The sequence below is a fragment of the Chiloscyllium plagiosum genome, unplaced genomic scaffold (genome assembly GCF_037043375.1).
Source record: "Chiloscyllium plagiosum isolate Xiang-an unplaced genomic scaffold, Cpla_swu_hap1 HiC_scaffold_31, whole genome shotgun sequence".
NCBI classification, from domain to species: domain Eukaryota; kingdom Metazoa; phylum Chordata; class Chondrichthyes; order Orectolobiformes; family Hemiscylliidae; genus Chiloscyllium; species Chiloscyllium plagiosum.
The window spans coordinates 6,408,387-6,552,233 of NW_028270169.1; the positions used below are offsets into that span (position 1 = coordinate 6,408,387).

General features: G+C 47.7%; 4 protein-coding genes across 10 annotated transcripts in view; 2 read left to right on the plus strand and 2 right to left on the minus strand.

Moving 5' to 3' along the window:
- Positions 1–10,875: 10,875 nt before the first annotated feature.
- Positions 10,876–31,324, minus strand: shpk (sedoheptulokinase). Of its 2 annotated transcripts, none has more exons than XM_087977191.1 (8): positions 31,189–31,324; positions 25,643–25,801; positions 20,541–20,682; positions 19,064–19,247; positions 17,918–18,070; positions 17,242–17,417; positions 15,676–15,876; positions 10,876–12,511 (listed from the first exon to the last, which is right to left on the minus strand). In XM_087977191.1, exons 2-8 carry the CDS (start codon positions 25,793–25,795, stop codon positions 12,117–12,119), a joined length of 1,404 nt encoding a protein of 467 aa, XP_087833317.1. In that variant the 5' UTR covers positions 25,796–25,801; positions 31,189–31,324; the 3' UTR covers positions 10,876–12,116. The 2 variants fall into 2 exon arrangements, with proteins under 2 accessions (XP_087833317.1, XP_043573943.2); XM_043718008.2 differs by lacking the exon at positions 31,189–31,324 and adding an exon at positions 28,187–28,230.
- emc6 (ER membrane protein complex subunit 6) lies at positions 31,064–35,293 on the plus strand. Of its 2 annotated transcripts, none has more exons than XM_043718076.2 (2): positions 31,064–31,215; positions 34,437–35,293. In XM_043718076.2, exon 2 carries the CDS (start codon positions 34,453–34,455, stop codon positions 34,783–34,785), a length of 333 nt encoding a protein of 110 aa, XP_043574011.1. In that variant the 5' UTR covers positions 31,064–31,215; positions 34,437–34,452; the 3' UTR covers positions 34,786–35,293. The 2 variants fall into 2 exon arrangements, with proteins under 2 accessions (XP_043574011.1, XP_043574012.1); XM_043718077.2 differs by having other exon boundaries at positions 31,085–31,215; positions 34,434–35,293.
- A 1,738-nt stretch (positions 35,294–37,031) lies between these two features.
- Positions 37,032–117,410, minus strand: bltp2 (bridge-like lipid transfer protein family member 2). 5 transcript variants are annotated; one of them, XM_087977186.1, is made up of 39 exons: positions 117,275–117,410; positions 111,275–111,401; positions 110,848–110,897; positions 109,844–109,985; positions 109,504–109,622; positions 109,020–109,080; positions 108,156–108,381; positions 98,626–98,746; positions 97,839–97,951; positions 95,549–95,616; positions 94,993–95,120; positions 89,041–89,159; positions 85,907–86,070; positions 84,911–85,202; positions 84,240–84,445; positions 80,489–81,524; positions 78,388–78,579; positions 78,103–78,305; positions 77,336–77,454; positions 76,463–76,683; positions 74,329–74,519; positions 74,084–74,183; positions 70,486–70,685; positions 67,514–67,784; positions 66,658–66,815; positions 65,380–65,586; positions 63,782–63,881; positions 62,430–62,609; positions 61,592–61,713; positions 54,219–54,374; positions 52,018–52,139; positions 49,774–49,954; positions 48,759–48,845; positions 47,456–47,566; positions 43,750–43,888; positions 43,460–43,593; positions 42,119–42,220; positions 40,133–40,267; positions 37,032–38,550 (listed from the first exon to the last, which is right to left on the minus strand). In XM_087977186.1, the coding sequence occupies exons 1-39, from the start codon at positions 117,346–117,348 to the stop codon at positions 38,359–38,361; spliced, it is 6,669 nt and encodes a 2,222-aa protein (XP_087833312.1). In that variant the 5' UTR covers positions 117,349–117,410; the 3' UTR covers positions 37,032–38,358. The 5 variants fall into 5 exon arrangements, with proteins under 5 accessions (XP_087833312.1, XP_087833311.1, XP_087833313.1 ...); XM_087977185.1 differs by having other exon boundaries at positions 108,156–108,384; XM_087977187.1 differs by lacking the exon at positions 117,275–117,410 and adding an exon at positions 113,096–113,726 and having other exon boundaries at positions 108,156–108,384.
- A 17,946-nt stretch (positions 117,411–135,356) lies between these two features.
- Positions 135,357–143,847, plus strand: part of ppm1da (protein phosphatase, Mg2+/Mn2+ dependent, 1Da) — a 23,567-nt gene continuing 15,076 nt past the window's right edge. The window contains exon 1 of the mRNA XM_043718094.2: positions 135,357–135,840. Coding sequence (XP_043574029.2) covers positions 135,450–135,840 — 391 coding nt within the window. The 5' untranslated portion in view covers positions 135,357–135,449. The remainder of the gene's footprint in view (positions 135,841–143,847) is intronic.

Here is a 143,847-nt window from a genome sequence, read left to right on the forward strand (position 1 = left end):
ACAAGAGTAAGGCTTATACAATTAATGGTAGGGCCTTGGTTAGTGATGTAGAACAGAGGGGCCTAGGGGTTCAGCTGCATAATTCTTAGACGTGTCTGTCCTATGGTAGCATGGTGGTTAAAAAGGCATTTAGCACGCTTGCTTTCATCGCTCAGTCCTTTTGGGTATTGGAGTTGGGAAGTCATGTTGAAGTTGTACAGAACATTGGTGAGGCCTCTTCTGGAGTACTGCATCCAGTTCTGGTCACTCATTTATAGGATGGATATAATTCAGTTGAAGAGGTTTAAGAAGACATTTACCAGGAGGTTGCCAGGTATGGAATGTTTGAGTTATAAAGAAAGGCTGGATAGGCTGGGACTTTTTTCACTGGAGTGTAGGAGGTTGAGAGGCGAACTTATAGAAGTTTATAAAATAATGAGGGGTATAGATAGAGTTAACGGTAGTTATCTTTTCCGTAAGATGGGGAATTTTAAGATGAGGGGATACATTTTTAAGTGAGAGGAGATAGAGAAAATTATAAAAGATAAGGCAAATATTTTACACAGAGGGTGGTCCATGTGTGGAATGAAGGTGGATGTGAGGTATAATTGCAATGTTTAAAAGACATTAAGGTAAGTAGATGAATAGGAAAGGTTTGGAGGAATATGGGCCAGAAGGTGGCAGGTGGGGCCAATCTAGTTTGGGGTTGTGTTTGCCACGCTGAATGACTGTATGAGTGTTGGCGAGGGTAATGCATTTGATGTGGTCTATATGGACTTTAGGAAAGCTTTTGATGTGGCCTCTCATGGCAGGAAAGTAACAGTGCGCAGGTTCCAAGGCAGGGTGGCATGTTGGATCCCAAATTGGCTGAGAGGGAAGAAGCTGAAGGGAATGATAGAGTGGTGTTTCTGTGTCTCAAACTCTTTTTCCTGTGGGATTCTGCAGGGTCAGAGCTGTTTCTGCTGGACATTAATGATTTGTGCTTAAATGTCAGGGGTATGATCAAAAGATTTGTGAATGATACAAAATTTGGTCGTGTGGTAAATAGTGAGGATAGCTGTAAACTGCAGGAGGATATCAACGGACTGGTCAGGTGAGCAGAGCAGTGACAGAGGTAATTCAACCCAGAAAAGTGTCAGGTAATACACTGGGGAAGACTAACAAGGCAAATAATTACCACATGAATGGTAGGAACCTGGCAAGTACTGAAGATCTTGGTCTGCCTGTAGATCCACAGATCCCTGAAGGCATCACGGCAGGTAAAAAAAAGTGGTTAAGCAGTTATCTTAGATACTTGCCTTTATTAGCTGAGGTATAGAATATAAGAGCAAAGAGGTTAGGCTGGAACTGTTACAAAGGTTGGTTCGGCTATAACTAGAGTATTGTGTGCAGTTCTAGTCACCAGGATGTGATTGCACTAGACATGGAAGTTTACCAGGCTACTGTCTGGGCTGGAGGGTATGTAACTATGAGGAAAGATTGGATAGACTGTGTTTATTTTCATTGCAGCAATGAATGTTAAGAGGGGATCTGATAGATGTGTATAACATGAGAGACATAGGGTGACAGGAGAGCACTTTTTCCGTTAGTGCAGGGGTCAATAACCAAGGATAATAGATTAAAGTAAGGGCTAGAAGCCTAACACAGGAGAGATGTTTTCACCTAGAGGGTGGTGGGAGTCTAGACCTTTGCCTCAAAGGGTGGTCACATCAGAAGTTCTTGTAATATTTAAGCAGCATTCAGATATGCACTTGCCTCCAGGGTTATATGTCAAGATCTGGAAAATGTGATTAGTGTAATCAGGTCTTTGTTGACAGGTTCAGGCACACTAGCCGAATGGCTTCTTTCTCTGGTGTTACCATTTACGAATCCATAATTTATAGCCAATCACTTTGATGTGATATGTGAGGTCATGCTGCACTTGACTATCTAACAATAGCCATTAACGTTCAAAGTAATTTGCTGTGTAACATATGTTTTTAAGATGTGATTAGGTGCTCACAATACTTCCTTAATCCTTTTAAAAGTGGACATCTGCCAACTTTGTTGATTGAATTAAGGAAGAGCTGCAGTTCAGTAATGAATATTCAGCTGGAGGAAGAATGTGAGTGGTTACACACTAACTCAATCACAACCTGCCCAGAGCTCATCATTGCAGCAGTTTGCATTGTGGTTAAGTGAATTCAAGGACAGTTACACCAAATCAAAATACAACACAGTTAATGAAAGAAAACTTAACACAATGGAAATTGTCAAAAAAGGTCTTTATTTAAAGGGTAATAACATCTGAATGTTAAAAGCCATTCAATGTCTCCAGCCTATTTAGCTACTCAATTGAACTGGGCAGTAATCTGTATCTCAGCTCTATTTGCCTTGGTTAATTAACCATTCATTCCCTTATCCAGCTAAAAATGATCAAACTCACTCTTGAATTTCCAACTGACCCCTGCCTTAACAACTTAAGGGGGGGGAAATAATTCCAAAGTTCCACTTACCTTTGTATGGTGGTAGGGGTGTTGGAGGAGTGGGGGTCATGGGGGTGTTGGAGGTATGGGAGGTGTTGTAGGGTGTTGGAGGTGCAGGGGTGGAATTGTTGGATGTATGGGGTTGGGGTGGGGTGTAGAGGGCACTGGAGATGTGGGGTTGGGGGTGTTGGAGGTGTGGGGGGGTTGGAGGTGTGGGGGGGTTGGAGGTATGGAGGTGATGGGAGTGTGGGGTTGTTGGAGGTGTGGGGCTGTTGGAGGTGTGGTGTTGGGGGTGTTGGAGGTGTTGGGTTGTTGGAGGTGTTGGAGTGTTGGGGGTGTGGGGTTATTGGAGGTGTGGGGATGTTGGGTGTGTGGGGATGTTGGAGGTGTGGGGATGTTGGAGGTGTGGGGGTGTTGGAGGTGTTGGGGTGTTGGAGTTGTGGGGGTGTTGGAGGTGTGGGGGTGTTGGGAGTGTGGGGGTATTGGGGGAGTGTGGGGGTATTGGGGGAGTAGGGTGTTGGAGGTGTGGGGGTGTTGGAGATGTGGGGGGTGTGGGGGTGTTGGAGGAGTGGGGTGTTGGAGGTGTGGGGGTGTTGGAGGTGTGGGGGTGTTTGGAGTGTGGGGAGTGGGGTGTTGGGGGAGTGGGATGTTGGAGATGTGGGGGTGTTGGGGGAGTGGGGTGTTGGAGGAGTGGGGTTGTGGGCATTGGGTGTTGGAGGTGTGGGTTTGTTGGAGGTGTGGGGGTGTTGGAGGTGTGGGGGTGTTGGAGGTGTGGGGTTGTTGGAGGTGTGGGGTTGAGGGTGTTGGGTGTTGAAGGTGTGGGGTGGGGGTGTTGGAGGTGTGGGGTTGGGGGTGTGGGGTGTTGGAGGTTTGGGGTTGGGGATTTTGGGTGTTGGAGGTGTGGGGTTGGGGGTGTGGGGTGTTGGAGGTGTGGGGTTGGGGTGTGGGTTTAGGGGATGGGGGTGTTGGAGGTGTGGGGTTGGGGGCGTTGAGGTGTTGGAGGTGTGGGGTATTGGATGTGTGGGATTGGGGGTGGAGGGTTGGGGGTGTTGGGTGTTGGAGGTGTGGGATTCGGGGTGTTAGAGGTGTTGGATTGGGGATGTTGGAGGTGTGGGGTTGGGGGTGTTGGGTTGGGGGTGTGGGGTGTTGAGGTGTGGGGTTGAGGGTGTGGAGTTGTTGGAGGTGTGGGGTTGGGGGTATGGGGTACTGGAGATGTGGGGTTAGGGATATGGGGTGTTGGAGGGGTTGGTTTGTTGGGGGTGTGGGGTTATTGGAGGTGTGGGGATGTTGGGTGTGTGGGGATGTTGGAGGTGTGGGGGTGTTGGGGGTGTTGGAGGTGTGGGGGTGTTGGAGGTGTGGGGGTGTTGGAGGTGTGGGGGTGTAGGAGGTGTGGGGGTGTTGGAGGTGTGGGGGTGTTGGAGGTGTTGGGGTGTTGGAGTTGTGGGGTGTTGGAGGTGTGGGGGTGTTGGGAGTGTGGGGGTATTGGGGGAGTAGGGTGTTGGAGGTGTGGGGGTGTTGGAGGAGTGAGGTGTTGGAGGTGTGGGGGTGTTGGAGTTGTGGGGGTGTTTGGAGTGTGGGGAGTGGGGTGTTGGGGGAGTGGGATGTTGGAGATGTGGGGGTGTTGGGGGAGTGGGGTGTTGGAGGAGTGGGGTTGTGGGCATTGGGTGTTGGAGGTGTGGGTTTGTTGGAGATGTGGGGGTGTTGGAGGTGTGGGGGTGTTGGAGGTGTGGGGGTGTTGGAGGTGTGGGGTTGGGGGTGTGGGGTGTTGGAGGTTTGGGGTTGGGGATGTTGGGTGTTGGAGGTGTGGGGTTGGGAGTGTGGGGTGTTGGAGCTGTGGGGTTGGGGGTGTGGGTTTAGGGGATGGGGGTGTTGGAGGTGTGGGGTTGGGGGCGTTGAGGTGTTGGAGGTGTGGGGTATTGGATGTGTGGGATTGGGGGTGTGGGGTTGGGGGTGTTGGGTGTTGGAGGTGTGGGATTCGGGGTGTTAGAGGTGTTGGATTGGGGATGTTGGAGGTGTGGGGTTGGGGTGTTGGGTTGGGGGTGTGGGGTGTTGAGGTGTGGGGTTGAGGGTGTGGAGTTGTTAGAGGTGTGGGGTTGGGGGTGTGGGGTACTGGAGGTGTGGGGTTAGGGATATGGGGTGTTGGAGGGGTTGGGCGTCGGAGGTGTGGGGTTGGGGGTGTTGGGTGTTGAAGATGTGAGGTTGCGGGTGTTGGGTGTTGGAGGTGTGGGGTTGGGGGTATGGGGTGCTGAGGATGTTGATTGTTGGAGATGTGAGGTTGGGGTGTGGGGTATTGGAGGTGTGGGGTTAGGGGTATGGGGTGTTGGAGGTGTGGGGTTGGGGGCATTGGGTGTTGAGGGTGTGGAGTTGTTGGAGGTGTGGGGTTGGGGGTGTTGGTGTTGGACATGTGGGGTTGGGGGTGTGGGGTATTGGAGGTTTGGGGTTGGGGGTGTTGGACATGTGGGGTTGGGGGTGTTGGACATGTGGGGTTGGGGGTGTGGGGTATTGGAGGTGTGGGGTTTGGGGTATGGGGTGTTGGAGGTGTGGGGTTGAGAGTGTTGGTAGTTGGAGGTGTGGGGTTGGGGGTGTTGGATGTTGGAGGTGTGGGGTTGGGGGTGTTGGAGGTGTGGGGTTGGGGGTGTTGGATGTTGAAGGTGTGGGGTTGGGGGTGTGGGGTGTTGGAGGTGTGGGGTTGGGGGTGTTGGATGTTGAAGGTGTGGGGTTGGGGGTGTTGGGTGTTGGAGGTGTGGGGTTGGGGGTGTTGGGTGTTGGAGGTGTGGGGTTGGGGGTGTTGGATGTTGAAGGTGTGGGGTTGGGGGTGTGGGGTGTTCGAGGTGTTGGGTTGGGGTGTTGGGTGTTGAAGGTGTGGGGTTGGGGGTGTTGGGTTTTGGAGGTGTGGGATGTTGAAGGTGTCAAGTTGGGGGTGTTGGGGGTTGGAGGTGTGGAGTTAGGGGAGTGGGGATGGGTTTGATGGCCGGCCTGTTCTTCCTGACATTAACCCTGAATGACCCAGTTCTAATTCTAGAACATAGAACATTGAACATTACAGCGCAGTACAGGCCCTTGGCCCTCGATGTTGCGCCGACCTGTCATACCAATCTGAAGCCCATCTAACCTACACTATTCCATGTACGTCCATATGCTTGTCCAATGACGACTTAAATGTACTTAAAGTTGGCGAATCTACTACCGTTGCAGGCAAAGTATTCCATACCCTTACTACTCTCTGAGTAAAGAAACTACCTCTGACATCTGTCCTATATCTATCAGCCCTCAGTTTAAAGCTATGTCCCCTTGTGCTCGTCGTCACCATACTTGGAAAAAGGCTCTCCCTGTCCACCCTATCTAACCCTCTGATTATCTTATATGTCTCTATTAAGTCACCTCTCAACCTTCTTCTCTCTAATGAAAACAGCCTCAAGTCCCTCAGCCTTCCCTTGTAAGACCTTCCCTCCATACCAGGCAACATCCTAGTAAATCTCCTCTGCACCCTTTTCAAAGCTTCCACATCCTTCTAATAATGCGGTGACCAGAACTGTACACAATACTCCAAGTGCGGCCGCACCAAAGTTTTGTATAGCTGTAGCATAACCTCACGGTTCCAGAACTCGATCCCTCTATTAATAAAAGCTAAAACACTTTATGCCTTCTTAACAACCCTGTCAACTTGGGTGGCAACTTTCAAGGTTCTGTGTACCTGGACACCAAGATCTCTCTGCTCATCTACACTACCAAGAATCTTACCATTAGCCTAGTACTTTGCATTCCAGTTACTCCGACCAAAGTGAATCACCTCACACTTGTCCGCATTCAACTCCGTTTGCCACCTCTCAGCCCAGCTCTGCAGCTTATCTATGTCTCTCTGTAACCTACAACATCCTTCGTCACTATCCACAACTCCACCGACCTTAGTGTCGTCTGCAAATTTACTAACCCACCTTTCTACGCCCTCATCCAGATCGTTTATAAAAATGACGAACAGCAGTGGACCCAACACCGACCCTTGCGGTAACCACTGGTAACTGGACTCCAGGAAGAACATTTGCCATCAACCACCACCCTCTGTCTTCTTTCAGCAAGCCAATTACTGATCCAAACTGCTATATCTCCCACAATCCCCATTCCTCCACATTTTGTACAATAGCCTACTGTGGGGAATCTTATCGAACACCTTGCTGAAATCCATATACACCACATCAACCGGTTTACTCTCATCTACCTGTATGGTCACCTTCTCAAAGAACTCAATAAGGTTTGTAAGGCATGACCTAACCTTCACAAAACTGTGCTGACTATCCCTAAACAAATTATTCTTTTCTAGATTATTATAAATCCTATCTCTTATAACCTTTTCCAACACGTTACCAACAACTGAAGTGAGGCTCACTGGTCTCTACTCCCCTTCTTGAACAGGGGAACCACATTTGCTATCCTCCAGTCTTCTGGTACTATTCCTGTAAACAATGACGATTTAAAGATCAATGTCAAAGGCTCGGGAATCTCCTCCCTGGCTTCCAAGAGGATCCTAGGATAAATCCCATCGCCCCAGGGGACTTATCTATTTTCACACTCTGCAGGATTTCTACTACCTCTTCCTTGTGAACCTCAATCCCACCTAGTCTAGTAGTTTGTATCTCAGTATTCTCCTCAACAACATTGTCGTTTTCTAGAGTGAATACTGTTGAAAAATATTCATTTAGTGCTTCCCCTATCTCCTCTGACTCCACACACAACTTCCCACTACTATCCTTGATTGGCCCTAATCTTACTCTTGTCATTCTTTTATTCCTTAAATACCTATAGAAAGCCTTAGGGTTTATCCTGATCCTATCCACCAACAACTTCTCATGTCTCCTCCTGGCTCTTCTGAGCTCTCTCTTTAGGTCTTTCCTGGCTACCTAGTAATCCACAAGCACCCTACCTGAGCCTTCACATCTCTTCCTAACATAAGCCGCCTTCTTCCTCTTGACTAGAGATTCCACTTCCTTCGTAAACCATGGCTAACGCGTCTACAGCTTCCTCCCTGCCTGACAGGCACATACTTATCTAGGACACACAGTAGTTTTTCCTTGAATAAGCTCCACATTTCTAATGTGCCTATCCCCTGCAGTTTCCTTCTCCATCCTATGCTTCCTAAATCTTGCCTAAATCACATCGTAATTGCCTTTACCCCAGCTGTAACTCTTGCCCAGTGGTATACACCTATCCCTTTCTATCACTAAAGTAAACATAACAGAATTGTGATCGCTATCACCAAAGTGCTTACCTACTTCCAAGTCTAACACCTGGCCGGGCTCATTACCCAGTACCAAATCTAATGTGGCTTCGCCCCTTGTTGGCCTGTCTACATACTGTGTCAGGAAGCCCTCCTGCACACACTGGACAAAAACTGACCCATCTATAGTACTTGTACTATAGTGTTCCCAGTCAATATTCGGAAAGTTGAAGTCCTCCATGACAACTACCCTATCTGTCTCACTCCTATCAAGAATCATCTTTGCTATCCTTTCCTCTACATCTCTGGAACTATTCGGAGGCCTATAGAAAACTCCCAACAGGGTGACCTCTCCTTTCCTGTTTCTAACCTCAGCCCATACTACCTCAGTTGACGAGTCCCCAAACATCCTTTGTGCAACTGCAATACTGTCCTTGACCAACAATGCCACACCTCCCCCTCTTTTACCCCCACCTCTGACCCTACTAAAACATCTAAATCCTGGAACCTGCAACAACCATTCCTGTCCCTGCTCTAACCATGTCTCCTGAATGGCCACAACATCGAAGTCCCAGGTACCAACCCATGCTGCAAGTTCTCTGGGTTTATTTGTCACTTAGACCAGAGTAAATAGTTTCCTTCCATGTATAAAACTGAATCCTTTCATCATTAACATCTCAATTAGATCACTCCTTAATTTTCTAATCATGAGGGAAGACAAACCCAGTATCATACTGCTGAATCCATGCCCACCTTCCAAGGCCAGTGTAACCTCCTGGTAATTAACTCTTCAGCTTCAAAATGAGCATTCCTTTGCAGCCACAACTCCTTGCTGAGTCACTGAATACTGATCAAGAACAGCAAATTAATCTTACATGTGTTTTGATCCATTAAATCATGGGCTCTTTCATGACCTGTCTGTAGAAATGTGTACACCATATCTGAGTAACAGGAGCATTCTTGGACTGCTGAATCCAAGGCATCCTCAATCAGGGAATAATAAAGATCTGGGGTCGCCTGAAACTAAAGGTTAACTATCGTAGTCAACAGGAAAAAAAATCACGAGGTATAAATAAATTGTTGAGATTTAAAAAATTTTCTTTGAAGCCATCTCTTGACAGCCTTCTCTTGTTTTCTCGAGATGCTTTTGCATACTGTGACTGTTCTTGCTCCCTTATGGATCAATGACCTTAGAGGCGTTTAGGAAACAATATGCTCTTCTTTTCCTTTAAACGATCCGAACGTTCCTTTTGAGCATGTGGACCATGGTCTGTCTGAGTGTCCAGCATCACCTTGGTTCCCCTATTGCTATTGGGAGGCTCCAGCTAAGGCACTAGTTAACCTTATATTCTAGTGTCTCAATTAAACATGTTTGCTCTTCTTTCTGGGCTTTATACACATCAGATTTCCGGGATTTGCCTGTAACATGTGACTGTTATGGCAAAAAGAATTTTGACTGCTTATCACAGCACTCCCAATTTTGGCAGGAAAAACCTTCTCAGCTTATACAATCCCTTACTTACACATTCTTTTTTCTTATCTCCTAGTCATTAACCCCACTTCCAGACAGATTTTAGCATAAGCATATAAATGATAATTGACCATACAGTCCAAATCCGCAAGTGATAGCGACATTTTCTACATTAACTCCACCTTCCTGTATTATCTCCACATCCCCATAGTGCAAAACATATATTGAATTTAAATATACTCTATGACTGAACACTCACAACAGTCAGGAGTGGAGTTGTCTACTTATCTCGGTCCTAAAAAGCCAAACCTTTATCCAGAGAGTACACTAGACTCGCCAGATTAGAGAAACAGCCCCTCAGCATCAGTCCTGACAAGACTTCTAAGAGTTTTCAGCATTTCAATGAGTTCACCTCACATTGCTCAAAGGAAAGGTATTTTTTCTACACAATATGTCTCATGTGAGAGATATATCGGCGTGTAAAGCAAGAAATGGCACATCATACAGATTCTGGTGCAGCATTTAGATTACCTAATTTTTTTGTTTAAAAATTAGGTTCAGGGCATTGTGAGTTCAGGAAAATATAGAATTGCACGGAAAGAAACCATTCAGCCTATCATACCTGGGTTAGCATCATTAAGAGTGCCTGTGGAGATATGTAAAGGGAGTGAATGGGTGGAAGGGGTTAGAGAAGTGTGGGCAATACCTTGAAGGAATTAATGTGCACAATGGCGTGAATGGAGTCTGGGGAACAAGAGTGGAGGCAAGGTTGATCTCCACTCATACTGAGCCTTTGCCCACCAGCAAATGTTGAAATTAATAATTGCAGAAAAGAAACAAAGCCTTCTAAATTACAACACTTTCACTGCTCAAGCTGCAAAAAGTCGATGCAGCGATAATGGTACTGCACAGAAAGATCAGAATAGCAAGCGGCAGAAGAGACAGGGAGAGGGAAACAGAGACTGTTCTTTAACTGACTTTATACTTACATGTCTGATGGGGTGCGTTTGAGTCTGGGATCCTCCTTGTGGATGCCCTTTGGCAGGACAAAAAAAAAATCCAAAATTCTGATTTTTGTTTTAAGGACTTGCTCTCCTAAACTAGGCACATTCGGAGAAGAGGTCAGCAGGAGGTATCTTCATTGCAAGTTGTAAATGAATTAAGAGAGTGGGGTGGGAGAGGTTAACTCTTCAGCCTGTGTGTATGCCTTTTAATGTTGGACATGATGTTATTTTCCAAAAATAGCAAAGAGAGATTATACCATACTGGAAAGTGAGTGATATTGCAAGGAGTCCCCTGGGTGTATCAGGAGACTTCAGCATTGCATTGAGTGAGTTAGCACTGAATTCGATAACTGGGGCTTTGTCTTTGGAAGCTATCAGAGAAAGCTCTTTAGTCAGCGTAATGCGGTATTATCGAAAGGACTGGTGGAGACTTTAGTGGGCTCATTTGCTCACAGATATAGGCAATTAGCATCCCACAAGAAGCTTATAGATTTGTTTCTGAATGCTGAGAACTGTCAGTTATCTAAGTGCATTCTCTTGGTGTTAACTGCCATTAAAGCACAATCAAACTCTGATCATTAAGTAAGTGGAGTTAAAACAATAAAATCTTTAGATGATGTGATATGAATATTTGAGATTGTTTAATGTGATGTCCCTATGTCTTGTGTTTTAATGGAGATATTAATCATTATCAGATCTAAATGTATAATCATAAATAAATTCATGCACAATATGATAAATATTCATAAAATCATATATATTCATAAAATTTAAGAAATAACTTGCACAGTGCAATAACAAATCAGTTTGTAGAACATGATAAACATTTGCACACTCTAAAGTGCACAATAGCTGAATATATCATGAATATTTATTATAACTTTTAAACATCTTAATAATGTTTTTCACTGTTTCAAAATTATAGGAATTGTCAAAAGTAAATTTTCCAGCATATTTTATTTGCACAGAGTTGATTAAGTCGCACTTACATGTATACAACTAGCAATGACTACCACCCTGCGATCAATTATAGATTACTTCAGAGGTTCAAAACATTCCATAGTACATTTTTAACACAAACATATTATCCACGATCACACCAAATGGCAGAGCAGGTTTGAAGGGCCGAATGGACTACTTCTGCTCCTAATTTGTACATTTGCATATATGCTCGTTTGTGGTTGAAAATACAAACACAAAGATTGACAGGCAATCTAACGTTCCCCTTGTCAAGAATGACACAAGACTGATATGAAAGTGATGCAGGTGGGTGCAACATGACAGAAAAATGCAGACAAATCTCCAAGCTCCATCCTGCACCACACTGAGTTAGGAGGCAGATCACCCCATACTTCTGTGAGTGAATCGGTGCATGAGAGAAGCTGGAGGCTCAAATGGAGACACATACATCTCTGTGAGGAATGGGATACTTGTTAATGGGGAGGTCAGAAATGGAGAGCAATAGGACTGGACTAGTTTGATGTTTTGTGTGGTGTTGCAGAGGTCATGACTACTGACATGTAAAAGTTCCAACAATCTAATGCTGGCCTTTGCTTTATTTTCTTTAACTTTGCTTTCCCACAGAGAGTCCAAACTTGTTACAGAGGTGCCCGCTTCATCCATATGCTTGCCACCGTGAGTGTGTGAGAGAAAGAGAGAGAGAGAGAGAGAGAGAGAGCAACTGGAATGTGGCCTATCCAGTAGAATGCTGGGCCAACTTTAGCAATGATATTACGTCAACAACTAAAACAAGAAGGACAGATTGTGATGTCACTCAGTCAGCATTAACTATGCATTTGCACCAAGTTCACTCCAGTTGTGTTCAATGGTTGAACTACACAGGATAAGAGATGGATGATTACTTTTTCCAACTCTTTCATAAATTTTCCTTAATTAGTGGGAAAACATTGTGATCAGTTGAGACACTCTGAGTGGACAGCGATTTAGATTCTCCTGATTCCATTTTTTGGGAGTCTCTTGCCTTCCTATTTTCGGTCAAGCATCACCATAGCAACACCGCCTGCTGAATCCACATTCTTCCCGTACACAATGGGAAGGGTGAAAGCTTTCTCCACCTCCTGCTTCAGCACATCATTGCAGGTCAGTGCACTCCCGCTGCCCATAATCCTCTGCACCCCAGATTCAATCAACTGTTGGCACGGTAACATGGAGTTCAGATTTTTCACAATGCCACGACACAGCGCTCTGGTAATGTGACCCAAGGAGAGATTAGACGGGGAGATGTTGGTCACTGAAGCCAGCTGGTCAGGTGAATGCCTCTCTCCAAAAAGGGTTGCCTGCACTGCAAGGTCAGTGTCAGTAATGGTTAGAGCAGCGTGTACTGATCGAGAATAGATGACAGATTCTGGAACCTCCAGTCCTGTGGGAATGAATAAAATCCAGCAGTAGCATTACAGGGAGGCAATGACATTGTTGTTGTTGTGTTGCCAGACCATAGGGATGCTCTCTCTCTCATTAGAGACAGACAACCAGTGCGGAGTTAACCTGAGGGTCATCATACCTTAGGGAAGGGGAGAGGTTTGAAAGGAGAGTCCTTCATTGGAACCTCAGCTGGAGCTGGGAGTCACACTCACACTGTTGGTATCCAACCGCCTGGACAAATGAGCTAAACCAACCCCCAGCAGAGGCGTAGGGGTAATGTCACTGGACTCAAGATCCAGAGGCCCAGGCCAAAGCTCTCGGGAAATGGTTCATTACTCACCATTGCAGTTATACAGTCATTGAGGTCTACAGCACAGCAAAAGGCCTTTTGGCCCATCAAGACAAAAACCAAGCACTTGATTATTTTAATCACATTTTCCAGCTCTTGGCTTGTTTATCTTATTATTATTATAGTTACAGTTCGTAGAATTTAAATTCAATTAATTCATAGATCATGAATTAAAAGCTAGCCTTTGCAATGAAACTAATCTGATTGTTGTAAAAACCATCAAGTTCTCGAATGTCCTTTAGGGAAGGAAATCTGGTCTGGACAGTGGGTCAACCCTTAAATGCTTCTGAAATGGTCTAACAAGCCACTTGGTTGTATCAAACCCCAAAAGGAAAGTCAAAAAGGAATGAAAGTGGATGGCTCACCCAACATTGATCTAGGACCGGCAACAACAATAGCAAACCCAGCCATGTCAAACCTACAAAGTCCTCCTTACTAACATCTAGGATCCTGTGCCAAAATTGGGAGAACAGCCCCACTGACCAGTCAGCCTACTTTGTCTCATCCTTAGAAATCTACCTGTCACATGTGCATTTGTCCATGACGGTGTTGATCCCACCAAAGAGTTGTGGAGATGTACAGCATGGAAACAGACTCTTCAGTCCAATTCATCCATGCTGACCAGATATCCCAACCTAATCTAGTCCTATTTGCCAGCATTTGGCCCATATTCCTCTAAACCCTTCCTATTCATATACCCATCCAGATGCCTTTTAAATGCTGTAATTATACCAGCCTCCATCACTTCCTCTGGCAGCTCATTCCATACACGTACCACCTTCTGCGTGAAAAAGTTGCCTGAGGTCTCTTTTATATCTTTCCCCTCTCACCTTAAACATATGCCCCCTAGTTTTGGACTCCCCCACCCTGGGGAAAAATCTTGCCTATTCACCCTATCCATGCCCCTCATGATTTTATGAACCTCTATAAGGTCACCCCTCAGCCTCCGACACTCCAGGGAAAACAGCCCCAGCCTTTTCAGCCTCTCCCTATAGCTCAAACACTCCAACCCTGGCAACATCCTTGTAAATCTTCTCCGAACCCTTTGAAGTTTCACAACATCCTTCCTCTAGGAGGGAGACCAGAATTGCACGCAATATTCAAAAAGTGGCCTAACCAATATCCTGTATAGCCGCAACATGACCTCCCCCAACTCCCATACTCAATACATTGACCAATAAAGGTAAGCATACCAAATGCTTTCTTCACTACCCTATCCACCTGTGACTCCACGTTCAAGGAACAATGAACCTGCACTCCAAGGTCGCTTTGTTCAGCAACACTCACCAGGACTTTACCATTAGGTGTATAAGTCCTGCCCTCATTTGCTTTTCCAAAATGCAACAGCACATTTATCTAAATTAAACACTATCTGCCACTCCTCGGCCCATTGGCCCACCTAATCAAGATCCCATTGTACAGTATTGGTTGGATCCCCATCTTCATGTTGAGGGCATTGTGTTGTGTGGCACTAGCTAAACGGGATAAATTTAGAACAGATCTAGCAACTCAAAACCAGACATGCATGAGGTGCTGCGGAACATCAGCAGCAACAGAATTGTATTCTACCACTCAAATTAAAGCACAATACTGTGGATGCTGGAGATCTGAAATAAAATCAGAAAGCACTGGAGAAACTCAGCAAATCTGGCAGCATCTGTGGAGAGAGAAACAAAGTTAACATTTCAAGTCCAATGACTTTTCTGCAGAGGTTTACTGTTTCTCTCTCCATACCTGCTGATTTTCTCTAACACTTTCTATTTTAATTCAACCACCATCTATAACATTATGACTTGGCACATGCCCAACTCTACCATTACCATCAAGCCTGGGGACCAACCTTGGTTTAATGAAGTGTGCAGGAAGGAAGTGTGGCAGGATCAGCATCTAAAACAGCCACAGCTGGAGTACTGTGGGCAATTCTGGTCACCACATTATAAGAAAGATGTGATTGCACTGGAGGGGTGCAAAGGAGTTTCACCGAGTTGTTGCCTGGGATGGAGCATTTCAGCGATGAAAAGAAGTTGGATAAGCTTGGGTTGTTATTTTGGAGCAGAGAAAATTGATGGGAGATCTGATGACAAGCATGGATGGGGAAATAGAAAGCATCTATTCCCCTCAGTGGAGGGGGTATAATTTTAAAGGGAAAGGCAGGAGGATTCAAAGGGATTTGAGGAAAAACATCTTCACTCAGACGGTAGTGGGAGTCTGGAGTGCACTGCACAGGAGGGTAGGTGAAGTGGGAAACATCATAACCTTTAAAAAGTACTTGGACAAGCATGTGAAGTATCATAAGATTCAAGGCTATAGGCCTAGTGTGGGAAAGTGGTCCTAGTGTAGTTTTGGCGCTATAGGGATGGGACAAAGGGCCTCTCCTATACTGTGAGATTGTATAATTTCATCAATACACCGAAAAATAAGGTGTCAATTTTGTGAAGCTACAACACAGTACTACTTGTTTGCCAGTTCTCAGAAGCAGCATGTGATATCTAGAGAGATAAGTGCACCTACAACCACTGGATTAGATCAAAATGCTGTAGTCTCTGATTGAGGTAGATGAGTGAAATTGTATTTCATGTTGGAGATGGCGAGACAGACAGTGAGGGGAAGAAGTAAAGAGAAAGACAATGAATGGACAGAGACCGAGGGCAGAATGTAAGGGGTAGAGATGGAAAGATGGACGATGGCCACAGAAATGGAGGGACAGATAGTGAAGGTTCGGGGTGGAGAGATCGAAGTCTGTATTTAAATGGCTTGTTTGTTTTCTGGCACGTGATTTACATCTTGCACCAATGCTAAAGAAAGTTTCTTACCCAACTCCTGCATCCATTGTTTCAGCATCTCAATGAAGGAAGCCAGTACGTTTCCACCATTTAGTGCAGCAGCCACAACCAAGTAAATTCCATCAAAATATGGAAAATATGCAATACTCGCGGCGGGGTCAGGTTGTGCTGGTGGCTGGAAGCCAGGAGTCAAGGCAAAGGTCAACTGGGCAGAAGTACTGATATTCAAAACTAGACAGTAAGAAAGATCTTCATCAGGAACACACAACAGATAATGTGAACAGTTTATACTTTAAAGTTGATATTTAAAATCCTGACACTGACTGAGGGATTGTATCTGCCTTAGTCTTCTATCATAAAATGGACACTCACATTTTCACACATTGTATACCATCTGCCAAACATTTGTCCATTCACTTTATCTATTTATAACTCTTTGTAGACTCTGTCTGTTCCTTACAGCTTGCTTTCCTATCTTTGTGTTAGCAGTTAATTCTGTTATAATATATTTTGTTACCTAATTCAATCCATTAACATAGATTGTAAATAGTTCAGTTCTCAGCACTGATTCCTGTAGCATGTCACTAGTTACATTTTTCCAATCTGAAAATGATCTGCTCATCTAGACTGTTAGTTATCCAATCCCTTATCTATGCTATAATCACCCCAAAAAAAATCAGCAGTTATCTTGTGCAGTCATCTTTTATGTGGCACCTTATCAAATGCTTTTTGGAAATCCCAATACACCAATCCACTGGTTTGCCTTTAGCCACATTGACTACTACATCCTCAAAGAGTTCTAATAAATTTGTCTGAGGTGATTTCCATTTCACAAAATCATATTGCCTCTGCCCGACCGTACTGTAATTTTCTATTATCCTGTTACAATTCCCTTGATATTGGATTCCAGCTCCTTCCCAAGGACAGGCGTTAGGTTAATCAACCTATAGTTTCCTGCTCTGTGTCTCCCATCTTTCTTGAGTAGAGTCATAGAGTGCAGCATGAAAACAGACCCTTCGGTCCAACCTGTCCACACTGACCAGATATCCCAACCTAATCTAGTCCCACCTGCCAGCACCTGGCCCATATCCCTCCAAACCCTTCTTATTCATATACCCATCCAAATGCCTCTTAAATGTTGCAATTGTACCAGCCTCCACCACATCCTCTGGCAGCTCATTCCATACACGTACCACCCTCTGCGTGAAAAAGTTGCCCCTTAGGTCTCTTTTATATCTTTCCCCTCTTACTCTAAACCTATGCCTTCTAGTTCTGGACTCCCTAATCCCAGGGAAAAAGCATTGTCTATTTATCTTATCCATGCCCCTCATAATTTTGTAAACCTCTATAAGGTCACCCCTCAGCCTCCGACGCTCCAGGGAAAACAGCCCCAGCCTGTTCAGCCTCTAAAGATGTTACCATTGCAGTTTTCTATAATCTGCTCTAGGAACATCAATATACCAGGTTTTAAATTTCTGTTTTTGACAAATTATCTTCCGGGTAACATCAGATCTGTAGAACAATGAGTTATATATTTGAAACATGCTGGAACAGAACTGTTTTATAAAGAGCAGACAAGCCTGTTTCCTCCTTTACCTGCATCTGTTGTCTCCATCATGCATGAGTACACAGAACATTGGAAATCACCCAGTGCCACACCAACTTCTGTCCCTTCTGGCACACCATACCATTCGTGAACTGTCTTTCCAGCAATCGCACCAGATTCCACGACCACAGGCAGCAGGTATGTAGGAAATCCAGAATCCCGCAATCTGGAAGTGATGAGGAAATCCCTGTGAGAGATGCCTTGGTCCAGAGAGCGAACAAAGATAACTTGGTGAAACTGGGTTGCTTTAAATTCTCTTTCTGGAGTTAGCTCTTAAGGTAGTTATAGAACAAGTGTGCTACTAATTCAACAATAACTTTTAGAACCTCACACAGAATGACAGAATGTTCTGCCATTCAAGGAGATGAGAAGATGAGTGGGATAGGGAGAGACTGACACACCGCTGTCATCGTGTGTGAATGCCCCCTATACAAGGATTGGGGATACAGTAGACAGAGTTTAACTCTGTTCCTAACCTGTGCCTGACCCACAGGTGCATGAAGTTGTAGTGTAAAGTTCACCATTCCCTGGCAATAATATCAAGACAAGTATCAGTGCAGAACATGTTTCCAACTCCTGGCTAAAGGAAATGCATTTCTTGCTGAAATGGTGGGTAGTTTTTTTTCAGGCCCTGGTTTTCCCATACAGGATTAAATGCAGGCTTACATTTGCAGATTCCAAGTCCCACATCTGGTATTAAAATAGCCCCAACTGGCAGCATTCTGGGCTGACATTAATGGTCTCCTAAGCCCACACAAGACAGCCACAACATAGTCATGGATGGTCCCTGCTGCATTATAGGACTCCAAAAACTGGGGCCTGGAAAAAAAATAACAGGGCTTTTATCAGTAACTATTTAACTTAATATGTCATAAGTCAGCACTTTCAAAATAAGTTTTAAAACATTTCTTGATATAAATTGGTTGTTAATGGACACAAGCTTATATACTATTGCTAGCTAAGCAATATACTATTGGCAATTTGATAGAGCTATACAAAATCATGAGGACCCTGCCCAGAGTTGATGAGGTAGGATCAGCTCCCACTATCTGAAGGGTTGAGAATGAAAGGGCACAGATTTGAGGTAATTACTAAAGAATTCACACATTATAAATGTGGGGTTTGTGAGAATTGGGGGCCATTTTGAGACACTGGCTAATTTTTCCTGGCCCCAATGGCTGTGCAGAGGGAAGGTTCATAAAGCGTACATTTCTAATTACTCCTCAAAGAAACTGAATTAACATTCACCCTGTTCTGCCATTCAATGAGAACTGTGGGTGATAGCATTAACACTGCTTTGCCCCACATCCTTCAATAACTTTAGCTAACGAAATCCTGTCATTGTCAGATTTAAATTTAACAATTGATCAAACATCAATTGATGTTGGCTGAGGAGAGTCCTAAATTTCTAGCGCCCTTGTGTGGACAAGTGTTTCCTGATTTCAGTTTTGAAAGATCTGATCTAATTTTTAGACGACACTACTCTCCAAACATGAGAAGTTTCTATCTACCCTATCAATTCCCCTTAATATCTTGAAAGGTTCGATCTAGTCATCCCTTAAAGATCCAAACTGCAGCAAATTGCCACACTAAAATACATCCCTGAGTGTTTCAACAGGTTATCCTGGTTTCAAATCAGCGATGACATGACAATGACTACCTCACTGTATTCCCCAGTCAAACCGCACAATTGTTTTGTTAGTAATATTTTGATTCAACAACATATGAGAAACATCTTCCTTCAACTTTACAACTGCTGCTGAAACATTGTTGCCTGCGGAGATGCTTGTGAAGAAGTTTGGAGGCATCTACCTGTTTCTCATGTACCAGAAAATGGTGGCACAGCCAAAGCCAGTGGCAAGGCTGAGATGGGAATCAGGCCGGGTGAGTGAATCGAGAAACTCACGGCTACAGCGACCATCTTGCCATGTGATCAGGTGACTAGTCTTCTTGGGCTGGAATGTGAAACCTTTTTCACCTCCCTGCCAAATACAACCTAAAGCAGAGGAGAAAAGGCATTGAATCTGTGTCTCTCAAGGTGAACCAGATGCGCAACGTCCCACTGCTCCTGATCTCATTTCCCATCAATATTTTATAATTAATTGCGGCTGTTCCAGCTTGTCCACAACACACTCATGACCTTACTTAGTAAGGGGGTGAAATTGGTTCCTTCCCTGACTTTGTTCCCTCGGCTTTTAGCTCAATTAGAGTTTTCAAAATGAAAGGCAAAATGGGTTGAGTTTAAATGCAAAACCCTATTTGCCAAACGTTGAGTGTTTTCTCTTGCTGTTAGCCTTGATTCGATGCATTATCAAAATCAAAACGCTGGGATCATCAAAAGCTGCGAGGTATCAGTGATTGAGAAAAATACCAAGAGACAGCAACAGCAGTAATGTCACCCCACTCTTTTGGAACTGATGGTGGAGGATGTGACATTTTCCAGGCTGTAGCTGATTCTCCGTAATTCACAGAACTTTTAGACTGTAACACAAAGCTGCCTGGGTCTTTAGCACAGTACTGAAGGAGAGCTGTACTATCAAAGGCACTGTCTTTTGTTCAAGACATTAAACTGAAACCCTGTCTGCTCCTCAGGTGGCTATAAGGGATCCTTTGACACAATTTAAAAAAGAGTAAGGCACTTTATCCAGTGTCGTGGTCAACATGTATCTCAACTAGCATCCAAAAGACTGAGGTTCCAGTCAATACTGTCTGTGGGAGCTTGATGTGTTTTATTAGCTACTATGGTGTTCCTGTACACTTGCTGCCCTTGCTCAGCGGGTGATAGAGACCTCAAGATTTGAAAGGTGCTGTTGAATGAACCAAACTGATTGTGCCTAATCAGATCATTATTATCCAAGTGTTCATTGAACACACCTTTTTATGATAGATTCTAGCATTTTTCCTACTTCTGATGTCAAGCTCCCTTATTATATAATGGGGTGAGAATCTGCAGGAACCATTCCAGAAGCTATCAAATGTTATGATCACCAGTGATCAGTGCCTTTAGTCTCTGCAGCATCCAGTGTCTTCAGCTATTGCTTGATATCCAGTGGCATGAATCAAACTGGCTGAAAACTAACAACTGTCAAATTGGGAACCTAGGAGGAGATCTCTGGGATCTCACCATGGAGATGGTTCAAACCATATTCCCAAACTTGCATGCAGAATGAACTGCAGTCTGAAATTCCTGCTCTCCCTCACACAGTGCTGGGTCCTGTGTCTGTGCCAGACCTCAGTGAGTAAAAAGGAACAAGCTGATTTCCACCCCTGCTGTCTTTCCCCCACTTACCTTCCTCACTTTTCCACAATACAACACCATGCATCTGTCCGGAGACTCCAATTCTCATCACCTTGCAGAGATGTTCTCTGGGCAGAGCAGAAACACAGCTGTTAACGGCTGACACAATCCGAGCAACATCCTGTTCCCGACACTGAAATAAAAACCAAGGAGACAAACTACTTGGGAGGTGCTGGGCCATTTCATATCAGCAGGCAGATTAGAGTCAACCATATGGCCATGCGTCAGGAGTCACATGTAGGCCAGTACAGGTAAGGATGGCAGATTTTTCCCTAAAGGACATTAGCAAATCAGAATGGCTTTTACAACAACCAATGATAGCTTCATGTTGGCCATTACTGAGACAAGCTTTCAATTCCAGATTGAGTTTTAATTCCACCATTTGAACCTGTGTTCCAGAGGATTACTAGTGCAGCAACATTACCTCTATAGCCCTGTGTCCCCAATCCTCTTAATGTGTTGATTAAATCGCTCAGATCACTACCAGCAGCAATGACAGGCCACTGTACTCCTAGGTACAACTGAGTAGATGCTCGCTGGGCATGGCCTTCAAGTTTGGTGGGAGAAATTCGAGTAGTTTTTGGGAAGGGGGAGATGCCCCGGAAAGACAAGAGGGATTCTCTTCCTTATTTTCTCTAACTGTGATGGAGGATGTGAAGGAAAGCCTCCTGGAATCAGCATATTCTCTGGTTTTCTTTGGCTGTATTGTCAGGCTTTGCGGGAGGTCCTGGCTGGATTTCTTCAAAGTAAACATGGTGCAATGCGAGGACTTTATTTCCATGGTTACACTTTACAAAAGTCCAAATTGCAACACTAACAGGGAAAACAATGTGATAGTAACTGAATACAGGTACATGCAGATTTCTGTTGATTCAAAACCAAGTAACCTTATTTGTACCCATCATCTACATAATAACACAGGAGATCCTTCTTGCTTTTTCTTCTCTAATTTGAATTAGCAATTAATTCCACTTCATAAAATTACAGAGTTTATGGTACAGAACGAGACAATTTTATTCATTGGGCCTTTTCTAGATCATGGAAAAACTGTTCAATTATCTTCTCGGTGTCCATCTTCTTTCCTCACATTCCTGAAAGTATTTTCTTTTCATGTAGATTTTCTTTCTGAGATAGACAATTTTTTATTAAGTAAGGGTATCAAGGGTGACGGGCCCAAGCATGTCATATGGGGTCAGACCACAGATCAGCCATGATATTACTGAATGGTGGAAGAGACTCAAAGGGCTGATTGGGAGAAAGTGAGAACTGCAGGTGCTGGAGATCAGAGTCGAGAGTGTGGTGCTGGAAAAGCGCAGCAGGTCAGGCAGCAACCAGGGAGCAGGAGAAACGACGTTTCAGGCATAAGCCCTTCATCAGGAATGAGGCTTGTGGGCCAGGGGGCTGAGAGATAAATGGGAGGGGGAGTGGGGTTGGGGGTAAGGTAGTTGAGAAAGCGATAGGTAGATGAAGGTGAGGGAGAAGGTGATAGGTCGGTGGAGGGCCTAGATGGGAAAGGTGATGGACAGGTTAGTGCTGAGTTCGAGGCTTGGGACTGGGATAATGTGGGAACTGCAACCACATGGGATAAATGTGGATTACAACAGTTTCCTCATTTCCCTTCCCCCCTCCACATTGTCCCAGCCCCAAGCCTTGAACTTGGCACCACCCTCCTGGTCTGTCCAACAACTTTCCCATCTATCTGCAACACCTTCCTCTCTGACCTATCACCTTCTCCCTCGCCTTCACCTACCTATCGCCTTCGCAGCTCCCTTACCCCCAACCCCACCCCCTTCCCAGTTATCTCTCAGCTCCCCAGCCCATAAGCCTCAATCCTGATGAAGGGCTTATGCCTGAAACTTTGATTCTCCTGCTCCTCAGATGCCATCTGACCTGTTGTGCTTTTCCATCACCACACTCTCAACTCAAGGGGCTTATTGGCCTACACCTGTTCCTATTTATCTAATTCTCTTCAGAAAGTTACTAATGAATTTGCTACTGTCACCTTCCAAACATTCTACATCATAATCGCTGAGTAAAATCTTCCATCACTTCCCCTCTTTCTTTGGCACATTACCTTAAGTTAAATAAATTGACCTGCAGAGCTAGGGTTCTTGCAAAAGATTCAGGCACAAAAATCTAGGTGCAGAGCTGAAGGAGGGCTTCACTGCTGAGATGCCATTATTTGTGGCAAATGTTAAACCAGGCTTCCATTTCCAAGCAAAAGATGCCCTGGAATGACTTCAAAGAACAACAGGGGCATTCTCCTGATGTCCTGGACAATAGTTATCACACTGTCACCACCACAAAAACAGATGAACTAGTCATGATTGCCTTGTGTTGTGAGAGACATTGCTGTGTGCAAGTAGGCAGCTGTGTTTCTTGCAGACAACATCACAACACTTCAAACGTATTTCATTGTCCTTGGCTGAAAGCCACTTTGGGATGTTGTGAAATCATTCTAGGAAGGCAAGAGTTTTCTTTATTAGGACAAATGGCCTTGAACATGCAATTTAATGAGTCAGCCAGTGCAAAGGTAAGAGACAAAAAACCCCGCAGATGCTAGAATCCAAAGTAGACAGGCAGGAGGCTAGAGGAACAAAGCAAGCCAGGCAGCATCGCGTATTGGGTGTAACCTTTCTCCAAGACAGGGGGTGGGTGTAGGGGGAGCTGCAGTTAAAGGGGATGGCAGGGGCAGGATGGTGAAGTGGGGACAGGTGAAGACTGATAGAGGGTACGACCTGGTTGGACAATGGGAGGAATGAATCGGGTTGGTGGCAGGAGGGAGGGGGGAGGGGCTGGGAAGGGAGTCGGTCGGTGGGAAGGGAGGTTCTTTGAAATTGGACATCTCTGGGCTGCAGGCTGCCCAGCTGGAAGGTGAGGTGTTGTTCCTCCAATTTGTGGTTTGGTACATTGTGGTAATGGAAGAGGCCAAGGATGGTCATGTGGGAAAGGGAGTGGAAAGGGGAATTAAAATGGGCGGTGACTGGGAGGTCTGGTCGGCCGCTGTGGGCCCGGCTGAGATGCTCGGAGAACCGTTCCCTAAGTTTATGTTCGGTCTCCCCAGTATAGAGAAGACCACATCGGGAGCACCTGATGCAGTAAAGTAGGGTGGAGGAGAGGCAGGTGAACCTCTGCCTCACCTGGAAGACCTGTGTTGGGCCGTGGATGGAGATGAGGGGGTGGTGTACCGGCAGGTTTTGCATCTTTTCCAGTTGCAGGGGAAGGTACCTGGGGGTTCGGGGGTGGGGGTCAGTGGGGAGAGTAGCACAAACCAAGGACGGTCAAAGCGGACGGTCCTTGCGGGATGCAGAGAGGGGTGGGGAGGGGAAGATGTTCTTGGTGGTGGGGTCTGGTTGGAGTTGACGGAAGTGTTTAAGGATGATGTGCTGGATTCTTAACCATTCTGCCAACTCCAACTAGACCCCACCAATAACATCTTCCCCTCCCCACCCCTCTCTGCCTCCCGCAAGGACTGTTCCTTTCGACAGTCCTTGGTTTGTGCTACTCTCCCCACTGACCCTCACCCCCACCCCCGAACCCCCAGTACCTTCCCCTGCAACTGGAAAAGATGCAAATCCTGCCGGTACACCACCCCCCTCACTTCCATCCAGGACCCCAAACAGTCCTTCCAGGTGAGACAGAGGTTCACCTGCCTCTCCTCCACCCTACTTTACTGCATCAGGTGCTCCCGTTGTGGTCTTCTCTATACTGGGGAGACCGAACATAAACTTAGGGAACGGTTCTCCGAGCATCTCAGCCGGGCCCACAGGGGCCAACCGGATCTCCCAGTCACCGCCCATTTTAATTCCCCTTCCCATTCCCTTTCCAACATGACCTCCTTGGCCTCCTCCATTACCACAACGAACTTTATCACACTGCCAGCATAATCTACAGCCTGAAGGACTTAACATTGAGTTCTCCAATTTCAAATAATCCCCCCTTCCCAGCTCCTGTCCCTCCCTTCCACTCCTCCCCGCCATCAACCAGATTCATACCTCTCACTGACCAACCAGGTCGTACCCTCTACCTGTATTCACCTATCCCCACTTCACTAACCTGGTCCCGCCACCCCCTTTATCTGCAGCTTTCCCTACACCCACCCCCAGTCCTGAAGAAGGGTTACACCCAAAACGTCGACTTCGCCACCTCCTGAAGCTGCTTGGCTTGCTGTGTTCTTCCAGCCTCCTGCCTGTCTACAGTACAAAGGAAAGGACACATTTAGAGTATTGTGTACAATTCTGGTCACCTGGCTCGAGGAAGAATACTATTAAAATGGAAACGGTGCAAGGAAGATTTACAAGGATGTTATGGAGACTGAAAGGTTTGAGTTATAAGGAGAGGCTGGAATTTTGTTTTCCCTGGAGCATAGGAGGTTGAAGGGTGACCTTATAGAGATTGTAAAATCATGAGGATCATAGACAAGGTGAATAGATAAAGTCTTCTCCTCAGGTAGAGGAGTTCAAAACCAGAGGGCATATGTTTAAGGTGATATGGGAAAGATTTAAAGGGGACCTGAGGAGTAACATTTCACACAGAGGTTGGTGCGTACATAGAACAAGCTGCCAGAGGAAGTGGTAGAAGTGGGTACAACTACAACATTTAAAAGACATTCGGACAGGTATATGGATAGAGTCATACAGCATGGAAACAGACCCTTCGGTCCAACTTGTCCATGCCAACCAAGTTTCCAAAAATAAACCAGTCCCACTTTCCTATGTTTGGCCCATATCCCTCTTGACTTTTCCACTCCATCCAGTCTGGATAATATCCTTGTAAATCTTTTCTGAACCCTCTCCAATTTAATAATATCTTTCCTGTAGCTGAGCGACAAGAACTGTACACAGTACTCCAAAAGTGGCCTCACCTCAATATGATGTCCCAACTCCTATACTCAATACTCTGAGCAATGAAGGCAAGCATGCTAAATACCTTCTTAAAAGGTTTAGAGGGGTAAATGCAGGTAAATGGGACTAGATTAGTTTAGGAAGCCTGATCAGCATGGACGGCTTGGGCTGAAGGGCCTGTTTCCATGCTATATGACCGACTCTGAAACCAAAGCCACCTATGATTTTCTGATACTTTATTCCCTTTACCTTCTCTCCATCCAGGCTGCTGATGTCTGCTTTAGTTTTCTTTGTCTGGCTGTCAACCACTGCCCGGCTCTCAGCCTCCAACAACACTGCCTTTACCGAGCTTGTACCAACATCCAGACCCAAAACATACCGGGAAGGAGCTTGCAAACTCATTTTCCTCTGTGAAAACACACAAAAAAAACTTACATTGTTTAATTATATAGTGCCTTTAATGTCATAAAATCTCCCTAGTTGCTTCACAGAAGGATATTCAAACAAATTTTGGCACTAAGCCGCTATGGAGATACTGGTTAAAAAAAAAACGAGCTTGGTCAAAGAGGGAGGTTTTAAATGTGAAAATTAAAGGAGAAAGGAGACAAGGTTGAGCAGGAAATTTCAGAGCCATGGAGCCAGGCAGCATTACCAATGCTGGATTAAGATCAGGAATACAAGAGATGTGAATTACAGTGTCACTCTGATCTCAGAAGGTGGTAGGAATCAAGGAGGCTACAGAGAAATCATGAAGGCATTTAAAAAGGAGAGTGAGATGTCCACATTGAAATTACAGGTGTATTTTCTATAATTGTGAAGTGGTTTAGCATTGTAAAATTTGAAGGCAAAGATGTGTACCTTAACTAGATACATATTTCACGGAAACAACGTTGAAAATCACACACCAGGTTATAGTCCAACAGGTTTGTTTGAAAATACAAGCTTTCAGAGTGCTGCTTCTTTGTCAGGTTCCTGACAAAAAAGAACATTCCAAAAGCTTGTATTTTCAAATAAACCTGTTGGACTATAACCTGGTGTTGTGTGATTTTTAACTTCATAGAAATAAGCATACCAGAATCCCCTAAAATACATGTTTACAAATATACAATCTTTGTTAATTATTTGTTGATCTCCAAACTGGAGTATTGTGCTCAATTTTGGGCAGAATGCTTTAAAGAGAATGCCTTTAAAGTAGTGTAGTGATATACTTAAATGAATGCAATACCAGTTTTTTTGTTTGAGTTGAGAGGATTAATAGGTTTGAGCCATGACGAATTTAAATGGTACAAATGATAGGAAATTCTCACTTTGCATGGGGGTCAGTAACCAGAGGCCACAGGCTTAAAATAAACAAAAACAGAAATTGCTGGGAAATTCAGCAGGTGTGGCAGTACCTGCTGGAGAGAAAAACAGAGTTAATGTTTCCAGTCCAGTGAACGCTTGTTCAGAACTAAACTAACCAAGAAAAGAACAAAGGGGATCTAATGAAAGCTTTTCATGAGTATTTTGATTAAAAAATGATGATGCTCATTCATCAGGTTAGTTTGCAGGAATACCAATTTAAGGCACAGTACATTAGCAGACTGTCAAATGTACTGTTAAGGCGGTAGGATGGCAGGTCAGTAATTAGTACTGCTACAATAGATAATAGGTGCAGGAGTAGGCCATTCTGCCCTTCGAGCCTGCACCACCATTCAATATGATCATGGCTGATCATCCTTAATCAGTATCCTGTTCCTGCCTTATCTCCATAATCCTTGATTCCACTATCCTTGAGAGCTCTATCCAACTCTTTCTTAAATGAATCCAGAGACTGGGCCTCCACTGCCCTCTGGGGCAGAGCATTCCACACAGCCACCACTCTCTGGGTGAAGACGTTTCTCCTCATCTCTGTCCTAAATGGTCTACCCCGTATTTTTAAGCTGTGTCCTCTGGTTCGGCACTCACCCATCAGCGGAAACACGTTTCCTGCCTCCAGAGTGTCCAATCCTTTAATAATCTTATAAGTCTCAATCAGATCCCCTCTCAATCTTCTAAACTCAAGGGTATACAAGCCCAGTTGCTCCAGTCTTTCAGTGTAAGGTAATCCCACCATTCCAGGAATTGACCTCGTGAACCTACGCAGCACTCCCTCAATAGCCAGAATGTCTTTCCTCAAATTTGGAGACCACAACTGCACACAGTACTCCAGCTGTGGTCTCACCAGGGCACCTCACAGTGCCAGGGACCCAAGTTTGATTTCATCATCAGTTGACTGCGTGGCAGCACATTCTCTCTGTGTTGGCATGGGTTTCATCCAGTGTTGCAGTTTCCTCCCACAGCCCAACGATGTGCAGGTTCAGTGGATCGGCCGGGATAGTCAACGGATAGTGGCTGGGTTTGGGTGGAATGGTCTTTGGAGGGTCAGTGCAGATTCAATGGGCTGAGTGGCCTGCTTCTGGACTGTAGGGATTCTAAGATTTCCATGGATGGTGATTAGTAGGAGATTGCCATGGAGAGGGGTCACCATGATGAGGTGTTGTCATGGTGAGGGTTTCCATGGAGAGAGGTCATGATGGCCCTGAGCTTCTGGTTGGACCATTCGGGGGTGGGCGGGTCTTACCGCTGATGGACAGGCCACCCCGCCAACAGCAACACCCGCCGCGGCCGCAGGCCGGAATTCACTTTGAAAAATGTGTGGATGACTGATTGAGAAACAAGCGGCTGGAAGATCAACAGAGGGCGATTGACTCGTGGGAAAGAACCAAAGTGACAGGAATTTGAATGTGGGAAAACGGTCGGGAAAGCCATTACCTGACGCGCTTCTAAACCAACAGACTCTGACAGGAAGGGGGCAGTTATCCGGAGGGGGCGGGGCCTGACTGCAGGGCGGGGCTGAGCGCAGGGCGGGGCGGGACTGAGCACAGGGAAGGTGCGTGGCTACGGCCGGGGCGGGGCTGAGCGCAGGGAAGGGCGGGGCCTGACTGCAGGGCGGGGCGTGTCTGAGCACAGGGAAGGGGCGTGGCGACGGCCGGGACGGGGCTGAGCGCAGGGAAGGGCGGGGCCTGACTGCAGGGAAGGGCGGCGCCTGACTGCAGGGCGGGGCGTGTCTGAGCACAGGGAAGGGGCGTGGCTACGGCCGGGGCGGGGCTGAGCGCAGGGAAGGGCGGGGCCTGACTGCAGGGCGGGGCTGAGCGCAGGGAAGGGCGGGACCTGACTGCAGTCATAGACTCGGAGACTTTAAGGGTTACTGTAGATGCTGGAACTAGGAGTCCATGGATATGAAACTGGAAGAGCACAGCATTCGAGGAGCAGGAAAGTCAACATTGACATTCCCTACTGCTTGGACAGAGGGTGGTGGTGGAGGGTTGTTTTTCAGACTGGAGGCCTGTGACCAGTGGAGTGCCACAACAATCACTGCTGGGTCCATTACTTTTTGTCATTTACATAAATGGTTTGGATGCGAGCATAAGAGGTACCGTTAGTAAGTTTGCAGATGACACCAAAATTGGAGGTGTAGTGAACAGCAAAGAGGGTTACCTCAGATTACAACAGGATCTGGACCAGATGGGCCAATGGCTGAGAAGTGGCAGACGGAGTTTAATTCAGATAAATGCGAGGTGCTGCATTTTGGGAAAGCAAATCTTAGCAGGACTTATACACTTAATGGTAAGGTCCTAGGGAGTGTTGCTGAATAAAGAGACCTTGGAGTGCAGGATCATAGCTCCTTGAAAGTGGAGTCGCAGGTAGATAGGATAGTGAAGAAGGCGTTTGGTATGCTTTCCTTTATTGGTCAGTGTATTGAGTACAGGAGTTGGGAGGTCATGTTGCACCTGTACAGGACATTGGTTAGGCCACTGTTGGAATATTTTGTGCAATTCTGGTCTCCTTCCTATCGGAAAGATGTTGTGAAACTTGAAAGGGTTCAGAAAAGATTTACAAGGATGTTGCCAGGGTTGGAGGATCTGAGCTACAGGGAGAGGCTGAACAGGCTGGGGCTGTTTTCCCTGGAGCGAGGGAGGCTGAGGGGTGACCTTATACAGGTTTACAAAATTATGAGGGGCATGGATAGGATAAATAGGCAAAGTCTTTTCCCTGGGGTTGGGGAATCCAGAACTAGAGGGCATAGGTTTAAGGTGAGAGGGGAAAGATATAAAAGAGACCTAAGGGGCAACTTTTTCACGCAGAGGGTGGTACGTGTATGGAATGAGCTGCTAGAGGATGTGGTGGAGGCTGGTACAATTGCAACATTTAAAAGGCATTTGGATGGGTCTATGAATAGGAAGGGTTTGGAGGGATATGGGTCGGGTGCTGGCAGATGGGAGGCATGGACGGGTTGGACCGAAGAGTCTGTTTCCATGCTGTACATCTCTATGACTCTATGACTGCCGTGCTCTTCCAGATTTATGTCTATTGGTAGAGTCATACATCTCTGTCTCAGCCTTGCTGTAGTGCTCCAGTGAAGCTCGGTTAGAGACAAAAAACTGCAAAATGCTGGAATCCAAAGTAGACAAGCAAAAGGCTGGAAGAGCACAGCAAGCCAGGCAGCATCAGGAGGTGGAGAAGTCAACATCTCCAGTATTGCTTGCTTGTCTACCACAGAAGGTCGACGTCATTTTCCATTAGGGAACTCTCTAGCCTTCTGGATTCAATTTTGAGATGAACAATTTTAGGGCTTGTCTCATGTCCTTACTCCATCCCCAGCACACCAGTCCCTATCACCACATGGGCTACTACTACACACCTGAAGAAGGGCTCATGTCAGAAACGTCACTTCTCCTGTTCCTTGGATGCTGCCTGACCTGCTGCGCTTTTCCAGCAACACATTTTCAGCTCTGATCTCCAGCCTCTGCAGTCCTCACTTTCTCCTACTACTACACACCACCCATTAGCAGCCATTCAATCACCTAGACTAGCCGTTATCCATATCTTTGTCCAGCTGCTCTCTCTGGGCTTTATCTCCACCTCTTGTTTAAAGTGTACACCACACCCCAGCCTCCAAGTAAAAAAACATCATTTTCTGAGCTACCATCAGTTCTGAGGAAGGGTCACCGGACCCGAAACGTTAGCTCTGATTTCTCTCCGCAGATGCTGAGATTTTTCAGCAATCCTTGTTTGTGTCATCCAGCCCTGGGTCAGGGGAACAGCAGCGTGGGAGAGGCGGGGCTACTGTTTGGGGGCGGGGCTCGTGTGGGGATGGTGAAGGTGCGCGCCGGGCGTAGGGGTGGGGCTAATATAGAGGGCGAGGCTGGTGAAAGGGGGGGGCGGGCTGACGTGGGGAGTGGGCGTGGCTGTATAGTGTAGGGCACGGGGGTGGAGCGATGGGGCGGGGTTACGCAGCGGGACGTCCACGTGATGGGTCGGGACGTCCACGTGATGGGTCGGGACGGTGGAAAGCGGAGCTGGATGGAGTGGGATGGGGACGTGAAGGAAGCGGGGTCACAGTGGATTGGCCGGACACGTAAATGGGCGGGGCTATCTACGGGGGGTAGTCATAAACGGAACGTCACTTCGTGAGGGGGTGTGGTTATTAAATGGGCGAGGTCGCGTCTGTTGTGTCGTCATCGACTGGGCGGGGCCTACATTGGGAGGCGGGGCTATGAACCTGGGGACGGGCCCTGGCGGACAACATCTCGCTTGTTTAAATTAAAATTATAGAAGAGCCAAAATAAGTTTGGATTGACCCATGTCAGAATTTACTTTAATCCTGAGAAATGTCGGTTTTATTTCTGGAAGGGCGGGTGAGAGGTGAAAGGTGACGGTCGGGGGGCGGGGCTTCCTGTGTAATGGCGGCAGGTTGACAGGAAGCTGCTTACCGTGTGAGAGAGCTGCGTACCGCGCCGGTGAGTGATTAGCTGCCTGTCGCCGACACGGAGGCTCGGTAACACGCACTAGGCTGAATAGTCGCGGCGCCGGAAGAGAAGGCTGCGCGTTTGAGGCGCGCCGCCACTCCCGGTTTGGCACCGGGTTGGACAGCTGGGTGGCGGAAGGACCCCGGGCAGGTGTGCCGTCCCCGCGGTGACCAGCAGAGGGCAGCCCCCATGGGGGAGCATCGCATTGTCCCACAAGGAGCCCCTCCCCCTCCCCCCACCTACACAGTATAAATGTCACTGAACACAGCTCTGTACTATGTATAAAACAGGTATTGTATCTGCTGGGAGTGATGGAGACAGCGTACAGAGAGAGAGAGAGAACTTTGCTCAGTCTAACTCCATGCTGTACTTGTCCTGGGATCATAGAATCCCTACAATGTGGAAACAGGCCATTCGGCCCAACAAGTTCATACCGACCCTCCAAAGACTAACCCACCCAGACCCATTACCCGGCCCTATAACTCTACATTTACCTCTGACTAATGCACTTAACCTACACATTCCTGAACACTCAGGGCCTAACCTGCACATCTTTGGATGTTTGATGGAGACAGGCTGGAGGAGGCAGTAAGTTTAATAGAGTAGAGGGAACTTTACTTTGTATGTAACTGACGTTAATGTAAGGTTATTCACTTTGTTAGAAAGACAATCGAAATGTTATTTATTTCGGGGTGAAATGGTGGCTTACAACACCAGGGATCCAGGTTCAGTTCCATCCTTGGGTGACTGTGTGCAGTTTATACATTCTCCCTGTGTCTGTGTGGATTTCCACTGGGTGCTCTGGTTTCCTCCAACAGTCCAAGTTAGGTGGATTGACCATGCTAAATTGCCCATAGTGTTGAGGGTTAGGCGCGTTGAGAGTGATGGGTCTGGGTGGGATACTGTTCAGAGGGTTGGTGTGGACTTATAGTCCCAGAGATGTACAACATAGAAACAGACTCTTTGGTCCAACCTGTCCATACCGACCAGATATCCCAACCCAATCTAGTCCCACCTGCCAGCAGCCATTCCATATCCCAGCCTCCTCCACATCCTCTGGCAGCTCATTCCATACACGTACCCACCCTCTGCATGAAAAAGTTGCCCTTTAGGTCTCTTTTATATCTTTCCCCTCTCACCTTAAACCTATGCCCTCTAGTTCTGGACTCCCCAACCCCAGGGAAAAAACTTTGTCTATTTATCCTATCCATGCCCCTCATAATTCTGTAAACCTCTACAAGGTCGCCCCTCCGCCTCCGACACTCCAGGGAAAACAGCCCCAGCCTGTCAGCCTCTCCCTGTAGCTCAGATCCTCCAACCCTGGCAACATCCTTGTAAATCTTTTTCTGAACCCTTGCAAGTTTCACAACATTTTCCCGATAGGAAGGAGATCAGAATCGCACGCAATATTCCAATAGTGGCCTAACCAGTGTCCTGTACAGCCGCAACATGACCTCCCAACTCCTATACTCAATACTCTGACCAATAAAGGAAAGCATACCAAACGCCTTCTTCACTATCCTATCTACCTGCGACTCCACTTTCAATGAGCTATGAACCTGCACTCCAAGGTCTCTTTGTTCAGCAACACTCACCAGGACCTTACCATTCAGTGTATAAGTCCTGCTAAGATTTGCTTTCCCAAAATGCAGCACCTCGCATTGGGCTAAATGGTCTGTTTCCACACATTGGGTTTCTTTTAAACAAAACTGGTATGGCATGGTGGTTCAGTGGTTAGTACTGGTGCCTCATCCGCCAGGGGTCTGGGTTCGATTCCTGCCTCTGTGTGGAGTTTGCACGTTCTCCCAGTGTCTGCATGAGTTTCCTCCGGGTGCTCCGATTTCCTCCCATGGTCCAAAGTTGTGCGGGTGAGGAGAATTGGCCATGCTAAATTGCCCATAGTGTTAGGTACGTTAGTCAGGGGTAAATATGGGTTGTGAAATGGATCTGCATGGGTTCAGAGGAGTCGGTGTGGACTTGTTGGGCCTGAGGGCCTGTTTCCATACTGTAAGGAATCTAATCTAAAAACTGGTAAATGATGATGAATTGATTTCATTGAAGGAGAAAGGTGGAGAATTAACATGCAAGTAGAGCAAGCATTTCGGCAGGAAAACGACATGATTTTTTAATTGCAATGACATTGGAATACAAGAAATTTGGAGGCTGAGGGGTGATCTTCTAGATGTTTATAAAATCATGAAGGTCATGGGTAGCATATATAGCCAACATTGTTTCCCCAGGGTAGGAAGTCCAAAATAGAGGGCATAGGTTTAAGCTGAGAAGGGAAACATTTCAAAAGGGCAACTCTTTCAAGCTGAGGATGGTGTCTGTATGGAATGAGTTGCCAGAGGACGTGGTGAAGGCAGGTACAATAACATTTAAAATACATCTGGATGGGTAAATGAATAGGAAAGGTTTAGAGGGATATGGGCCAAATGCTAGCAAATGGGACTAGATTATTTTAGAATATCTGGTCGGCATTGTCGAGTTGGACTGAAGGGTTTCTTTACGTGCTAGACAGCTCTATAACTCTATAAGTAACACTATCTTGCTGCAATTGTGTGGACCTTTGGTGAGATTGTTCCTGGAGTAATGTACACAGTTTTGCCTCTGTACCTAAGAGAGAATATGTTTACCTGATGCAAACAAGGTTCACTTGATTTCCTCCTGGGAAAAGGGAATTATTCTACACGGAGAGATTTGGTAGAATGGGCCCCACAAGGAGTTTAGAAGAAATCAAGCTGAAACATGAGATTCTGGTTGTGCTTGACTTTGTGGATGTTCAGAAGCAGATACCCCTGGCTGGGGAAATCTAAAACATGGCACAATCTCAGGATAAGTGGCTGACCATTTGGGACTGAGATGAGGAGAAATATCTTCTCTTGTAGGATTGTGAAGCTTTGGAATTTCTAATCTTCCCAGCCTCTGTTTGAAACTGAGCCAAACATATCCTTGCCATCCAATTTGATCGACCTATTTCTAAGATGCTCCTTACAACCCTCCATCTTTCCAACAATGTTTTGGTCTACTGTCCTACCTGACATCTCCTATGGTAGCTGTCAAACTGTTTGTTTGATTAATTCTCCTGGAAAGCACCTTGAGAATGTTTCACTATATTCAGGATGCTATATCTCCACAAGTTGTTCTTGTTTCCTATTATTACACCCCCACCCTTCATTCACTCAACATTAATTTGCTTTTCCTCCCAGTAGAATTACTGAGCTTGTCATGGCTGCTGTGGGTTTTAAACGAGAAGGTCCACAGTTTATCAGCGAATTAGCAGTGCGAGGAAACGCTGCCATCCTGGACTATTGCCGCACGTCTGTGTCTGCACTGTCGGGTGCCACTGCTGGGATCCTGGGGTTGACGGCACTGACAGGTTTCATCTTCTACTTTGTTGCCTCTTTCCTCCTCTCCGTGCTGCTCATTGTAAAAGCTGGACGTCGCTGGAGCAAGTATTTCAAGTCTCGCCGCCCTCTCTTCACTGGAGGCCTTGTCGGTGGCCTCTTCACCTACATCCTGTTCTGGACCTTCCTGTATGGCATGGTGCACGTTTATTGAAGCAGGAAATTGCCTCCTGCTCCCATCAGACAATTGGAGCAGCACAAACACTTCCACCCTCACCTCCATTCACTTGTTGAATCTTACAAATTAAACCTGTCATCATCATAAACTGCACAGATTCTGTTCCCAGTTGTGAGGTCAGATTGTGCTTTAGGCTCTGTTGTCTTTAAGTTTTGTGTGGTTGGGTTGATCACTGAGGCTGTGGGAATGTTTCAGTCCCCCGTTCCAAATGCAGTAAAGCAGCTGAAGAGTTTGTCAGCCAGGATGTTCCTCATAACCTTTTTATGGGTCAGTGAGGGGAGTTGTGGAACTGGTTAGTTCTTGTTGATGGATACTCCTGGGCAGAGGCCACAGATTTTAAATTCTTCTACCATGTTATGAAGAGTATTTGTTGAAAAGGGGGAGAGGATTTTCCCTGGAATTCCAACCTCCCCCTTCATTACCTGCCTCGACTTAACTACTTAGTATGTGTTGTGACAGAGAGCCACCCCCAGCCCCCCCTCACTTCCCTAACTGCATGCAGTGAGTAATCCCCTTGATCATTGGCACTGACCTTCCCTCCCCTGTGGAGGCTCCACTGACAGGGGATCAGGAGCTTTGTGATCATTGCCTCTTGCACCATGCCCCAACATCCGGCTCCAGCCTCCTGTACTCTGTGACAGGACAGTCCGTATTCACCTGGCATGCAGTGCCTTTTGGAATTCTGTCTTCACTGTATTGTTTATTTGTTAGCAGGCCATCCTCCCTCCCTCAGTGCTGGGCCATGGAATTCTCGACAGAAGCTGAAGGAGTCCCACAGGGATGGCTCTTTGTGCAGAGAAGGGATTGGTTGGAGCATGACTGCCAAAGTCTTCGAGGCTTGGCAGTTTCTATATCATTACCAAGTTTATTCTATGGTTCACATCTCTATTTGGGGAAAATGGAAGACTGGGAAGCTGAAGTATCTTTGAGTGCAGACAGGTTTAAAATGAGATCCTGGAACACAGCAGGGAAAGCTGGAATCAGTTTCACTGTGACATAGGCTGTAACAAGTTCAAAATCTGAGAATCAGGGATTTACAATTAAATAATTTTGTCACTACTGATGGTAATTGATATGTTTTTAACAAGAGACATTTGCCCATTTTTGTGGGAACCAGTGAATGTTTCAGAAAAGTAGCAAATAACCTTGTTTTAATTCATGTTTCCAGGCTGCCTGCCTGTATTTTACAACAATAAACTCAACCTGGCTGTTCACATGTCAGTTCCGTCTGAGTTCATAGTTAAGGCTTGTTTGAGCTGTGAAAATTGGGGGGGAGGGGTGGTGTTATATTGTTGAGATGTTCTCAGTGCAGCAGAGTCTTTAAAATAAGGTGTGCTGAAAAATGAAGAGTGGCTCAGTGGTTAGCACTGCTGCCACCCAGGTTAGATTCCTGCCTTGAGCCACCATGTGTAGAGTTTGCACATTCTCCACGTCTGTGTGAGTTTCCTCTGAGTGCTCCAGTTTCCTCCCACAATCCAAAGATGTGCAGGTTAGGTGAATTGGCTATGCTAAATTGCCCATCGTGTTCAGGAATGTGTAGTTTAGATGCATTCATCTGGGGAAATATGGAGTAATAGGGTAGGGGAATGGGGCTGGGTGGGTTACGCTTCAGAGGGTCGGTGTGGACCTGTTGGTGCAAAGGGTCTGTTTCCACACTGTGGGGATTCTGTGAATGTTCCTCAGTGAAGTACCTATCTGTAGACTTCATTGATTATTCAGAGGAAAGTATTTGTGACACCAGCTGCATGCTCCTATTATAGATACTGCCATTGAAAACACGATGATGCAACTAGGAGACAGATGTTCAACTGCCCTGTTTATTTCAGACAGAAACAGCCATGTGTACTCACCAGTTTGCACCTCCCAGCCTTGATCTCTTGCTTAATGTAAGTTTTTAGGGTCATGAGAAGCAATGCCTGCAATTTGTCTTGGTCACAGAATCAAAAGCATCTCGGGATGAAGTGGGAGAAGGTGCCTGACTGGATTGCTCTTTGAAGAGATGGTATGGACTCAATGGCGTCCTGTGCTGTAAGGAACTGCAGAGCTCAGAGCTTTTTGCCTTGTCATAGATCAGTATTGAAAAGCCCCACTTTGTCCTTTCAGCTGGACAGTAACACCAAGTTACTGTTGTGCACGGTAACCTGCCCTAGTTAAAACACTGCAGACACTTTTAAAAGCACTTTGAGGTGTCCTCTAACTGAATGAGAAACATGCACAATCAATTGTTACAAAACAACTTTATTCCTAGCCTTTTGCATTTTTACGTTCATGAACTTGTTACAGTGGAGCTTGTGACCCAGAGCAGCACCTGCTTAAAAACAATCAATAATCCCAATTTTTATAAAAAAGCAATGCATTGATTATAACAACAATGAGGATTCCACTGGCCCATCCTGAGTACATGGCTCGTGCAACTGTGCTCAGAGCTGAAACCTTAACAAAAAAAAAACTGGGGGTGGTGCTTACCATGTAAGTTTGTACTTTAGGGTGTGGGTATGGTTAGGGAACTAAACACTTCCCAAAAGCACCACGATGGTGACTTTAAGTTAAAAGGTGGGATGGGAGAATGGGGTATTGTGTACAGACCCACAAACCCTCCTCCAATAGCCACTCCACTGCAAACATGGGCAAAGAAAAGTGTAAAGAGGCAGGTGAAGCAAATTTCCCATAACCACGAAATATCACCAAAAGAAAGCTGCCTCCCAGTATCAAAGAAGCTCAATTCTCCCTGCAAATTTCCTACAAAATCCTTCAAGGGTTAAATGATAAAATATTGAATTAGCAGAAACTGATTCTGTAGTTTTTCTCGCTGAGTGGCTGCTTTCTTCGTATTGTTCCTGTGGGTATCTACATTCTCAAAACAAAACAATCCTTATAGTGAGGATGTTATCTGGAGCTCAGTTCATTCCCTCTCATAACTGGAGTGGGAATTTGAAGGGGCTGTGTTCCAGGTAACATCACAAGGCTCCCAGCCTATGTCCCTAGTAACAGGGGAGACTGTTCATAAACAGGGACAGATACAAACTTGAATCACCCAGTGATCATGCATCAACAGGCCTCAGCAGAAAGCACCAACACAAATCAGGTACTAGCCCATAAACTGGATCCAATGAAGATAGAGACCAGTCAATTGTGTTAACGGATTCATTGCTTCCTGGGCTACTGTTGGACAGTTCATAGTCATTTGGCTAAAGTTTCCAGAACTTTCATTTTTGGTAAAGTGGAAAGGAAAATAATTTGCTCAATTTTTAAAATATCACGATTACAGCTGAAAGACAAAGAAAACAGTAAATTACAAATTTTACAGTTACTACAAAACAGTGCAGCTTTTTAGTGTGAATATTAATTACATCACAGTTTATTAAAAGCTTTTAATAACTTTTTTTTTTACACAATTTTACAGCAGCTGAAAGTGCCCAGGGTTATATTTGAGTCTGGTGGAGAGGAGCAAGTGGCTGTGTAATGCCCAGCACTATATTCCTCTTGAAGCCCACCGTGTTGTCTCTAAGGAGGCAAAGAGTGAGAGAATTGATCCATCAATCTCTGGCATCACTTGCGTTTCCCAAACAGTGACTTCTTGCCTGAGGCTTTATCGCCAGAGATTAGCTTTGACCCAATCAGCAGACGCGCCTTCTCATCCTTCTCCTGTTGCTGGATATTACCATCTGCTTTAAGCTCCGTGCTCCTTCCCCTTGCCTCCAATCCTGAGGTTGGTTTCAAACGGAGTTTCTCCTTTATTACCTGTGAAAGGTAGAGTAGCATAAAGAGGAGAGAAAACTTGGTGTTTCTATAACAGTTTTTATTCAAGACCAATAAACTCTCTGTTTCAAACTCCTACACTACCTAGACAGGTACAGAGAGTTGTTAATTATTTGAGGCACACAACCTGGCTGCTCACCCTGAATGAGCTGTGATGGCGTAACAAAAGCAAAATACTGCAGCTGTTTGAAATCTGCAATAAAGACAGTGAATGCTCAGCAGTTCTGGCTGTATCTGTTGAAGAAAGTGTCAAGATTCTGGTTTAAATAAGACTTCTCTTCAGAATGATGCCAACATTTATTCTCTTGTGATTTTATCCTCCTGATCCCAGTTCACTTCATGCCATCATTCCTTTTTCCCTCAATTGTTTATCAACCTTCCTTCTTATAGGTATATTATTTGCCTCAAATGTTCCCTGTGGTAGGAAGTTCCATATTCTCTCCTGGTGGGTCTGGGTAGGATGCTGTTTGGACTCGATGGGCCAAATGGCCTGTTTCCACACTGTAGGAAATCTAAGATCTTAGCTCTGGATGAGGTAATTTAGAACGAGGTTTAATTGCTCCGGTAAAGTACCAAGACTGAGCTGGTTAGCACAGTAGGCTGGACGGCTGGTATGCAATGCATGATTATGCCAATAGTGTGGGTTCAATTCCTGCTTTGCTTGACCTTGCCTGTGGTTTGGTGACCCTCAGGTTCAACTTTGAGCAGTCACCTCTCTCTAATGAGAGAGCAGCTCCATGGTCCTCTGGGACAATGGCAACTATTAATACAGAATAATGATGTAAGATGCAACTGGACAGGTTCAAGAGGGACGACAGGTCACAATTAACTTAATGGCAGGACAGGGTTAGACAGAGAACATAATCAGGAGCAGCCCCTTGAGCCTGCTCTGCTAATTGATACCGCAGTCACCAGGAGGCTGCTCTTCCAGAGAATGTGGCCTCGCTGGAACAGGCTGGGGGCAAGTGCAGAAGAAGCCACTCTCTGAATCCCTTTAAGTGGGAACTGACCGAAATTAAAACAATTTTGTACAAAAGGTGGGAACGCTGCAGTGTAACTCAGAGATTTGGGCTAGTTTCAGTTGCTGCAGCAGAATTTTTACCTTCACTGTCCTCATCTCCAAGGAGATTACAAGGTCAGTCTCGGTCATGCTGTATAAGATCTCCCAGCTGTTACGCACAGACTAGATGAACTAATGGGACTTAAACCTATTCCTCATTGTCACAAATTCAGTGCGAACTCAATACTGAATGCAGTCCACATCAGTATAGCTCACACAAGAGCAGCAGGGTGCAGGATCACTGGGATGAGAGCTCATTGTGAGTTGATCTGCCTATTCTGACAGGGTCTCGTGGACAAGTAAACATGAGGGGAGACTGAATAAAACCAGACTTACTATTCAGTGACTTTCCATGACAATGGAATACGGTTGAAGTGGCTAATAGAGAAATGTCTCAGAATAAGAATGGGGCTTCAGGGTTGGATGAATATTTTCTCTCAGCTGAATTCTTTGAACGGGAAAGACACAACCCAGCAGAGACATGGGAGGCTGAGGAAGACAAACCTGAGCAAGCAGAGCCTTACGGCTGTCCCTCTTGACAGCCATAGCGAAGTCCAGCCACGTCCACGTGTTGTTGTGGTATTCCAGGCAGGGCAGGACCAGGTTGAAATCCTTCCAATCCTCAATATTCTTCTCACCCTGAAACAGACAAAGTCAGGACCTTTCCACCATCACATCTAAAGGCCACGTAGAGGCAGAATTACAGAAAGGCCTCTCGCGCTGGATATTTAAGGTACTTTATTCCCATCAACCATTTCCAGGTCAGGTTTAGTAGAGTGTTAGATACACAGTAAAGCTCCCTTTACACTGTCCCCACTAAACACACCCAGGACAGTAGAAGCATAGGATAGATATAGATTAAAGCTCAAATCTTTTAAATTCAAAGTAAATGGAAAGGTATGTTCCATTGAGACTTTTAATCTGAAAGTAAAACTCTTTTTTGCTCTCTTAATCTGAAAGTAAATAGTTCTCTACACTATCCCTGTCAAACACTCTTAGGACAGGTAAAGTGTGGGTCAGATACAGAGTAAAGTTCTCTCTTTTCTTTAAAATCTTCCTCAACACTGGAAAAAGTGAGGATTGCAGATGTTGGAGGTCAGAGTAGAATGTCACATTCCTGATGAAGAGCTTATGCTCGAAACATCGACTCTCCTGCTCCTTGGATGCTGCCTGGCCAGCTGTGCTTTTCCAGCACCACACTCTTCCTCACACTTGTCCCTATCAAACACTCCCAGGACAGAGACACCACAGGGTTAGATATAGAGTAAAGCTTTCTCTACTGTTTTAAATTAGAAGAAAATGGCAAGTGAAGTAACCTTTGCTCTTTTAATCTGAAAGTAAACTGAAAATAAAGCTCTCTCTACTCTTAAAATGAAAGTAGAAGCTCCTTTACACTGTCCCCATCAAACACTACCAGGACAGGGACAGCACGGGGTTAGACACAGAGTAAAGCTCCCTCTACACTGTCCCCATCAAACACTCCCAGGACAGGGACAGCACAGGGTTAAATATAGAGTAAAGCTCCCTCTACACTGTCCCCATCAAACACTCCCAGGACAGGGACAGCACAGGGTTAAATATAGAGTAAAGCTCCCTCTACACTGTTCCCATCAAACACTCCCAGGACAGGGACAGCACAGGGTTAAATATAGAGTAAAGCTCCCTCTACACTGTCCCCATCAAACACTCCCAGGACAGGGACAGCACAGGGTTAAATATAGAGTAAAGCTCCCTCTACACTGTTCCCATCAAACACTCCCAGGACAGGGACAGCACAGGGTTAAATATAGAGTAAAGCTCCCTCTACACTGTCCCCATCAAACACTCCCAGGACAGGGACAGCACAGGGTTAAATATAGAGTAAAGCTCCCTCTACACTGTCCCCATCAAACACTCCCAGGACAGGGACAGCACAGGGTTAAATATAGAGTAAAGCTCCCTCTACACTGTTCCCATCAAACACTCCCAGGACAGGGACAGCACAGGGTTAGATACAGAGTAACGCTCCCTCTACACTGTCCCCATCAAATCCTCTTAGGATAGGGACAGCACAGAATGAACATCTCTCTACTCTTTTAAACTGAAAGTGAACCTCCCTCTATTTTAAACAAAGTAAAACTTTACTCTTCTGAACTGAAATTAATCTGAAAGTAAAACTCTTTTTTGCTCTCTTAATCTGAAAGTAAATAGTTCTCTACACTATCCCTGTCAAACACTCTTAGGACAGGTAAAGTGTGGGTCAGATACAGAGTAAAGTTCTCTCTTCTCTTTAAAATCTTCCTCAACACTGGAAAAAGTGAGGATTGCAGATGTTGGAGGTCCTCATCATTGTCCCCATCAAATACTCTTAGGTCAGGTACAACGTGGGCTGAGACAGAGCAAAACGTTGAAACAGAAAGTAAGTGTCCCTCAACACTGTCCACTTCAAACACCCCAGGGCAGGTACAGCGTGGAGTTCAATACGCATGCACTTATTGACAGTTGTCTGACCTTGTAGCTGACACAGAGAGGGACCTGTGGAATCTTAACGTAAATGAAGGAATTATTCATTGCGGCTCTCTCCTTCATCTTATCAATGTCGTCCACTGGATGCTGTGGGGTAGAAACAAGAGTAAACTCATACTGTGTCTGATCATAAAATCCTGTTCTTGATTATACTTGGAGGCTAAATTAATAAAGGTTCCTATTACAGATCATTATGTAGTGATTGGCTCCCTCTCCAGCCAAGACTAATAGTGGACCCTGACACACAATGCCCTTCAATGTGGAATACCCAGATGTGTGAGAGGAGAGTGCAAATATCTTCAACTCCACACCACCAGATTCACACAAGCCATTTCTGGGTGTAAAACTGAGAATTTTCAAAGAATCAGAGGTGATCTCATTATAACATTCAGGATGCTTAAGGGGCTTGACAGGGTTAATGCTGAGAAAATGTCACTCCTTATGGGAGAGACTAGGACCAGAGGGTTTAGTCTCAGAATAAAGGGGCTCCAATTTCTGACTGAGATGAGGAATTTTTTCTGTCAGAGGGTTGAGTGTCTTTGGAACTCCCTGCCACAGAGGCTGTGAGGGCATAGTCCGTGTGGATATTTAAGGCCGAGAGAGACAGAGAGATTCGTGATCAGTCGGGGAAACAAGGGTACCAGCGAAAATTCAGGCGAGTGGCTGTGAGGAATGTCGGATCACCCATGGTCCTGTTGAATAGCAGAGCAAGCTCGAGGGGCTGAACGGCCTCTTCCTGTTCCTGTTTCTTATGGTCCTTTAGGTGCAGTAAACCCAGCGATGGTGGTAATTCTGACAGGAGTTGGGAATGTTGATGCTCAGCCCCATTTCCTTCAGTTGCAGTCACAGTGTTGGAGGTATGGGATCAAAGGAGGGACTTCCCTCAGCCGAAACCATCTATCAGCAACATGGATCAGGGAGCTGGCTGACTGGGAAAATCCAGGAATCAGGAATATCATTCCAGGATGCCTCACAGGAGCAATTATTAAGTAAAGTTTGAAGTTGAGCCATATATCCAGACATTAGGTCATGACCAAAAGCTTGGAGAGAGAAGTAAAGGAGGGTTAACTTAGTAATCCCAGAGCTTGGTGCCCAGATAACATTGATAATAAAAAGAGTTAAAGAATCTATTAGATCAAAGGAAGTGGATTATAAGAATGTCAGAAAACGTGGTAAGCCCAAGAATTGGGGGCGACTCAGAAAACAGCAAAGGAGTACCAGGAATCTGACAGTGGAGATTGTTGAGGGAGCGAAGGCAGGAGGAGACCACCATGGCGATTGTTAAAGAAACTGAGACAAAGACGATCATTCTGATCAGTGACTCACCTCTGGAAGCTTCCTGAAAGATCTCCTCACTCCAGAAGCCCTGTTTAAACCAGCAGAGACTCCTTTCCCAGTTGCCAGGGTAACAGGTTCCTCAGGCACCATCAGCTGGCGAGACTTCACATTAACTGTGATCCCTGCTCAGAAAATGAGAGTGTTTATTGAAACACACAACCCACACAAAAACTCCTACCCCTGACTAAATACTGCCCCGATAGGATCACCGACTCTGCCTGACCTTACCACCCTCTGCACCATACAAGCGACATTCTGCATTTCCTCTGGGCCCCCACCTGTTGTCACCAGTTTGGATTTATCTTCTTCATCAGCTCCTGTTTCATCCTCTTCAACATTTCGCCCAGGAAAGAAAAAACCCATCATCCTCCTGAAGAACTGGTACGTTAGCTGAATGGTGAGTGGGACTACATTCACCTGTAACAGGGAGTCAAAGATTTCCATCAGTGCAGCCACGATTCCCCAACACCGTGTCTCCTTGATCCTCCGTCCTCCCAAACCCACCCCAACAGCAGACTGCTCCCCACAACTGCACCCCAACACCCAACTGTTGCCCAAATTGTAAGAGTAACAAAAAGACGGGGTACTGGGCTAATGGTCGGATACTTGGTAGTGTGGATGAGCAGAGGGATCTTGGTGTCCATGTACACAGATCTCTGAAAGTTGCCACCCAGGTAAATAGTGCGGTGAAGAAGGCATATGGCGTACTGGCTTTTATTGGTAGAGGAATTGAGTTCCGGAGTCCTGAGGTCATGTTGCAGTTGTATAAGACTCTGGTGCGGCCGCATCTGGAGTATTGTGTGCAGTTTTGGTCGCCATATTATAGGAAGGATGTGGAGGCACTGGAACGGGTGTAGAGGAGGTTTACCAGGATGTTGCCTGGTATGGTAGGAAGATCGTATGAGGAAAGGCTGAGGCACTTGGCGTTGTTTTCATTGGAGAAAAGAAGGTTTAGGGGTGACTTGATAGAGGTGTACAAGATGATTAGGGGTTTAGATAGGGTTGACCGTGAGAACCTTTTTCCACGTATGGAGTCAGCTATTACGAGGGGGCATAGCTTTAAATTAAGGGGTGGTAGGTATAGGACAGATGTTAGGGGTAGGTTCTTTACTCAGCGAGTCGTGAGTTCATGAAATGCCCTGCCAGTAGCAGTGGTGGACTCTCCCTCTTTATGGGCACTTAAGCGGGCATTGGATAGGCATATGGAGGATAGTGGGCTAGTGTAGGTTAGGTGGGCTTGGATCGGTGCAACATCGAGGGCCAAAGGGCCTGTACTGCGCTGTATTCTTCTATGTTCTATGTAAATTCTCCCTGATCCCTGACTGTCCCCCCTGCCCCCGCCCCCTCTGAACAGCCAACCCTCTGGCACCCTCACTGAGATTTCCCTTGTTCAGTATCTCTCCCACAAATGTTTCCGACCCACTGTCCAGACTGACTTTAACACACATCCTCCCACCTTTGCCACTGTCAGGTGTTGAGTGAGAAGCACAGAACATTACCAACACTTCAGGAAGTTAAAAGTTGAATGGTGAAGATGAGCAAAGGGATCATATGGCAAAAATAACATCATTGGTTCGTAAAACAATTTAAAAACCTAACAAAGCATCACAGAACCTTAGTGCGGAAGTAGGCCATTTGGCCCATCTAATCCATACCAATCCTCAGACAGCCTACCCTACCCTACCTTACCCAGACCCTGCATTTCCCATTGGCCAATCCACGCAAACCTGCACATCTTTGGACTGTGGGAGGAAACCGGAGCACCCGGAGGAAACCCACGCAGACACGGGGAGAATGTGCAAACTCCACACAGTCACCTGAGACTGGAATCGAACCCAGGTCCCTGGTGCTGAGAGGCAGCAGTGCTAACCACTGAGCTACCATGCTGCCTGCTGTGATTTAATTATAAAAGATACAAAATTGCAAAGACAAAAGTATTGTTAAACGTAGTGCAGCTAGGCAGATCATACTTGGATAACTACATAGTTTAAGTTCCTTTATTAAAGAAAGGCTATGAAAATGCTGGAGAAGAATTTTGTCAGAGCAAAAAGATTACAGCTACCTGCAGGGGAAGATTAATTGGGTTAAGGTTTTTGTTCTGTTTAAAGAATGTGGTCTAATTAAGGATTTTGAAATCAGACCAGAAGACAATAATTCAATCCAGTTGGGGAAGAATGGAAAACCAGGCCCATAAATACAAGGAAGTTATAAAACATTAAAATAATGGAGCTGAAAATGTGTTGCTGGTAAAGCACAGCAGGTCAGGCAGCATCCAAGGAACAGGAGAATCGACGTTTCAGGCATAAGCCCTTCATCAGGAATGCCCGAAACGTCGATTCTCCTGTTCCTTGGATGCTGCCCGACCTGCTGCGCTTTACCAGCAACACATTTTCAGCTCTGATCTCCAGCATCTACAGACCTCACTTTCTCCATTAAAATAATGGAATAAGGAGAACTTTCTGTGTTTGGAAATTGGTGAGAATATGGTAGTCCTTGGCATGGAATGTGATTGAAACAAAGTTTCATCCGGAAGCTGGTCAAATAAATGAGAGAAAAGGCAATAAAAAGGTTTGTGAAAGACTGCGATGAAGGAGATGAAAGAGGAGGAGGTAAGTGTGGACTGTGAACACTAGCAAAGAGTGCTTGGGCCGAATGGCCTGTTTATGCTCTAAATCCAATGCAGTTGTCTCCTCAGTGTGTAAAATGGAGGCACAGTGAGCAGTGTCCCTGTCTCTGGGGCAGAAACTCTGGGTTCACTCTCGCATTTAATGACCAAGGAAGGCGTGTTTAAAACATGACCAAACTAAAGTGTTTACAGAATCACGATTGTTACACTGGCTCCCTCAGCAGCCTGGTTATCAATTTGTCAATCTTTAGAACAAATGCCAGTGACAGGCAGTAAGAGCGGGAGATATTCCTGGTCAGCCACGTGAAGGAATCCATCACTAACCACAACTCCAGGTTACAATCTGTGTGTAAAAGGCACAGCAACACAGATGTGGGGGTGGGGGGTGTTTCTGTGAGTTCAATCAGTTGGACAGCTGGTTGGGGCCAACAGCACAGGGTTCAATTCCCATTCAGGCCTGAGGATGTATTCAGGACCTGCCTCTTTGCCCAACCCGTGGTGGAGATGTCAGGTTGTGGGTCAGGGCTGCCTTTGTGCAGAGAGTTTCAGCAGTGTGTGAAAAGCCCTCATTGCCCAGTCTGGTACATTTTTACCCAGAATTTCAAAACTGTGGCTCTCCCCCTCAAACACAATGGTAAGAAATTCAGAGCTGCACTGGGAGACAGGGCACATACAGGGTGATGGGTCCATGGAATACAATGCAAGCAGACAGGGATGTGCCTGAAGGTGAGAATCTGGCTGGAAGAGCTTCCAACAGTTCAGAACAAACACTACAGCCAGGACACTGCTGGAATCCAGAGGTGATGAAGCATAACATCAGGACTGAACTAATAGTCAAAAATCTCCACCTCTGGAATACTCTCTGCTCTTGCATTCCCAGTAAAGGCAAGGAATCATTCGGAAACATGACAAATCCCATCAGCCTATCCATCTGCATCAGGTTGCTGGATGTTAATTATATCTTAACACTCATCAAAATTCTGACTTATCCCAGTCTGGCAATGCCCTAAATGTAAAATACTAATGTTTGTAATCAAATCTCTCCATGGGCTTAGTTCCTGTATCTCCATTAGCTCCTCCATAATCCTCTGTTAACTCTTGAGTTCCGGTCTCTTGAACACCCCCAATTTTAATGACTAAGGCAGTTACCTGGGCCTGTAAACCCAGAAATTCCCCCCCTAAACACCTACACCCCCCTCTCCCTTTTTCGACTCTCTGTTAAGACTATTTTGGCCATTTGCCCTAATATCTTCTTGGACACAGTGGAGGGCGGGCTGTACTGATTATGATGGCTCAGTGTGTATGGTGCAGAATGCACTGGGCTAGCACGTGACCCCAGTGACTAGCTAACACATTACCTCAAAGTGTTCTTTCACAGAGATGCCTCCGACTGGAGGCCGCACCTTACTGAAGATTCGGAGGGCAAGCTGTCGAGCTGACTGCGGGGGGCTCTGTGGACGCAGCACCACCTGGATGAAACCCAAAGATTCAATTTGAGAAAAAGGCAAAGTTTAGCAGTATATTCAGTCTCATCCTCAGCATCCTATCAAACAGATAAAGGGAGTTCAACCAACTGGTAACCCAAATGGCACAGAAAGACGTGTTTTAATGTGTGTAATGTTGATGAAACATAAACCACAGGGACACACAGATACAGTCAGAAACACAGGATTGCTAGTTCGAGTATTAGGAATTGATGGATTCCCTGCTGCCCAAGCCCAGGATGACTGAAGCAATATCCCAGGTACCTCAGCACAGGGTTTTACTGGGCCTCCCTATCTTGTGTGGCTCAGTATTACAGAGGAGAGAACCATCCCCTCAGTCTCTTGGGGAACATGCAATCAAAGCCCCAATGGTCTTCACAATCATTTATGTATAAAGTGTAGAGTGACCTGCCTGAGAACAGTTCCTTTGCTCATGCCCCCACCCCTCCAGGACTTGTACTTCCTCGTCCAGTTGCTCAGAACCTCCATTTTCAATGTCAAATTGATTAAGATCATCATTCTCTTATTCCATCTCGAAGCACACCTCTTTAATCTTCCATCAGTCACCTCCCTCAGCAGGTTCTCATGCTTTAGATCATATGGCCAATCCAAACTTGCTTACCTTTTATTGATAATATCCATTAATAATCTTTCCTTTTCTAAAATACTTAAAAGAATGGACTGGGTAAATGCAAAGTCAAACAAGTGTGGTACTAGAAAAGCACAGCAAGTCAGGCAGCTTCTGAGGAGCAGGAGAGACACTGTTTCGAACATAAGCTCTTCATCAGGAATGTGACATGATCTCCAGCATCTGCAGTCCTCACTTTCTCCTGGGTAAATGCAGGGTGAGGTGTTGGGGAGTCTAGAGTCGGGGCATACGGTTTCAAAATAAGGGGGAACCATTTAAGACTGAGATGAGCAGAAATGGTTTTACTCAGAGGGTTGTGAATCTTGGAATTCTCTATCCCAGAGAGTAGTGGGAGCTTATATTGCATCGAATTGCACTCCAGATCATAAAGGACACAAGTTCTGTTGCAAGAATCTATTGTATCATTCCTCACGATTTCACATTGACCTCAAGAAGAGGAGACTGTTTTTTGAACTGATTGTAGCTGAACATTGTGTCATTATGTTGCTGATGAAGAGGTGCTGTATTGCCGCAGGCCGCTCTGCTTACCTTGTACAGGGAATTTGGCAGCAGGTTGTTCATGGTGAAAGCCCCCAGTTCCAGCAGATGCTCAGCTGTGTCATCTGATTTATTCACCTGGAGAAAGAGGCACAAAGTCAATCTCTGGCTGATGGATCCTGACCAGACTGATCACCAGGATGACTGGACTGTCCCCAGGGTAATCCAACTGACCCCCCCAGGGCGATCCGACTGACCCCCAGGGCGATCAGACTGACCCCCCCAGGGCGATCAGACTGACCCCCCCAGGGCGATCCGACTGACCCCCAGGACTGACCTCTAGGGTGATCCGACTAACCCCCAGGGTGACCAGACTGACCCCTAGGGCGATCCGACTGACCCCCAGGACTGACCTCTAGGGTGATCCGACTGACCCCCAGGACTGCCCCCTCGGGTAACCAGACTGACCCCTCAGGGCGATCAGACTGACCCCCCCAGGGTGATCCGACTGACCCCCAGGACTGACCTCTAGGGTGATCCGACTGACCCCCAGGACTGCCCCCTAGGGTAACCAGACTGACCCCCCAGGGCGATCAGACTGACTCCCCAGGGTGATCAGACTGACCCCTAGGGCGATCCGACTGACCCTCAGGACTGACCCCTATGGTGACCAGACTGACCCCCCAGCGCAACCAACTGACCCCCCAGCGCAACCAACTGACCCCCCCCCCAGGGTGATCAGACTGACTCCCAGGACTGACCCCTAGGGTGACCAGACTGACCCCCAGGGTGATCAGACTTGACCCCCCCAGGGTGACCAGACTGACCCTCAGTAATCAGGCTGACCTTGGCAGACATACTATTCCCTCAGTAAGCAAGGTCAATGAGAGAGCTCACACTCTCTATGCTGTGTGATAATGCTCCCTTCCCCATGGATAAATGATGTGGATAGCCTGAGGAGGTGGGCTGCAACTATCCAAGAAGGGACTGATTAATATCTTGTCTGAAAGATTCCCCACGGTATTCCTACTGGATACCCCTCACAATCCCGGCTGGTCCTCATTACCTTGCTGTAGAGGAACCGCTGCAGTTCCAGCTCAGCGATACCCAGCTGCCCATCCTCCTCAGTCAGCCTCCAGCGTGCCTGGGCAAAGTAAATCTCAGTCCGCCGCACCACACTGACATCCTCCTGTTGCTTACGCAGCTCCAGTTTGTTAGCCCGCTGCAGCTGGAAGTCCTTAAAACACCTGAAAGGCACAGATTCCCAGGATTAGGCAGGACCATGGAACAGGCGCTCAGATTCCCAGGATCAGGCAGGACCGTGGGACAGGGACACAGATTCCCAGGATCAGACTGGAGCGTGGGACAGGGACACAGATTCCCAAGATCAGACTGGAGCGTGGGACAGGGGCACAGATTTCCAGGATCAGGCAGGAGCGTGGGACAGGGGCACAGATTCCCAGGATCAGGCAGAACCGTGGAACAGGCGCACAGATTCCCAGGATCAGACTGGAGCGTGGGACAGGGGCACAGATTTCCAGGATCAGGCAGGACCGTGGGACAGGGACACAGATTCCCAGGATCAGACTGGAGCGTGGGACAGGGACACAGATTCCCAAGATCAGACTGGAGCGTGGGACAGGGGCACAGATTTCCAGGATCAGGCAGGAGCGTGGGACAGGGGCACAGATTCCCAGGATCAGGCAGAACCGTGGAACAGGCGCACAGATTCCCAGGATCAGACTGGAGCGTGGGACAGGGGCACAGATTTCCAGGATCAGGCAGGAGCATGGGACAGGGGCACAGATTCCCAGGATCAGGCAGGACCGTGGAACAGGCGCACAGATTCCCAGGATCAGACTGGAGCGTGGGACAGGGGCACAGATTTCCAGGATGAGGCAGGAATGTGGGACAGGGACACAGATTCCCAGGATCAGGCAGGACCGTGGATCAGGGACACAGATTTCCAGGATCAGGCAGGACTGTGGGACAGGGACACAGATTCCCAGGATCAGACTGGAGCGTGGGACAGGGACACAGATTCCCAGGATCAGGCAGGACCGTGGGACAGGGACACAGATTCCCAGGATCAGACTGGAGCGTGGGACAGGGGCACAGATTTCCAGGATCAGGCAGGACCGGGGGACAGGGGCACAGATTCCCAGGATCAGACTGGAGCGTGGGACAGGGGTACAGATTTCCAGGATCAGGCAGGACAGGGGCACAGATTTCCAGGATCAGACTGGAGTTTGAGACTGGGACAGGGGCACCAGAACATGGAAGGGTCAGGGGACAGAGAGAGCACAGTAGCAAACAAGGCTCCAGTGGCTTGGTGTGAGATGCAGAAGCTGGTAGAATTCGGTTAATGGGATCTTGCCATGTATAAATTGATCAGTGAAGCACATTTATGCTTCCATCAGCAATGCTACTTTGAAAAGCACTTCAAATGTTTTGGGATTCCCTGAGGCAATTTAGAATTGTTTCAACATGGGCAAAGAAATTTATTCTTTTAGTGGTGTTTCTGTAAATGAGACCATCTTGATTTTGTCAATTTGAACGTTGTGACAGGCTCATACAATAAACACAGGAGACAGGGCTAATCAGCTCAATGCAGGGGACTGTGGCATGACCCACGGGCAAAGGGGAGACTGGTACAGGTTCAGTGTGGCTTTGGGAGTACAGACTGGTACAGGTTTAGTCTGGCTTTGGGAGTAAAGACTGGTACAGGTTTAGTCTGGCTTTGGCAGTACAGACTGGTACAGGTTTAGTCTGGCTTTGGCAGTACAGACCGGTACAGGTTTAGTCTGGCTTTGGCAGTACAGACTGGTACAGGTTTAGTCTGGCTTTGGCAGTACAGACTGGTACAGGTTCAGTGTGGCTTTGGGAGTACAGACTGGTACAGGTTTAGTCTGGCTTTGGCAGTACAGACTGGTACAGGTTCAGTCTGGCTTTGGGAGTACAGACTGGTACAGGTTTAGTCTGGCTTTGGCAGTACAGACTGGTACAGGTTTAGTCTGGCTTTGGGAGTACAGACTGGTACAGGTTCAGTGTGGCTTTGGCAGTACAGACTGGTACAGGTTCAGTGTGGCTTTGGGAGTACAGACTGGTACAGGTTTAGTCTGGCTTTGGCAGTACAGACTGGTACAGGTTCAGTGTGGCTTTGGGAGTACAGACTGGTACAGGTTTAGTCTGGCTTTGGCAGTACAGACTGGTACAGGTTTAGTCTGGCTTTGGGAGTACAGACTGGTACAGGTTTAGTACGTGCACGCACCAAGTTAAATTAGGCAATGAGAGAACTCTCAATACTTGCCTGATGAGGATGTTGAGCTCCTCACTCTTGGCCCCAAGATCTGCCTTCTCCTGGTTCAGCCGCACCTGCAGATCGTGACTCTGTTTCAAAAGTGCAGTGCTCCTGATGTCATCCTGTAAGGTCTAAAACAGAACAAATTATAGTCCTCATGGAATATAATGTCTCTTTACAGAGCTGAGTAAAATAGTGAAGTACAGCTTAGTAAGCTACACCAGGTCACAAGATCATAGATTTATCTCCCATTACAGAGATTTGAGCACAAAATCCAGAATGATACCCAAAGCAGCGCTGAGGGGGCGCCGCACTGTCGGAGGGTCAGTGCAGAGGGAGCGCCGCACTGTCGGAGGGTCAGTGCAGAGGGAGCGCCGCACTGTCGGAGGGTCAGTGCAGAGGGGGCGCCGCACTGTCGGAGGGTCAGTGCAGAGGGGGCGCCGCACTGTCGGAGGGTCAGTGCAGAGGGAGCGCCGCACTGTCGGAGGGTCAGTGCAGAGGGAGCGCCGCACTGTCGGAGGGTCAGTGCAGAGGGAGCGCCGCACTGTCGGAGGGTCAGTGCAGAGGGAGCGCCGCACTGTCGGAGGGTCAGTGCTGAGGGAGCGCCGCACTGTCGGAGGGTCAGTGCTGAGGGAGCGCCGCACTGTCGGAGGGTCAGTGCTGAGGGAGCGCCGCACTGTCGGAGGGTCAGTGCTGAGGGAGCGCCGCACTGTCGGAGGGTCAGTGCTGAGGGAGCGCCGCACTGTCGGAGGGTCAGTGCTGAGGGAGCGCCGCACTGTCGGAGGGTCAGTGCTGAGGGAGCGCCGCACTGTCGGAGGGTCAGTGCTGAGGGAGCGCCGCACTGTCGGAGGGTCAGTGCTGAGGGAGCGCCGCACTGTCGGAGGGTCAGTGCTGAGGGAGCGCCGCACTGTCGGAGGGTCAGTGCTGAGGGAGCGCCGCACTGTCGGAGGGTCAGTGCTGAGGGAGCGCCGCACTGTCGGAGGGTCAGTGCTGAGGGAGCGCCGCACTGTCGGAGGGTCAGTGCTGAGGGAGCGCCGCACTGTCGGAGGGTCAGTGCTGAGGGAGCGCCGCACTGTCGGAGGGTCAGTGCTGAGGGAGCGCCGCACTGTCGGAGGGTCAGTGCTGAGGGAGCGCCGCACTGTCGGAGGGTCAGTGCTGAGGGAGCGCCGCACTGTCGGAGGGTCAGTGCTGAGGGAGCGCCGCACTGTCGGAGGGTCAGTGCTGAGGGAGCGCCGCACTGTCGGAGGGTCAGTGCTGAGGGAGCGCCGCACTGTCGGAGGGTCAGTGCTGAGGGAGCGCCGCACTGTCGGAGGGTCAGTGCTGAGGGAGCGCCGCACTGTCGGAGGGTCAGTGCTGAGGGAGCGCCGCACTGTCGGAGGGTCAGTGCTGAGGGAGCGCCGCACTGTCGGAGGGTCAGTGCTGAGGGAGCGCCGCACTGTCGGAGGGTCAGTGCTGAGGGAGCGCCGCACTGTCGGAGGGTCAGTGCTGAGGGAGCGCCGCACTGTCGGAGGGTCAGTGCTGAGGGAGCGCCGCACTGTCAGAGGGTCAGCGCTGAGGTTCTGTTAAGATCCCATCTTTTTATTTACTTTATTCTTGATTGTGAATTAAAGTTAGAAAAGGCCTTTTCTAAGGAGCTTGGAAGGATCTGCGGCACTGTTAAAAAAAAAGTTGCAGAAACCCATTGTGAGTTATGTTGACTCTGTTGCTTTCCAGCAGTCAGGCTGTCATTATGCTTTCAATTTTGGATGTTTTTATTGAATTTAAATTCGACCATCTACTGCAGTATGTTACCTGCCTCCAGGTTCCAACACAATGACCTGGCTGTCTGGATTACATCTTCAGACATTAGGCCATCACCTTCCATCTTCAGGCAGTGTATTTCACATCAGGAAGTGCCTTTAAGAAAAACTGGTTGTCTCCATTGGTTCATTAGCCCTTATTTTCTTTCTTTATGAATCCTCTCCACCCATCTCTCCTCTTTTAGAACACTCCCTAACGTTTACATCTTTGACCAAATGTTTGGTCATCCGTCTCAATCACAGAATGTCTCATTGTGTGGCATAGTGTTAAATTTCACCTGATAATGCCATGTAAAAGACCTTGTGGATTTTCACCGTGTCAAAGTTGCTGTAGACTTGGAGATGGTGAGTTGGAAGTGGCACAGCTGTGCATTGCTGAAGACTACACTCGGCAAACAAACAGCTCGTTACCTTCATGATCAGGTAGATTTGTTTCTCAAGTTGACGTATCCGTGTCACGTGCTCCCTCACTGCATCCTGAAGGTGCAGGATGCTATTCCTCTGCTCCTCGGGATTGCTGGAGATTTCCAGCTGGAACCGGACTCGCTGTTTCCGCTCACTGTGCTCCTGAAAACCCAAAAAGGATATAACAAACCCGGTGATCACAGGAATATATCTCCACCCACTTCACACTGACTGTCGGTAAGTTACAGGGTCCCACACACACACTGACTCTCACTGGGGTACACTCCCACACACACACTGACCCTCACTGGGGTACACTCCCACACACACACTGACCCTCATTGGGGTACACTCCCACGCATACACTGACCCTCACTGGGGTACAGTCCCACACACACTGACCCTCACTGGGGTACAGTCCCACACACACACTGACCCTCACTGGGGTACAGTCCCACACACACACTGACCCTCACTGGGGTACACTCCCACGCATACACTGACCCTCACTGGGGTACAGTCCCACACACACACTGACCCTCACTGGGGTACACTCCCACACACTGTCCCTCACTGGTGTACAGTCCCACACACACACACACTGCTCCTCACTGGGGTACACTCCCACACACACACTGCCCCTCACTGGGTAACAGTCCCACACACACACTGACACTCACTGGGGTAGAGTCCCACACACACACTGACCCTCACTGGGGTACAGTCCCACACACACACTGACCCTCACTGGGGTACACTCCCACACACACACTGACCCTCACTGGGGTACAGTCCCACACACACACTGACCCTCACTGGGGTACACTCCCACACACACACACACACACACACACTGACCCTCACTGGAGTACAATCCCACACACAAGCTGCCCCTCACTGGGGTACAATCCCACACACACACTGCCCCTCACAGGATACAGTCCCACACACACACTGACCCTCACTGGGGTATAGTCCCACACTCACACTGACCCTCACTGGGGTACAGTCTCACACTCACTGACCCTCACTGGAGTACAATGCCACACACAAGCTGCCCCTCACTGGGGTACAGTCCCACACACACTGCCCCTCACTGGGGTAGTCCCACACACACACTGCCCCTCACTGGGGTACAGTCCCACACACACACTACTCCTCACTGGGATACAATCCCACACACACACACACACACACACACACACACACTGCCCCTCACTGGGGTACAGTCCCACACACTGTCCCTCACTGGTGTACAGTCCCACACACTGTCCCTCACTGGTGTACAGTCCCACACACTGCCCATCACTGGGGTACAGTCCCACACACACACTGCCCCTCACGGGATACAGTCCCACACACACACACTGATCCTCACTGGGGTACAGTTCCACACACACACTGATCCTCACTGGGGTACAGTTCCACACACACACTGATCCTCACTGGGGTAGAGTCCCACACACACACTGACTCTCACTGAGGTGAAGTCCCACACACATACTGACCCTCACTAGGGTACAGTCCCACACACACACTGACCCTCACTCGGGTACACTCCCACACACTCAGTGCCCCTCATTGGGGTACAATCCCACACACTCAGTGCCCCTCACTGGGGTACAGTCCCACACACACTGTCCCTCATTGGGGTACACTCCCACACACACTGCCCCTCATTGGGTACACTCCCACACACACACTGCCCCTCACTGGGGTACACTCCCACACACACACTGACCCTCACTGGGGTACACTCCCACACACACACTGACCCTCACTGGGGTACACTCCCACACACACACTGACCCTCACTGGGGTACAGTCCCACACACACACACTGTCCCTCACTGGGGTACACTCCCACACACACACTGACCCTCACTGGGGTACACTCCCACACACACACTGACCCTCACTGGGGTACACTCCCACACACACACTGACCCTCACTGGGGTACACTCCCACACACACACTGACCCTCACTGGGGTACACTCCCACACACACACTGACCCTCACTGGGGTACACTCCCACACACACTGACCCTCACTGGGGTCCAGTCCCACACACACACTGACCCTCACTGGGGTATAGTCCCACACTCACACTGACCCTCACTGGGGTACAGTCTCACACTCACTGACCCTCACTGGAGTACAATGCCACACACAAGCTGCCCCTCACTGGGGTACAGTCCCACACACACTGCCCCTCACTGGGGTAGTCCCACACACACACTGCCCCTCACTGGGGTACAGTCCCACACACACACTACTCCTCACTGGGATACAATCCCCCCCACACACACACACACACACACACACACACACTGCCCCTCACTGGGGTACAGTCCCACACACTGTCCCTCACTGGTGTACAGTCCCACACACTGTCCCTCACTGGTGTACAGTCCCACACACACACACTGCCCCTCACTGGGGTACAGTCCCCCACACACACTGCCCCTCACGGGATACAGTCCCACACACACACACTGATCCTCACTGGGGTACAGTCCCACACACACACTGACCCTCACTGGGGTACACTCCCACACACACACACACTGTCCCTCACTGGGGTACACTCCCACACACACACACACACACACACACTGAACCTCACTGGGGTACACTCCCACACACACACTGACCCTCACTGGGGTACACTCCCACACACACACTGACCCTCACTGGGGTACACTCCCACACACACTGACCCTCACTGGGGTCCAGTCCCACACACACACTGACCCTCACTGGGGTATAGTCCCACACTCACACTGATCCTCACTGGGGTACAGTCTCACACTCACTGACCCTCACTGGAGTACAATGCCACACACAAGCTGCCCCTCACTGGGGTACAGTCCCACACACACTGCCCCTCACTGGGGTAGTCCCACACACACACTGCCCCTCACTGGGGTACAGTCCCACACACACACTACTCCTCACTGGGATACAATCCCACACACACACACACACACACACTGCCCCTCACTGGGGTACAGTCCCACACACTGTCACTCACTGGTGTACAGTCCCACACACTGTCCCTCACTGGTGTGCAGTCCCACACACACACACTGCCCCTCACTGGGGTACAGTCCCACACACTGTCCCTCACTGGTGTACAGTCCCACACACACACACTGCTCCTCACTGGGGTACAGTCCCACACACACACTGATCCTCACTAGGGTAGAGTCCCACACACACACTGACCCTCACTGGGGTACAGTCCCACACACACACTGACCCTCACTGGGGTACAGTCTCACACTCACTGACCCTCACTGGGGTACAGTCCCACTCACACTGCCCCTCACTGGGGTAGTCCCACACACACTGCCCCTCACTGGGGTAGTCCCACACACACACTGCCCCTCACTGGGGTACAGTCCTACACACTGTCCCTCACTGGGGTACAGTCCCACACACACACACACACTGACCCTCACTGGGGTACAGTCCCACACACACACTGTCCCTCACTGGGGTACAGTCCCACACACACACACACACACACACACTGACCCTCACTGGGGTACAGTCCCACACACTGTCCCTCACTGGTGTACAGTCCCACACACACACACTGCTCCTCACTGGGGTACAGTCCCACACACTGTCCCTCACTGGTGTACAGTCCCACACACACACACTGCTCCTCACTGGGGTACAGTCCCACACACACACTGACCCTCACTAGGGTACAGTCCCACACACACACACTGCTCCTCACTGGGGTACAGTCCCACACACACACACTGACCCTCACTAGGGTACAGTCCCACACACACACTGACCCTCACTAGGGTACAGTCCCACACACACACTGACCCTCACTAGGGTACAGTCCCACACACACACTGACCCTCACTAGGGTACAGTCCCACACACACACTGACCCTCACTAGGGTACAGTCCCACACACACACTGACCCTCACTAGGGTACAGTCCTACACACACACTGATCCTCACTAGGGTACAGTCCTACACACACACTGACCCTCACTAGGGTACAGTCCCACACACACACTGCTCCTCACTGGGGTACAGTCCCACACACACACTGACCCTCACTAGGGTACAGTCCTACACACACACTGACCCTCACTAGGGTACAGTCCCACACACACACACTGCTCCTCACTGGGGTACAGTCCCACACACACACTGACCCTCACTAGGGTACAGTCCCACACACACACTGACCCTCACTAGGGTACAGTCCCACGCACACACTGAAAAGGGTGGCTTTTATAGGGGAGATAGGGAGTACGGAGTAAACGATAGGTGGAGATAGAGAGATTTCTCTTTGGGATCTATCTCTACCTACCATTTATTCCTTACCCCCAACCTTTTCCTCGCTACCATCAGTTCTAAAGAAAGGTCACTGGACTGCAAAGGTTAACTCTCATTTCTCTCCACAGATGCTGTCAGACATGCTGAGCTTTTCCAGCAAATTCTGTTTTCTGTATCTGATTTACAGCATCCCTAATAATCAGCAGGAAATTGAGAAACAAATTTGGAAGGAGATCTCAGTTATCTCTAAGAATAATAGGGTAGTTATGGTAGGGGATTTTAACTTTCCAAACACAGACTGGGACTGCCATAGTTTTAAGGGTTTAGATGGAGAGGAATTTGTTAAGAGTTTACAAGACAATTTTCTGATTCAGTATGTGGATGTACCTACTAGAGAAGGTGCAAAACTTGACCTACTGTTGGCAAATAAGGCAAGGCAGGTGACTGAGGTGTCAGTGGGGAGTACTTTGGGGCCAGCGACCATAATTATATTCGTTTTAAAATAGTGATGGAAAATGATAGACCAGATCTAAAAGTTGAAGTTCTAAATTGGAGGAAAGCCAATTTTGATGGTATTAGGCAAGAACTTTCGAAAGCTGATTGGGGCAGATGTTCGCAGGTAAAGGGACAGCTGGAAAATGGGAAGCCTTCAGAAATGAGATAACAAGAATCCAGAGAAAGTATATTCCTGGTAGGGTAAAAGGAAATGCTGGTAGGTATAGGGAATGCTGGATGAGTAGAGAAATTGAGGGTTTGGTTAAGAAAAAAAAGGAAGCGTATGTCAGGTACAGACAGGATAGATCGAGTGAAACCTTAAGAGAGAAATCAGGAGGGCAAAAATGGGTCATGAGATAGCTTTGGCAAATAGGGTTAAGGAGAATCCAAAGGGTTTTTACAAATACATTAAGGACAAAAGGGTAACTCGGCAGAGAATAGGGCCCCTCAAAGATCAGCAAGGCGGCCTTTGTGTGGGGCCGCAGGAGATTGGGGAGATACTGAACGAGTATTTCGCATCAGTGTTTACTGTGGAAAAGGACATGGGAGATGTAGAATGTAGGGAAATAGGTGGTGACATCTTGAAAAATGTCCATATTACAGAGGAGGAAGTGTTGGATGTCTTGAAACACATAAAAGTGGATAAATCTCTGGGACCTGATCAGGTGTACCCTAGAACTGTGTGGGAAACTAGGGAAGTGATTGCTGAGCCTCTTACTCAGTTATTTGCATCACCGATAGTCACAGGTGAGGTGCCGGAAGACAGGAGGTTAGCTAACGTGGTGCCACTGTTTAAGAAAGGTGTTAAGGACAAGCCAGGGAACTATAGACCAGTGAGCCTGACCTCGGTGATGGGCAAGTTGTTGGAGAGAATCCTGAGGGACAGGATGTACATGTATTTGGAAAGGCAAGGACTGATTAGGGATAGTCAGCATGGCTTTATGTGTGGGAAATCATGTCTCACAAACTTGATTGAGTTTTTTTGAAGAAGTAACAAAGAGGATTGATGAGGGCAGAGCAGATGATGTGATTTATATGGACTTCAGTAAGGCGTTCGACAAGGTTCCCTATGGGAGACTGGTTAGCAAGGTTAGATCTCATGGAATACAGGGAGAACTAGCCATTTGGATACAGAACTGGCTCAGAGGTAGAAGACAGAGCGTGGTGGTGGAGGGATGTTTTTCAGATTGGAGCCCTGTGACCAGTGGAGTGCCACAAGGATCGGTGCTGGGTCTATTACTTTTCATCATTTATATAAATGATTTGGACGTGAGCATAAGAGATATAATTAGTAAGTTCGCAGGTGACACCAAAATTGGAGGTGTAGTGGACAGCGAAGAAGGTTACCTCAGATTGCAACGGGATCTTGATCAGATGGGCCAATGGGCTGAGAAGTGGCAGATGGAGTTTAATTTAGATAAATGTGAGGTGCTGCATTTTGGGAACGCAAATCTTAGCAGGACTTACCCATTTAATGGTAAGGTCCTAGGGAGTGTTACTGAACAAAGAGATCTTGGAGTGCAGGTTCATAGCTCCTTGGAAGTAGAGTTGCAGGTAGATAGGATAGTGAAGAAGGTGTTTGGTATGCCTACCTTTATTGGTCAGAGTATTGACTACAGGAGTTGGGAAATCATGTTGTGGCTATACAGGACATTGGTTAGGCCACTGTTGGAATATTGCATGCAATTCTGGTCTCCTTCCTATCGGAAAGATGTTGTGATACTTGAAAGGGTTCAGAAAAGATTTACAAGGATGTTGCCAGGGTTGGAGGATTTGAGCTACTGGGAGAGGCTGAACAGGCTGGGGCTGTTTTCCCTGGAGCGTCCGAAACTAGAGGTTTATAAAATCATGAGGGGCATGGATAGGGTAAATAGACAAGGTCTTTTCCTTGGGGTGGGGGAGTCCAGAACTAGAAGGTATTGGTTTAGGGTGAGAGGGGAAAGATATAAAAGAGACTTAAGGGGCAACCTTTTCATGCCGAGTGTGGTACGTGTACGGAATGAGCTGCCAGAGGAAGTGGTGGAGGCTGGTACAATTACAACATTTAAGAGGCATTTGGATGGGTATATGAATAGGAAGGGTTTGGAGGGATATGGGTCGGGTGCTGGCAGGTGGGACTAGATTGGGGTGGGATATCTGGTTGACATGGACGAGCTGGACTGAAGGGTCTGTTTCCCTGCTGTACATCTCTATGATTCTCTGACTGGCAGTTCTTTAAGTTTCTATGAAGTCTGTAACATCTAACTTTACATTCACTTTCACAATTATCAGCCAACAGTGCTCTCTGGGATTTACACTGCACACTTTTGTGTCTTCCCAAACCTGACAGACACACCACGTTTTATTCTGGGTACTCACACATACCCCAAGAGTTAAAATCATGAACAAACACACACACTACAGGAACAAACGAACAAATGAGCAAATATGCGCACATGCGTATACACACACACAAACATACCCACACTCTCCAGGACAATGCTGGAGAGTAATCAATCTCTGCAGTCAGTGTCTCTCACTCTCTCTCCAGGACAATCCTGGAGAGTGGTCAATCTCTGCAGTCAATGTACCTTCCGTTTTGGTTCAACGAGCAGCAGTAAATTGTTGACAATGTCTAAGATCATGGCGTACTGGACTGGATTGGTGGATATCTCAAGGTCATGATGGATCAGGGTGAAGGTGTCCACAGCACCTAAATTGCATTCAATATATAAAGAGGCACACATAAAACAGTATCACATTGGAAGGACTGGCTTTTTAAAAATTCAGTCAAGGGATGTAGATATTTCTGCGTCAGCAATAATTGTCGAAAGGGTGGTTAAGAGCAACCACACTGTTGTGGGTCCGGGGTGATATGTGGGCAAGATGGTACTTTCCTTCCCTAAAGGAGATTACTGAACCTAAAGGAGATTTTACAACAATCAACATTTAACTCGAGATTTTTACTTAATTCAAATTCGACCATCTGCTGTGGTGGAATTCAACCCACATTCCCAGAACATTCGAGTGGAGTTTTGGATTACTGGCCCACTGTGCCACCCCTCCTGTGTCTCTGACTGAAGGTTCCTATTTGCAGAGCAGGAAGGGACAGTTCTATAAAGTGATCATGCATGCCCCACTCTCAAGGAGATCACCAGGAGACCCATTTTACGAACATCCAACTTTCAAACATTAATACTTATTAAGCCAATCCCATAATTTTAAAGATCATTTCCTGTATTTACAAACGGCTACTTTATATTGTCTTGCACTGAGTTCCGATTGAGTACAAATCAACTGGGAATGGGCAGGAGAGAAATATTTTCTTTACTTATTCCTGAACTTGCCTCACACTGACCATGCTGTCTAGTCACAGTCCTCTGTCCAGCTTTATCAGCACTGTCCCACGCCTCCAACTCTCACACCCACCATTTTGCTTCTTCAGCAGATCCTCTTTCTGGTCCTCCTGAATTTCAGGTGGTTTGATCTGGGTTGCCAACTCCGGCTCGATATCGTGACTGTAACTGACATAATACATTCGGCAACTGCAGCGAGAGATGATCCGCTGAACCTGCTGCGTCTGATGGCATTGGGCTGGCAGATTCCAGTCTACACACAGGCAAGAGGAACATAAATCAGAGCATGCACTAACCATTCCCTCTGACATCTCATTCAGCATCTTCTCCACGGCTTTTAGTACCTGCCAGGGCAACGTAACTCAGTGTCAACACTCCCAGGACAGGCACAGCACGGGGCTAGATACAGAGTAAAGCTCCCTCTACACTGTCCCCCATTAAACACTCCTGGGACATGGACAGGGACAGGGACAGCATGGGGCTAGATACAGAGTAAAGCTCCCTCTACACTGTCCCCATCAAACAAACTCAGGACAGGGACAGCACCGGGTTAAATACAGAGTAAAGCCCCCTTTACACTGTCCCCGTCAAACACTCTCAGGACAGGGACAGCACCGGGTTAGGTACACAGTAAATCTCCCTCTACATTGTTCTCATCAAACACTGCTAGGACAGGGACAGCACAGGGTTCGATACAGAGTAAAGCTCCCTCTACACTGTCCCCCATCAAACACTCCCAGGTACAGGGACAGCACGGGGTTAGGTACCGTGAAGTTCTCTCCACTCTTTGAATCTGACCCTCTGACAGTGCGGCACTCCCTCAGCACTGACCCTCCGACAGTGCGGCGCTCCCTCAGCACTGACCCTCCGACTGTGCGGCGCTCCCTCTGCACTGACCCTCCGACAGTGCGGCGCTCCCTCAGCACTGACCCTCCGACTGTGCGGCGCTCCCTCTGCACTGACCCTCCGACAGTGCGGCGCTCCCTCTGCACTGACCCTCCGACAGTGCGGCGCTCCCTCAGCACTGACCCTCCGACAGTGCGGCGCCCCCTCAGCACTGACCCTCCGACAGTGCGGCGCTCCCTCAGCACTGACCCTCCGACAGTGCGGCGCTCCCTCTGCACTGACCCTCCGACAGTGCGGCGCTCCCTCAGCACTGACCCTCCGACAGTGCGGCGCTCCCTCAGCACTGACCCTCCGACAGTGCGGCGCTCCCTCAGCACTGACCTTCCGACAGTGCGGCGCTCCCTCAGCACTGACCCTCCGACAGTGCGGCGCTCCCTCAGCACTGACCCTCCGACAGTGCGGCGCTCCCTCAGCACTGACCCTCCGACAGTGCGGCGCTCCCTCAGCACTGACCCTCCGACAGTGCGGCGCTCCCTCAGCGCTCACCTATGCACTCCTCTCTCGATTGGCTCCTCTTACCTGTGGTGGTGCTGACCATTCCCCCGACAGCCTGCCCACTCTCCATCAGCTCTGCCACCGAGTCTAGGTTCCGTGACCGATGTTCTTCAATGTTCTTGACCTGATGGGGCATAAGACAGTGTCAGAACCTGAACCACATTGAACACGTTCAGGGGTAATTAGGAATTGGCATGAAAAATGAACTAGTCCCATGATACCCATGTCCCAAGAATTAATTAAAGGAGAGATGATTGACTGTCCCTTTGTCCCAAGAGCATCCTGCCCCTGGGGTATTTTTTGTGATGCCTTTGTGATTCAGCTGCTGTTCAACATTCCCGGAGAGTATACAGGTTTGAACCTTCAGCACTCGGACAATGCACAACAAGAACTTACTTTTTAAATAGTAAATTCCCAACGCACTCCATGTGAGTGTCATCAGATTAAATCTGACACCGAGTACATAATAAGATCTTAGAATGCGACCTGAAACTTAGTCAAAGAGATCGGCTTTTACGGATCGTCTTACAGGAAGATATATTTCTGTGGGAGTTTCGGAGCTTAGGTGAAGGTGAAGGACCTGTGCCCCTGTGCTTGGGAAAGGGGTAGATTAGATTAGATTACTTACAGTGTGGAAACAGGCCCTTCGGCCCAACAAGTCCACACTGCCCCGCCGAAGCACAACCCACCTATACCCCTACATTTACCCCTTACCTAACACTACGGGTAATTTAGCATGGTCAATTCACCTAACCTGCACATCTTTGGACTGTGGGAGGAAACCGGAGCACCCGGAGGAAACCCACGCAGACACGTGGAGAACGTGCAAACTCCACACAGTCAGTCGCCTGAGGCGGGAATTGAACCTGGGTCTCTGGCGCTGTGAGACAGCAGTGCTAACCACTGTGCCACCGTGCTGCCCACGGGTAAGGAGCTAAAAAAGACTGATCCTGGAGACATCTAACCTCACCACTCTTGCGTGCTTTCTTTCTTTGTTTTTTTCTTTCTTTTTACTCCTGCTGTTTTTCTTTTCTTTCGTTCTCCTTTGGAGCTTTCTGCAGCGGGTTAGTCAGCATGGCGGCTTGAGCAGGCTATGCACAGAATGGTGGCTCCTCCTGGTGGCCGGAGGCAGCAGCAGACCTCAGCAATGGGACATGGTGGCCACAGTGGACCCCTTATCAAGATGGCGGCGCCAGCACTGGTCTGGCAGTGGAGCCAGGGACTCCTGATTGCTCTAAGTCCGGAGCAGAGACTTCTGCTGTTGGCTAGGCAGTGGCATGGTATGCCCGGAGCCAGGAACTTTTGGTCGCGGGATGAGTGCGAGTTCAGCACAGAATCTGGCACTGGCAAGGTGGGCCCAGTGGCAAAGAGATGGCACCTAAAGAGCAGTGACTCCTATATTGGTGGGTGTGGTGCAGGAGGTAGCGAGGTAGTGAAGGAGGGGTGGTGATGCAGGTGTCTTTGGTGAGCCAGCTCATGGCTGTCTTTCAATTATATCTTTCATCCTTTTTATTCTTAAGCTATTCAAAATGGCGCAGGACCATGGCAACTGTTGAAGCTTTTCGCTGTACTTTATTATTCATTGTACAATGCCATTGACAATAAATAATTCATTCATTCACCTCTAACCACAGCTGACACTCCTCCTTCTCTGCAGGGTTGGTCTCCATGGTGGCAAAATACTGCATACCATCCAGCAAACATGTCCAGGTGGTCTTCTGCTTGAGGGTGTCACTGTACCAGGCAGGGTGGTGTAGGCACTGCAGCAGCTGAGCCTTGGTGGCACTGACAAAAACACAGCCCACTGTCTCCGCACCACGTAACATCACCTGGTGGCAGAGGCAGAGAGAGAGCGAGGAGTCAGAGGGCAGGCAGAGTGAGCGAGAGGAGTGAGAAAGACAGAGCGATGTGGGTTAAGGAGAGAGTTGGAGGAATGAAAGTAAGAGGTGAGAGAGAGGGAAGGGTGGGGGGAAAAGGTGGGGCAGGGAGACAGACAGAAGGCTGAGAAAGCAATAGCATGGAGTCGGGGGCAGGCAGAACAAGCTGTGAGAGAGGGGAAGGAGAGGTGGGGAGGGAGAGATTTACAGAGAGATACTTGGACAAGAGGGAGGAGTGGGAGTGAGGGAGATGAAGGAGAGGAAAGGAAGGTGGGACAAGTGTTTATTTTTACATGAGAGGGATAGAAGGGAGAGTGTCAGAAAGAGAGAAGACTCAGAGGACAGGTAGCACAAGAGAATGAGAACAATGAAAGGGAGGAGACAGGGCAGGAAAGGAGCGAGTGGGAAGGTATGAGGAGACAGGGAGGGAAGGACTAAGTAGTAAGACAGAGGGATGAGGGAGAGAGACAGTTAGGGCAGTGGTCGAAAAGTGTGATGCTGGAAAAGCACAACAGGTGAGGCAGCATCAGAGGAGCAGGAGAGCGACGTTTTGGACATACGCCCTTCATCAGTTAGAGCAGTGGAGTAAGGAGAGAGGGAGAATGGGAGATATCAGAGAGCAACTTCCTGAGCTCAGTAACAGCAAATTACTGAAAGTGCTGGAATCTGTGCTGAAAACAACAAATACTGGTGATCACAGTGGGTCAGAGAGCATCCGTGGAGAGAGAGCAAGCTAATGTTTTGAGTCTGGATGACTGTTCATCAGAGATTTAAGCTCTGACAAAGTCATCTCAACTCGAAACATTAGCTTGCTCTCTCTCCATGGATGCTGTCTGACCCGCTGTGATCCACCAGCATTTGTTGTTTTCTGAGCTGAGTGTTAAGGGTACATTTTTTCATTTGATCAATGCTGGGGAGCTGCTGTTTTAACCGGCAGCAGCAGGGAGTTATTTTGTCTCTAACATTGGGGAGTGTGCTTCAGGGAGCCACTCTCATTTGCTCATCTGCTGATTGCTGTTTTACCTGAGAGTTCACCAGCTCAATCAGCCAGTTCCGGTTGATCACATCGTCTGTCTGACACGCTGCGCTCCCGTACAACTGGTCACACATTCCGGAATCTTCCTCTGTGAAAACAACAAACCTGTCTGTCTCCTCAATCAGTTTCTGCAACATCGAGGCACCTGAGGGAGAGACGGACAAGAAATCATGAGGGATGCTTCAGAACATGAAAAGGAAGCTCCTCATAATCTCAGATGTTTGAAAGCTCTTACAACGTAGAGTTGGATTTCCAGTGTCATGGCCTTCTGACTAGAAGGTGAGATTGCTTTCAGAGATGATGGCTTTATGTTCTAGGAGTCGTTGGTGGGGGCGGGGGGCGCGGGAAGGAAATCAGCTTTGGGTCCTTGCTTATGACTTTGTTGTTACCTTTACTCAAATGTAATACTATTACATCTGATTTCAGCATCTTCCTCTCAAACTGCAGGGTGAAATCTATCACATTATGGTCACTGCCCCCTAGGGGTTCCTTCACTTTCAGCTCCCTAATCAAGCCTGCCTCATTACATATCATTAAATCCAGCATTGCCTGTTCCCTCGTGGGCTCCAAAAACAGCCACCTTGTAGACATTCCACAAATTCCTTTTGAGATTAGCTACCACCTGATTTTCCCAGTACACCTGCATATTGAAGTCCCCCCATGATTACTGTAATAGAGCCTTTTTCTTACCTGCCTTTTCTATCTCCTGAAGTAGCTTCTGCCCCTCATCCTAACTACTGCCACGGGATACGTACACAACTCCCATTTGGGTCTTTTTTCCTCTTGCAGTTCCTCAACTCTACCCCACAGATACTGCATCCCCTGACCATTTAGTTCTCTTACCTTCCAGTGATTTCCTCTCTGGCTTTTCGTCCTCAGGTTTCAGGACGGGCATGACCAGCGGCGAACGCTTCGGTTTTTTGGTCTGCAGGTCAGTATCGACCTTTAACCCTTTCAGTGCCTCAGTCGACAGGTTACGCTTCAGTACAGCAGCTTTCTTGTAGCCATCATAGAGGCCAAATGCGACATTGCGGTTGGTTGGTGTCCATGATGCTCTCAGATCAATGAGGCACAGCTTGTGGGTGTAACTCCTTTCCTCCTTCACTAATCCTTCCTGTCCAAATAAAACACTGTCACACCAGCATACAGACACTAACACACCCACCCAGCACTCTGAGACAACCTCAAAACAATTCAAGTACAGTCACTCTGAGTGTATTCTGTTCCAATGCAGTCAGGATAAGTGCATGCAGTGCCAGGGAATAAAGCATCAGGGACCAAAAGGAGCACATTGCAAACATACAAATCAGGAGCAGGAGTAGGCCATTTGACCTCTCGAACCTGCTCCAACATCCTGTATGATCAAGGCTGATAGAGCTCAATCGCTCCTCCCATATCCCTTCATCCCTACAGTCACAAGAACCTTACCTACCTTCTTTTTTGAAAATACACAATGGTTTAGCCGCAAAAACTTTCTGACGTAGTGAATTCCACAGGCTCCCCATTCTCTGGATAAAGACATTTCTCTCCATCCCAGTCCTAAAAGGTTTACTCTGTATCCTTGAACTATGCCCAGGTTCTGGACTTCCAAACCATCAGGAACATCTTTCCTGCACCTAACCTGTTTAGTCTTGTTAGAATTTTATAGGCTTCTACGATATCCTCCCTCTTTCTTCTGAACTCTAGTGAATACAATCTTAACCAACTCAATCACGCTTGGTAAACCTTTGCTGCACTCCTTCCATAACAAGAGCATCCTTCCTCAGATAAGGAGACCAAAATTGCACACAACATTCCAGGTGTGGTCTCACAAAGGTCCTGCATAATTGCTGCAAGACATCTTTTTCCTGTACGTGAATCCTCTTAGCCAACATACAGTTTGCAGTTTTTTTAACTGCCTGCTGCATCTGCGCACTTACTTTCAGTGAATGGTGCACAAGGACGACGTGTTGTTTCCTGTCTGCGAACAAAATTTTCTATCCATCACAATGCAGCAACTGAATCCCATGCACTTACATTTTACACATGAATCTCTTACGTGGAACTTTTGTTGGAAGCCTTCTCAAAGTCCAAACAAACTGGCTTCCACTGATCAACTCTGCTAGTTACATCCTTGAAGAATTCCAGTAGATTTGTCAAGTATTGATTGCCTTTGTAAATCTATGCTGACTATGTCTGATTCTATCACTTTTTAAAAAATGTCCTGCCATAATATCCTTGACAATGAATTGCCCACTACTAATGTCAGGATTACTGGTCTATAATTCCATGATTTCTCACTTTTTAACAGTGGGGTTACATTAGCGACCCTCCGATCCATAAGAACTGTTCCTTTCAGCACCCACCTGTCACGTTCCCTTCAGGATCTTATGTACTTCAACACGATTTCTCTCATTCTTCTAAATTCCAATGGATACAGATACAACCTGACAAATGTTTCCTCACAGGATAACCCCCTCATCATAGCAATTAATCTAGTGCATCTTTTCTTAGAAAAAATTATAACCATTTTTAATTAAGGAGATCAAAAATATACAAAGTACTCCAGATAAGGTTCCCCCAATGTTCCATGTAGTGGAACGTGCCTCTTTTATATCATATTCCTTTTGTAATAAACAACAACATTCCACTTGCCTTCCTAATCTCATGAAGTCTCATTTACACTTGTGGTTCCATTCCTGAAATTCACAACTGAGTGAAATAACTTTAAATGAAGCATAATTGCCATCGGAAAACTTTCACCCTAACCTCTTGTTTCATGTGCCTGTACTCCCAGGTCCCACTGTGCCTCAGGGTTCTGCAGTCTTTGTCATTGTCAATAGTACACTGTTCTTCTTTCTTCCTACGAAGTGGAAAATTCACATATCCTACATTATATGCCATCTGCTAAATGTTTGCCAGGTCACTGACCTTACCTGCATCCATTTGGAGAGTCCTTATGACCACTTTGTAACTTACTTTCTTACCTTCTTTGTATCATTACCAAACCTAGCAAACCTACTTTCAGCCTCTTCATCCAAGTCACTGATACAAATCGTAAATAGCTGACACCCCAGCACCAATCCCTGGGTCTCACCACTTGTCAAAGTGGCACGGTGGCACAGTGGTTAGCACTGCTGCCTCACAGCACCAGAGACCTGGGTTCAATTCCCACCTCAGGCAACTGTCTGTGTGGAGTTTGCACGTTCTCCTCATGTCTGCGTGGGTTTCCTCCGGGTGCTCCGGTTTCCTCCCAAATTTGTGCTGGCTAGGTGGATTAGCCATGCTAACTTTCCCCATCGGGTTCAGGGATGTGCTGGCTAGGTGGATTAGCCATGAGAAATGTTGGGTTAGAGGCTAGGTCTGGATGGGATGCTTTTTGGAGGGTAGGTGCAGACTGAATGGGCCGGATGGCCTCTTTCCACACTGCAGGGATTCTACGATTTCCCTTTCACAAAACCATGTTCACTCTGCCCAGTTTCACTGAGATTTATAAATGCCCTGTTATAACCTCTTTAATAATGGATTCCAGCATTTTATCTGTGACTGATAGTAACCAACTTGTTTGGTGTTTCCTCCTTTCTGACTCCACAATGAATCAATTCTGCCTCAATGTGTAGCCTCAAGGGGGTTTAAACATCGGCCTGAAATGAGAAGATTTAATCCTCTGATGCAGGATCACCTCCTGACCCACCCCATGTCAGGGTTGGCTAACTACCCAAAAGATTACCTCTCTCTCCCATCCCATGTCTGCATGGATTACCCTTTCTCCCCCAACTCCTCAGGATTATCCATCCCCCCCCCCGACAGGGTAATCCGGGTTCCCATGCAGTTACCTCCTCCATTTTGTTGCTCTGTCGCTGGTAGCTGAGTGATGACAGGCTGAGGAGGTGGGTCTTGGTCACCTGAGAGTTCAGCCTGTGCTCTGGACTTTCCTCGAAGGCTGAAGTCATTAGGTAGACTGTCACCAAGTTCAGGTCGCTGCGCATTTCGGTGATATTCCACTCGGAAACTGGACGTCGCAGCACTGTGTCCCCTGTGAAAACAAACCCCACTCTCAGTAAAACCACAATATTAAATAGAACCAGTGAAACTGTAAAATATATTCCCGAGGGTAACATCATCAGATCAAGAGTGAGCAGGTTAGCTTTATATCCTCTGGAGTTCAGATGAATGCAAGATGATCTCACTGACAAATACAAGATCTTGAGAAGATTGTATCAGATGGATATCTGTAGGAGGTTTTCTCTTGCGGAGAGGGTCTATTTTAAGAATAAAGAGATCTTTCTTTTAGATGAGAATTTTTTTCAATCTATTGTATTCCCTTCTGCAGCAAGGAGTTAAGGCTAGGTGGGGCCACTGAGTGTAACATAGGCTGAGTTGCATAGATTTTTGATAGACAAAGGGAGTCTAGGTTTATGCTGGCAGATAGAAAGGTGAACTTGAGACTTTCCATGATCTTACTGATCAGTACAGTAGCTCCAAGGACTAAACAGCCTGCTCCTGCTCCTATGTTGCTATCTAACAGATTGAAAAGAGAAGGCTTACGCATGATCTGGTACAGGTCTGTAAAATTATGAAGGATTTTACAGAGCAGGTATGGAGAAAATGCAGGGAACTATCAGTCTAAGACAATCACTAATAAATCTAATCAGAGATTCAAGAGAAACGTCTTTCCTCAGAGTGGCAAGAACGTGGAACCCTCCCCTACAGGGAATGGTCGAGATGAATAGTATAAATACATTTAAAGAGAATATGGATAAACACGAGGGAGACAGAAACAGATGGACCTGGTGACATGGTGAGATGGAGAAAGGTAGAAGGAGGATGCTTGTATGGAGTAGAAATACCAACATAGAGCAGATGGGCCAAATGGCCTGATTCTCTGCTGCAGACTCAGCTTGAAATGATCAAACAAGGTACTGGTTATAAAGTGAACTGGGGATGAGGATTAATTGTGCAAATCTCACTGTCACCGACAATCCAATAAAACAAAGAAATGCACATCATACCATATCTTCACTTAAATGCATTTAAACATTTAGGAAATTTAAAAACATGTTTCAGATATCAACACTTATCATACAGATGTACAGCATAGAAACAGACCTTTCCGTCAACTCATCTGTGCCAACCAGATATCCGAAACTGATCTAGTCCCATTAGTCAGCATTTGGCCGATATCCCTCCAAACCCTTCCTATTCATATACCCATCCAAATGCTTTTCAAATGTTGCAATTGTACCAGCCTCCACCACTTCCTCTGGCAGCTCATTCCATACACACACCACCCTCCGCATGAAAACGTTGCCCCTTAGGTCTCTTTCATACCTTTCCCCTCTCACCCTAAAACTATGCCCTCTCGTTCTGGACTCCCCGACCCTAGGGGAAAGACCTTGGCTAATCACCCTATCCATACCCCTCATGATCTAACAAACATCTCTAAGGTCACCCCTCAGCCTCACACTCCAGGGAAAACTGCCTCGGTCTATTCAGCCTCTCCCTATAGCTCAAAACCTCCAACCTTGGCAACATCCTTGTCAATCTTTTCTGAACCCTTTCAGGTTTCACAACATCTTTCCAAAGCAAAGTATTCGGAACACAGTATTCTAGAAGTGGCCTCAGCAATGTCCTGGACAGCCACAACGTGACATTCCAACTCCTATACTCAATGCACATGCTAGTCTACAGGTTCCAAAGAAGATGCTTGTTGTCCAATGATTAGGCAAAATGGTTCAAGACCAAACATTGGGTGCAGCAGGGGCATTTGTCAGGAGGATGAGAACGCTAAGCTCAGGGGGGGCGGAGATAGTCCCACACTGCAGGAGGTGGGGGGGAAACGGAGATAGGCCCACACTGCCGTGGGGAGGGGTGAGGTGGAGATAGGCCCAGACTGACGTGGGGGAGGGGTGAGGCGGAGATAGGCCCAGACTGACGTGGGGGAGGGGTGAGGCAGAGATAGGCCCAGACTGCTGCGGGGGAGGGGGAGGTGGAGATAGGCCCAGACTGACGTGGGGGAGGGGTGAGGCGGAGATAGGCCCAGACTGACGTGGGGGAGGGGTGAGACGAAGGTAGGACCAGACTGCTGCGGGGGAGGGGGAGGGGGAGGTGGAGATAGGCCCAGACTGCCGTGGGTGGGGGGGCGCGGAGATAGGCCCAGACTGACATGGGGGAGGGGTGAGGCGGAGATAGGCCCAGACTGCCGTGGGGGAGGGGGAGGGGGAGGTGGAGATAGGCCCATACTGCCGTGGGTGGGTGGGTGCGGAGATAGGCCCAGACTGCCGTGGGGGAGAGGGAGGTGGAGATAGTCCAACATTGCCATGGAGGGGGGGGGGGGGGGGCACGGAGATAGGCCCAGACTGCCGTGGGGGAGAGGGAGGTGGAGATAGTCCCACATTGCCATGGAGGGGGGGGGGGGGGGGGCACGGAGATAGGCCCAGACCGCCGTGGGGGAGGGGGGGGTGCGGAGATAGGCCCAGACTGTTGTAGGGGAGACGGAGATAGGCCCAGACTGCGGTGGGGGAGGGGGGGGGGGGGGGTGCGCAGAGATAGGCCCAGACTGCCTTTGGTTGGGAGGGGAGAACCGGAGATAGACCCACACCACAGCGGGGGGGGGGGAAGGGGCAGAGATAGGCCCACACTTGTGGGGGAGGGGTTTCCAGAATTTTGACCCAGTAACACTGAAGGAACGCCAATATTTTTCCAAGTCAGAAGGGTGAGTGGCTTGGAGATGAACTTGCAGGTGGTGGTGTTCCCATGTATCTGCTGCCCTGGTTCTTGTACATGGTTGTTGCCTGGGTTTTGAAGGTGCTGTCTAAATAGACACTGCTGACCCTGCAGTGACTGTGAAGGGAGTAAACTGGCATTCTCTGATGTGGTGCAAATCAAACAGGATGCTTTGTTTTGGATGGGGTCAATCATTATGATGCTTAGAGATACATTCACCCAGGGCAAGTGGGGAGTATTCCATCACACTCCTAACTTGTGTCTTGTAGATGACGGACAGGCTTTGGGGAGACAGGAGGTTAGCTTTTCACTGCAGCCAACTTAGCAATGACCAGGAATGAAACCCAAGGTATTCTCTCAGTTTAGTTCACATTAGGAAAGCAGCAGGTTGAGGCCTACTGAGAGGTGAATGGAGGTTAATTGCTGCTGTGTAGTTAGAGGGAATAGCTGCTTCACGCTGAAGGGACTGAATATGACTTTAAAGAGAGGATATCATGAACTGGTTGGATGCTGTTAAAGATCCACAAACACTGCTGAAAACAACTCTGGGTTCTCCTGGCCAATCTTCATACTGCAGCCCACATTATTAAAGACTGGATGATCCAGTATAGTTTGTGGGATCTCTTGGTATATACATTGGCAGCAACAGTTCCTTCAGAAGTTGTGTGATGTTGTGAAAGTTTCTTTAGAAATGCAAATTGTTCTCACCCTGTGAAATGAATCTCTGGGTTCCTCGGGTGAACACATGCCCTTGGGTGCACTGCACCTCAATCCCACGTTGTTGTGCAAATGATGCCCAGTAATGCACCTGGCAGGAGGAAACACATGGATCAGAGAATACCCAGAAACAGCAGCCTATGTCGAGAGCTGCAGAAGAATGTGTCAAGTCGCAGTAAGGCCAGAGTGTGTTGCATCTTCTAGGGAAGGGAGGGAGGGAGCAGCAGCTCCATTACCTGGATTTGAGGGAATGCTGGGTTGAAGGACACCTGCTTGTAATGTTGGCTCAGCTTCTTCTTACTCGGTTTCAGGTTCTGAAAGAGTTTCCCACGGCAAATTGGTCTGGAGACGGTCGTCCACGTTGCCCAGAAGTTCTGCATCCAGCGTAGAGTGCTGCTGTACAACAGGATTCGGGGCTCTGTGGTCTCTGAGAGAGAATCTGCACAATTACTGAGTGTGTATGAGATATCATCCAAAGCCCTAATCAATTTAACTGCAACTGGGGAAGAGATCCACAGTTCCAAATGTTCACTTGCAGGGAAAACTACGTCCCCTCAAACAGTGTAATTTACATATGGCGTTCCAAAATCAGATCAAGGTTTATGAGATAATTTTAGAGAGATATATGTGACTGTGACGTGTGCCAGGGATACACAAACACACATGCACACAGGACATACCAGTACAGCGTAAACACACACCGTACCAGCACAGCGTAAATGCACACAGTATGAGCACAGCATAGACACGCACCATACCAACACATCGTAAACACACACGGTCTGAGCACAGCATAGACACACTCCGTACCGGCACACCGTACCAGCACAGCGTAGACACGCATCATACCAGCATAGCATAGATGCACACCTTACCAGCACAGCGTAAACACACAGCTTACCAACACAGCGTAAGTGCATGCTGTTCTAGCACAGCGTAAAACACACACTGTACCAGTACATGGTAAACGTACACCGTTCCAGCACAGGGTAAACGCACACCGTTCCAGCACAGCGTAAACGCACACCGTTCCAGCACAGCGTAAACGCACCGTACTGGGACAGCTTAAACACACACTGTTCCAGTACAGCATAAACGCACATTGGACCAGCACAGAGTAAGCGCATGCCACTCCAGCACAGGGTAAGCACACACTGTACCAGCACAACATAAACACACACCAAACCAGCACAGCGTAAACGCACACCGTACCAGTGTAAACATGCATTGTACCAGCATAGCGTAGATGCACACCTTACCAAAACCGCGTAAACGCACGTTGTTTCAGCACCGCTTAAACGCACATCTTTCCAGCACCGCGTAAACGCACACCATTCCAGCACAGTGTAAACGCACACCATTCCAGCACAGTGTAAACGCACACCATTCCAGCACAGTGTAAACGCACACCATTCCAGCACAGCGTAAGCACACGCCACTCCAGTGCAGCGTAAGCGCACCATACCAGCACAGAGTAAACGCATACCGTTCCAGCACAGAGTAAACACACATTGTACCAGCACAGTGTAAACGCACGCCACTCCAGCACAGCGTAGATGCTCACCTTAGCACAGCATAAACACATGTGGTTCCAGCACTGCTTAAACACACACCATACCAGCACAGCGTAAACGCATGTGGTTCCAGCACACCATAAATGCACACCGTACCGGCACAGCACAGATACACACCACATCGGCACAGTGTAAACATACACCTTACCAGCACAACATAAACGCACACCTTACCAGTACAGCGTAAACGCACACCTTACCAGCACAGCGTAAACGCACACCTTACCAGCACAGCGTAAACGCACACCTTACCAGCACAGCGTAAACACACACCTTACCGGCACAACGTAAACGCATACGTACCAGCACAGTGTAGACACACACACGGTAGCAGCCCAATTTCATGCTGTCTACTCTAGGACTTATAGTGTAAACACACACAGTACCCGCACAACAAACACAGTGCAGTGTGATATGCACATAGTCCAACACAATGGATATGTGCACAGAACCAGCACAGTGTAAACAGACAAAGCCCTAATTGGTGTAAATACATGAAGTGTAAGCACACACATCTCAGCACAGCATAATACATGGCAGTTGTTCAGGGAGAGGTGGGCGCGGCAGGGAGTGGAGTGCATTATTTCCCCCTCCAACTCTAAGTTTGATTTGATCCCTGCCCTCCCCTTCATTGTTTGATCACACAGCATTGCCCTTTGATGTGAAGGGCACTGCTTTTCACTGGCCACTCGGGTGTTTCCTTTCTTCCTGGTGGTGGAAACTGAATAAAGATTCGTGAAAAAAAAATACATGGCAGTGTAAAACTATTAAGTCCCAATATAAAGAACACACTCACCTCTGCCAGACTTATTCAGATCCATGGTTATTGACAAATTGAGATTCTCGGATCGAAAGAGTTCGTAGGAATCGTGCTTCTGTGTATCTGGTCGGGTTTCCAGCATGTCTGGGGAACACACGGAGACGTTATGGTGGTCATTGGGGTTCCCTCGGCTGATCCACTGGAGGCCGATGGTGATGCATAGATCAGGCAGGTGCAGAAAGCAGCAATCGTCATATCTGGACAGCAAAGAGGAGGCCACAAGAGTCTCAATCACTTGGCACTTTAACTCCCAGCCTCCCACTGATCCTCATTAAGCTTCTTCATCTGCCCATTATTCATCATTGTTTTTCTCACTGCTTTTGCAAGGACCAAACATCAGTCTTTCTGTGAAAGATGTTCGGATTCACTCATAGCGAAATTCTTCTTGCACAGTACCTGTTGTATGCCCACCCAGAAAGGGTAGATGGGTTCTCAACTTGAAATCTCATCTGAAAGATGACCATCCTAACACTGCAGTACTCCCTCTGAACCGATCCTCCAACAGTGCGGCACTTCCTCTCTACTAACCCTCTGACAGTGCAGCACTCCCTCAGCACTGACCCTCTGACAGCGCGGTGCACCCTCAGCACTGACCCTCCAACACTGCAGCACTCCCTCAGCGTTGACCCTCCGACAATGCTGCATTCCCTCAGTTCTGACCCTCCAACAGTGTGGTGCTCCCTGAGCTCTGCATGGTGTCAGGTTTGATTCAGGGATGAACTCTGTTGTAAGAAGTTTGAACGCATGACTTTCTGATACAGAGTTCTTGGTGGTGCCCAATCAGCCATGGCTGACAACTATTTCCCTAGTTTTTGGAGGTGAAGTGGAGAACATTAGCCAGCCACTTACTTGGACGCAGTTCGGACATTGACATCAAGGTCACCTTTAAAAATAAATTGACAATTCCTCCAGTTGAATTGTAACTTATTCCATTCCCAATGCATGTTTTCCGTTGTGTTGTATGGATCCTGTTTGATAACACAGAAGAAAAGTCTCAGTATAACTCACACCCTGCTCAATTAAGACTCTTGTGCATTCACTTCTCATCCCAAGCCAGGTCACCTCAGCTGCCCTGGAAATTCTCTCTACTACCTCACCAGTTCTCAGCCTCTTACCCCCATCCCTACTTTGACTTTTCTCGGTCTCTCTCCCTCCCCATTCCTTGTTTTGTATTTACATATTACCATCTGCCTGATATCCTTCCTCTCACCACTCCCTTTTATCTGCCCACTCCCTCCTCTCTCTCTCCCTCCTCCCCACTCTTCTCCTGTCAACCCCCTCCATCTCCTACCCCCACTTCCACCTCTCTCCCCCCCCTCCCATTTTCCCACACGCCACCCTCTCCCCCATCCCCCACTCTCTCTGCTTCCTCCTCCCCAGTTTTCTCTCCTGCTCTCTTCTCCAATCCCTTTCTCTCTCCCCCATCCTCCTCACAGCCTCCTGTCTCCCTTCTTCTCCTGCTCCCTCCTCCCTCCCATGTTGCCCTTCTCTTTTCTCCCTGTTCCCTGGTCTCTCTCCTCCACTTCCCCCTCCCCCCAATCCCTCTCCGCTTTCCCTTTCTATCCCCCATTCCCTTGTCTCTTCTCTCCGCTTTCCCCCACCACCTCCTGTCATACCTCCGTAGCAAGCTGGTGTAAGTTGGCCTGTTCAATGTCCATGCTCCAGGATCCATGAAACAAGAGGCGGCTTTTATCCCACCAGTTGAGGGGTGGGCTTGGGTCAGTCGAAGGTTTGGTGAGGAGGTCAACAGCTTGTCCAATCAGAGTCCAGGCAGGGTCCCAGCAGGGGCCCCACACGATGGTGAAGAGAGAGATTTGGGCTGGGGAAACAAAGAGGGATGGGTTGAGGAGGGTGAGCTACTTTCAGCAAAGTTCTTGTGAACTGAGACACCTGGTACTTACATTCAAAGTCGTGGTACCATTTCAAAGGTGGCATGTTCCTTTCAACAATGGCATCTCCCCAGGGCTCTCCAAGTGCAATTTTCACCTTCCTCTGTGCATTCGGTCGGCCATCTTCCTCTGCTCCAATCAGCTTCCCGGAAAGGTTCCAGTCCCGGATCTCAAACATGTAGCGCGGGTAATCCCGGATTCGAACTGAAGCCACAAGCAAAACTGGTATGAGCTATTCTGGCAGTCTCTCTATATCTCCCAACTACCACCTCTTTTCCTTTCTGTAGGATCACAGAAGGTGCTCTTTGGTGTCTCAGCTAGGACACCATTCTTGCTGGTCTCCTATTGAGGGGTGAGGTGTCACCGGATGTTATCTGGCCAACACCACAGAATGCATTTTCCAGCAAGGTCACGAGAACCATCTGAGATCTCGGCACTCTTCCAACATGGGTGCTTGACTTTCATCTCTCAGTGCCACCAGGTCTGGAATTCCCTCTTTGAACCACTCCAGCTTGAACTCACCTCCTTTAAAATGGGACTAAAAACCAATCTCCTTCACCAAGCTTTTGGTCACCTGTCAGATTGGCTCAGTGTCTTTCAAAACTCCTAGGAAGCACTTTGTGGGAAATTTGAGCACATTAAATCATCACCATCACACACTGGTCAGAAGCATGATTTGGAGATGCCGGTATTGGACTGGTGTGGACAAAGTTAAAAATCAAACAACACCAGGTTATAGTCCAACAGATTTAATTGGAGGCACACTAGCTTTCGGAGTGTCGCTCCTTCATCAGGTGGTAGTCACCTGATGAAGGAGCGACGCTCCAAAAGCTAGTGTGCTTCCAATTAAACCTGTTGGAGTATAACCTGGTGTTGTGTGATTTTTAACTTTGATCAGAAGCAGACAGCTTTGGCCAATGTATTAAACCTGTGCTCTTCGCAGGCTCTGTCACTGAATATATGTTGGGATTTGTAGCTCATATTTCAGGATGAATAGAGCAACTTACAACAGGAGAGGAATATATTGTGGGGTCACTGAGAAACAGCTCAGGTTGAGCTAAGATTCCCCTTGTCTAACACAGAAAGCTGTAGTTCAAACCTCACTTTACAGTCTTGAGACTAAACAACAAATTGGTAACAATTGCAGAACCAAGGGAGCGCCGCACGGTCGGAGGGTCAGTGCCGAGGGAGCGCCGCACGGTCGGAGGGTCAGTGCCGAGGGAGCGCCGCACGGTCGGAGGGTCAGTGCCGAGGGAGCGCCGCACGGTCGGAGGGTCAGTGCCGAGGGAGCGCCGCACGGTCGGAGGGTCAGTGCCGAGGGAGCGCCGCACGGTCGGAGGGTCAGTGCCGAGGGAGCGCCGCACGGTCGGAGGGTCAGTGCTGAGGGAGCGCCGCACGGTCGGAGGGTCAGTGCCGAGGGAGCGCCGCACGGTCGGAGGGTCAGTGCCGAGGGAGCGCCGCACTGTCGGAGGGTCAGTGCTGAGGGAGTGCCGCAATGTCGGAGGGTCAGTGCTGAGGGATTGCCGCACGGTCGGAGGGTCAGTGCCGAGGGAGCGCCGCACGGTCGGAGGGTCAGTGCCGAGGGAGCGCCGCACTGTCGGAGGGTCAGTGCCGAGGGAGCGCCGCACTGTCGGAGGGTCATTATTAAGTGGGTGCTGCTGAGCTGAAAAGTCAATAATGAGGCAGCATTGCACTGTTGGACAGTTAGTACTCATGGAATGTTGTACAGTTGAAAGTTTTGAACAGAGGGAGTGCTGCATTGTCAGATGGTGACTGAGTTAGAGGAAGCACTTCACTGTTGAAGCAACAGTACTGAGAAAGTTCTGCACTTCAATACTGACCTTTTTACAGGTTAGAGCTCCCTCTGTACTGACCCTCTGACTATTCATTGTTTCCTCAGTCTAGATCCTAGCAGGGAGATGGTCCTTCGGTGTTGATTGTCCAACAACATGATGTACAGTCACATTATTCTGGATTGCATGGTCCAGTATATGGGGTCAAGCGTAAACCCATTGACTCTGGTTTGGAGGTGAGGGTGTGTTGCCCACAGCAGGTCAATTGCACTGGAAGAGGATCACAGCTGTTGCAATCCCTTTCCTCTGACTGGACTCACCGAGAAATGCTTTCGTTGTAAACTGCACCCTCCGAAACCACAGGATGGTCATCTTGAGGTCTTCCTCAGGAAAATGGCTGAACGGGTCAATCATCTCCATCTCCTTCATCACTGTCTCAGCATTGTGCACAGCAGGGTCAACTGAGGCAGTGATCTCCAGGTTTGTCATCACCCAGGTCATCAGAGCCTTGCGCATGGGTGTGTTGGCGTAGAGTCTTTGGGAGCGCTGGACGTACATGTTGATGTTGGTCTGCTCCAAGGCGGCATACAGCTCTTCAATCTTGCGGGCGGGTAGCAGCTCTCCATGTTGCTTTCTGAGTGCTGTCACCCGGGCATCGAGCAGCTGTAGCCGCTTCGCACTCTCTTTGCTCTCATCCTTCATCAGCTCATAGTCGTCACGCAGCTTCACCTCAAAAACATTGTCCAAGAAGACAAAAGAGAAATGCCTGACCTGGAGGACCAGGTCAGGGGGCTGTGACCCCTCTGCCCTTTGACCCTCTTCTGTCCCCGCCAGCCCATGGAGTGCCTTCAGCCATTTCTGCACATTAATGCACTTGTCGAAGGTTTGGGAGAAGTCGTAGCGGAATGGGAACTCCACAGTGATGCTTTGGAACTTGAATATCCATTGATCGTTCTTGGGAGTGCGTGCAGACTCCCATTGGGCACGGAAGGACATTGGCTCGTCCAGCCGCCCGTCCAGTCCCTTGAACAAGAAGATGTCATGCCCATCAAAACTCAGGAGGAGCTGCGATGACTGGATCAATCTCTCAACAGAGTTGGCTGAACAGACCAGGTTCTCTAACTGCAGCTGAACAAACTTTTTCCCTGTCACATGCACTCTCATTATGAGACTCTTCAGCTCCAGGTCCAGGTGCAGGGATCTCCTCCCCTCTCCTCCCAGTGTCTGCTCACCCACGGTAAACAGCATGACCTTGCGAAGGCTCTCCAGTAGACGCTGCACCTCTTGGCTGTGGTGGTACAGGTACATGTGGCTGACTGGATCCCACTGCACTTTGATGTCCTCAAAGGAGCTCAGCTGAAACAAACCGAGCTGTTAGACACACAGGTTACCATTCTTCACACACACACACACACCATCCCCCAACTATTCCAATGTCAACAGCGCATCAGTGGGTAACACTCTCTCCTTCACAATGCTGAGTTAATAGATCATCACTTCAAGTTGCATGCTAAAGACATTATGACAAAATATAGTCCTGCAGTTGGTGAATCGGTGCTGAGGGAGCGCCGCACTGTCGGAGGGTCAGTGCCGAGGGAGCGCCGCACTGTCGGGGGGGGGTCAGTGCTGAGGGAGCGCCGCACTGTCGGGGGGGGTCAGTGCCGAGGGAGCGCAGCACTGTCGGAGGGTCAGTGCTGAGGGAGCGCCGCACTGTCGGAGGGTCAGTGCCGAGGGAGCGCCGCACCGTCGGAGGGTCAGTGCCGAGGGAGCGCCGCACCGTCGGAGGGTCAGTGCCGAGGGAGTGCTGCTGCACCATCGGAGGGTCAGTGCTGAGGGAGCGCCGCACTGTCGGAGGGTCAGTGCCGAGGGAGCGCCGCACCGTCGGAGGGTCAGTGCCGAGGGAGCGCCGCACCGTCGGAGGGTCAGTGCCGAGGGAGTGCTGCTGCACCATCGGAGGGTCAGTGCTGAGGGAGTGCTGCACTGTCGGAGGGTCATAGATATGATCAAAAGCTTGGTTAAAGATATAGTGTGTAATAAACATTTCAAAGGAAGGAAAGGATGAGCAGATATTTACAGCGAGTAGCCCAAGTGGCTGATGACAAGACTGCCAGTGGCTGAGAAATTCAACTCAGGAATGTGCAAGAGGCTAGAAAGTAAGCAACAGAGAGATCTTAAAAGGTCATAGGGCAAGGCGGAAATTACAGAGGCCTTCAGATTTAAAACTAAGGTCCCTTTCTCTACAAAATATATTACTTTTTTATGTTTTAAAGTATGGAATGAAAATGAGAAAATTCGACACATTTAAAAAGGAGAGCAAGTTGTTTGTAGCTATTGGACAACAGTGACACAAACTGGTGCAAATGTTACTTTATGGAAACAGTGAGTCCAGATGAAGTGGCACCCATTCATAGAATTACAGAATACCTACAGTGTGGAAATAGGCCCTTCGGCCCAACAAGTCCATACCAACCCTCCGAAGAGTAACCCACCCAGACCCATTCCCCCTCCCCTATATTTACCCCTGACTAATGCACCTACCCTACACTTGTTAGGATTCACGAGAGCTGAGCAAAATGACAATCCTTGAATTGGCCAAGTTGCAATTCAACACAGGCACTGAGGGGGACAGAGAGAAGCAAGGTGATAGCTCCTGAAGTTTGCTGCAGCAATCTTTCCTCTCTCCCCTTTCCTAAACCCAAATAACATTGAGGCCTCATCAGAGTGTTAGGGATTATGAAACCAACCCATCCAGTTTTGTGAGAACTGCATTCCTCTATTTTTTCCTTCCACCAATATTTATGTTTTTTTCAAATGAGAATGTGTTTGTGTGTTTCATGGGGGTAAGGTTTAAATTAGATTAAATTAGATTCCCCACAATGTGGAAACAGGCCCTTCAGCCCAACAAGTCCATACCGACCCTCTGAAGAGTAACCCACCCAGACCCATTTCCCTCTGACTAATGCACCTAAACACGAAGGGGCAATTTAGCATGGCCAATTCACTCAACCTGCACATCTTTGGACTGTGAAAGAAAACCGAAGCACCAGGAGGAAACCCGGGCAGACACGGGGAGAACGTGCAAACTCCACACAGACAGTCACCCAAGGCTAGAATCGAACCTGGGACCCTGGTGCTGTGAGGCAGCAGTGCTAACCACTGAGACACCGTGCCGCCCAGTAACTTACTTCTCCCCACTCGCATTGCAAACAACTCTTTCCTGACTTCACTCTTTAGCTGTTCGGCTCTAATTGTGAGGCTACACCTCCTCGTTAGAATCTATTCCCACCAAATCACTCACTGTCTTTAGGGAAGAGAAACTTGAGGAGAGTCCTGACTGAGATGTGCAGAGTTCTGAAGGGAATAGAAAGAAAGAAAGAAAGAAAAAAACCAATCACCTTAGTAGAGGGATCAAGAACCAGTTGTAGGGTAAGGAGCAGGAGGTTCAGAGGAGACTGAAGATGAAACGATTTTTACCTACAGGGTGGGGACTATCTGGAACTCATTGCCTACAAGGGTGGTAGAGCTGTAGTGAGGAAGATATATAAAAGAAATATTTAGACCATCACTTGAAACACCACAGCATGCAAGTCAATTCACCAAATGCTGAAAATGGACTTAGAATAGATAGATGCTTGATGACCAGTTGGACATGATGGAATAAAAGGGACTTTTATTTGTGTTTAAGTTACACAAACTAGAAATCCTGTTCTTCTAATGAAGTTCAGTGTGTTAAAATAAATAGTTATTTTCTATGGTTACTGAAGGAACATGATGTGGTTTGATTATATTCTGGGTAGCAGTTGGTCAGTCAGATGGAAATTGGGATTTCATTAGTTTCACTGAATATTTAAATTCACAGTAACTCCAAGAAATAACGTGGCTTGAGCTCCAGAGCACCATCCCAGTCAGTCACGACAAGAGGCAGACAGATAGATGAAAGAAAGGGTAAAAACTGATGAATTTGCTGATTTGATTTTGTGAATTCAGGGGTTTACTATATTTCTCATATACACAGACTTTGATGGATTGGCAGCTATTAAGCAGCCTCATGCTCAATCCTGGATTTCTTACCTCAAACGACCAACCATGCATGAAGAAAGCCATGGAGAAATGGGACATGAAGAGGAAGGGATCAGAGCTTGCGTAGTTGCTGGGCCGGAGCTCCATGCTCTCCTTTACAGTCTTCACCACCATGAGTGACAGCCTCTCCACCTCACAGATTAAGTTCTCTGTGCCTTTATCAATGGAGAAGGTTTTGACTCGCAAAATGCTGGCACCTGCGGGACAGAGCACATTAAACAACTCATGCATCGTGTAGGATTTCGATACCCACCCCTGCAGAAACCTCCTGGCCCCCTAATGGTACTGAGAGTCAACAGACAGCACACGGACTGCAATAGTACAGAGCGACAGCTCACCACCACCTTCTCAAGGATAAAGACGGACGGACAGCCACCCACATCCCTTGTATCAATAATAAAAAAAGAAATTGGAATTCCTTATCCCTGGATGTATTCTGATGTAACTTTGCCAAACCCACTCCAATGCCTTCACATCCTTCCAATCGTGCAAATCGGACACGGGATTGAAGTTACAGCCAAACAAATGATGTATAATCTGAAATGATCTGACTGAGAGACAGGGCAAGCTCCAGCTATGAAACAGCCAACTCCTTCTCCTTAAAAAAAAAATCAAGAATCAAACCAACGATCATAAAGGAAAAAGGATCAACTCAAACCCACCTGCAGAGCTGGAGAGAAAGAAGAGACCGATGGCTTCCAACTTAACGTTGATCTTACAGAGATACATGTCCGATCCACCATGAGAATCTGAATCCTGATTTACAGGTATGCTGTCAATCTCTAACATCTCTCTCTGATGTTTCTTCCTTTCTTCAAGAATCAGTGACAATACTTTGGATAAGCATTCCACTGCCGTGTCTGAGATCTCCACCTGCAGCTGACTCAATGTGCCATCTAGGTTTACAGCATTGGCGAAATCCCCAATAAAAGATTGTGCCTGACTGAAGCTCCCCTAGAACCAGAAATGTAGAATCAGATGTTGGCCCAGCATTTGAAAACATGATACCCTAGCTTCATTCGGTCAGTTCACCCAATGCCCACACCCCTCTTTACTGCCACACACTACAGCCAGATAATTACCACCAAATGGCAGTGTCATATATCTCAGTCACTATTCTGTTCATCAATGTGATATGCCACAAACATGGTCTAATCAAAAAATACAACATACTCTACTCACTATCCAATCAGACAACTCAGCCCTGGTCACTACTATCCGATCAATGATGTAATTGGGATCAGAAAGACCTGGCTCCAGGATGACCAAGGACGGGAACTCAACAGCCAGGATTATTCAAATTTCAAGAAAGATAGATGGAAAGGAAAAGAGGGGTGGGGTAGTGTTGCTGGTTAAGGAGGAAATTAACACAATAGTAAGGGAGGACATTAGTCTGGACGATGCAGAATCAGTATGGGTGGAGCTGCGGAACACCGAAGGGATAAAGACGTTAGTTGGAGTTGTGTACAGACCATCAAACAGTAGTTGTGATGTCGGGGATTGTACCAAACAGGAGGTTAGAGATGCATGCAGTAAGGGTACAGCGGTTATTATGGGTGACTTTAATCTACGTATTGATTGGACTAACCAAACTACTTCCACCCAGAAACCCCCTAGCACTGAACTCAGTCCACTGCACACTATGCTCACTTGCTTACCTGCAATGTTAATGACTCCAAAACAAGTACATCGCCCCACACATGTGTATTGGCTGGAGAGGGAGCTCTTGAAATCTGTGACCCCTCACCCGCCCTCCACCAAAGATTCTTCACTGCCAGGTTCCCACGCCAGTGAGAACTGTGGGTCTTCAGGTGTTGGGTGTCTGTGTGACAACAGAAGGACCCATTGTTATCACCATACGATACACCGAATCCAGACAGGAAAAATGGAGCGATTATCCGTCATGTCAACAGAGATCCAGCAAGAAATGTAATGAAAATGGTGAAACATAGGAATCAAAACTGTACACAAAACTGCACACAATGTACAGCATATGTCTCCCAAGCTGTGAAAAATTAGGCTCTCAGGGACTGTGTTTCTAATTAATCTCAACTGCATTCAGAATCTTATTGGGCAGAATGAGGCCATTCAGCCCATCACACCCAAACTGGCTCTTTTGAAAGAGCTATCTACTTAACCCGATACCTCTCCTGGGTCCACCCCCAGAGCCCTGCCAATGTTTTGGCTGGTCAAGTATTTATTCAATTCCCTTGAAAAAGATGAATCTGTTCCATTGCCCTTTCAGGTCACACATTCCAGATCACAGCATGTCACTATGGGGAAAGTATTCTCCTTTATGTCTCTGAATCTTCTGCCAGTTACTTTAAAGCTCTGGTCACCCACCCTCCTTCCTGTCAGTAAAAACATTTTCTTCTGACAAACTCTACTTACATACCTTCTAAAATTCAGCAGCTCTTCAATTATATCCTAATAATTAGATATCCAATTTAATTACTTTATTTTGTTTAGTCTTTCTTAGAACAAATGGAGGACAAAACACTTTATCATCACAGGATCATGTGTCATCCTTGCTTAGTGATTCACCCTCTCACCTCTGTGTTAGGAGGTTGTAGGTTTGAGTCCTTGTCAGATTCTTGAGCACAAAATCCAGGTTGACAGTCTCCATGCAGTACTGTTGGAGGTTCAGTACGGAGGGAATACAGCACCATTAGAGGGTCAGCAGAGGGAGTGCTGAATTGTCAAAGGGTCATTATTGAAGGGAGCGCCGCACTGTCAGAGGGTCAGCGCTGAGTGGGTGCTGTACTACTGAACAGCCAGCAAGGGAATTGCTGAATTATCAGTCCTGAGGGTACACTGCACTATATTGAGGGTATGGACAGAGGCAGCACTGCACTGTCCCAGTCAATACTGACAGAATACTTTATTGTCATAGGATCTGTTTTGAGGGAGTGCACTACTCAAGACAAGTACATACTGAAAGTGTGATTCATGTTGGAGGGTCCGCACTGAGGGAGCATCACACTGTTCTGACTTTAATATTACATTTTGGGGTTTGATTTAAGCAGTGAAGATTTCAAAATAATTTGTCCCTTTGTTAATTTTCTTTCCAGTTCCCATGCCTTATTGTATGCACGAGGCTGATGTCTAAGTTCTACATGTCCTGGCATCCACAGTGCTTTATGACAGCAACTTGTCATTACAGCTTTGCCCTTCTCTCTTTGAGGGGAATATTTGTCCTCTAGAACCTTAACCACCACTGGCAGCATCAAAACAACATAACACTCAAAGGATTTGAAAAAAGGAAGAAGTGGGAATAAAGAGACAGGGAAACAGCAGAAAAAAAAAACAAGACCAAGTGAAACAGGAAAAACAAAAAGAGAAAATAAAGCAAATAAAAAAGAAAAATAGAGCAGAAAAGTGGAAGAGAATGAAAGACAGATTGAGCAATAAACAACCAGAGGAGAGGAAAACACACATAAGGAGGAATAACGAGTAAAAATGGAGAGAGAATCAGTAGGGAAGAAAGAGGGGGAAAGGAAAGATATAGCAGAAACAGAGGGAAAGGAATCACAAATGGATGCACAAAGAGAAAGAGACAGAAAGGCAGTAGATGGGCAGAGAGGAAATAAAACATCAATCAGGAACTGAGCAAGAAATGGGGCGCAAAAATGGAGACAAACAGAAGAAAGTATCAGAGACAAGGCAGTAAAGAAACATAGAGAGACAACCTGCAATGTCTGAGATAACATATCAAGAAACTTTCATAAGTTTAGAAATGTGTTGCTGGAAAAGCGCAGCAGGTCAGGCAGCATCAAAGGAGAAGGAGAATCGATATTTCGGGCATAAGCCCTCCTTCAGCTTATGCCCGAAACGTCGATTCTCCTTCTCCTTTGATGCTGCCTGACCTGCTGCACTTATCCAGCAACACATTTTTAAGCTCTGATCCCCAGCATCTGCAGTCCTCACTTTCTCCTAGTAAACTTTCATAAGTGTAAGTTTTATGGAAAATTTTCTGTTATGAATCCTGTCATGTTACAGCTGGTGAAAGTGTGTAATTACAGTGTGACAGTTTACATAAGCAGCAGCCATTATATATAAGGACATGAGAGTTCATTGCAAAACAGGGATCAATGTATGACTTAAAAGATGGACTAATTATTCATTTACTTAGCATGGTTCAACTACTTCCCATTCCCAAATACAGCTTCACCGAAATGGTACGATAGTAACATGCTTGTTTCTAGGTTGGTAATCCAATAGCCTGGACTAATGCCCTGGAAATACAAGTTCAAGTCCCACTAATGACAGTGGGAGAAATTTCATTTGTTTATAAATTCATCTGGAATTTAAAAACAGAACTCATCTGAGTAATGATCACCACAAAACTACTAGATTTTTGGGTTCACTGTTGTCTTTTAACACAGCAAGTAGTTGACTCTTAACTGCTGTCTGAAATGCCCCAGCAAGCCGCTCGGTTGTTCCAAACTGCTACACTTGCAGTGATTCAAGGAGGCAGCTCAAAACCACCTTCTCAAGGGCAGTGAAGGTGAGCAATAAATATTAGCCTTGGCAGCAACACCCACCGCCGTGAAGGAATTTAAAAAGTCCTGTCAACGAGACTCTAACCTGGAAGCAATACCCCTTCTTGAGCTCTAAGCAACACAGGAGATCCAGTCATCATACAAGGCTCAGGGATATTCATGAATAAACATTTCTCCATCTGACTGATGTGATGCAAAGAAGCAGGATTAGAAAGGGGGTAAGGGAGTATAAGGAAAATGGGTAATATAGCAGAGGTTAAGCGAGAGCAGGCTTCAAGAAGTATTCTTACCTGCAATGACAGAGTCGAAGCCCAGTGCAAAGGCAGGTGCATCAGGAAACTGGAGAAAGCTGCTGACATTCGACAATGAATAAGTGATGCTGATGGGCATTCTCAGTAAAGGAAATTGCCTGATTAAACACAGAGTAAAACTGCAGTAAAGCTAGAGTCATAGGGGAGCATCATTCACAAAGCAATGATCAGCGACATCTATTCAACTGGGTCTGGGGGAATGGTTATCCATTATCCAGTCAGAAAAACAAAGGTATCGAGGAAGAAGGGCTACTGAATGGCCATGAGAGGATATTGACTTACTGTCAGTAGAGATAGAAATGTGTTGCTGGAAAAGCGCAGCAGGTCAGGCAGCATCTAGGGAACAGGAGAATCGACGTTTCGGGCATTAGCCCTTCTTCAGGAATCTGGAGTAGAGATAGTCAGTGGCATGGGATGTTGCACTCAGAGGAGTGACTGAGCTTCTTCAATTTGTGCACAGGATGTGAACATCACTGACTGGATGACTACTAATTGTCCATTAGAATAGGTGCAGGCTTCTGCATTGTGACAATTCTATGATTATATTCCCAGCTTCCTCGAAGGTGGTGATGGTGCAGTCCAAGGGATATTTAGAGATATCTACAATTCTGTAAAGGAGGGAGTTTCAGGACTTAGATCAACAACACTGTATGAGTGGTGACATATTTCTGAGAAAGCTTAGTGTGGTTCTTGGAAGGAAACTTCTAAGTGGTGGGTTCCCATACTCCTGCTGCCCTATCCTTCTAAGTGGTATAGGTTGCAGCTTTGGAAGGTGCTGTCAGACTAGCCCAAGTCGGTTGCTGCAGTGTGTCTTGTAGATGGTACACACTGTGTCACAGTGCATTGATGATGAAGAGTGAATGTTGCAGTGATGGATGGGATACCAATCAAGCAGGCTGATTTATCCTGGATGATGTCATCTTTCTGACAGTTGACAGAGCTGCACTTATCCAGGTTAGTGTTCCATCACAGTTATGCAGCGTAGTTGGTGGACTAGTATTAGGCAGTCAGGAGGCTGGTTACCACACACAGTTCCCAGCTCTTGTAGACACAGTATTTATATGGCTGGTCCAGTTCAACTTCTGGTCAGTGTTAATCCCCAAGAATGTGATAGTTTGGGATTCAGCTATAATAAGGCCAGTGAAACTTAAGGGGTGATAGTTTGATTTTCTCTTGTTGGAGATGATCATTGTGTGGCACAAATTTTATTTGCAACTTATCAGGCCAAATCTAGACTTGTCCAGGTCTTGCGACGTAAGGACATGATATGTCTCAGTATGAGTTGTGCTGAATGTTGTGCAACCTTCAGCCAACATGCCCACTTCTAACCTTATGATGGTGGAAATGTCTTTGATGAATCAACTGAAGGTGTTGTGCCCTACAATACTACTCCAAGGAACCTGTGTCATTATGGCCTTTGGACTGAGAAGTTTGACCCCCAACTGCAACCATCTTACTCCGTGCTAGCTATGACTCCACTTGCAGAGAGTTTCCACTTAATTTTCATGGACTCCACTTCTGCTGGGATCCATATTTATTCACAAGTTGCCTTGACGCCAAGTGCACTCACCCTCATTTCCCACCTGGAGCTCCGCTCTTCTGTGCATTTTTGGATAAAGCCTGTATTGGCATTAAAAGCTGAGAGGAACTGGAACGGAACAGCTGTGAGCAGGTTATTGCAAATGGTTGCTAGCATTTTTGACAACACTTTCCACCACTGTGCTGATAAATGACAGTCAACTGATCAGACAGTAACTGACCATAGGTTGGGATGAGGTCTGTATAGACCATACCTCAGCAATAGAACATAGAAAAGTACAGCACAGAACAGGCCCTTCGGCCCCCAATGTTATGCTAAGGATTAATCCTAATGTAAAATAAAAAAACCTAACCTACTCACCCCTCAACCCACTGCTATCCATGTGCATGTCCAGCAGTTGCTTAAATGTCCCCGATGACTTTGCCTCCACCACCACAGCTGGCAACACATTCCATGCATTCACAACTCTCTGTGTAAAGAACCTACCTCTGACATCTCCTCTATACCTTTCTCATAACAGCTTAAAACTATGACCCCTTGTACCAGTCAATCCTGCCCTGGGGAAAAGTCTCTGGCTATTGACTCCATCTATTCCACTCATTATCTCGATCAGGTCTCCTCTCTTCCTCCTTCTCTCCAGAGAGAAAAGTCTGAGCTTATTCAACCTTTCTTCATAAGGCAAGCCCTCCAGTCCAGGCAGCATCCTGGTAAACCTTCTTTACACTCTCTCCAAAGCCTCTGTATCTTTCCTATAGTAGGACGACCAGAACTGGACACAATATTCCAAGTGTGGTCTCACCAGGGACTTGTAGAGCTGCAGCAAAACCACATGGCTCTTAAACTCAATCCCTCTATTAATGAAAGCCAAAACACCATATGCTTTCTTAACAACCCTATCCACTTGGGTGGCAACTTTGAGGGATCTATGTACTTGCACACTATGTACTTGGGCGGCACGGTGGCACAGTGGTTAGCACTGCTGCCTCACAGTACCAGCGACCCGGGTTCAATTCCCGCCTCAGGCGGCTGACTGTGTGGAGTTTGCACATTCTCCCCGTGTCTGCGTGGGTTTCCTCCGGGTGCTCCGGTTTCCTCCCACAGTCCAAAAATGTGCAGGTCAGGTGAATTGGCCATGCTAAATTGCCCGTAGTGTTAGGTAAGGGGTTTAATGTATGGGTGGGTTGCGCTTCGGCGGGTCGGTGTGGACTTGTTGGGCCGAAGGGCCTGTTTCCACACTAAGTAATCTAATCTAATCCCTCTGTTCCTCCACATTGTCAAGAATCCTGTCTTTAATCCTATATTCAGCATTCAAATTCGACCTTCCAAAATGCATCACTTCGCATTTATCCAGATTGAACTCCTTCTGCCATTTCTCAGCCCAGCTCTGCATCCTGTCTATGTCACGCTGCAGCCTGCAATAGCCCTCGATTCTATCAATGGGACCTCCAACCTGTGCGTCATCTGCAAACTTACTAACCCACCCCTCGACATCCTCATCCAAGTCATTTATAAAAACTACAAACAGCAGAGGCCCAAGAACATAGTCCCTGCAGGACACTACTCAACACTGACCTCCAGGCAGAGTACTTTCCATCTACAACCACACTCTACCTTCTGTCAGCCAACCAATTCTGAAACCAGACAGCCAAATCTCCCTGTATCCCATACCTCCTAACTTTATGAATGAGCCTACCATGGGGAACATTATCAAATGTCTTGCTGAAGTCCACATATACACCACATCCACTGCTCGACCTTCATCGACCTGTCTTGTCACCTCCTCAACAAGCTCAATAAGATTCGTGAAGCATGACCTGCCCCTCACAAAGCCATGCTGACTGCCTTTACTCAGGCTATGCTTTTCCAATTTTTCATAAATCCTATCCCTCAGAATTCTTTCCAAAACCTTGTTGACCACAGATGTAAGACTGACTGGTCTGTTAATTGCCAGGGACTTCCCTATTACCTTTCTTGAAAGGAAGAACATTTGCCTCCTTCCAATTCTCCGGTACGACTCCCGTAGAGAGTGAGGAGGCAAAGACCTTCGCCAGTGGCTTTGCAACCTCCTTTCTCGCTTCCCGGAGCAGTCTAGGATAAATCTGGTCTGGCCCTGGAGACTTATCAATCTTTACGTTTGCCAAAATTTCCAACACATCAACTTCGTCAATCTTGGTCTGTTCAAGCCTGTATCCCAACTCCTCAAAGTTCTCATTCACAACAAGGTCCCTTTCCTTAGTGAAAAATGAAGCAAAAAACGCTCTTAGGGCTTCCCCTATCTGCTCAGACTCCACACACAAGTTCCCTCTGCTATCCCTGATCGACCCTACCTTCTCCCTGATCATTCTCTTATTCCTCACGTATGAGTAAAATGCCTCGGGGTTCTCCATAATCCTTCTTGCCAAGCCTTTTTCGTGCCCCCTCCTGGCTCTCCTTAGTGCATTTCTGAGTTCCTTTCCAGCAAGCCTGTAATCCTCAATAGCTGTTCTAGATCCTTGCTTCCTCCACCTTACATAAGCTGCCTTCTTCCTTTTGACAAGAAGCTCCTCTGTTCTCGTCATCCAAGTTTCCTTAATCTTACCCCTTCTTACCTGTCTCAGAGGAACAAATTTGTGCATCACTCGCAAAAACTGCTCCTTAAATAGTCTCCAAATATCTGCTGTGACCTTTCTGTGGAACAATTGCTCCCAGTCTGTATATCCCATCTCCTGTCTGATAGCGTCATAATTTCCTTTTCCCCAATTAAATATCTTCCCTTGGTAACTGCTCCTTTCCCTCTCCAAGGCTATGGTAAATGTGAGGCAGTTGTGGTCACTGTCACCAAAGTATTCTCCCACCGTGGGATCTGTCACCTGTCCTGGCTCATTGCCGAGCACCAATATTTCACATTGTTGAGTAAATGCCACTGTTACAGCTGTAGGCACACAGCAGCTTGGAGAGGGGTGCAGTTGGTTCTGGAGCACAAATCTTCAGTATATCTGGAATGCTGTCAGTGCCTATAGCCTTTACAATATCCAGTGCCTTTGGCCGTTTCTTGACATCATGTGGAATGGACTGAGCTGGTTAAAAACTAGTATCTGTAAAGCTGGGGGGACTCCTGAGGAGACTAAGATAGATTTTTGAAATATTTGTTCATGGAATGTGGGCGTCACTGGCTGAGCCAATATTTATTGCCTACACTTATTGCTCTTGAACTGAGTGACTTGTATGGGCCATTTCAGAAGGCAGTTAAGAGTCAACTAGATTGCTGAGAGTCTGGAGTCATGTTTTGGCCAGACCAGGCAAGAACAACAAGTTTTCACCCTATAGGACAATTTTTTCAATAAATAGCATTATCCACTTTTCGTTGAAAATTGTTGCAAATGCTTCAATCATACCTTTGGCACTGAAGTGCTGGGCTTGCCTAGCATTGAGAATGGGATATTTGCGGTGCCATCTGCAAGTGAATTGTTTAACGAGCGAGTCAGTTGGCTAAGTTGGCTGGATAATTAGCTTGTAATGTAGAGTGTTGCCAACAGCATGAGGTTAATGCCTGCACCGGCTGAGGTCACCAGCAAGGTCCCATCTTCTTGACTGCACCAGTCATCTCTCGCTGACAAGAGAACAGTCCTTTGATCTTCTAGGACGATGGCGACTTTAACTTTTCGATGTTTAAATGTCTACCATCATTCATAACTGCACATGGTCAAACCGTAGAGCTTGGATCCATTCCATTGTTTGTGGAACTGCTTAGCTCTATCACTTGCTGCTTATGCTATTTCTTATGCAATAATCCTGTTGTGTAACTTCACTAGATCGACACCTCATTTTCAGTTATACCTGGTGCTGCTCCTGGCATACCCTCCTGCACTCTCCAGTGAATGAGGGCTGATCCCCATCTTGATGGTAATAGTGGAGTAGGGGGTACACCAGGCCATGAGGTTACAGATCAGGTGAGCGGTGGGATGTGGGCAGAGGGGGTTGGGTGACTTGTAGGCGATAATCAGTAGGATGCTTCCTGGACAAAGTTGATCCGATGATGTAAAGACTTCAGAGTCCAGAGTCAAATGTTGACGACTCCCAGTGCAACTCCCTCCCGACACGGTTTTATGGTCACCCATCAGATTGACTTTTAATTCCAGATTTTTAAACCGAATTCAGATTGCACCATCTGCCATTGTGAAATTCAAACCATGTCCCCATAGAATTAATCTGGGCCTTTGAATTACTTGTCCAGTAACAATAGCACTATGTCACTGTCTCCCCCGATAGTTATGAAGGAGCTGGATTAACATCAGTGGAGGCACAGTCAGTAACAAAATCCATGGGGGAAAGGGAGGCGGACAGAATTCCTGAGTGATAGTGTTATTAAGGATAAAAATTCAGAAGCATCTAGTGCGAGAGTGGACACAAACCTTTTAGTTGTAATTTGAGCATCTGTAGATTTTTCTGACAGGGCCAACCAGTGCGAAAGCTCAGAATGTCGGTAGTGCAGGGTGCAGGTATGGATAGTGATGGAAGCAGAAATATCAATGCCTGTGATCTGAAAAACACAGGAAACAACTTCAGGTTTATGGCTCATTAAACAACTTACACCCACCTACTCAGTGAGCTGCTGAGATTTGAGAAGCACAGTCTGAAAGGGCATGGAAACAGATCCAACAGTAACTTAGAAAAGGGAATTGGCATCATACCAAATGAAACAAACACCACTGCTCACTAGGGAACAGAATACCAAAGACTAACAACCCTCAGAGAAGACATGGATCTGCATATCTCCTTAAATGGCTCAGTGGCAAATTTGGTTTGAGAGGGCCTCCTTCAAGAAAAGGGTGCTATATAAATGCAAGTTTTTGAAGCTGGTATCAATTTCAGGCAGAATCAGCACATGTTGAGAGTGGAAATGCAGGAGCCTGTCATTTCTGCCCGTGGCACAAGGCTGCCCGATGTCACCATCGAAATCCCACTCACCTGCAAGGAGCTGCTGAGCTGGCTCAGGCTTAGTATCCGCTGGCGACTCTGGGACAACAGCAGTCCATCTAAGGGCATGGAGAGAGAGAGAGAGAGAGCAAGAGAGAGGGAGAGAGAGAGAGAGAGAGAGAGAGAGAGAGAAAAAGAGAGAAAAAAAGAGAGAGAGAGAGAGAGTGTGTGAGAGAGAGAAAAAAAAAAGAGAGAGAAAGGGAGAGAGAGAGAGAGAGAGAGAGAGAGAGAGAGAGAGAGAGAACAAGTCAATAAATAGCTGACAATGTGCCAAAAAAAGGTCTGCGTTTTTAAATCAGAGGTTCTCCATTTTTATTAGATCATTTCCAAATAGGTTAGTAAACACTGACTCCACCCCATCTGTAAGCAATCCATTAGGAAGGCTAATGACATGTTCATCTTTATGGCAAGATGATTCAAGAATCTGAAATTTACAACAGGAGTAGGGAAGCCTTGCTTCAATTATATCAGAGACTGGAGTATTGTGTACAGTTTTGTTTTTTCAAACCTCGAGAAATTTATATTATTGTCACTAAGACTGCAATGAAGGGCCATCAGACTTGTTCTCCAGTTGGACAGGCTGTCCTTTGATAAGACATTGGGCAGACAGGGCCTGTACTCATTGGAATGAGAGGTGATCCCATTGAGACCTACAAAACATCTAAAGGAATACTCAGGGTACATGCTGGTAAGATGTTGTCTGGTTGGGAATGCAGACCCACGGGGCAAAATTTAAAAATAAGGGGGATGTAAATTTTAGTGTAGAGATGAAGAGAAATATTTTTACTCAGAGGGTGGTGAATCTTTGGAGATCTCTATCCCAGAGGACTGTGGAAACTCTATCTTTGAGTATACTGAAGGTGGAGTTTGATAGGCAAAAGTGAGGACTGCAGATGCTGGAAACCAGAGTTTAGATCAGAGTGGTGCTGGAAAAGCACAGCAGCTCAGGTAGCATCCGAGGAGCAGGGAAATCGACGTTTCGGGCCAAAGCCCTTCATCAGGAATAGAGGCAGGAAGCCTCCAGGGTGGAGAGATAAATGGGGGAGGTGGGGCTGGGGAGAAGGTAGCATAGAGTACAATAAGTGAATGGGGGTGGGGATGGAGATGATAGGTCAGAGAGGACGGTGGGGGAAGGTAGCAAAGAGTACAATAGGTGAATGGGGGTGGGAATGGAGGAGATAGGTCAGAGGGGAGGGTGGAGCAGATGACCTGTCCTACCTGCCAATCTTCCTTCCCACCTATCTGCTCCACATTATTAAAAGGGACAGCAAGCTCAACAGGCTGAATGGCCTACTCCTGTTCCAAATTAAATGTGACAAGAAATTTATAATATTCTATAATAACCATCATAAGCTGGTGCTGATGATAAGAAAGTTTCAATATTTAAAGAACACATGTCAACGTATTCCCAAACAATTTCCTGGAGTCACTCACATTTTTATGCCCTGATTTCATATGACCTCAGGGTAAAAATTGTGAGGTGGGGGAGAAGATAACGAGGGTCATTGAGCATGGTTGGAATGCGAGGAGTTGGAGCAGGGATACTTGATGCAAAGTCTGGGCTTCACCAATTAAACACAAGCAACTTCCTGTACACAGGTTTATTTCGCAGCTGCAACTGGAAGGGACTCTTGTGTCATAGTGTTGGTGTTCCTACCTCTGGTCCAGAAGGCCCGTGTCCAAGTCCCACCTGCCCCAGAGGTGTTGTAACATCTCTGAACTGGTTGATTAAAAATATCTGCAGCATCAACTGGAGCCTGAGACAGCAACTGTTAGGCCACACACACACCAACAAAATAACCCACAATCATTTAAAGGGACTTCACAACTGTTAGCTTTCCATTTCAAATCCCTCCCTGAACATCTCACCATGTGGAGGTTTCGCCCCACGGCATGGGAGGCTCCAAAACAGGTGTTTATTTGCAGATGTCAATACGTCAAGTACATATTCCCCCTCCCCTCTCGCTGAGACAACCAATATACTGAGCACTGTATACCAACTCCCACCAGGGCTACCTCTCATTCACCTCCATTGGGACAAGACATCTCTCTGATGAGTACTGTACCAGGCATGCCAATTGGTGCCATGTAATCTGACAAAATACAGCTTCTCTGGTGGTCCTCAACTTCTAAACTTTTCATAAATATTAAGTAAATCACATTGCCTTTGGTGAGGCAGTGAAACAATAACAAAATTCAAACAGTCAATAGAAACTTGGAGAACTGCAATAGAAACTTAACAAAATTAAACTGAACTGTCATCTCCAGAGGTCACCCTCACCTTCTAGGCTTAGCTGGATTCTTATGGGTGGCAGGATGAGATGTGGCATTATCCGATAAAAGTCTTCAGGCTCATAGTGAAAATGAAACATCTTCAAGTTCCAATGCAGGTGCCTGAAAAAAAAAAACAAGATAGCAGCAAATTAGATCCTGCAGCATTGAGAAGGGTGAGCACACAGCCAATAAACATGGCAGAGACAAGGAGGTCCTCTAGCTCTGGGATTATCCATGTCAATAATAACAAGTGTGAGCTCACATCAGCTGTGCCTCTATGGCAAGCACTGTCCCCTCTGAAACTATAGTTTCAAGACCCCACTCTACTGACAGAGGATTTAATCTAAGCTAGTATTCCTAATGCAGTACCTAAGGGTGTGCTGCATGATTGAAGGTGCATCTTTCAAATGACATAGTTATACAGCACAGAAACAGACCCTTCGGTCCATCTTGTCCATGCCAACCAGGTTTTCCAAATGTTAAACCAAGACCTCAAATGCCCCACGAGGGGGCGTAAATTATCCCATGACAGCACTGGAAAAAGATAGGGAAATCTCCCTGGTGTCCTGGTCAATATTTATCCCTGAATCAACATCCAAATGATCTAAAACTGTTCACATCACTGTTTGTGCGATCTTGGTATGTACAATTTGGCTGCTACATTTCTTGCATTATAAAAGTGACTACACTGTGAATCAGCAGTGAAATGCTTTGTGATGTCCCAATATTGTGAAAGACCCTATGGAATAACAAGGTCTTTCCATTCTTCTACCCTGATCAGTAAGTGTCTGTACCTTTGTTGACTATTCAAAGACAGCGTGATGCTCGAGTCCTCCATGTCCAGGGATATGTCTTGTGGTAAGTAGTCCATGAATGTGGGTCTTGCAGTTTTGACACCAGTTGTTTCACCATCATCTGTTACAGTCGTTGATAGAGGGACAAGAGGTGGATGGAATTAGGTTCTTCATGAATATGTCACAGTGCATTTCAATGTAAACTTCAAAGGAAAAGTTAGGCAAAATCCTAATACTGGATCATTCACATGCAAATCTCTCACTCATTTTATACAGTATTGTTTAGACAACGATTACAAGGGTCATTTGGCCCCTTGAGTCTGCTGTGGTGTTCAGTAAAATAGCTCAACTCCACTTTCTTCATAACCCTTGATTAACTTGTAGATCATAAATTTATCTAACTTGGCCTTGAATTATATTCTATTAGTCTTCAATGCTGTCTGGGGAAGAAAATTCCACAAACTAATTAGCCTCTACGAATTAAAACTCTTCTTCATCTCTGCTGTAAATGGTGGTCCTTTGTCTTAAACTGGCTCCCCTCATTCCTGGCTCTATCTATAGTCACAGAGTATTACAGCACAGAAAGAGGTCCTTCAGCCACTGTTCTGTCCACCTGACCAGGGTGAATATATTGTCCTGTAGTCCAAGGCTTTCCTCCTCATTATTTACCACACCACTAATTACTGTGTCATCTGTAAACTTACTGACCAAACTTCGCACATTCATCTCCAGATCACAAATGTACACAACAAACAGCCAGGGACCCAGCACTGAACCCTGCAATGTGCCACTGGGTACGTTTCCAGTCACAAAACAACCTTCAACCAGTTCCCTCTACCTTCTGCTATTAAGTTGATTTTGGTTCCAATTTGCCAAATTGCCCTGGGTCCCATAAGCTCTTAGCTTCTGACCCGACACCTTGATAAAAATCTTACTTAAATCCATATAGACTATACCCACTACATACACTTCTTCAAAAAAATTAATCAAGTTTTTAGACATAATTTCCTCCAACAAAACTATGCTGATTCACCTTGATTAATCCTTGTCTTGCCAAATGAAAACTAATTCTGTCCCTCCGAATGATTTCCAAAGTTTCCCAACCCCTGATGTTAGACTCACTGGCCTCTTGCTTTCTGGTTTATCCTGAATGCACTTCTTGAATATTGGTACCCCATTAGCTGTCTTCCAATCTTTTGGCTCCGCTCTTATGGAAAAAGAGGATTATTATAAAATCCCTACAGTGTGGAAACAGGCTCTTCAGCCCAACAAGTCCACACCGACCCTCCAAAAAGTAACCCATCCAGACCCATTCCCCTATCATATATTTACCCCTGAATAATGCACCTAACCTACACATTCCTGAACACTATGGGCAATGTTTTAGCATGGCCAATTCACCTGACCTGTACATCCTTGGATGTGAGAATCAATGGCCGAGTCCCTGCAATCTTGCCTCTCACAGCATACCAGGATACATCTCACCTGATCCTGCGGATTTATGCAATTTTAAGCCCACGTTAACTTCCAGTCCCCTCTCTCTCTGTGTTAATTTGTTCAACAGTTGCCATCCCTGATTTCTGTCCCTGCATGGTCTTTCTCAACAGTGAAGACAGATACCAAATACTCATTTGAAACCACACCCATTCATCTGATTATCTCCACATTCAGATTGCCACTTTGGTTCCTAATGGGCCCTATTTATCCCTCTGGTTGTCTTCAATCCTCTACATACTTATAAAAATGCAATTGGATTTTCCTCTATTTTACCCGCTAGTGTTTCTCATGTCCCCTTTTCACTCTCTCAATTTCATTTTCAAGTAACCCACTGCATCTTCTAAACTCCTCTCGGGCTTATGTTGCCTTTAGTCCTCAGGATATGCCATAGGCTTCCCTTTTATCTTTATCTGACCTTGTACATTCTTCTACATCCAATGTTCCCTGGACTTGCTGGAGTCCATTTTATGTTTGTCTTGCACTCTGGACAATCAAATAAATCCATTTTTGTATCTGCTCCAGTGCCTTTATTCCTTTGTTATTAATGGATACCTGCTCTGTGCGCTGCATCTATATAAGGACCAACTAGAGTTCTGAATAAGTTTATCAGTACTTCTCTGCCTTCGGATTCTATTCCTCTCAGAATGAATCCCAGTACTTTGTTGCGGTTTTTAAATCTTAGTCTTCATGCCATCACTACTTTTAATGATTTATGCATCTTGATCAACATCATTGCTTCTGTCTCAATCACTATGTTGAGGAGTAAATTCCTCAGCCTCAAGACCTTGTGCGTGAAGATGCCAAACGGGCCCAGGGAACTCCTTCCAGGCAGTTAAAGCTCTATGACTTTTATAATTATCTGACCCTTTGTTCCAAATTACTTCTCGTTTTATCTTGAAATCCATAGTCGGTTGAATCTCAGATGGTGATGAAGCAGACTACAGAGAGCAGGTGGAAGACCTGGAAAAATGGTGCACTGAGAACAACCTAGCTCTCAATGCCGGCAAAACCAAGGAACTCAGTATTGACTTTCGGCAGGATGTTATTCATGTCCCCCTACACATTAGCAGCACAGAGGTGGAATGAGTGGACAGTGTCAAGCTCCTGGGAGTGGTCATCCACAACAAGCTTTCTTGGACTCAACATGTGGACGCACTGGTTACAAAGGCCCAACAATGTCCCTTCTTCCTCAGGCAGCTGAGGGAATTTGACATAACAGTGAATACCCTTGACAACTTTTATAGATGCGCCATCGAGAGCATTCTGTCTGGATGTATCACGGCCTGGTATGGCTACTGTACCATTCAAGATCGGAAACGGTTACAGAGAGTGGGGAACTCAGCTCGGACAATCACAAAGGCCAACCTCCCACCTATAGAATCCATCTACCAGGCCCGCTGTCAAGGAAAGGCCGCCAGCATTCTCAAAGATCCATCCCACCCTGGCAATGCTTTTCTACAACCTCTTCCATCGGGGAGAAGGTACAGAAGCCTGAACACGCACCAGCCGGTTTCGAAACAGTTTCTATCCTACTGTTGTTAGAATACTGAATGGACTCACAAACTCTTAACATTCACCTGTACTTTTGATTTTGTTTTTGTCCCTATTTACCTATTACTTACTTATCTATGTTATTTAACTGTGTGATCTGCCTGTGTTGCTTGCAAGACAAAGCTTTTCACTGTGCCTCGGTACACGTGACAATAAAGTCAATTTAATTCAATTCAAATCGTGGCTCCTCTATTCAGTTTCATATTATCCATGCTCTGACAGAATGTTACAACACAGAGAGGCTCATTCAACCTATCATGCCTGTGACCGCTCTTTAACAAAAGCATCCAACTGTTCCCTCAGTCCTCCTAATGTTTTTCTCTTAAGAAGATGTGGTGTATTCCCAAATAGTTTAATGAGGCAGTCATGTTTACATTTCAGCTTAATAAGACATCCTAACTACTGATTCCACTCACAGAATCACAGACTGGTTCAATAGGCTGTTCTGTCCACAGAGACTGTTAGCTCTTTTCAAGAACAATCCATTTCATCTCATTCCTGGCTCTTTCCGAGTATCCCTGTCATCTCCTTTTCCTCTTTCAAGTAATTATGCAATTTGCTTTTGTAGGCCATTCCCAATCTGGTTCTACTTTTCTGTCGGGCAGTCCATTCCAATCCCTCACCACTTGTTGTGTTAAAAAGAGTGATCCTCATTTCACCTCTGGACCTTCTGTCAATCACCCTCAAACTCTCATTACCAACTCCACTGCTACATAGTTTCTCCTTATCTCCTCCACTTAAACCTTCATTAGTTTCACTGAACCGCTGAAATACTAAGTCATATAGTCAGAGTTGTAGAACACAGAAACAGATCCTTTTGTCCAACGTGTCCATGCTCACCAGATATCCTAAATTAATCTAATCCCATTTGCCAGCACGTGGCACATATCCCTCTAAACCCTTCCTATTCATATACCCATCCAGATGCCTTTTAAATGTTGTAATTGTACCAGCCTCCACCACTTCCTCTGGCAGCTCATTCCATACACGCATCACCCTCTGCATGAAAACGTTGCCCGTCAGGTCCCTTTTAAATCTTTCCTCTCACCCTAAACCTATGCCCGTGAGTTTTGGACTCCCCTATGCTGGGAAAAGACCTTGGCTATTCACCCCATCCATGCCCCTCATGATTTTACAAACCTCTATAAAGCCACCTCTCAGCCTCCGACAGTCCAGGGAAAACAGCCTTGGTCTATTCAGCCTTTCCCTGTAGCTCAAACCCTCCAAATCCAGCAATATCCTTTTAAATCTTTTCTGAATCCTTTTCTCAATATCTTTTCTACAGCAGGGAGACCAGAATTGAACACATTATTCCAAAGTGGCCTAACCAATGTCTTGTACAGCCCCAACACGACCTGCCAATTCATATACTCAATGCACTGACCAATAAAGGCAAACATACCAAACGCCTTAACTACCTGCGACTCTACCTTCAACCCAAGCCCTCTTTGTCCAACAACACTCTCCAGGATTCTACCATCAAGTGTCTAAGTCCTGCCCTAATTTGCTTTACCAAAATGTAACACCTCATATTTATCTAAATAAAACTGCATCTGCCACTCCTCGGCTTATTGGTCCATCTGATCAAAGTCCTGCTGTACTTTAAGATAATCTTTTTCTGTCCACTGCACCACCAATTTTGGTATCATCTGCAAACTTATTAACCGTTCATCATATAGTGAAATCCAAATCATTTACATAAATAACAAAAAGCAGTGGATCCTTGTGGCACATTGTGAGTCACAGGCCTCCAGTCTGAAAAAAAAAACAACTCTCCACCCTCTATCTTCTACCTTCAATCCAATTTTGTATCCAAATGGCTAGCTCCCCCTGTATTCCATGTGATCTTACCTTACTAACCAGTCTACCTTGTGGAACCTTATCCAACAGCACACTGAACTCCATACAGACAATGTCCATTGCTCTGCCTTCAACAATCTTCTTTGTCACTTCTTCATAAAACTCAAGTTAGTGGGACACAATTTCCCACGCACAAAGCCATGGTGAGGATCCTTAATCAGTCCTTGTCTTTGCAAATACATGTAAATCCTGTCCCTCAGAATCCCTTCCAACAACTCACCAACCACTGATGTCAGGCTCACTGGTCAATAGTTCCCTGGCTTTTCCTTACCATCTTTCTTAAATAATGGCATATTAGCCACCCTCCAATCTTCTGGCACCATTCCCGTGGCTATCGATGATACAAATATCTCAGCAAGGGGCCCAGCAATCACGTCCTTAGCTTCCCACAAAGTTCTGGGATACACCTGATCATTCCCAGTGATTTATTCACCTTTATGCATTTTAAGACGTCCAGCACCACTTCCTTTGTAATAGACACTTTTCAAGATATCAGTATTTCTCCAAGTTCTCTAGCTTTCAGATCCTTCTCCACAGTAAATACTGATGCATAATACCCGTTTTATTAGATTAGATTCCAGAGTGTGGAAACAGGCCCTTCAGCCCAACCAGTCCACACCGGTGGTAGGCAAAGTAATGGAAGGGGTACTGAGGGATAGGATTTATGAGTATCTGGAAAGACACTGCTTGATTAGGGACAGCCAGCACGGATTTGTGAAGGGTAGGTCTTGCCTTACAAATCTTATTGAATTCTTTGAGGAGGTGACCAAGCATGTGGATGAGGGTAGAGCAGTGGATGTAGTATACATGGATTTTAGTAAGGCATTTGATAAGGTTCCCCATGGTAGGCTTATGCAGAAATTAGATTAGATTAGATTAGATTAGATTAGATTACTTACAGTGTGGAAACAGGCCCTTCGGCCCAACAAGTCCACACCGACCCGCCGAAGCGCACCCACCCAGACCCATTCCCCTACATTTACCCCTGCACCTAACACTACAGGCAATTTAGCGTGGCCAATTCACCTGACCTGCACATTTTTGGAGTGTGGGAGGAAACCGGAGCACCCGGAGGAAACCCACGCAGACACGAGGAGAATGTGCAAACTCCACACAGTCGGTCGCCTGAGGCGGGAATTGAACCCGGATCTCTGGCGCTGTGAGGCAGCAGTGCTAACCACTGTGCCACCGTGCCGCCCACGAAAGTCAGGAGGCATGGGATAGAGGGAAATTTGGCCAATTGGATAGAAAACTGGCTAACCGGTCGAAGTCAGAGAGTGGTGGTAGATGGCAAATATTCAGCCTGGAGCCCAGTTACAAGTGGAGTTCCGCAGGGATCAATTCTGGGTCCTCTGCGGTTTGTAATTTTTATTAATGACTTGGATGAGGGAGTCGAAGGGTGGGTCAGTAAATTTGCAGATGATACGAAGATTGGTGGAGTTGTGGATAGTGAGGAGGGCTGTTGTCGGCTGCAAAGAGACTTAGATATGATGCAGAGCTGGGCTGAGAAGTGGCAAATGGAGTTCAACCCTGCCAAGTGTGAGGTTGTCCATTTTGGAAAGACAAATAAGAATGCGGAATACAGGGTTAACAGTAGGGTTCTTAGTGAGGTGGAGGAACAGAGGGATCTTGGGGTCTATGTTCATAGATCTTTGAAAGTTGCCACTCAGGTGGATAGAGCTTGTAAGAAGGCCTATGGTGTATTAGCGTTCATTAGCAGAGGGATTGAATTCAAGAGTCGTGAAGTGATGTTGCAACTGTACAGGACTTTGGTTAGACCACATTTGGAGTACTGTGTGCAATTCTGGTCGCCTCACTTTAGGAAAGATGTGGAAGCTTTGGAGAGGGTGCAGAGAAGATTTACCAGGATGTTGCCTGGAATGGAGAATATGTTGTACGAGGATAGGTCGAGTGTGCTAGGCCTTTTCTCGTTGGAACGGCGAAGGATGAGGTTTATAAGATGATCAGAGGAATAGATAGACAGTCAGAAACTTTTTCCCCGGGTGCAACAGAGTGTTACAAGGGAACATAAATTTAAGGTGAAGGGTGGAAGCTTTGGGGGGGATGTCAGGGGTGGGTTCTTTACCCAGAGAGTGGTGTGGGGAAAGGGAGTGATAGAGTCAGAATCTTTGATGACCTTTAAGCGGCAATTGGATAGGTACATGGATGGGTGCTTAAGCTAGGACAAATGTTCGGCACAACATCGTGGGCCGAAGGGCCTATTCTGTGCTGTATTGTACTAATGCACTTAATACTATGGGCAATTTACCATGGGAAATTCACCTGACCTGCACATCTTTGTGACTGTGGGAGGAAACCAGAGCACCCGGAGGAAACCCACACAGACAGGGGAAGAATGTGCAAACTCCACACAGACAGTCGCCCGAGGCTGGAATCGAACCAGGGACCCTGGAGCTGTGAGGCAACAGTGCTAACCACTAAGCCACCGTGCTGCCCATTTAGTATCTCATTTAGTGTAATTCCACACACAAACGGCCTTGTTGACCTTTAAGGGGCCCTATTCTCTCCCGGGTTACTCCTTTTCCCTTATGTACTTGTAGAATCTCTTTGGATTCTCCTTAACCCCATTTGCTAAAACCATCTCGTGTCCCCTTTTTGCCCTCCTGATATCCCTCAACTTTATTCCTAATGCCCCATACCCCTCAGGGGATTCACTAGATCCCAACTGTCCACACCTGCCAGATGCTCCCTCCTTTTTCTTGACCAGAGCCTCAATTTCTCTAGTCATCCAGCATTCCCTACACCTACCAGCCTGGCCCTTCACCCTAACAGGAGCATAATCCCTCTGAAGTCTTGTTATCTCATTTTTGAAGGTCTCCCACTTTCCAACCATTCCTTTGCCTGCAAACAACCTTTCCCAATCAACTCTTGAAAGTTCTTGCCTAATACTGTCAAAATTGACCTTTTTCCATTTTAGAACTTTAACTTTTAGACCTGACCTATCCTTTTGCATAACTATTTTAAAACTAACAGAACTATGACCAGTGGTCCCAAAGTGCTCCCCCACTGACACCTCAGTCACTAGCCCTGCCTTATTTTCCAAATGAAGCTCAGGTTTTGCTCCTTCTCTAGTAGGTACATCCACATACTAAATCAGAACATTTTCTTGTACATGCTTAACAAATTCCATTCCATCCAAGCCTTTAACACTGACAGTCCCAGTCTACATTTGGAAAGTTAAAATCCCCTACCATTACAACCCTGTAATTCTTATAGATAACTGAGATCTCCTTACATATCTGCTTCTCAATTTCCTGCTGACTATTGAGGGGGCCTACAGTACAATCCCAATAGGGTGATCATCCATTTTATATTTCTCAGTTCTACCCAAATAACTTCACTGGATGTTCTCCCAGGATTATCCTCCCTAAGTACAGTCATGATGTTATCCCTAACCAAAAGCATCACTCCCCTTGCGCTCTTGTCCTCCCTTTCTACCTTTCCCATAACACATTTACCATGGAACATTAGATGCTAATTCTGCTCTTCCCTGAGCCATGTTTCTATAATAGCTATGATATCCCAATCCCATTCCCAACCACACACTGAGTTCATCTGCCTTATATGTCAGGCCTCTTGCATTGAAATAAATGAAGTTGAATACATCAGTTTTACCTTGTTCCCTGCTTTGCTCCTGCCTGCCTTGACTATTTGACTTGCTCCTCTTCTCACCGGCATCAGTTTCAGACCTATCTCTTTTCTCACTCTCTCTGTAGTCTGCTCTGCCATGCACCCCTCTCCCTCTTACTAGATTAAAGCCTCCTCCGCAGCTCTAGCAAATCTCCCTGCCAAGATATTGGGCCCCTTCCAATTCAAGTACAACCATCTTATGCATGTCTCTTCTATCCCAGAAGAGATTCCAATGATCCAAAAATATGAATCCCTGCCCCCTGCACCAGCTCCTCAGCCATGCATTCATCTGCTCTATCCTCCTATTCCTACTCTCACTAGTTGCATTGGGATAATCCAGATACTACCAACCTAGGGGACCTACTCTTCTACCTCCTGCCTCATTTCCAATATTCTCGGTTCAGAAGCTCGTCCTTTCTCTGCATATGTTGTTGGTACCAATGTGTACATCAACTCCCTGCCGGTCCTGCTCCCCTTTGAGAATATTCTGCACCGTCTCCAAAGCATCCTTGACCCTGGCACCAGGGAGACAACACACCATTCTGATGTCCCACTGTCAGCCGGAGAAACACTTGTGCCCCTGGCTAGACAGTCCTATATCACAATCGATTGGTTGAACCTGACATATTCTTCGTTACATTAGAGCCAGTCTTGGTACCAGAAACCTGGCTGTCAGTGCTACATTTCCCTGAGAGTCCATCACCCCTTACCGTACTGAGGGAGTGCTGCAATGTTGAAAGTGCCATCTTTGAGAGGAGATGGTCTCTTAGAGCAATGTAAAAATCCCATGGCACTATTACAATAACATAAAGAATCACATTGGTGCGATGAGATTAATTGTAACGGGAACTGAGGTGGTTTCATTGGGGTATCACTGATAACCAATATCAATCAGTATTCAAGGTGTATGCAGATTGAGGCCAGTACTTTACAGGAGATGTAACAGGGTGGGGAAAGTGATGGTCTCTTACCTGCCTTGGTTGTTTCAGGGTTTTCCTGGTTCTGTTCAGTGCTGCTTTGCAGTGGAGTGGGCTGTGACAGTGCTAGCTGCAGTGTGTTTGACGTAAAGATGCCCTCGTGCAGCTCACTCTGCAGACTATGCACTCGCAGCTCCGTGCTGAGGGCCTTCTGGTCTGGCAAGCTGATGTCCAAGGTGGCAGCGAGACCCAGGGATAAGTTGACCAGACAGAAATCCCCCTGCTAGGCACAATCATAGGATTAAAATCAATGGGAAACGCAGCATGCAGTGCAGGGCCTCTCTCGTTTCTCAAAGCTGCTCAGCATCAGCCATCACCACAGATCGGTGGGCACCTAACTGGGATATTCGGTTCAGTCCTGATTATCACACTTTAGGAAAGATATCACGGTTTTGATGCAGAGGAGGTTTTTTTCAACAACTGTCACAGGATGAGAGGCTTCAGTAAATGTGTAGAAACCAGATCTGCTTACCTTGGAGGAGAGGCACACTAATTGTCTAGTCACTCAGTAACTGAAACTTACTGCAACTGAACTATCTGCTGTCTTGTTCACAAACTCTGTTCACCTGCTCAGGAGCCAATCAGAGAGCTGTCAGACTGATGGCTCCTGACTTCCACAGTCTATCTCTGGATGAAGTTTGCTCTACATACACCCACTGTGCTATCGTATCTTCGACATCTTCCCTCACTGCTTGAATACAGCAGCAGCGTAAACACAGCTCACATTGAGTTCCAGTAAGCTGCTTTAAAAAGTGCAACAACTCCTCCCACAGTCCTTGGTTTCAAACAGTATCCTCTTCCCATTGTGGTCCATAATCCAAAGTAAAGAGATATAAAAGATGTGATCCTTGCACTCACCATCCCGTTACTCTTCATTAGCTTGCTGTCCAGCTTGCTCACATTGCCCTTGCACTCGATGCTGGAAAACATACAGCCCTTGGTTAGATTCCTGTTCCATTCATAGCTTTTTTTTCTTTTACTAACAAACAATTCCAATTTGACCTTCCCTGATGGCCCTCTTTGTTCCCAGATACAGTACAGGCAATCACAGAGATCAGGGAAATTCCCAGAGATGAAACACACACACATACACACACAGTCTATCATTGTCAGATAAATAACAAACAGAGATTGAGCAGGAATGCTTGATTTAATATCCATTGCAGGAACTCAGAGGCTGCTTGTAAAATTCTGTTTCATGTTTGGTAACACTGCACAGCTAAGGGACCAATGCTGTGTGATAAACCCTACAGTGTATGCGCTGGCAAGCTTGTTGCTGTTACCTCCCCACATGTAGAAACTGTTCCACACCATAATCCCCTCCTGCATCTGAAGGACTCACTTGTTTCCATTGTAGTTAAGCAGCAACATGCAGTTTGTTAGAGACATGTGCCAGAGGGACTCTGCGATCCAGGCATTTAACACCATCACATTCACTGAATGGATGTGGACCGAGAGCAGCTGTGAAGGCAGAAAGAGACAAGGGGCTCAGGTTTACATAGGTTCACACACAAACCCCTCGCCCTAGTAGGTATATACCCCCTCACCAGTATACTAACACAGGAGGGCATGGGTGTTTAAGTTTAATCAGTTATCATTTCTGGGATTGTTCAGTTGCCTCCAAACTTCAGGCAGAAAACCAAACCCAGCAACAAATCCAAATCTCTCAGTGGAGAGCTCACCTGTGACAACATGCGCAGCACTGAGGGCTGGATGCTCAGTCTCCTTTTCATCGCCTTTTCACCGGGATTGGCCCATTCCTGGGAGGCTGCTTTCAAATCGGCTCGAAATCGGACCTCTCCAAAACACAGAGCAAAGTAGTGACTGGAATGGAGAGATCACGGTTGGACTGTAACCACAGGCCATCGAAAACAGACCACACCCCTCACCTTTGTCCCACTTGTTTGGCTTCCACATTGCACCCTGCCCACATGCCCCCATCTCCCCTGTTTAAACTGGTACCTCCCACTTCACTTCACTCACGACCATAACAACATTCAAGGCTATGGCCCTAATGTGGGGAAGTGGGAGGAGTGGAGGTAACAGTATAACTTGGCCCATCAAGTCTGTACTGCCAAAGGCCTTTTCTGTACTGTATAATTCGGATTCCGTAACCCTGACGAAGAGGAGGGAGTGGTTGTAGAGACAGCTTGGGGATATAGGAAGGGACTGAGGGGAGCAGTTACAATGATTGAGAGGGGCATTAGCGAAATTACAGAGCTCCTTTGAAATAATTATTTAGCTGCAGCATTCTCCTTTATCCTCCAATTTCCTGATTTCCTTGGAATTTTCCAAACATTCTCCTCCTCTGTTTGCTTCTCTTCCAAACATCTTCTGCAAATTCATTTAACCTTTAAAATTTCACTTGATACTGACTTCACTGGAGCTTGACTGCTCTATTTTTAGTAGTAAACACAGCGACAGGTGTGTACCAGAGAGTTTAACCCGGTAAATAATTGAATAAGAGTGGATTAAACAACTAGGTGAACAAACACAGGGCTGTGTGTTTGTATGATGTAAAAGATAACAGAAAGAGTCAGTCAGACAGTTTCATGAATCTGTAAGAGAACATGGAACAAAAAGATGTGCAGCTGCAGCTGCATGTGCATGCTGCAGGGGAATTGGCTGCAGGAGGGTCAGTGCATAAGTGTATTTGAGTGGGAGACAGCATGCATACAACACTTACGGTAACTCATTGTTCAGCAGCTTACAGGACAGCCAGACTCTGTCTACCTCCTGAAATAGAATTGCAGCTGGTCACCCGACAATAAGCCATCAACTGTTTAAAATAACAATTTGCATTTACATAGCAGCTCCTGAAAGGCAATCTACAAGAGGCTTATCAAATAGATTTAAATACATCATGTAATATTAGAAGAGGTGCTGAGAGAGGAGAGAGAGAGAGAGAGAGTGTGCTGAGAGAGAGAGAGAGACAGAGAGAGAGAGAGACAGAGAGAGAGAGAGAAATACTAGATTTAGTGCCTGTTGAGCCAAAGGTGGACTCCCCGCATTGCAGTGATGAAATCACAGATGTGACAGAGGTCAGAGTTTAGAAGATCTCCACATCCCACATCCACCATACAAACACTGCAAAAGACGGTCCAAACACTCACCACCGTCTTCTGTGAAGAGATCTTGATACTGACATTGTAAATTGTGAGAAACCCAATGGAGCCGATTCTTAAATCCACGTTTAGCTGATTGTGGATGAAATAGGTGACAATCTGAGACAGAAACCAGCTGAATAAGAGAAAGAGAATGAAAGGTTAGAACATCAAATGCCAACAATATCAACTGATGTGCAACTCAGGAACAAGTGAAATACTCAGCCAGTGTGTGTGGGAACTGTGACAGATCAGGCATCAAAAACAGTTTGCATCAAAACAACAGGAGATTGTAAAATACAATACTACAGTACTGGTGGGGATAGGTCGGTTACTGTATAACACTGGGGGACAGTACTGGTGGGGATAGGTCTGTTACTGTATAACACTGGGGGACAGTACTGGTGGGGATAGGTCTGTTACTGTATAACACTGAGGGACAGTACTGATGGGGATAGGTCTGTTACTGTATAACACTGGGGACAGTACTGGTGGGGACAGGTCTGTCACTATATAACACTGGGGGACAGTACTGGTATGGACAGGTCTGTCACTGTATAACACTGGGGGACAGTACTGGTATGGACAGGTCTGTCACTGTATAACACTGGGGAACAGTACTGTTGGGGACATGTCTGTCATTGAATAACACTGGGGGGCAATACTGGTGGGGACAGGTCTGTTACTGTATAACACTGGGGGACAGTACTGGTGGGGACAGGTCTGTTACTGTATAACACTGGGGGACAGTACTGGTGGGGATAGGTCTGTTACTGTATAACACTGGGGGACAGTACTGGTGGGGATAGGTCTGTTACTGTATAACACTGGGGGACAGTACTGGTGGGGATAGGTCTGTTACTGTATAACACTGGGGGTCAGTATTGGTGGGGATAGGTCTGTTACTGTATAACACTGGGGGTCAGTACTGGTGGGGACAGGTCTGTCACTATATAACACTGGGGTACAGTACTGGTGGGGACGGGTCTGTCACTGTATAACACTGGGGGACAGTACTGGTGGGGACAGGTCTGTCACTGTATAACACTGGGGGACAGTACTGTTGGGGATATGTCTGCCATTGTATAACACTGGGGGACAGTACTGGTGGGGACAGGTCTGTCACTGTATAACACTGGGGAACAATACTGTTGGGGACATGTCTGTCATTGAATAACACTGGGGGGCAATACTGGTGGGGACAGGTCTGTTACTGTATAACACTGGGGGACAGTACTGGTGGGGACAGGTCTGTTACTGTATAACACTGGGGGACAGTACTGGTGGGGATAGGTCTGTTACTGTATAACACTGGGGGTCAGTACTGGTGGGGACAGGTCTGTCACTGTATAACACTGGGGAACAATACTGTTGGGGACATGTCTGTCATTGAATAACACTGGGGGGCAATACTGGTGGGGACAGGTCTGTTACTGTGTAACACTGGGGGTCAGTACTGGTGGGGACAGGTCTGTCACTATATAACACTGGGGTATAGTACTGGTGGGGACGGGTCTGTCACTGTATAACACTGGGGGACAGTACTGGTGGGGACAGGTCTGTCACTGTATAACACTGGGGGACAGTACTGGTGGGGACAGGTCTGTCACTGTATAACACTGGGGGACAGTACTGGTGGGGACAAGTCTGTCACTGTATAACACTTGGGTACAGATTTAGCGTGTATGGATCTATCAGTTGCGGTGAATTTATCAAGGGGAAAGATCAATTGTACCAAAGTGGAATACCCAATGCAGTAATCGTTACCACATAATCCAGAGTGTTTCTGAGCTGGATGCCTGCAGTTCAGTTTAGAATGCTGTCACTTACCTCAGATTACAAAGTGATGAGGTTTCGTCCTCATCCAGAGAGCCGAGCAGTACCATCGAAGCTAAGACAAGGGAATGTCAACAGAGTGCTGCCAATTCAGAGTTGCTATCTTTGTGGTGACGTTAAGTGGAGGCTCTATTTGAGCTATCAGATGGATGTTAAGGATTTTACTTCTTACTTGGAAGAAGAGCATACTCCAGAGGTCCAGACTAATGTGCTCTGGACTCAGGTTCAATCCTGCCCTAATGACTGCTGGATATTGATTTGATTTAGAAAATCTTATGTACTGCTAAAAGAAAAGACAGATTTCGTGTTGCACTCAGTTGGACAATTTGTACAAATACTAATTGAAAGCAGTATATTGCAGACACTGGAAATCTGAAGCAAAGGGAGTGCTGGAGAAACTCAGCAGGTTTGGCAGCATCTATTGAAGAGTTAACATTTCCAGTTCAGTGCAACGTTTTCAGAGCATGTTTATACTGTATGAGCACAGCATGTTGACTGGTTGATAAGTGGACTCTGTTAAGACCAGATGAAACTAGTCTCAGAAATGACGACTAAAAGCCATTGGGTTCACTCTCCCTCTCGGGGGGAAATTTTTCCGTCTTTTCCCAGTCCGGCCGACAGGTGACTCTCGAGCCACTGTGAAACAGCTGACACTTGACCAACTTCTGAAAGCTTCTCAAAGGCAGCAAATGCTAGCCTTGCCAGTGGGACTCACATCTATGACAGAATGGAAAAGATTGGGGGAATTCTCATTGAGATCCAGGGCTTTAGCCAGGATATATTTAGTGCAGTAAGACCAGAGTCTTTACTTAATTGATCAACAGTTCATTCACACAATGATGTTTCTGGGATCTTTCTGTTCACACCTTGATCACCCTGTTTCTCCCATTTCTCCAGTGACCACACATTATCAGCTGTAAAACACTTTGGGACTGTGAGGTTGGTATAGGCACTGTGGAAATTAAATTGTGTCTTTCTTTCTCCACCAGTTCAATCCCAGGTTTTTATGCAGTCAATCAGCCCTGCTGATGCAACAAGCAGTCGGAGGGTCAGTGGTTTGTGATCTTCCTATGGTCGAATAGGGTGCTAACACTAAGGATATCTGTACTTCAAGGGGTGAGAGAGTCAGTCCAAAGGGGTCTAGATCACAGCTGATTTCTCGGCTTTGCTGATCCAGAGCCACTCCAAATGGTGTTTCGAGGGACAGCTCAATGCTGAGCCCACAACTAAACTCATCACAAAGTATAACAGCAGAGGGTGACATGGAACAGCAGAAAATAAAGCTAAAGTAGACTATTTCAGCCCTTCCATCTCAACATAAACATGGCTGATCCGCTGTCGCAGTGCCACTTTCTTGCTCTCCGTCCATACTCCTTGATACCTTCATTTCTAGAAATCTACTTCTTCCTCAAATACATTCAGTGACTCGGCTTCAGTGGTAGAGAATTCCACAGGTTCACCTGCTCAAGAATGAATTAAATTTCTCCTTGTCTCAGTCAAAACTGGCCGACTGCATGTTGTGAGGCCGTGACCTCTTGTTCTGGGCTCCCATGGCCAGGGAAAGAACATTCCTATAAACTATGACCAGGAAGCAAGGATATTCCAATGGGACATTTAGGCTGAATTCGGATATGAAGAGTTTGCTGCAAGTTATTTTGTTAAGGAGTTGGTCAGAGCTTGAGAGGATTGTGAGGCTATGATAGTGTCAATTAGAAAGCAGTTGTTAATCATCTTTTCTGAAAGCAGTGAACCCAGTCAGTAACAGTGTCTGCCCATTGGGCTAATTGTCAGCAAACTACAAACACCCGATCTGATAAACTCACCCACCTCCTTGCACAAAAGGCAAGGTCTCTCACACATTCTCTCTCACCAATATGTACTTATTTACCCCCTTAAACATAATAAAACATTCCACCATGCTACACAGGAGTTTAGTCAACACAATCAACCGAAGACAAAGGCTTTAAAGAGCGCCTTAAAGGAAATCAGAGAATTGGCAGTTTAGGGAGGGAATTCAAGAGCTTGGCGGCCAGGAAGCTAAAGGAAGCGATTAAAATCAAGGGATGTATAAGGCCAGAGTTGGCAATGCACAGGAATACTGGGAAAGGTGCAGGACTGGAAAATATGGACAATGGGGGCAAGAGTAAGGGGTTTTAAAGGGACGAAGGTATGGGAACAGTTGGTTAGTGAAGGTAATGACAGGAGTAGTGAGACGTGGAATCTTAAAGATTGAGGGGGGATTTTCGAGACAGAGGGGAGAACGTTAAGGGGACAAGTGGGAGGACGTTGGGGGGGGTTGAGTGGGAGAACGTCGGGGGGAGAGGGAGAGAACGTCGGGGGGGGCGAGGAGGAGAATGTCGGGTGGGGGCGAGGGGAGAACGTCAGGGGGAGGGAGAGGGAGAGAGAGAGAACATCGGGGGGGGAGAGGGATAGAAGGGCTAGGAGGAGAACATTGGGGAAGGCAAGGAGGAGAACGTCAGGGGGGAGAGGGAGAGAGCTTCAGGGTGGGGCGAGGGGTAGAAAGTCAGGGGGAGAGGGAGACAACGTCAGGGTGGGGGACGCGAGGGGGAGAACGTCAGGGTGGGGGACGCGAGGGGGAGAACGTCGGGTGGGGGGGGCGAGGGGGAGAACGTCGGGTGGGGGGGGGGGCGAGGGGGAGAACGTCGGGTGGGGGGGGGGGCGAGGGGGAGAACGTCGGGTGGGGGGGGGGCGAGGGGGAGAACGTCGGGTGGGGGGGGGCGAGGGGGAGAACGTCGGTGGGGGGGGGCGAGGGGGAGAACGTTGGGTGGGGGGGGGCGAGGGGGAGAACGTCGGGTGGGGGGGGCGAGGGGGAGAACGTCGGGTGGGGGGGGCGAGGGGGAGAACGTCGGGTGGGGGGGGCGAGGGGGAGAACGTCGGGTGGGGGGGGGCGAGGGGGAGAACGTCGGGTGGGGGGGGGCGAGGGGGAGAACGTCGGGTGGGGGGGGGGGCGAGGGGGAGAACGTCGGGTGGGGGGGGCGCGAGGGGGAGAACGTCGGGTGGGGGGGGGCGAGGGGGAGAACGTCGGGTGGGGGGGGGGCGAGGGGGAGAACGTCGGGTGGGGGGGGGCGAGGGGGAGAACGTCGGGTGGGGGGGGGCGAGGGGGAGAACGTCGGGTGGGGGGGGGCGAGGGGGAGAACGTCGGGTGGGGGGGGGGCGAGGGGGAGAACGTCGGGTGGGGGGGCGCGAGGGGGAGAACGTCGGGTGGGGGGGGCGAGGGGGAGAACGTCAGGTGGGGGGGCGCGAGGGGGAGAACGTCAGGGTGGGGGGGGGGGCGAGGGGGAGAACGTCAGGGTGGGGGGGGGGCGAGGGGGAGAACGTCGGTGGGGGGGGCGAGGGGGAGAACGTCAGGTGGGGGGGGCGAGGGGGAGAACGTCGGGTGGGGGGGGGGGCGAGGGGGAGAACGTCGGGTGGGGGGGGGGCGAGGGGGAGAACGTCGGGTGGGGGGGCGCGAGGGGGAGAACGTCGGGTGGGGGGGGCGAGGGGGAGAACGTCGGGTGGGGGGGCGCGAGGGGGAGAACGTCAGGGTGGGGGGGGGGGGCGAGGGGGAGAACGTCGGGTGGGGGGGGGCGAGGGGGAGAACGTCGGGTGGGGGGGGGCGAGGGGGAGAACGTCAGGTGGGGGGGGCGAGGGGGAGAACGTCAGGTGGGGGGGGGGCGAGGGGGAGAACGTCGGTGGGGGGGGGCGAGGGGGAGAACGTCGGGTGGGGGGGCGCGAGGGGGAGAACGTCGGGTGGGGGGGGGCGAGGGGGAGAACGTCGGGTGGGGGGGGCGAGGGGGAGAACGTCGGGTGGGGGGGGGGGCGAGGGGGAGAACGTCGGGTGGGGGGGGGGCGAGGGGGAGAACGTCGGGTGGGTGTGAGTTGCTGGGGGGGGGTGGTCAGCCTGTGTCATGGGTGGGGCAAGTGGAATCACGTGCTCAGGAGGAGGAGGAGGGAGGTGCTGCGCCAGGAGTAAACACCTTCTGTTCGTCCTCGGCCTGACGCATGCTGCATTTATATAGCAACTGTCACATCCCAAAATCGAGGAAGCTGCCCACCAATAGGAGGGCATCAGGACAGGCCCCGCCCACCTCGATAATAATTTATGCTAATTTCCCGGGTTGTGGTGGCGTTGTGGCCCCATGCCCCAGGGATTAGGGAGACCGGGTCACTCACCGGCCCAGCAGCACCAAGAGCAGCGTCCCCGCCACCGCCGCCGCCGCCAGGAGCGCCGAAAACATCAGCGCCATCTTGGAGCCGGCGGGAGGGGGACGGGCAGGAGCGAGGGGTGAAGGGTCATAGCACACCGGATATGAGTCACGGCCCGCCGGAATCGGTCATACCAGGCGTGGCGGCCCTGCGTCAGCTGGCCAACCGAAACCCGACCCGGGGTTTGGCAACCGGTTCTGGGTCCCCAAACATGCTGGAGCTGGCCGACCGAAGGCAACCGCGGCGTTGAAGCAGGGAATGAAGGTTTGGGTTTGAGAAAAGCAGAACTGGCTTTTTTTTCTCTAAAATAGAGAAAATTCTAGAAAAAAAAGTCAGCTGAGAAAGTAAACTAACATTTCAAGTTGAATGAATAGTCACCAATCTAAAATGTTAACTTTCACATTAAAATATTTCCAGCCATTTCTATTTATTAACATCTTAATGCCCTGGTTATGTAAAGGGTAAATCAAAGAGGGCAAGGAGCAGAGGGACCTGAGTGTTTACATTAATTGGTTATTGAAGGTGGCTGGACAGATTCAGGAATCAAATAATAAACCTTTACCAACGGGAGCAGGGGACATGCTCGGTACATCCAGATAAAAGGTTCGTTATGATGGTTTAGCCCAGGCCATTAAACATCGGAGCAGAAGGTGGCCACTTCACCTGTCAGGTTTGCTCAGTCATGCTGAGTCTGTAAGCAGCAATGTGTACTATCCACAAGAAGCACTGCACACGTTCACCAAACCTCATCCAACAGCACCTTCCAAACCCATGACCGCTTCCATCTGGAAGGACAAGGGCAGCAGATAGAGTCATACAGCATGAAACAGACCCTTTAGTCCAACCAGTCTACACCCATCATATTGATCCATGTTCCTGCAGACATTTCTTATCCATTTAAGTGTCTTTTAAACATTGTAAGTATACCCACCTCCACCACTTCCACTGAAAATACATTCTACACACAAACCACTGTGTGTAAAACAATTCCCACTCATGTCATTTTTAAATCTTTCTCCTCTCATTATGAAAATATGCCCCCTAGTTTTGAAATCCCCCACCCTAGAAAAAGACACTTGCCACCTTATCTATACCCCTCATGATTTTATAAACATCTATAAAGTCAACCCCCAAATCTACTACACTCCAGTGAAAAAAAGTCCCAGCCTCTCCACAGAACTCATTTCTAGCAACATCCTGGTCAATATCTTCTGAACTCTCTCCAACTTAATAATATCCTTCCTATGACAGAGCAACCAGGACTGAACACGGTACTCCAGAAAAGGCCTTACCAATATTCTGTATAACCTCAACATAACGTCCTAACTCAGAATTATGTACCTGAACTGTCTAGGACTCTGTGTTCTACAACACTACCTAAGGCCCTACTTTTAATTGTATAAGTCCTGCCCTTGTTTGTTTTACTAAAATGCAATACCTCGCATTTATCCAAATTAGAATAGATACACGGGAATACTGCTAACTGCAAGTTCCCCTCCAAGTCAGTCACCATCCTGACTTGGAAATATATCACTGTTTCTTCACATCACTGGGTCAAAATCTTGGAATTCCCTCCCTAATGGCATTGTGGGTCAACCTACAACACATGAACTGCAGTGGTCCAGGAAGGTAGGTCACCACCAACTTTTCAAGGGGCAACTAGGGACAGACAATATATCTTGGTCCCAAAATCCCATGAATAAGTAAAACAAAATTAAAACAATGTCAACTCCACATTTCTGCCTTTTCCCTACAACCATGAATTAATTCCGCTCCTGATGAGAAATGTACAAGTCACTACAGATTGGCCTCAGCTGGAGAATTGGCACTGGTTTGGGGCAGAATGGAGCCATTTGTTTGGAAAGATTGAAGGGAGTGCAGAAAAGAAATATGAAATTGGTTTCAGGCTGAAAAATAGTTTCAGGCTCGGAGAAGAGAAGGTTGAGGCGAAATAGAGGGGTTTAAAATAATGAGGAATGGACACATAATAGATTGAAAGAAATGGTTACTTCGAAGGATTGAGAATGCTGCAGAGGGCATGGACTTAATACAAGAGAAGCATTGCAGAAAAGAGAAATGCTTTCCCACAGCAAGTAATAGAATCACAGAATCATTATGCTGCAGAATGAAGCCATTTGACCCATTGTTCTGCACCAGTATGATGAACTAGTGTCAATCTCCTGCTTTTGGATTAGTGGTGCTGGAAGAGCACAGCAGTTCAGGCAGCATCCAAGGAGCAGCAAAATTGACGTTTCGGGCAAAAGCCCTTCATCAGGAATAAAGGCAGAGAGCCTGAAGCGTGGAGAGATAAGCTAGAGGAGGGTGGGGGTGGGGAGAAATAGCATAGAGTACAATAGGTGAGTGGGGGGGGGGGATGAAGGTGATAGGTCAGGGAGGAGGGTGGAGTGGATAGGTGGAAAAGAAGATAGGTAGGTAGGACAAGTCATGGGGACAGTGCTGAGCTGGAAGTTTGGAACTAGGGTGAGGTGGGGGAAGGGGAAATGAGGAAACTATTGAAGTCCACATTGATGCCCTGGGTTGAAGTGTTCTGAGGCGGAAGATGAGGCGTTCTTCCTCCAGGCGCCTGGTGGTGAGGGAGCGGCGGTGAAGGAGGCCCAGGACCTCCATGTCCTCGGCAGAGTGGGAGGGGGAGTTGAAATGTTGAGCCACAGAGCGATGTGGTTGATTGGTGCAGGTGTCCCGGAGATGTTCCCTAAAGCGCTCTGCTAGGAGGCACCCAGTCTCCCCAATGTAGAGGAGACCGCATCGGGAGCAACGGATGCAATAAATGATATTAGTGGATGTGCAGGTAAAACTTTGATGGATGTGGAAGGCTCCTTTAGGGCCTTGGATGGAGGTGAGGGAGGAGGTGTGGGCGCAGGTTTTGCAGTTCCTGTAGTGGCAGGGGAAGGTGCCAGATGGGAGGGTGGGTTGTAGGGGGCCACATGTCCCTGTGCACCATTCCTATCCAATTAAAACATCCAATGTCCTTTTGAGTACCTCAGTTGAACCTACCTGAACCACCTTTCCAGTCACTGAATTCCAGATTGTCACTATAGATTTTGGTGAAAAACTATTTTCTATATTACGCTTGCTTAGTTTGCACATCACTTTAACTCTTGTTCATGTTCCTTTTACAAGAGGGAATAGCTTTCTCCAGTCTGCTCATGATTTTGAAAACCTATCAAAGCTCCTCTCAGTCTTCTTTTCTTCAAGAAGAACAATCCCAATTTCTTTAATCTATCCTCAAAATTTAAGTTTCTCATTTCTGGAACCATTCTTGCAAATTTCTTCTACACTTACATTGTTCCTATAACGTGGTGCGTATGCAATATTCCAGCTGCGATCTAACTTGGTTACCAAAACATGCATTGAAAATACTGGAAAAACTCAGCGGGTCTGGCAGCATCTGTGGAGAGAGAAAAAAACAGTAACTGTTTCGAGTCTGATATGACTGTTCTTCAGAACTAAAAGAACCAAATTCATTGAGTCTGGATTATACTCTCGAAGAGTGGAATGTGGCAGATTCAGACAAGGCATTCCTGAGGAAATTGGAGTGTTTTCTGAAAAAACAGAAGAGGGAGAATGAACCCTTTGCAGAGCCACTGCAGACACGATGGGCCAAATGGTCTCTTGAATGCTGTTCCATTCAGCACAATGGATAAGAAGCCATTTCACTCAATGTTCTTTAGACACAGAAATCTGCCATCCTTATGCAGTCTGGCTTACGTGAGATTCCAGTGTGTCATTCAATGATTTCAGAATGCAGTTAAGAATCACTCACATTGGATTTATAAGGAGCAGGAGTGGGCCATCCGGATTTCATTGTGGTTTTATCTCCAATTTCACTTCAGCTTGCAGAACCCTTGGCTCCCTCATCAATCGAAACTCTATGTAACACAGCCTTCAATAAATTTACAGTTACAGCCTCTACTGCCTTCTGGGAAAGAGAATTTGATCTTGAATGATGTTGATTATCAATGCTTCAGCCATTGGACATTCTTCTATTAACTCTATTAAACGCCTTGTGATTTTAAATTTCATCTGCTTTCCCCGTTCAAAGGAGAATAAACTCAGGTTCTCTGGTCCCCATTGAACAGCAGAGCAGACCCTCGATGGACTGAATGGCCCATTGGTTCAATATTCTTCTACCTCAGCTCCACCTACCCACCCTACCCTCATATTCCCTTTCTCCAATGATTGAACCATCTCAGTCTGGAATGGACTCTCAGCTCGAGCATGCCTTACTCCATGGGATAGAGAATCATCAATAACTTCCAGCACAGAAACAGACCATCTGCTCCACACAGGCCTGGTCCCAGCCTCTCTTCCTCTCACCCAACCGTTCTGTTCCTTTCTCCCTCCCTCCCTCCCCTTTATCCATCTTCCCCTTCAATGTATCAGCAGCATTTAGCATGCTTGCCTTCATTGCTTACACTATTGAATTAGTACTTGGGACATCATGTTAAGGTTGTTCAAGACACTGGTGAGGACATTTCTGGAGAAAGTGAGGACTGCAGATGCTGGAGAGTCAGAATCAAAAAGTGTGGCGCTGGAAAAGCACAGCAGGTCAACAGCATCTGAGGAGCAGGAGAGTCAACGTTTCAAGCATAAACACTTCATTAGGAAAGGTGGATGAGAGATAAATGGGAGGGGTGTGGGGCTGGGGGAAGGTAGCTGGGAATGTGATCAGTAGATGAAGGTGGGTAACATGGTGATAGGTTGGAGCGGAGGGTGGAGTGGATAGATGGGAATGAAGATGGACAGGAAGGACAGTTCAAGAGGGTGGTGCCGAGTTGGAAGGTTAGATCTGGGATAAGGTGGAGGGAGGGGAGATGAGGAAACTGGTGAAACTGACATTGATTCCATGTGATTGGAGATCCCAAGGTGGAAGATGGGGTGATCTTCCTCCAGGCATTGGGTGGCTAGGATATGGCGGTGGAGGAGGCCCAGGACTTGCATATCCTTGGTGGAATGGGAGAGGGGGAGATAAAGTGATCCGCCACACGGTGGTGGGGTTGCTTAGTCCGTGTGTCCCAGAGATGTTCCCTGAAATGTTCTGCAAGTTGGCATCCTGTCTCCTCAATGTACAGGAGACCACAACAAAAGCAACGGACACAGTAGATGAGGTGTTTGGAGGTGCAAGAAAATCTCTGCCGGATGTGGAAGGATCCTTTGGGTGAGGGGGAGAGGAGTGCGTGCAGACTCTGTCTCTTGGAGTGGCAGGAGAAGGTGCCAGCAGTGGAGGGTAGGTTGTTTGGGGAGGGGGGAGTGTGGATCTAATGAAGGAATGGTCTCTGCGGAATGCTGAAAAGGGTGGGCTCTGACTGCAGGTGGCAGAAATTGTGGAGGATGATGTGCTGTGTGAGGAAGAACACCTTATCTTTCACCTTGAGACCCTCCAACCACATGGAATCAATGTCGATTTCACCAGTTTCCTGACCTCCCCTGCCCCAACTGTTCTATCTGTCCATCTTCCTTCCCACCGATCCACTCCACCCTCCACCTTCATTTACCTATCGCATTCCCAGCTTCCTTGCCACCACACCCACTCACTTCCTATTTATCTAGCAGCCCTCTTGCCGCATCCCACCCCCCCCCAAACATTCCTGATGAAGGGATTATGCTTGAAACATTGACTTTCCTGGTCCTTGGATGCTGCCTGACCGGCTGTGCTGTTCCAGCACCACACTTTTTGACACAGGACACTTTTGGAATACTGAGTCCAGTTCTGTCGCCTGATTATAGGAAGGATACTATTAAATTAGAGATGATTTGGAAAAGATTTACCAGGATGTTGCCTGGGGTGGAGGAGTTGAATTAAAAGGATAAGTTGAGAATTTTTTCTGTGGAACATCGGAGGTTGAGGGGTGACCTTATAGAGGTTCATAAAAGCATGAGGTGCATTGATAAGGTGAATAGCAAAATTCTTCTTTCTCGGGTGGCTGAGTTCAAAGTTAGGGGGCATTTTTTAAAGTGAGAGGAGAAAGATTTTAAAGACACCTGAGGAGGGGCAACTTTTTCACACAGAGGGCGGTTCGTATGTGGAATGAACTCCCAGAGGAAGTGGTAGTTACAACGTTTAACATTTGGACAGGTACACGAACAGGAAATGTTCAGAGGGATATGGGCCAATTGCAGGCAAGTGGGACTAGTTTAGTTTGAGAAACTTGGTCAGCATGAATGAGTGGGACCGAAGGGTCTGTTTCTGTACTGTATAGCTTTATAACTCTAACCTCTCCCTGCACATCTGAGTTTCACAATGTCAACTACTCTTTGCTGAAAGAATTTTTCCTGAATTGCTGATTGCCTCTGTTTGTATTTAGCTGATATATAGATTAGATTAGATTACTTACAGTGTGGAAACGGACCCTTCAGCCCAACAAGTCCACACCGACCCGCCGAAGTGCAACCCACCCAGACCCATTCCCCTACATTTACCCCTTCACCTAATACTACAGGCAATTTAGCATGGCCAATTCACCGAACCTGCATATTTTTTGTTGGATTGTGGGAGGAAACCAGAGCACCCGAAGGAAACCCACGCAGACACGGGGAGAATGTGCAAACTCCACACAGAGAGTCACCTGAGGTGGGAAATGAACCCGGATCTCTGGCGCTGTGAGGCAGCAGTGCTAACCACTGTGCCACCCACAAAATTTGTGACCCAGTATCTCCTCAGCAACAGTGTCAAACCCTGTTATCATTTTAAAGACCTTGATCTTCCCTGTCCCAGGAAAACGATCCTGGTCTCTTTAACTTCTCCTGAGAGAGAGAACCCCTCCGTTCCAGTGTCACCCGAGTGAATCATTTCTGTCCTTCTCCAGTTCTTCCCTCAGGATTCCTGCAAGAATCCCGTCAGAGACCCATGGGATGAGCCTTTGCTCCTGAAGAATATTTCTCTGAGGGTGAGATTGGTGTTTCTCCCTCCCCTTTATATTTACACTCAGTGGGTTACACTCCAGTTCTGAGTCGGAAGTTGTGATTCAGGACTCCATTGGTGATTTGAGCTCATGGCCCAGGCAACCCCAGCAAGTGCAGTACCGAGGGAGTGTTGCCCTGTTGGAACAGGGAGTTTAAAGGAGACCTGTGTTCCCCACTCTCGGAGATGGGAAAGATTCCAAGGCATTATTCTGAAGAGGATCGAGTGATCCTCGCCAATATTTATTCCACAAGATCATAACATAATCGACGTCCCCAGTTTTAAATTGTTGGTCCCTGGAGTTTGCTATGATTATGGTTAGAGCTGAAAATGTGTTGCTGGAAAAGTGCAGCAGGTCAGGCAGCATCCAGGGAACAGGAGAATCGACGTTTCGGGCATGAGCCCTCCTTCAGGAATGAGGAAAGTGTGTCCAGCAGGCTAAGGTAAAAGGTAGGGAGGAGGGACTTGGGAGAGGGGTGTTGGAAATGCGATAGGTGGAAGGAGGTCAAGGTGAGGGTGATAGGCCGGAGTGGGGTGGGGGTGGAGAGGTCAGGAAGAAGATTGCAGGTTAGGAAGGCGGTGCTGAGTTCGAGGGATTTGACTGAGACAAGGTGGGGCGGAGGGGAAATGAGGAAACTGGAGAAATCTGAGTTCATCCCTTGTGGTTGGAGGGTTCCTAGGCGGAAGATGGGGCGCTCTTCCTCCAACCGTCGTGTTGCTATGGTCTGCATTTTTGATCTGCTGGCTCCCTTATGTGGCCTTTGCCCTAGTTGTTGCTGTGGATAAGAATTAGTCAGAGGGAAATTGAGAAACAAACTTGTGAGGAAATCTCAGCTAGCTGGAAGAATAATAGGGTAATTATGGTAGGGGAATTTAACTTTCCAAACATCGACTCGGACTGCCATAGTGTTAAAGGTTAAGATGGAGAGGAATTTCTCAAGTGTGTACAAGACAATTTTCTGATTCAATATGTGGATGTACCTGCTAGAGAAGGTGCAAAACTTGACCTACTCTTGGGAAATAAGGCAGGGCAGGTGACTGAGGTGTCAGTGGGGGAGCACTTTGGGGCCAGCGACCATAATTCTATTCATTTTAAAATAGTGATGGAAAAGGATAGACCAGATCTAAAAGTTGAAGTTCTAAATTGGAGAAAGGCCAATTTTGACAGTATTAGGCAAGAACTTTTGAAAGCTGATTGGAGGCAGATGTTCACAGGTAAAGGGACGGCTGGAAAATGGGAAGCCTTCAGAAATGAGATAACAAGAATTCAGAGAAAGTATATTCCTGTCAGGGTGAAAGGAAAGGCTGGTAGGTATAGGGAATGCTGGATGACTAAAGAAATTGAGGGTTTGGTTAAGAAAAAGAAGGAAGCGTATGTCAGGTATAGACAGGATAGATCGAGCGAATCCTTAGAAGAGTATAAAGGAAGTAGGAGTATACTTAAGAGGGAAGTCAGGAGGGCAAAACGAGGACATGAGATAGCTTTGGCAAATAGAATTAAGGAGAATCCAAAGGGTTTTTACAAATATATTAAGGACAAAAGGGTAGCTAGGGAGAGAATAGGGCCCCTCGAAGATCAGCAAGGCGGCCTTTGTGTGGAGCCACAAAACATGGGGGAGATACTAAATGAATATTTTGCATCAGTATTTACTGTGGAAAAGGATATGGAAGATATAGACTGTAGGGAAATAGATGGTGACATCTTGCAAAAGGTCCAGATTACAGAGGAGGAAGTGCTGGATGTCTTGCAACGGTTAAAGGTGGATAAATCCCCAGGACCTGATCAGGTGTACCTGAGAACTCTGTGGGAAGCTAGGGAAGTGACAGCTAGGCCTCTTGCTGAGATATTTGTATCATCGATAGTCACAGGTGAGGTGCCGGAAGACTGGAGGTTGGCAAATGTGATGCCAGTGTTTAAGAAGGGCGGTAAAGACAAGCCAGGGAACTATAGACCGGTGAGCCTGACCTCGGTGGTGGGCAAGTTTTTGGAGGGAATCCTGAGGGACAGGATATACACGTATTTGGAAAGGCAAGGACTGATTCGGGATAGTCAACATGGCTTTGTGCGTAGGAAATCATGTCTCACAAACGTGATTGAGTTTTTTGAAGAAGTAACAAAGAAGGTTGATGAGGGCAGAGCAGTAAATGTGATCTATATGGACTTCAGTAAGGCGTTCGACAAGGTTCCCCATGGGAGACTGATTAGCAAGTTTAGATCTCATGGAATACAGGGAGAACTAGCCATTTGGATACAGAACTGGCTCAAAGGTAGAAGACAGAGGGTTGTGGTGGAGGATTGTTTTTCATACTGGCGGCCTGTGACCAGTGGAGTGCCACAAGGATCGGTGCTGGGCCCTCTACTTTTTGTCATTTACATAAATGATTTGGATGCGAGCATAAGAGGTAGAGTTAGTAAGTTTGCAGATGACACCAAAACTGGAGGTGTAGTGAACAGCGAAGAAGGTTACCTCAGATTACAACAGGATCTGGACCAGATGGGCCAATGGGCTGAGAAGTGGCAGATGGAGTTTAATTCAGATAAATTCGAGGTGCTGCATTTTGGGAAAGCAAATCTTAGCAGGACTTATACACTTAATGGTAAGGTCCTAGGGTGTGTTGCTGAACAAAGAGACCTTGGAGTGCAGGTTCATAGCTCCTTGAAAGTGGAGTCACAGGTAGATAGGATAGTGAAGAAGGCGTTTGGTATGGTTTCCTTTATTGGTCAGAATATTGAGTACATGAGTTGGGAGGTCATGTTGCGGCTATACAGGACATTGGTTAGGCCACTGTTGGAATATTGCGTGTAATTCTGGTCTCCTTCCTATTGGAAAGATGTTGTGAAACTTGAAAGAGTTCAGAAAAGATTTACAAGGATGTTGCCAGGGTTGGGGGATCTGAGCTACAGGGAGAGGCTGAACAGGCTGGGGCTGTTTTCCCTGGAGTGTCGGAGGCTGAGGGGTGACCTTATAGAGGGGCATGGATAGGATAAATAGGCAAAGTCTTTTCCCTGAGGTTGGGGAATCTAGAACTAGAGGGCATAGGTTTAGGGTGAGAGGGGAAAGATATAAAAGAGACCTAAGGAGCAACTTTTTCACGCAGAGGGTGGTACGTGTATGGAATGAGCTGCCAGAGGATGTGGTGGAGGCTCGTACAATTGCAACATTTAAGAGGCATTTGGATGGGTATATGAATAGGAAGGGTTTGGAGGGATATGGGCCGGGTGCTGGCAGATGGGACTAGATTGGGTTGGGATATCTGGTCGGCATGGACGGGTTGGACTGAAGGTCTGTTTCCATGCTGTACATCTCTATGACTCTATAAGGACATTGTGATTCACCCCACCTTGGCCTCCATGCCATCCTATTTCTCAGAAACCACCACCATCTACAACCCCATCACTTATGTCTTCGTGAACAAACAGGTAGGACCAACTCTCCTGCATGTTCTTTTTACTCGTATCTGAACCACTGTAATGGGTTCCTGGAGGTTTTATTTTATTTTATTTATTTTTTTAAAATTTAACCCCCAAACTACCACCTAAATGCGGTAGTGCTTATTTTATCCCCAGCACCCATGGTGTGTGTGTGCAGGTGGGAGACACAGTGAGAGACACAAAGTGCACGAATCTTTATTCAATTTCCACCACCAGGAAGATAGGAAAACACCCGAGTGGCCAGTGACAAACACTGCCCTTCACATCAAGGGACAGTGCTGTGTGATCAAAACAGTGAAGGGGACGGTAGGGACTAAGTCAAAATAGAGTTGGAGGGAGAAATGATGCACTCCACTCCCTGCGGCGCCCACCTCTCCCTGAACAACTCCAGGGTGTTGGTCGACACCGCGTGCTCCTTCTCCAAGGACACCCGGGCTCTAACATAACCGCGGAAGAGGGGCAGGCAGTCGGCCCTAACGACCCCCTCCACGGCCCGCTGCCCCTGGAGGTTTTATTACATGACTCTTTTTTTTTTTGTTTTTTTTTCTCTTTTTTTTTTCTCTACTTTTTATTTTTATTTTTTTTTTCCCTTTAACCCCCACACTACCACCTAAGTGCGGTAGTGCTTATTTTATCCCCAGCACCCATGGTGTGTGTGTGCAGGTGTGAGACACAGTGAAAGACACAAAGTGCACCCATCTTTATTCAATTTCCACCACCAGGAAGATAGGAAAACACCCGGGTGGCCAGTGACAAACACTGCCCTTCATATCAAAGGGCAGTGCTGTGTGATCAAAACAGTGAAGGGGAGGGTAGGGACTAAGTCAAAATAGAGTTGGAGGGAGAAATGATGCACTCCACTCCCTGCGGCGCCCACCTCTCCCTGAACAACTCCAGGGTGTTGGTCGACACCGCGTGCTCCTTCTCCAAGGACACCCGGGCTCTAACATAACCGCGGAAGAGGGGCAGGCAGTCGGCCCTAACGACCCCCTCCACGGCCCGCTGCCCCTGGAGGTTTTATTACATGACTCTCGCTTCCATCACTCTCCTGTCATTGGTCATTCCATCATTACCAAGTCCCACCTCTCCATTATGTGATTGGACAATTCCTGTCTGTCAATCAAACAGACCCCAATCTACTTTTTAAATTGTGGATAATCAGGTTCAAAGAGAAAGGAAAACATTCTGCCTTTTTTCTCCATGTCTTTGTTTGCTGCAGAGTTTGGGAGATTTATCCACAAATCTTTGGAGTGTGTGGGACAATATGGAGAATTAGCAACCAGGAATTTGATAATGTAATTCTGGAGAACTTTCCTTAAAGTTGTGAGTGTGACAGGAACAGGGGAATGTGGTCGGTGTCTCTGACTCATACTTTCCTCTCCTCTGGACTTGACTATTTCAATATACTCCTGCTGGTCTCCCATCTTCTGTCTCACCATTAAATGAAGCCATCCAACATCCCAACCTTGCACAAAGTCCTATTGACCATCCGCCCTGGGCACAATGACCAACACTAAGCCCCCAGTTAGGAACACCTCGATTTGATAATTCTTTGTTTTCAAATCCATTCATGGCTTCATGGCCCCTCCCCCATGACCCTGTCTCCGTAACCAGCGGCATAGACAGAAATCCTGGGCCCAGGCTCCTGCTCCCATCCTGACTCAAGGACAGTGAACCTCACTCCAATTCAGGGTAATGTGATAAGCCCCCGCCCCACAACACAAACACAGAGGGCCCAATTATTCATCCCTGTGTCAGACCCTGCTGTGGCCACGTCTTCACAGCCCTCTCTGCAGATCCTGTAACTCAGGTGTTCTGTTAGAGTGACATTTTTGTCCCTCCATCATTTATGGCTGTGCCTTCAGCAAAGACCTTGAATTCTGAAATTTCTCTCCTCTTCACTTCCTTCTTTAAGACAATCCTTAAACCTCTACTTTTCACCAAGTGCTATCCACATAATATACTGCAACGACTCTCACAGATCCCTGAGTTAGCACTATCCACCCCCATGATCTCTGGATGGACAAGGGCGGAAGGTCCATGGGAACACCACCCTCTGCAAGTTCTCCTCGAAGCCACTCATCATCCTGACTTGGAAATATATCGCTCTTCCTTCAGTGTCACTGGGTCAAGATCTTGAAATTCCTTTCCTAAGGACATTGTGGGTCTACCTATAACACATGGACTGTGGCAGTTCAAGAAGGCAGCTCATCCCCAGCTTCACCAGGGGTATTTAGGCAAGGGTGAAAAAAACAACTGGCCCAGTCAGATGCTCACATACCATGATTGATTAAAAACATTTCAAAAGTTGCCCAGATATCATCTTTCTGGCTCAGCAACATTATTTTAGAAGTGTGTAGTTTGCTCACTGACATTATATTGGAATTGTATATAAATATCAATTGTTGTTTCCTGTTGAGAATCCGAGACAGCATCAGGGATGTTTGATTACAGTTTTTTTTTCTTTTCCTGTTCTCAGTCTCATCCTTCCATTATCAGCAGGAGTCGATTTATTGCTGCCAGCTGGTTACCTGGATGAGGACTGGCTGCTCTCACCGCCAGTTGGGGACTGACTGGGGAAACAGGTCAGGTGCTAGATCAAAATAGAAATTATCTGTCCATCACATTTATGCTGGTTCTCTGGACAGCAATCCAGTCAGTAACTGATTCTCCACTCTGTTCCTGCAATCCTAATTTATTTTCCTCAGTTGTTTGCTCAATCTCTTTGCACATCATTATTATGCCCACATTATGCCCTCTTGTCAGCGGTAAGTCCTTGGACGTTACCACTTGCTGAGTGGGATTCCTCCCTGTACCTGCTGCCCATTCCCTGCTGTGTGATTTTGCACATTCTTCCCCTGTCTGCGTGGGTTTCCTGCAGGTGCTCTGGTTTCCTCCCACAGTCCAAAGATGTGCAGGTTCGGTGAATTGGCTGTGCTAAATTGCCCATAGTGTTCAGGGATGTCTAGGTTAGGTGCATTTCCAGGCGTAAATAGAGGTTAGGGGGAATGGGTTTGGGTGGGTTACTCTTTGATGGGTCGGTGTGGACTTGTTGGGCTGAAGGGTCTGTTTCCACACTGTAGAGGTTCTATGATTCTATGACACCTTCAAATACAAGACTTTGTACCATTGGATAGTCTTTGACAACGGAGTCTATACCTGTCACGATTTGTCCACGTCTAATAAAAGTCCACTCAATCTCCCTTGTTCCAAGTGCGGTAACATCACCCTAGGCTCTTTTATGAATTTGCCTAATTTCCAACAGGAAGTGATCTGATTAGAGTAGCTGTTAACCTTCAGGATGGATTTGATACGCCTTATTTCAGTATCAGGTTTGGATGGTGAATAAATGGCTTGGGCTTTGTTTATGAAGATTCAGATTGGTGGCGGTGCAATGAAGAGAAAGCTGTTGAGAGCATTCTAATAGCATGTGGAACTGGAGGAATCCCAACACCGAATACTGACCCGTGACAAAAGGTTTGTGGTAGATAATAGTAGAGAAACCCCTGATTGATTTCTCAACTAGGACATTGAGCAAAGGGATACTTTCATTTCAAATATGAATGGGTGCAGACTACAGGCCACTAAGATATCCAAACAAATCCTTAGACATAACTGGAAATTCAAGGATGTCAGGTTTCGTTTCAAGGACACATTTCTCATTGAATCCAATGAAGATGTTTGCAACTGCTGGATGTAGGGGCGGAACACGTGAATAGGAGAGGAAGTGTGAGAGAATGGGTGTGGGTATAGAGGAGTGTGAAAGAGAGTGGATGGGGAGAGGAAGTGTGTTTAGGGGGAGACAGTGGGTGGGGAAAGGGAGAGGAAGGGGGTTGGGGGAGAGAGAGAGAGAGTGTGGGTAAAGGGAGAGGAAGGGGGTTGGGGGAGAGAGAGAGAGAGAGAGTGTGGGTAAAGGGAGAGGAAGGGGGTTGGGGGAGAGAGAGAGAGTGGGTAAAGGGAGAGGAAGGGGGTTGGGGGAGAGAGAGAGAGTGTGGGTAAAGGGAGAGGAAGGGGGTTGGGGGAGAGAGAGTGTGTGGGTAAAGGGAGAGGAAGGGGGTTGGGGGAGAGAGAGAGAGAGAGTGTGTGGGTAAAGGGAGAGGAAGGGGGTTGGGGGAGAGAGAGAGAGAGTGTGGGTAAAGGGAGAGGAAGGGGGTTGGGGGGGGAGAGAGAGAGTGTGGGTAAAGGGAGAGGAAGGGGGTTGGGGGAGAGAGAGAGAGAGTGTGTGTGTGGGTAAAGGGAGAGGAAGGGGGTTGGGGGAGAGAGAGAGAGAGAGAGAGAGAGTGTGGGTAAAGGGAGAGGAAGGGGGTTGGGGGAGAGAGAGAGAGAGTGTGGGGTAAAGGGAGAGGAAGGGGGTTGGGGGAGAGAGAGAGAGAGTGTGGGTAAAGGGAGAGGAAGGGGGTTGGGGGAGAGAGTGTGTGGGTAAAGGGAGAGGAAGGGGGTTGGGGGAGAGAGAGGGAGAGTGTGTGGGTAAAGGGAGAGGAAGGGAGTTGGGGGGGAGAGAGAGAGAGAGAGAGTGTGGGTAAAGGGAGAGGAAGGGGGTTGGGGGAGAGAGAGAGAGTGTGGGTAAAGGGAGAGGAAGGGGGTTGGGGGAGAGAGAGTGTGTGGGTAAAGGGAGAGGAAGGGGGTTGGGGGAGAGAGAGAGAGAGTGTGTGGGTAAAGGGAGAGGAAGGGGGTTGGGGGAGAGAGAGAGAGAGAGAGTGTGTGGGTAAAGGGAGAGGAAGGGGGTTGGGGGAGAGAGAGAGAGAGAGAGTGTGGGTAAAGGGAGAGGAAGGGGGTTGGGGGAGAGAGAGAGAGAGAGAGTGTGGGTAAAGGGAGAGGAGGGGGTTGGGGGAGAGAGAGAGAGAGAGTGTGGTAAAGGGAGAGGAAGGGGGTTGGGGGAGAGAGAGAGAGAGTGTGGGTAAAGGGAGAGGAAGGGGGTTGGGGGAGAGGGAGAGGAAGGGGGTTGGGGGAGAGGGAGAGGAAGGGGGTTGGGGGAGAGGGAGAGGAAGGGGGTTGGGGAGAGGAGAGGAAGGGGTTGGGGGAGAGGGAGAGAGAGAGTGTGGGTAAAGGGAGAGGAAGGGGGTTGGGGAGAGAGAGAGAGAGTGTGGGTAAAGGGAGAGGAAGGGGGTTGGGGCAGAGAGAGAGAGAGAGTGTGGGTAAAGAGAGAGGAAGGGGTGGGGGGAGAGAGAGAGAGAGAGAGTGTGGGTAAAGGGAGAGGAAGGGGGTTGGGGGAGAGAGAGAGAGAGAGTGTGGGTAAGGGAGAGGGAAGGGGGTTGGGGGGAGAGAGAGAGAGAGAGAGAGAGAGTGGGTAAAGGGAGAGGAAGGGGGTTGGGGGAGAGAGAGAGAGAGAGAGTGTGGGTAAAGGGAGAGGAAGGGGGTTGGGGAGAGAGAGAGAGAAAGTGGGGTAAAGGGAGAGGAAGGGGGTTGGGGGAGAGAGAGTGTGTGGGTAAAGGGAGAGGAAGGGGGTTGGGGGAGAGAGAGAAGAGAGAGAGTGTGTGGGTTAAAGGAGAGGAAGGGGGTTGGGGGAGAGAGAGGAGAGAGTGTGTGGGTAAAGGGAGAGGAAGGGGTTGGGGGAGAGAGAGAGAGAGAGTGTGGGTAAGGGAGAGGAAGGGGTTGGGGGGAGAGAGAGAGAGTGTGTGGGTAAGGGAGAGGAAGGGGGTTGGGGGAGAGAGAGAGAGTGTGTGGGTAAAGGAGAGGAAGGGGGTTGGGGGAGAGAGAGAGAGTGTGGGAAAGGAGAGGAAGGGGGTTGGGGGAGAGAGAGAGAGTGTGGGTAAAGGGAGAGGAAGGGGGTTGGGGGGAGAGAGAGTGTGTGGGTAAAGGGAGAGGAAGAGAGAGGGTTGGGGGAGAGAGAGAGAGTGTGGGTAAAGGGAGAGGAAGGGGGTTGGGGGAGAGAGAGAGAGAGAGAGTGTGTGGGTAAAGGGAGAGGAAGGGGGTTGGGGGAGAGAGAGAGAGAGAGTGTGTGGGTAAAGGGAGAGGAAGGGGGTTGGGGGAGAGGAAGGGGGTTGGGGGAGAGGAAGGGGGTTGGGGGAGAGGAAGGGGGTTGGGGGAGAGAGAGAGTGTGGGTAAAGGGAGAGGAAGGGGGTTGGGGGAGAGAGAGAGTGTGGGTAAAGGGAGAGGAAGGGGGTTGGGGGAGAGAGAGAGAGAATGTGTGGGTAAAGGGAGAGGAAGGGGGTTGGGGGAGAGAGAGAGAGAGTGTGTGGGTAAAGGGAGAGGAAGGGGGTTGGGGGAGAGAGAGAGTGTGGGTAAAGGGAGAGGAAGGGGGTTGGGGGAGAGAGAGAGTGTGGGTAAAGGGAGAGGAAGGGGGTTGGGGGAGAGAGAGAGAGAGAGAGTGTGGGTAAAGGGAGAGGAAGGGGGTTGGGGGAGAGAGAGTGTGTGGGTAAAGGGAGAGGAAGAGGGTTGGGGGAGAGAGAGAGAGTGTGGGTAAAGGGAGAGGAAGGGGGTTGGGGGAGAGAGAGAGAGAGAGAGTGTGTGGGTAAAGGGAGAGGAAGGGGGTTGGGGGAGAGAGAGAGAGAGTGTGTGGGTAAAGGGAGAGGAAGGGGGTTGGGGGAGAGGAAGGGGGTTGGGGGAGAGGAAGGGGGTTGGGGGAGAGGAAGGGGGTTGGGGGAGAGAGAGAGTGTGGGTAAAGGGAGAGGAAGGGGGTTGGGGGAGAGAGAGAGTGTGGGTAAAGGGAGAGGAAGGGGGTTGGGGGAGAGAGAGAGAGAATGTGTGGGTAAAGGGAGAGGAAGGGGGTTGGGGGAGAGAGAGAGAGAGTGTGTGGGTAAAGGGAGAGGAAGGGGGTTGGGGGAGAGAGAGAGTGTGGGTAAAGGGAGAGGAAGGGGGTTGGGGGAGAGAGAGAGTGTGGGTAAAGGGAGAGGAAGGGGGTTGGGGGAGAGAGAGAGAGAGAGAGTGTGGGTAAAGGGAGAGGAAGGGGGTTGGGGGAGAGAGAGTGTGTGGGTAAAGGGAGAGGAAGAGGGTTGGGGGAGAGAGAGAGAGTGTGGGTAAAGGGAGAGGAAGGGGGTTGGGGGAGAGAGAGAGAGAGAGAGTGTGTGGGTAAAGGGAGAGGAAGGGGGTTGGGGGAGAGAGAGAGAGAGTGTGTGGGTAAAGGGAGAGGAAGGGGGTTGGGGGAGAGGAAGGGGGTTGGGGGAGAGGAAGGGGGTTGGGGGAGAGGAAGGGGGTTGGGGGAGAGAGAGAGTGTGGGTAAAGGGAGAGGAAGGGGGTTGGGGGAGAGAGAGAGTGTGGGTAAAGGGAGAGGAAGGGGGTTGGGGGAGAGAGAGAGAGAATGTGTGGGTAAAGGGAGAGGAAGGGGGTTGGGGGAGAGAGAGAGAGAGTGTGTGGGTAAAGGGAGAGGAAGGGGGTTGGGGGAGAGAGAGAGTGTGGGTAAAGGGAGAGGAAGGGGGTTGGGGGAGAGAGAGAGAGAGAGAGTGTGGGTAAAGGGAGAGGAAGGGGGTTGGGGAGAGGGTGGAGAGGGCTTGTGTTCGGGAGTCCCTCCGTTATCTGATTACAATCAGCAACCGTCATGCGATTCGGCCCCTCCAGCCGAGCCCAGCCCTGCCACGTGATTTGAGGGGCGTGGCTATCAGACGCATTTGCGACGTAGTCACGCGGTGACGCAATAGTCAAATGGGAGGAGTAGGGCGTGTCGACGTAATCGCGACGGTCTGCGTGATGACGCATTCAGGAGGGGCGGGTGCGATGCGGCTCCTCGGTCTGAGCATGCCCAAAGCAGCGGGACATAAACAATAACCGGGAGCCGGGCGGCGGCGGCGGTGACAGGGACAGGCCCAGGCCCTGGGGAGGGTCGGACGGTACCGCGGATACGGCAAGGCAGGATGGAGGAGCAGAGTCTGTTCACGCTGCGGGTCAGTGCGCACTCCGATCAGGGCGGCAGGAAATACATGGAGGATGTGACCCAGGTGGTGATCGAGCCGGAGGCCGAGCCCGGGCCTGGGGAAGCGGACAGCGACGAGGAGGCGGCGGCGGTGGCGGCAACAGCCGGCGGGGAGCACCGACCCAGGCACCGGCCCCGGCCCCGACCCGGGGTGGCTTTCTTCGCCGTCTTTGACGGTCACGGCGGCCGGGAAGCGGCGGTGTTCGCCCGCGACAACCTCTGGAAGTGTATCAAGAAGCAGCGGGGTTTCCTGTCGGAGGATCCCGAGGAATTCCGGGGGGCGATCCGCAAAGGCTTCATCGCCTGTCACTACGCCATGTGGAAAAAGCTCCGTGAGTTACCGGGAGGAGGAACGGAAATGTATTAAAGTAAAAGGCGACAGCAGCGGCCTCGGGAGCGCGAGGCGCGGACACTGTTATATTTCACAAAGTAACACTCGGCCTTGGGGCTTGTCACCAACTTCAACACTTGGGGCCCATTCTGACCCCCCCCCCCCCCCACCCCCCAGCCTGAGCATCCCCTCTCCGAGACCTCCCAGCCTTTCCAATCCCCTCCAGCCCAACCACCAGCGGACTGTTTGTCGCTGCTTGCGGCCCTTTTGGCTTCTCCCTCGCTTGTTTTTTCCCCCTGTTTTGGTTCCGTTAAAAACTTGAAGCGGGTGTTGTCGAGGCCGATCAGATCCCGCTTGAGCACGGCTCCGCTTTCCGGCTGACGCTCTGAAGCTCAAGGGCAACTCCAGGGGCTTTCTCAGCCGATGGCGGCGGCTCCTGAAGACGCCTCTTCCTTGGAGAAGCAACTGGATGTTTACCGTGAAGTCGCTGGCAACTTGTCCAGCGTATTATGAATTAATTTCAGTGCGTTTTTTTTGAGGGAATTAATTGTCGCGAATTAAAACGTTTGTTTGATTAATCGGCCAAATACAGGAATTATGAGCGAGGAAGGGTTTTGGACATCAGGTCCTGGAACATTTGTCTTTAATCTCAAACTCTCCTCTTCCCCATCCATCATCATTATCACTTTTTTTTTCTCCCAGTGATTTGTGAAGTGTTTTCCCGCTGGGGAGTTTGGAAGTTGAGCTGAACGGTGTATGTTTCTGCTTCGAGGAGCGGGGTTGGGGGTGCTGCTTTTCTTTTTCAAAAGTGACGGTTGGTTTCCAAGGCGCCAAAGCGTCGTTTGAGCGATCCGACTTTTCCGATATTTGAATTCGTTAGCGTGTGTGTCTGTGTTTCGGGCGCCGAGGCAGCGATGCAATACAGGTGGAGGGGCAGTGACATGACTCGGATATGATTTGGAGATGCCGGTGGTGGACAACGTTAAAAATCACACAACACCAGGTTATAGTCCAACAGGTTTAATTGGAAGCACACTAGCTTTCACAACCACCTGATGAAGGAGCGACGCTCCGAAAGCTAGTGTGCTTCCAATTAAACCCGTTGGACTATAACCTGGTGTTGTGTGATTTTTAACTTTATGACTCGGATACGCCGGGTCAAGAGAACTGTCCCTGGCGAGTGGCCTTGTACTGGCCCCGGACGGGGGTAAAGAATTGCCCTCGAGAGTTGGCCCTGGCCCCCTGCCTGGTTCGAAGGGAGGGAGATGGTGGGCCCTGTCCCCCAACTTGGGAACGGATGTTTGGGGAGAGAGATGATGTGGAGGTGCCGCTGTTGGACTGCGGTGGACAAAAGTTTTAAAAAAAATACTACAACACCAGGTTACTGTTCAACAGGGGTTTACTTGGAAGTGCATGCTTTCGGAGCGCTGCTCCTTCATCAGGCAGCGAGGGAAGAGTAAATTGTCCCGGCCGGGGAGTGGGTCAGTGCTGGTTCGGGGGGGGGCTGGAATGAGTAGAGCCCTCCAATTCCGGCACCTCGCTGCTGCCAGGGGTCGGGAGGTGAGATAGAGAGAGAGCCGGCCCCAGTGAGGAGAGTCCCCCCCACATGCCCCAACATTTCACTGTGAAGGGGGGGGGGGAATTCGATACAATTATCCTCCCCATCCCGCGCTCTGATTGGTCGCCGCAGCAGTTGGTTACATTTCCCTGGAACTTTGAGACTTTCCGTCACAATGACACCCCGTGGGCGCGTCCATCTGATGGGCAGGTCTCCCGGCCAATCACTGCCCGCACTGCGAGGAAATGGGGTGGGCCGCAGCCTCTGGTTGCCTGCCAGTCAGGAGTAGGGTGGTAATCACTGCTAGAAGTGTTGGGGGTCGGGAAAGAAAGGGGTCACTTTCTTGTGCCTCCCCTAGGTCTGTGGGCGTGCTGGCATTGGGAGACCCTGCTCCTTGGTAGCGAAAATTTGAAGCTGCCCGAAATAGCTGCGATTGCACTGCTCAGGGCAGAAGTTGCAAATCACAGGACACCAGGTTACACCCCTGTAGGTTCACAAGCTTTCAGAGCGCTGCTCCTTTGCCAGATTTCTAATGGGGCAGGATGCATAGCACACAGACTCTAAGTCCAACAGGTTTATTTGAAAACTCAAGCTTTCGGAATGCGGCTCCTTCCCCGGATATCCTGTGTGATTCAGTCCAACATGCCAACTTCCCATCAGAGCAGAGGAATTAGGGAGGTCAGGTTCAATGAAATGGGAACATGCCCCAGGTCCTTTATCTATAGGAAATGCAAACCCGTGAAAAAGTGTGGGAGAAACTCTGCAGATTGAGTATGTTGACCTTTCTTTAGATGCCAGTTCTGGAGAAGGGTCGTTGGACCCGATGTTAATTCTAGCACTTTTTTGTTTCATATTTTCAGCATCTGCAATTGTTTGTTTTATTTTCAGATTTCTACCGACCATAGTATTTTGCTTTTGTTTCTGTGTCATAAACTTTATGAAGCACATTAAAGTTTCCACTGTTGTATTGTTAGAAGTGATCTGCCAATTTGCACATAGCTGTGATAATCGTATAAAGTCATAGGTGTTCATTTTTTAAAATCAGGACTAAATATTGACAAGCCTGTTTGGAAGGACCCCTGAATGCTACCGAAAGAATGTTTTGCACACTCTCAGGGTAAACGGAAACTGGGTTTAAAATCTCATCTGAAAATTGAAATCTCTAACTGCACAGCAGTGTGTGTGTCTGTCTGGGATAGGTGTTCCTGTTTCAGGTATGAGATCAGAACCCACAGTTCTCAGACTTGGAGGTGGGAATGGTATGCAGCAAGACAATCCAAACCAGTGCTGGTCTGTCTGAGGTAATAGGGTAACCTATTATGAGGTGATTACTACATCATGTCGAAACAGATCCAGATCATGTGGAGGACTACAGTAAACCCTTATTGACCATTTGAGCTGGCAATTGTTTCACTATTACAGAACAGTATTGGGTTTGCTTTGTTCGAAAAAATCAACCTTTCTAATGTGTAACCATAGCTAGTGACTGGTTTCTTCATTTATCAGAGGTGCTATTAGGATTCCACAGGTTTTTCAAAACCTGCCTCTATCTGCATGATATTCCACTCCATTTGACTTTGCTGTTTGGTTCTGCTTTTTACCTGTCACCCTCCAGTCTAAAACCTCCAGGAACACCCACTTTGAGTCATGGAAGTCTAATAGTCTGTGAAAGAAAGGACAGAAAGGAGAGAAATTAAGAGGTCTACATTTTGGACATCCCAAGAAACAATTGGTTAGACAAGGAGATTGGTTGGTCTAATACATATTAAGGGTCGAAGAGTGTGATGCTGGAATAGCCCAGCCAGTCAGGCAGCATCTGAGGAGCAGGTGAATCAACGTTTTGAGCATGAACTCTTTATCAGGAATGTTCATCTTCCTGATGAAGAGCTTATGCTTGAAGCATCGACTCTTCAGCATTTGCAGTACTCACTTTCTCCCTAATCTCTGTTAAGGACCTAGTTTTGGGTGTATCCAGGAGGATGTAATTTACAGATGACATGAAGTAGGAGGAGAATGGTAACAGCATGAGAAAATCACTGAATATACGCTGGTTGTAATTTAAAGTTTGTGCAGTTTTATAGAGGGATTGGGAAGATGCGGTTGTAACAGTATGGAAGGGCTTGTGTTGACTGAGGGTGGGGAGAGGGGTGGTGTTGCAGACAAATATTTGAAGGAGTCTGCATGAGTTGCGAAGACTTTTTTTAAAAAAGCCACTCCTCCCTTTGAGTAGTTGCAGTTGTGATTTGACAGGAAGGGACCATGAATGAGGGATTTTATTGATTGTGCAGAGTCTGGGAAATTTTGGGATTTGTCTTCGAGCAGAGAAGGGAGATTTAGTTGAGGTGTTCAAAATGTGACCAAGGTGATTTATGTAGCGAGATGTTGTGACCCACATTACACTGCCTGGAGGAGCTACAGAAACAGATTCAGTACTAATTTTCGGATGGCTACTGGGTGAATAGGATTAATTTTCAGGACCGCGGTAAGACCAGTGGGCCTGGGGAGGATTGATTGGATACGTCTGCTTCAAAAAGTCAGCACAGACAGTATGAGCCAAATGGGCTCCTCCTGTGCTCCAATCTATTGAAAGAGAAGCTGAGAAAGACTTGCATTTATATGGCTTCATTTGTGCCATCACAGAATCTTTTGCAGCAAGTTAAGTGATTTTGAAATGTGGTCACAGTTGTAATGGATGGAATGCAGCCTCCAATTTTAGCACAGAAAGATGCCATAAGCAGCAATGTGATAATAACCAGGTAATCTGTTAACAAATGGGTTCAGTGCCATTCCTGCACACAGGACTGAGCTTTCAATAACCTCACCAGGTGGAAACACCGGTCTAACCAGACACTGCCTGCAACTCTCCATGGCAACTTCCCAGAGAGCGCTGGTTGATATTGGTTGAGGGATCAGTCGAGATCAGGTGATGTGGGGAATACCACTCTGCTCTCTTTGAAGTTGTAGCATAGGATCTTGCCCATCTAGCTGAGGGGGAGGGTGGTTTTCTGCTTCATCCTGAGGATAGGACGTCTAGCAATGTTGTACTTCCCCTATACCCCATTGCTGGGCCAGCCCTACAAATCTCTGGCATAGGACTTGAACCATTTGCCCTTTTCGAATGGAGATGAGGGGCAATATTCTGTCACTGCATTGTGACACTTTGGAATTCATTGCCTCAGGCAGCAGTAGCGCTGGGGTAATTGAGATTTGTTTTTTATATAGTCTGAGATGGTGGTTGTGCAGCGTTTTGAGCTGGGTAGGAATATGGAATTCGGAACGCAAACAAATCAACCACAATCCTACTGAATGGTGGAGCAGACTTGAAGGGCTGAATGGCCGACTTCTTTTTCATATGATTGTACGTACCCTGTGCTGTGTGTAGCCCACTGAGCCAAAGATGAGAGGAGAGCTGAGGGCTTTAGGAGCTGGAATGTTGTCTGGTCCTGCTTGCTGTTCTGAGTTAGTCTGCTACCTCTTCCCACAGCAAGCTCATCCAACTACTAGCCAGTGACGACCACATAACACGAACCTATTTGTTTCTGAGAATTGGTGTGTGTCAGCGCTCTCTGGGAAGTTGCCATGGAGAGTTGCAGGCAGTGTCTGGTTAGACCGGTGTTTCCACCTGGTGAGGTTATTGAAAGCTCAGTCCTGTGTGCAGGAATGGCACCGAACCCATTTGTTAACATTCCTTTGTGGCCTTGTGCCTCCTCACCTCTTTACATTACATTACAGTGTGGAAACAGGCCCTTCGGCCCAACAAGTCCACACCAACCCGCCGAAGCGCAACCCACCCATACCCCTGCATTTACCCCTTACCTAACACTACGGGCAATTTAGCATGGCCAACTCACCTGACCTGCACATCTTTGGACAGTGGGAGGAAACCGGAGCACCCGGAGGAAACCCACGCAGACACGGGGAGAACGTGCAAACTCCACACAGTCAGTCGCCTGAAGCAGGAATTGAACCCGGGTCTCTGGCGCTGTGAGGCAGCAGTGCTAACCACTGTGCCACCGTGCCGCCCACATGATAGTCACCATGTGAGAGAGGGGGGATAGAGCCAGTTTCTTGGAGCAAGCTGGGTTTCTGATGTTGGGGAGCCTCTGAGCATTAGTGGAAGGAGTTACACTCTGTCCTCCACTGAGCTGAGAACCTGGTTGGAGCCTGACTGCCATATCCTGAGGAATATTGAATGGGCTGAGATCCTGGCTGGGATGGGGCTGTGCTTCCCTTTCTCTGTGCGCTTGACCCTTTTTGAGTGATCTGACAGATCCCTCCTTCCCCATCTTAGTCTGCCCAACTTGTACCCTGGCGAGTCAGGCTGTGTTGCAGTTGTGACGGGATCCTGGATTTTACAGCACAGCCTTGGTTGTTACATCTGCTTCTTGCACGCCCTTCTGTTCTCGTATACTCCCCTTCTGTCTGCTTCACCACTGCTGGCGTGGTTGTGCACAGCAAGATCCCAGGACAGGTAGTTAATGAATGCTGAGTCGGTCTGTTTGGGGGTGGCTGCTGTCAGTGATGGATAGGCATAAACTCAAGATACAGTAAATGATTTGTGCTGATCTTGTGCCTTTGGTGCTAACGTCAAACTGGAGTTGGGACAAAGAGATTGTTTTGCGTATAAACATCAACTGAGTCTGCAAGTGAGAAGCAGCTGTCCAGAAACGTGACCACGGAGCTATCAGATTGTTGTGAAAATCCAGCTGGGTCACTTGGCCTTCAGGGAAGGGAACGGGCTGTCCTTCCTCTGGTTTGAATTGAATTGATTGTCACATGTACCGAGGCACAGTGAAAAGCTTTGTCTTGCGAGCAGTACAGCCAGAGCAGAGTTAAGTAGCATAGATAGATAGTAAACAATAGGTAAACAGCAACAAAAACAAAAACACAGGTACAGGCCCGTGTTAAAAGTTTGAGAGTTTATTCAGTATTCTGATACCAGTAGGATAGAAACTGTTGCGAAACCGGCTGGTGCATGTGTTCAGGCTGCTGTACCTTCTCCCCGATGGCAGAGGTTGTGGAAAAGCATTGCCAGGGTGGGATGGATCTTTGAGAATGCTGGTGGCCTTTCCTTGACAGCGGGCCTGGTAGATGGATTCTATAGATGGGAGGTTGGCCTTTGTGATTGTCCGAGCTGAGTTCACCACTCTCTGTAACCATCTCCGATCTTGAATGGTACCGTAGCCATACCAGGCAGTGATACATCCAGACAGAATGCTCTCGATGGCGCATCTATAAAAGTTGGCAAGGGTATTCGCTGTTATGCCAAATTTCCTCAGCTGCCTGAGGAAGAAGGGACATTGTTGGGCCTTTGTAACCAGTGCATCCACATGAAGAGTCCAAGAAAGATTGTTGTGGATGACCACTCCCAGGAGCTTGACACTGTCCACTCATTCCACCTCTGTACTGTTAATGTTTAGGGGGCATGAGTAACATCCTGCTGAAAGTCAATACTGAGTTCCTTGGTTTTGCCGGCATTGAGAGCTAGGTTGTTCTCAGTGCACCATTTTTCCAGGTCTTCCACCTGCCATCTGTAGTCTGTTTCGTCACCATCTGAGATTCAACCGACTATGGTGGTGTCATCAGTGAACCTGTAAATGGCATTAGTCTGGTATTTGCGACACAGTCATGGGTATACAGCAAGTACAGTAGGGGGCTGAGGACGCATCCCTGGGGGGCTCCAGTGTTGAGTGTTAGTGAGGATGAAATATTGTCCCCAATCTTCACTGATTGTGGCCTGAGGGGCAGGAAACTGAGGATCCAGTTGCAGAGAGTGGGGCTTGGTCCGAGATCACTGTGTTTAGTAATCAGTCTCGAGTAATCAGTCCTTAGGCACAGGGATGATGTTGGCCCTCTTGAAACAGGCAGGGACAGTGGCCTGCTGCAGGGAGAGGTTGAAGATGTCCGAGAAGACCTCTGCCAGTTGATCTGCGCATAATCTGACAGCACGGCCTGGTACTCTGTCTGGTTTCATCGCTTTCCTTGGATTCACACAAAGGAAAACTGATCTGAGCCCTGATGCAGTGACAGTTGGGATAGGTTCGTCAGGACGTGTTGGAATAGGTATTTCCTCTCCACTGAAATTCTGCTCAAGGCGAGCATAGAACGCGTTGAGACGATCTGAGAGGGATATGTCTTCGTCTGCTGTCTTGCACTGTCTCTTTTTAGAACATGTGATGTCATTTTGTCCTTGCCACAGTCGCCGGGTGTCTGTCTGGGTCTCTAGTTTGGATCGGTATTGGTCCTTGGCTGTTTTATTGGCTCTGTGAAGGTCATACATGGATTCCTTATATTTGAGTGGGTCTCCTGGCCTGAAGGCCTCACTCCTGGTTTTTAGCAGATTCTCTATGTCCTGATTCACCCATGGTTTCCTGCTGGGGAACACCCGATTGACTTCCTCGGTATGCAGTCCTCCACACACTTGCTGATAAAGTCTGTGACGGTGGTGGC

What these genes read in the sequence shown, in the direction of transcription:
- shpk (XM_087977191.1), bottom strand. Translation starts at nt 25,795, where the DNA reads ATGAGTTTGCAAGCTCCTTCCCGGTATGTTTTGGGTCTGGATGTTGGT. An exon ending in GCAGCCTGGATGGAGAGAAG is followed by an intron (nt 20,683 to 25,642) that starts GTAAAGGGAATA and finishes TTTTTATTTCAG; the next exon opens with TGTCGGGAACAGGATGTTGC. An exon ending in TTCTGGTACATGAGAAACAG is followed by an intron (nt 18,071 to 19,063) that starts GTAGATGCCTCC and finishes TTTTTTTTCCAG; the next exon opens with GCCCCAGTTTTTGGAGTCCT.
- emc6 (XM_043718076.2), top strand. Translation starts at nt 34,453, where the DNA reads ATGGCTGCTGTGGGTTTTAAACGAGAAGGTCCACAGTTTATCAGCGAA.
- bltp2 (XM_087977185.1), bottom strand. Translation starts at nt 117,348, where the DNA reads ATGGCGCTGATGTTTTCGGCGCTCCTGGCGGCGGCGGCGGTGGCGGGG. An exon ending in TCTGCTGAAGAAGCAAAATG is followed by an intron (nt 61,714 to 62,429) that starts GTGGGTGTGAGA and finishes AATGCAATTTAG; the next exon opens with GTGCTGTGGACACCTTCACC. An exon ending in CTTTCAGGAAGCTTCCAGAG is followed by an intron (nt 42,221 to 43,459) that starts GTGAGTCACTGA and finishes TCTACCCCACAG; the next exon opens with CATCCAGTGGACGACATTGA.